Source organism: Jaculus jaculus, chromosome 15 (assembly GCF_020740685.1).
Source record: "Jaculus jaculus isolate mJacJac1 chromosome 15, mJacJac1.mat.Y.cur, whole genome shotgun sequence".
Taxonomy (NCBI): Eukaryota; Metazoa; Chordata; class Mammalia; order Rodentia; family Dipodidae; genus Jaculus; species Jaculus jaculus.
The window spans coordinates 5,886,645-6,030,823 of NC_059116.1; positions in this window are offsets into that span (position 1 = coordinate 5,886,645).

The following is a 144,179-nucleotide window of genomic DNA, read 5'->3' on the forward strand; positions in this document are numbered from 1 at the left end:
CAAGATGATGTCAGACTGTCTGCCATACTGTTTATAAAACCTTGGACCTATCAGAGCTCATGACTCAGGCTTTGGAAGTTATTCCCCTGAGTCACTGTTGACATGAATAAATTTTATGATTCTCCTCCACTCTATCTCTCTGGTACCACCTCTGTGTGACTCAGTTTCCTGTAATAGTTTACCAGGAGGATCTCAAACAGATAGGAAACAATTTGGCTTCTTTTGGATATTTGTTTTTCTCTTTGCGTCTTTATTTGAGGCCTTATTCTTATTCCCCTCAATGATTGTTACCGTAATACAATTAGTGCTGTTGGCTCTACACCAGCCCCACAGGCTCTTTTCTCTTCCCTTTCTTTTGCCTTGAATTTTGCTGGTTCCAGCCAGGTTTTCTGGCTTTCTGTAAAAGGGCTGTCAGGAGCCAAGAGGGCAAAAAAAGCCTGTTGAGATTACTGTCAGGAGACAAGGGCCAAATTTGTTAATGGAATATTTGTATGTGGCTGAGCTGGATGCCTGAGGGATAGACGTGAGCAATGAAGCTTGGGTTTGCACAGTGGATGCTCCATCTCCAGAGACACGGGGAGCCACTGGCCTCCTGCTGCTCAGAAAGCGAAGGCGGGGGATGTCAAAAGACACCCACCAAGTTTCCTTACTTCTTCTAAGTTCTTTACCCAGATCATACATGGGCTGGGTTCGTAAATGGGTATGTGCTTTCATTCCATCACCCATCAATATGGCTATACAAAACCAGCATTCAAGCTAGAATTCATTTCTTCATATCGGTTCTTAAGTGTTTTGATACTGTCAATGGGACACCATCACATTGCAGTTCATTTAAAAATAATCTATCATTTTTTATGCAATTCTGGAGAATTTCCTACTATATTTCTTATAAATATTTTTCTAAAATTTATTATTCTGAAATGAATGTCCAAGGTATTTTAACCATTCCAGAATATATATATGTATGTATGTATGTATGTATGTATGTATGTATTTGTGTATGTTTAATAAGCCTTGATTCACACCTCTCATTGTTTTCTTATATGTACCATTTACTGATTTGAACTAAGATCACCACAGTATTTTGTGTATTGTATATTAAAAACAAATACTCTCCCAAATATGTCATGTGGGAACCTGGCCTGAATTCTGTCACCTCCTTCAGAGTTGAGCTGCAACAACACCCTGAGGTGACTGCTAACATTTCCACCATTGCCAGAACCTTGCTCGCAGATTCCCCATGTGGCTAGACACCAGCTCACCCCAGCTGGCAAGGTATCCATGCGCCATTGTCCCATGTCATCAGCCGAGTTCCTGTCCATCAGCAACTCACGTTCTCTGCCAAGCAGGAAAGGACGCCTGTTGACCTCTACATGGGCACACCTTTTGTACACCTGCCAGAGCTTCTCCTGCTGGCAGTTACAGTGGAATGTGGAATTCTGAACTTCTGGAGAACCAGGGTAAGATAGTGGTATGTGTGGTGTGGGCATGCCCCCCCCCAACAGCCACGGGAAGGGAAACTTCCACAGATTCACTTCCTATAAAGCTAACTTATGGAATTATGCTGGAATATTGCCCCCCCCAAGAGCAGTCCATTTGGGATGAGAGAACTGGAAGTAGCACCCCAGGAAGAGCTCTGAGAAGAATTCCCCTTTGCTTCCTTTGTATTTTCTCCTCCTGCTAAGAATAAGAGATTTTGAAAGCGGAAATTGGCAATCTCATTATAGTCCAATGGAGTTTGCACTTGATAAAATCCTAATAACAGACATTAAAAATGGAGCTAAGCTGTGCATACTAACTGTATGCTAAGTTTGTCAAAGTCTTCACAAAGGGATTTTCATCCACACTGAAATGTCTAGAGAATAGGATGAAAGGCCAAGCTATACGTTGGCCATTGGCAATAATGAATCTAGGCATAAAAACACTCCTATGAGGGAGAGAAAACAACAGTAAGAACAGAAGAACAACACAGAGATTTGGTCAAGATGCAGCAGGAAAAAGGTAAAAATCATATTAAAAGTTAGGAAAATGGGTGCAGGACACATAAAGATTAATAATGAAGGAAATTACAATGGTTTGAACTCATTATAGGATAGAAAAATACAAACTGTACAATGCAATTATGAATGGTATTCATAAACAGACTAATATGGATGAAAATAGAATGAATAAAATAAGAGATGGTGAGAAAGATATGTTTGGCAGAAGAATTCAAATATAATAACACTATTAAACCCTCATGGGGTGCAGAAGAGAGAGTTAAAGACTCGTGGCTTGGAAGGACACAGGCCTGGAGAGAAGCTACCACTATTCTTTGGCTAAATGAATATGACCAGCATTTCAAATTGCCTTCAAAATGTACATGTTTATCCCCATTGATTAATGTGGTTCTCATTTTTGGTGAGAGAAACTTCTTTCTACAAACTGTGGTGAATACTGGGAAATGCGAGCCTTATTAAAGTTTGTGAGGAAGAAAAGACCAAGTGATTATCACTGGATGGGTCATCTCTCTCACACCCATCAAGGCCCACAGAACCTTGCACAGGAGGTTGCAGAAGGAAACTAAATGCTGCTCTCACTGCTAGCCTGACAACATTCTCCAGGGATATAGTGGTAGACGGCAAGAAGACTCAAAACTCAGCAAAGCTTAAAATTAGAGGAATGTGGAAGGCTTAACTCTGAAGGACAGTTCTAACATGCCCTCCTATCTCAGGGAATGTAGTAGAGGCCTGTGCAGAAAGCAGGTAACAGCCACAGGGTGGGAAGGTGTACTATGGATGCAGTCACCTTGTCATGAACTGCTTGGTACATGTATGGCCTCACAGTGGTTTTGTAAGCCCCACCAGACCTGCACTGATCTGAGCCCATTAACACATTGACAGAAGGAAGAAGGGTGAGAAAAAGAATGAAACATCCGAGCAGCAGAAGGACTACTTGGAAATATGAAGGTTTTCAAGGGATGATGTGGTGTTTAAAAGAAGGTAATCAGATAAAAATACGATCAAATTACAGTATGCTCATGTATCAAAATTCTCAATAAGAATATGAAAAATATTGGACTGGAGAGATGGTTCCGTGGTTAAGTACACTTCCTTCCCAAGCATGAGGGCTTAAGGGGTCTGAAGCTACTCAAGTTCAAATCCCCAGATCCCACTTCAAGCAACTAGATGTGTCCATGTGCTCCTATAAACTCCAGTCCCACAAAAGACCAGAGGCCAGAATCATTGGAGTGTGGACTTCGAGTCAGTAAAAGGAGACTTGGGATCAAAACAAGACCAGGTGGAAGAGCGAAGAAGCTAGACACCTGGCATTCCACTCCAGTCACCGCAGATGAGGGACCCCCAGCCACAGGCGAAATGCCACGAAGGGACATACTTGTGCGTTCACAACACACACCTGCATGGAACATACACACATGTGTATTATATTATATATTAACATATGTATGTATATGTGTATATATAAAAAAATTTCCAACTATTTAACTATGAAACCTAAGAAGGTAACAGAAGGCAAGGATAGATAAATATGGTGGAAAATTATGGAAAAAGGAAAATTTTAGGAATCTTAAAAAATAACTTGAACATAAGTGAAATCTAAAACAAATATGCAAATGAAAATTGAGTAAGCCAACTGTAAAATTATACCATCTCACACATAAGTGAAGAGTCCCACACCTAGATACCCTTGGCAAAATTTTAAATTTAAATATTGAAAGAACACCCAAAAAACTGGCTGCTTTTGTGATTTTACTCTGTACTGCAAAGTGCCAAGACACTTTGCCATGCTATTACTAATGTTTTTTTTTTAGAGGAAAATAATATAAGAATTCCCAAAGTGTCTAAATTAACTTTTACTTGAGATGCTAATAAAAACATTCCTGTATGAACAAAATTTGTAAAATTTATTAACCATCTAGCCCATTTTGTAAACACATGGCCTAAAGTTGTATTTCAGGTAATACCAAAATAAGGATTCAGAATTTAAGAAAGTGAAGGTGGTGGGAGAAATTGTAGAGACCACTTTGTTTCTAAAAAAAAACTGTAGGGAAGGGCAGGGGAGATGACTTTGCTGGTCAGTACCTACCTTGCAAATGTCAGGACTTGTGCCTCATCCCTAGCACCCATACAATTGATGGACATGGTGTGTCACTTGGGGAGACAGAGTTATTCATCTTTGAAGCTTGCTAGCCTAGCATGATTGGTGAACTGTTGGTGAATTAGAGATCTTTGTTAAAGGGAAGAGGGTGGATTTTCTGAGGATGGTATGCAGGATTGGCCTCTGGTCTCCATGTGGACTCACATGCACAAGAACTGTGTACATGAATTCATAGTACACACATGTATGCACAAAACAGAAATATTCAAAAAGAACTCATTTTAAATATGGATATTTCAGCATAAAGAAACATTTTTTGATATAGCTAAAACTATCAATTCCTAACTATTTAACAATAATAAACTGTTTAAAAAGTTCATTTTATGGCACATCTTAAGGGTATTTGTTAATTTTTAGTAAAATATTTATTAAGAAATGGAGTATGAAATAATAACTAATCCAGGAATAAGCAATATAAAGTTCATCTAACTTTCACTTATAGCATTTTATAGCTTTAAAAGGAGACAAGACATAAATATTAAAACTATTAACTGCTTAAAATGTTGAATACTGAGTATGTATTTATTTTTGAATTTCATTATAAGTAGTTTCTCCACATTGTGTTCAAAGTAAGATATACTAGAAAATACATTGCAAAAAAAATTACCTAAGCCCTGTTGCCTTCAGATGCTGATAATATGATTCTTTTTCTCACCTATAATTTTCTACTTTTTATTAGTTTTTTTTTTATATTCCCTCCAGAAAGAAAAATGCTGGTCCAATTGCAAGAAAATCACCCACCAATAAATATTGGAAAGAACACAATCTTTAGAAAGAAGAGGTTTTCAGAAAAAAAAAAAATGTTAGCATTCATCGAATATCAATTAAATGAACCTTAATCTCCCTTTCAATGTCTGCATTGCTAAAATTAAAGGGTTAACAATTTCCCTTTCCTATGCTTACTACCAGGACAAAGTAACAAAATACTTTGAAGTGATATATTTCTTTGTGGTATTTTTTTTTTTTTTAAACCTGTCTGTTCTTGCAGGGAGCCAAGTGTTAGTATAAAAAGGGCGGGTTTGGTTGGTGGTTCTGAGGCACAGCCTTTGTTCCCTTGGTTATAAAAGGACTCGAACTTCGACTGAAGCTCTCTTTTAACAGGGAACAGTGTCCATTCTTCTAAGACAGCAAGCTGGAACACCACCATTGTGAGTCTGTGACTTTGGCATCAAAAGGGAACAATAGGGGTGGAAGCAGAAATTTGGTAATAGAGGAGGAAACTTCCCTATTCAGTGAGGCTCAGACAGGGTCAAGTACAGTAATTCAATTAACAAAAAGGATATAATGAGGCATTCTCCCTCATCTTGACAGGCAAGTGGTCAGGTCAGGGGCAGAAGAGAACAGGTGACTGTCTAGGCACCTAAGCTGGTGTCTCAAAGCGCAGTCTGCCCACACTTCCCAGCCTTGCACACACGGGGGTTGGGATGTGGGCTGGAGCTCCGGCCAGCAGAGTGCAAGTAAACGTAACGCACACTGTGCCATGACGTGCCCCGCATAAGAAACCCTTCCAGGTGTGCTGTTCTACTCTGGTTCCCTTGTGGGCAAGACCCAGTGTGTGGTAATCATGGATCTCATGACGAGTGCAGCCACGAGATGGACAGAAACATTATTTAAGGCAAGGGATGTCTATCATTCTAAACCTACACTTTGAGTTTTGAGCTAAGGACACACTGAAATCTCACAATGGTTAGCACTGAAGTAACCATACCAGAAAGAAACAAGGTGAGGATACATAAAGTTGACAACCAGAAATCTGATGTTCAAACACAGAGATCAAATCTAACAGGACTGGAGAGGTGACTCACTGGCACAAGGCTCATGCTTATATAGCCTGTCTTTCTGGTTCCATTCCCCCAGGACCTGAGAAAAACCAGGAGTGCAATATGGCCCATGCATTTCAAGTTCATTTCAGTGGTAAGAAGCCCTGGTACAACTTGTTTCTCTCCCAAATAAATCAATTAAAAATACTAAAAACAGAAAGCAAACCATAATGGGGCCTTCAAAATAGGGCCTCAGAAATTTGATTCAATGTCAAATAGTAAGTGAGATGGTGATTTTTAGCAGGAAGATTGTCCCGATTTAATGCTGTGTGTTTATCATATTTTAATAAAGCATTAGCCTCAATGGTGGACTTAATTTCTAACCATAAATCATAAATAGAGAGTCATAGAGCATGTCATCACCTTAATGGACTCTGTATCTTAATAACCCCATGGTTTGAAGCTCCAAACAAGGTAAATAAACAACAAACACTTACCTAACTCCATGTCGCCCCTGCAGTTTCCTATACTTTTCTACCAAATTTTAGGACAGAGAAGAGTGACTGTGGAACTGTCTTCCATCATGTCTCAAAGAGTCCCCCCCCCCCCCTAAGTCAGTGTGGGATCTGTTCCGGCCCTTCCAACCCAACTGCCCTGAAACAGTGGATAATTACTTTCCTAAAGTCTACCAAGGGAGAAGCTTTCAGTTCTCAGACAAAATCTTGCATGAACTTGTAGCAGAACTAAGCACTTATTCAAAACTCTTTACAGCTTTTCACTAAGCTTAAAATAAAATGTCACTTTGTAGGACATTCTAAACATCTCTAAGTGAGGAAGCCATTACCTGCCTTCATTTACACGGGGGCAATAACATACAGAGCTTTCCAGCACAAAAATTCTTACATCCGAGAGTCCTGGTTCGGACACGTTTCACGTGTGACTATTAAATTCTATTGTCAGCTTGATCAGACTAGCTCTTGTATAAGACGCAAGCTTTTGGGGGCGGGTCTTTGGGGGCATTTCCGGGTAGGACTGAAGGAGTTAAGACCTCCTTCTAAGTGGCCAGCCCTTCTAGTGTTGGAGTTTATGTAGGCTGTGGGTGGACATGGAGACCTTTGCCTGGCTGCCCTTGCTCCTTCCCAGCGCAGCATCCACTCATCCCTCCAGCTTTTTCAGCTCCATCACGGATGAGCAACAGCGTCCTCAGAAATCCCCCAGGCTTCCCATGTAAGATGGGGACTGCTCAAGCACCCGGCCTCCCGGACTGAGCAGATTCTGGGTTCTCCAGCTCTTGAGCCTGCAGACAGTTGACCATCCGTGTCCTACAACCTAATCTATTAAATCCCTTTTATAGTAAATATTCATTCTAGCCATTCTGTTCCTCTAGAGAACCCTGACTAATTCAGCAAGTCACTTCCTTGCACTCTTGTTCGGTCTCCTTCACTGTAAAATAAAAGGAATTAGGGATGGAGAGATGGCTTAGCGGTTAAGCGCTTGCCTATGAAGCCTAAGGACCCCGGTTCGAGGCTCGATTCCCCAGAACCCACGTTAGCCAGATGCACAAGGGGGTGCACGCGTCTGGATTTGTCTGCAGTGGCTGGAGGCCCTGGCGCGCCCATTCTCTCTCTCTCCTCTCCCTCTATCTGCCTCTTTCTCTCTCTGTCACTTTCAAATAAATAAATAAAAATAAACACAAAAAAATTTTTTTAAAAAAAGGAATTATAGCATCTTCCTTTCAGATTTGTTGTGTATGTCGAGTAAGAATCAGCTTCAGGGCACAGGAAAAGCTCTACTACAAAACTTCCGTAGTGCCTCCCATCTCTGCGCACGCTCTTTGCTCCTTGAACAGCGTTGTGTCTGTTCACGTGGTGCCCAACTTCCCACTTTCCATGAGTTTGCCCAGCCTGGTATTCTCTCAGTCCACCAATCTTCTTGTTTTCTTTTTGCCCTTCACCTCTTTTGACTTTCTTTAAAATTTTATAGTTGCTCATGTTAATTTTTTAAAATACTTATTAATTGATTTGAGGGGGTGAAAGAAAGGCAAATAGAGAGAATGGGATGGGCGCACCAGGGCCTCTAACCACTGCAAATGAACTCCAGACACATGTGCCACCTTGTGCATCTGGCTTTATGTGGATATGGGGGAATTGAACCTGGGTCCTTTGGCTTTGCAGGCAAGTACTTTAACGGTTAAGCCACCCCTTCAGCCCCCATTTTAATTTTTCATAATAACCTGTTCTTTTACTATATGACACATTAAACAATTTGTACTTATTTTGACACACACAAACTCTCAAGATATATTATGCCTTTTCTACAGTCTTCATGATATTAAGTACCATGTAACATCTTTCTCCTGGAAAGTACTTAGCACATGTTTGGTTTTCAACAACAAGTTAAGACAGTATCTGGGCTGAAGAGGTGGCACAACACTTAAAGGCACTTGCCTGAAAGCCTGAAAGCCGAGGTTCAAAAGTCCCCAGTTCCCACTTAGAGCCAGTTGCACAAAGTGGCTCATGCATCTGAAATTACTTGCAGTGGCAGAAGGCCCTGGTGTGCCCATTCTCTCTCTCATAAGTAAATTAATCACCTAAAAAGATAGGATCTCATGCAGCCTAGACTAGCTTCAAGCTTACATCATAGTTAATGAAGCTGAGGATAAGCTTGAACTCCTGATCTGCCAGCCTCTCCCTCTCACGAGCTGGGATTGCAGGCGTGTGCTTCTACAGCAGGTTTACGCAGCTCTGGAGCAGGGGTTGAACCCAGGGCTTTGTACATGCTTGACATCACTCTATATCTATATATATGTATATGTATATGCATATATATACACAGCGGTTTGATTCAGGGGTCCCCCATCAACTTAGGTGTTCTGAATGCTGATGGAGACTTGGGAATTAATGCTTCCTGGAGGCAGTGTATTGGGGGGGGCAGGTTTGTGGGTATTATAGCTAGTTTCCCTTTCCCAGTGTTTGGCACCCTCTCCTGTTGCTGATCACCTGATGTGGTCCAGGAGGTGATGTTCACCCTCTGCTCATACCATCATTTTCCTCTGCCCTCATGGAGCTTACCCTTGAGGCCATAAGCCAAAATATACCTTTTCCCCTTAAGCTGCTCTTGGTCAGGTGATTTCTGCCAGCAATTCGAACCAAACTGCAACAACACACACACACACACACACACACACAGTGTGTATGTCTGTGTGTATATATATATATATATGTGTGTGTGTGTGTGTGTATGGGATTAAAGTTATTTCACAAATCTTCACAGAATCTTTATTAAATCTAGAAATTATTTATGTTTCAAAGTGGAGTAAACTAATTACAGGTAAATATTGAATGGCATATAGGACAAAGAATTTTAACAAGCAGATGCTCAATAAATACTGAATAATTGATTAGTTAACAGCTCCCTTGAAGTGGTTGGGTAGCTAGAACTGCTGCAACTCTAAATGACTTTCTCTAATTCCATGTTTTGATAGAAGCAGCCCTGCCAAGTAAAGTTGGCTGCAATTTCTGACCAAGCTCAGATTACTTTAGTATTTTTGGCTTTTCCCCAAAATATTTGTAGTTTTCTTTTCACCTTCAGTAGTTCACGATTCAGCCACGGTTCAGGGGGGTTAAAAGTGCTAGCCTTAGCACTTACACCGGGTCGCTGTCAGTGCCTTGGGCAAAATTTTCTCCTTCCAAGGGCACAGCAAAGACTTATCAAATGTTAATTGTACACCATCTCCTACCCTTCATTCCAATTATATTTCACTGAAGCATGTTACATGCCAGATATCGCCTTCAGGTGTGACCTTAGTGGGTCACAGGGAGAGGGACAAGAGATGTGTCTTCAAGATCGCAGAGCCAGGCTGATTCTATGAGCATACAGCAGAAGCCTCTAGAGAGGGCCTGTGCAGACTGCTGAGTCTCCAGGGTTGAGAGGGAGAGAAGACCAGTGTGTTTCTGGCATATAATGTGAAATATTAAGTCACAGTGTTATTACTATTTTTGACAAAGGAGAGAACCACCCCATCATACCTCAAAAGGACCCCAGCTGAAACTAAGAATGCCTGGAGAAAAAAATCAAGAGTGCTGCTTTCTTGGTGAACCAGGCACCAGCACAAGGGTGAAGGAGATCGACACGGACAACACTCAACTACGAAACCAGAGATCCAGAAACACAGAGGCTCCCAAGACCTCATCACTGAAGTAGACCTAAAACTAACCCAACATGGCGCAGGGAAATTCACAGAAGAGGGGGGTGAAAAGATTGTTAGAGCCACAAGTTGGGACATTATGCACAAAGGCATTGCCTCTCCCTCATAACTGATGGCCACCCTCACAATGCACGACCCACAGTCCCCAACAAGGAGGGTCCTTTAGGAGGAGGGAGAACAGGGAGGAAGCTAACGATGGCACCAACATGGTTGTTTACACGCTGAGTATGTACATAACTAATTTAAAAGATACTGGAAAAAAAAAAAGATCCTTCATTGGGAGTGATGTTGAAGACATCTTTCTCCCAGTACAAATGGTTGTTACCTGTACCAGACCTGCACACAATGGGCCAGTGAACACCCTGTGATTGTCACAGGGAGGCTTGTGGGACCACTAGCTAATGACTTAATGACAGTGGAAGTTGTGAGGGGGACATGACGAGTTACTCTCTTCTGTGGTGTGGCCACTAGTGAGAGAGACAAGAGGAAGGAGAACAGTGAGACTGAGAGGATATGGGAGGGTGATGAGGGGCCCATGTGACCAAAATCTATTATATGCTGATGCAAATTGTCAAAAACCCCAAATATTTAAAACAAAAGTAGACTAGAAAATGGAAATTGTGATGAAGATTCATCTTTATAAGACTTAACCTTGAGGTAACCTTGAAGGGAGACACATTTCATCTGTGAATTAAATTCTCTGATGAGGCCACATCTGTGTTGAAGGTGGAGAAAAACCAATGGGTGGAGGAGAACTTTGGGATGATGGGTAGAAGAGAAAGGCACAGATTGAGAGCTAACATCATCTTACACTAACTAGTTCTCTTGACCTATTCATTACAAGCCTCTGTACATGGTCTACTATCCCCTATGACCATTAAGTGAAACTGTTTTTAAAAAAAGATTTTTTTATTTACGGGAGAGAGAGAGAGAGAGAGAGAGAGAGAGAGAGAGAGAGAGGGAGAGAGAGAGAAGCACCACAGACACAGAGATATAATGGGCACACCAGAGCCTCTAGTCACTGCAAACAAACTCCAGACTCATGCACCACCATGTGCATCTGGCTTACATGGGTGCTAGAGAATTGAACTTGTGTCCTTAGGCTTCACAGACAAGTGCCTTAACAACTAAGCCATCTCTCTAGCTCATCAAGTGAAACTTTCATGTAGTACCTGCTTCTACCGGGCCTGAAGCTGAGCATGTGATAAGATACCATCTGAACGCTATGGAGGTTACTCCACCCCTCAGCGCTAGCCTCCTTCCCCGAGGCCCCCTCCAGTGAACTCAGTTAGTGCATTGATTCATGACTTTCCTTCGTTATGTGTCTACAAGAGATCACATAACCTATTTTCATAGTGGACAGGTCATTCAGATCCATCCATATTTGTGCTCCTGGGGCTCTGGCCACTCATATTTAACTCAAAATGAGCAATTTCTTTTTTTTTTTTTTTATCATTAAATAGTTTTGTATTCAGTAACTACAGTCAGTTGGGTACCATTATTAGGCTCATCCATGACTTACCCCCTCCCTACTGGCCCCTCCTTGTTGAGGTATATGGGTTGTGCATTGTGGAGTTAGCCAACAGTTATGGGTAAGATAAATGTCTCTGCATATCATGACCCAACATGTGGCTCTGACATTCTTTCTGCCCCCTCTTCCGCAAAATTTCCCTGAGCCATGTTGGGTTCATTTTTGGTCTGCTTCAGTGCTGAGGTGTTGGGGGCTTCTGTGGCTCTGTATCTCTGATTTGGTAGGAGTTGATTTTTCTGTGTTGATCTTCTAACCCCTTGTGTTGGTATCTGGTTCATCAGGAAAACAGCACTCTTGCTTGTTTCACCAATTTTTCTTAGTTTCAGCTGGGGCCCTTTTGAGGTATGATGGGGTGGCTCTATCCTTAGGATCTACATCTATCTGAAAAAGAGAAGCAGATTCTCCAACGGAGAGGAGGTCAGCACCAGGACAAATGAGATAACCCTTACTTTTTTAAAAGAGAACTTAATAGGTGTAGGCCCTCTTGTAGCCCACAGTTGGTGGTAGCTTGATAATGGAGAGTGGGCTAGTGTTTGGATATGGTTCTGACTTGTTTCCCAGCTCCAGCTATGGGCCCCGCACCACAGAGGGATCAGTTAGCTAATCAAGAGCAGCTGGTTCCCCACCATGGCTGTGCGGCACTGTTTCTTTTTCTTCTTGTAGCAAGAGATGGTGTGCATGTGTAGTGCCTCAATCGCGGGTCAGGAAAATGATGGCAGCGGTCATTATACGTGTCTCCTTTTCTCCATCTTCGTTGGCCATTTTTCCTCAACCCTTTTCTTCCACTTTTCATGTTCCTAGGGGCGTGATATTGTTCTGTCTCTATTACAGAATCTGGAAGACACATGTCGCAGACTTTTAAAAACACATTCTTTTTCCCTCTACCACGTTGCGGGTTTTTTGTTTGTTTGTTTGTTTTAATCTCAAGATGTTCCTTTATTCTAAGTAGCAGTGGTTAGTGGGTCACTGCACTGGTTCTCTGGGTTGTGAACCCCATCTGTGAGTGTGGAGAGAACAAGATCTTCACCCTATGACTCCACTTTGTTCTATCTGAGCCAGCCGCCTTAATTCTTCTTTCCTCCCATTTCTCCCATGGGTCCTACAGGGGTAATTTCATCATTAGCTTTTTTAAAGTATGTTAGAAATAAATACATTCTTGCATTAGATTATTATTTTCTCAACCCCCCTTTCAACATTATTTTCTGCCCATTTGTTAAATATGCTTTAATTTTCATTTTCCTTCTAATTCTTTACTTCCAGTCTCTTCAAATGCTCATTCAAAACCCGTTTTTAGCCTAATTTCTTTAATAGTTAAACATGCCCATCCATCTAAGAAACACTAAACATTGTTCTAGAAATTAGATAGCCCTGGGAAAGAGGGGGGAGTAACAAGTACCAGATAATGTACTAAGAGAATTAATACTACAGAAGAAAAGGCAAACACTGGCTTGGTTACAGATTTGTTTAAAATTCAAGTGTGCAGTCAGAATATGTGTTTGTGTTGTGTGTGTGTGTGTGTGTGTGTGTAGTATTTTTTTCAAGGTAGAGTCTCACTGTAGCCCAGGCTGACTATGCAGTCCCAGGCTGGCCTCCAATTCATGGTTATCCTCCTACCTCTCCCTTCCAAGGACTGGAATTAAAGGCATGTATAACTAAACTATACCCAGCTTCAGAATATATGTGATTTTTAAAACATTTTTATTCATTTGAGAAAGAGAGGGAAAGGAAGGAAAGAGAGAATGGACCCATGCACCGCTTTGTGCGGGTGCTGGGAAGTTCAACGCTGCTGGCAGACTTAGCAAGCAAGCCCCTTTAACTGCCAAGCCATCTGCCCGGCCATGTACTTTTAAACTTCAAAGTGGAGCACAAATGTTTGAGCATTTCCAAAGTCAGTGCAGTCGCATGAGTCATCAAGGCACAATTTTGTTTTCCTTTTTGTTTTCATGCCTCGCACTACTGTCCATGGGGAAGCAGAAGAAAACAACAGCTTTGAATGTTCTGCCTCATACAGAAAGAACCAGTATGTTGCGTTAACATAAAACTCGTGATGAGATGATGGACTCAAGTTTCGAATCATAAACAAAGTCTCCCTTTTACTGATGCTTGTCAAAGGCAGATTGAAGCCTGGATGAGAACTCTCCAGGTCCCCACAGACTTGTGAAACTCTCCCTCGAGCCTGTCCAGTGTGATAAAAGATACTGATATAAATGCTGGTCTGTCTCGTGTCCACTCTCCTGCTGACAGAAACCACAGGCCTCTGGGAGCCACTGAACTACTGCTGTAGAAGGCAGGGATTCATTCCCAAGGTCGAGGCCAGCAAGCTCATGGAGGCTATTGCAGAGCACGGTAGGGGATGATTGCAAGTTGATCATGAGCGCACTTTCCCAGGCATGTAGAAGGGTTTTAGTACAGCAAGTTCAATTACCACGTAGCAAAGAATTGGAGCTCTCTCGCTGAAATTAGAACACAAAATGATCCAGGCTGCTGGACAAATTACCCCGCATGGCCCCGCTGCGTGAGTGACCTATATTCACTTTCTATACTTAGTATGAAGCTCCATCTCTGAAGTTGGCCACTTAGCAGAAGGAGGCCAGGGAGGTCCTGAACTCAAGGGACAGACAGAGAGATACCTTTCAGCTTTTTGATATCTCTTCAAAGAGCTAAAAGGCAGCATGGGACTAAGGCAATCAACCTCTACCTTCCAACTTCATCAGACTGGGTGAAGGCAAGTGTGCAGGTAGTTGGTAAGGTAAGATGGCAAGAAGGGCAGGTCCAAGCACAGATAGGAGCTTGCAGGCCATTAACAAAGGGTGAGTAGAGCATATTAATTGTCTGCATAGAAAATGGAAATGCCAGGTCTTCACAAGGCTTTTCACAGGTAATATATTTATTTTATTTTATTTTATTTTATTTTATTTTATTTTATTTTATTTTATTTTATTTTTTTTATTTTATTTTATTTTATTTTATTTTATTTTATTTTATTTTATTTTATTTTATTTTATTTTATTTTATTTTATTTTATTTTATTTTATTTTATTTTATTTTAAATGGGTGGATTTAGCTGAGATTGTAGACCCAAGAAAATTCTCCTGACCTAAGCGTGATCTACACCTGAATCAGTTTGTAAAAGAAAATAAGCAACTGATTCCAAGAGAATTATAAAATGGTTTGTATCTAGAGAAAATGATTGGCATGAAATAACTTATCTAGACTTGGGTATATTCTTTTCTTTATGTAACATTAGCTGTTTTCTCCTTTTCAAATTTTGAATCATGGGTTTACTCTTTTAACCAATGCTAATGTGCACAAAATAAATATAAAAAGAAAGAGAAAGACAACATGGAGAAGCATAAGTATCTCAGCTCATAGCTAATTGGAAGCATTTAAAAAATTTTATTGCTACAGAAAAAAATTAAAGCATGCATTTGTCCTAATTAAAAATAATTGACATTGATAGGCTGATATTAATCTGACACTAGTCTAGTTTTCAGAGCATGGTATAAGATTAAATTTTACTTGTTAAACTCCCTTCCATTTGATTGAATTAATATTTAATAAGCACCACTGTAAAGGTCTTTTAAATAAAAAAATACGTTTTTTTCCTCCTCCCACAAAATAAAGTGTCTGTGAGAACAATGGCATAGTGGGATATACAAATAATGAACGTGTGTTCAAGGGCTATGACAGTCATCAGTTCATTTTCATGCCACACTTGTGATGACTAAGTGTATAGTTTTCACTGAAAGATGTTAATTCCACCAAGAAAGTAAAGGTGGATGAAACAAAATTAAAAAAAATAAAAATAAAAAATAAAAAAAATAGCTACAAAATTGATAGTGAAATTAGGGTCATTCAAAGGGCAAAATCTGTGGAAAAAATTGAGAAATAAAAGTAGCTAGCAAATTTGTGGAGTACTTGAGTAACATATATTTAATTTTTTTTTCACTATTGAAATATTCCACTAAAATAGGGCACCTCGTGAGGACTGGAGTTTAGTTCAGTGGTGAAGCACTTGCTTAGCATGCAAAAGACATGGTTCAGATGATGGAAAAAAATAGCTACAATATCTCAGAATATTCAATGATTTCCGCCCCCCCACCCCGTGTGTGTGTGTGTGTGTGTGTGTGTGTGTGTGTGTGTGTTGTTTCTTTACATTTAAGGTTATCGCTTGGACATTTGTATACATAGAGAGGATGGAGATCTAGAAGACATACAGGAAAGAATAATAATAGTTGAAATAAACTCCTGGAGCAATGCAGGTGTCAGCACCCCCACTGACCCACCACGCCATCTTGAGGAGACATACTCCTCCCACACCACCATGAACTGGAAGGGTGTGAGATGTCGTCTGCAGACAGGGTAGTTACCCTGCCTCCTTCATGGGAGGACGGTGACTGGGTTTGTAAACACAGCAGAGGAAGAGCCTGAAAGAAGGCAGAAGCTACGGGGTAAAGGGAGAGAAGCTGACCAGGTCCATGTATGGTGATCTGATTTTTCTCTTTAAAATAGGAAACTTTAAAGTTGAAACTGGATTCTTAATTGTGGGTTGTATAAAAGACCAATTTTGATCTGAAAATTAAAAAAATAAAAAAAAAAACACACTGTCAACCTATGAGACTTCAGAGAGGGAGGTTGGCTAAACTAATGTTAGATTTATTTTTATTTTTATCACTCTTTCTTCTTTGGTACATGCCAGAAAACTATATTATATTTTGAAGGCTTCCTCAACCTTTTATTATTTTTCATGGCATCATTATTTATTGTAGAATGTGATCCTGTATTTTAACTGGAAAAATACATTTGAATTAATATTTCACACACATACACACACACACACACACACACACACACACACACACACACACATATTCAAGGCAAGGGAGACAGTAGAATATGTTTACAATTTATTGCACCTTTTCAGTGGGATAAATGATATTCTGTATTAAATAAATGAGGAAATATAGTAAGAAAATATTAACTTATTATTAGAGAACTATTTTAGTGGGATATTTCCATAATGAAAAAATAATTTTAAATATATGTTGCTCAAGTACTCCACAAATCAAATGAAAATATTTCCATTCATTAAAATTGGCCTATTGTGAATCATAATTCACTAAGTTACAGTTCTCAAAGTTTATATTCTGCCTATTTAGGTAATATTACATCCCAAAATTTTTAATTTTTATTGATATATATATATATATATGTATATGTATTTTAATATACACAGTAACTTGATGAGATTCCATCACCTTATTTTTTTCACCTACTCCCTGACCTCCCATTCCCTGAAGACCTTCTCTTTTAAGAAAGTCCTTCCTCTGTTTTGTTATCTCTTTTGTTCCTTATGTTCCTTCTGTCATCGTGTCAAAATGTTATTTTAGGAACAATGTGGGCCATGTGGAGGTATTGTTCGGGGATCAGAGCTCTTGGAGGAATTAGGTCTCTATAATGATGCAGGAGCCACTACCCAGGTCCATGAATGCCAAACTTGGGGTCCTTGTCCAATATCAAAGAACTGATAAATGCAGACACAGAGACGGGTGGGGGGATATGACATTTATTCTTAAGGAGAATTGAGGTAAGAGGGAACAAAAAAGCAAAACCAAGAAAGCACCCTACCCTACCACACTCCTCCCAGGTGGCTCAGATCCAGCCTTTTATAAGTTAGGCACTCCATTAGGATGCGCTTCCTGGAAAACAACAGGTGGGCGGGCGGGGAACACGGGTTCAGGAAGTGCCACCCCCATGGGGCTGAGCCCTCGGAACTCGGGGGAGAAGCAGGAAGCGGCTGCTGCTGCTGACCTCCTCAGGCTTGGGTTCTCGTCCCGCCAGGGCCGGCAGGGGGGCATCCATGTTTCTCTGGGCCCGTTCCTAGATGACTACGTAGATTTTTAAAGGCTCGCTTGTTTTTAATCCACCCGACGTTTATAACAACTGTAGAGCTGTGAGTGCAGCAGTCAGCTATCAGGACAGGGACAAAATATTGTCATTTTCATTTTCAATAAAATTATGTCTCTATTTTAAAAATATTCCCAGGGCAAGAGGCCCTTGTGTGCCCATGAGCTCTCTCTATCTCTTTCTTCCTCTCTCTCTTTCTCTCTTTCTAATGCATAAAATATTTTAAAAATCCTCACATTCTGGCATTCCAAAAACTTTCTTGTTAAGAAAAAATTTCAGAATTTAATGAGTAGTAAATTCAAGTATTTATTTTTGGACATCACGAAGAAAGAAATCTTACTGCTATCCTATGAATGAGAATGGAGGTCCTGGGGCCTCCCATGTTCCCCATGAAACGTCAATCATCAAGAAACAAATTTGAAATCAGAATAATCTTAAACAACCAAGGTAAAAAATGTGTATGGTATCTCTTGGTGGCCAGATGGAAGGTGCTGGAAATATGGAACATCACTAGATCAGAGAACAGAGCTACCATCTTCATGTATGAAAGTATTATCTAGAGGTATTGTGAGTCAAAGTGTAAACCTGAAAACACAGTCCCAATATTAGAGGACAGAAAATGAGCCTGAGAGTATCTGAGATTTTTTTTTCTGAACACATCATTCACTTTTTTATGATTTTGAACAACTGCTTAACCTTTCTATATCACTATTTTTTAAATTATTTGTACAATGAAAGAAGTACTCCTACTTCCTTTGACTTATAAAGATTTTCTTCTACACAGTTGTGTTTTTAAGGCTTTATAGTCCATTGTCATACATGCAAGCATATATATATATATATATATATATATATATATATATATATGTGTGTGTGTGTGTGTGTGTGTGTGTGTGTACATAAATATACACATACTTCTTTATTGTCAAATATAGAAATATGAATTTCATCACCAACCTACAATAAATCCTTCTAAAGATCTGTGAACATGAGAAAAAAAATCCTATAGATTTACCACTGCAAAGTTACTGTTTCCAGTGTTTTAAATAAAAGGTGAAAACTCACAACTCATTAACAGGAATTAAGTACTGACCCATTTGTCCAGAATATGAATGTGTTGCTGATGAAGCAATTTGCAGTGACCGAAAGTTAACTTCTAATCAACTTGAGTGGGCCCCAGGCTGATGATGAGGAAAGAGAAACTTAGGCTGAAGAGATTGCTTAGTGGTTAAGGTTCTTGCCTACAGAGCCAAAGGACCTATGTTTGATTCCCTAGAACCTATGTAAGCCAGAGTCACAAGATGGCACATGCATCTGAAGTACGTTTGCAAAGGCTACAGGCCCTGGCAAGCCTGTTTTTTTTTTTTTTTTTTTCTCTCTCTCATAAATAAAATAAAAATAAAGAATATATTTTAGGGCTGGGGGGGTGGCTTAGTGATTAAGGTGTTTGCCTGCAAAGCCAAAAGGCCCAGGTTCAATTCCTCAGGACCCACGCTAGCCAGATACACAAGGGGACACTCATGTCTGGAATTCGTTTGCAGTGGCTGGAGGTCCTGGCATGCCCATTCTCTCTCTCTCTCTCCCTCTTTCTCTGTCAAATAAATAAAATAAGATATTAAAATTTTAAAAAACTTAAAAAAAGTAAAAAGAATATCTTTTACAAAAAGAAAGAGAAACAAACTGACCAATGACCAACAAATATGGCTATCCTCATCCCTACAAGGCCTGTTCATGTGGCGAACCCTGAAACTGAATTTCAAGAATCTCTTTTCAAGTTTTAATGAGCCACCTGCCTCCAGCTATCAAACCCAGTAAGAAATGGGAGAAAATATGCTGACCAGCAAGAGATGATGCCAAGCTTTGTACAGCAGGGTCTCTTAAGAAGTAATCTTTTGTATGTAGTCACTAACCTTTCAGAGAACATGTGGCTACATCTCGGGTTAGTTAGTTTTTAAAGGACTGTTTTAAGTGTTGCCATTTTCTTTGTTCTGCCTTTTCAACTGAAGCAGATAAAAAGAGAGAGTGTGTGAGTTTTGGGTTTCATTCAGCATTAATTATTACATATAGTCACCACACTAGTTGCTCTGGAAGCCAAAAACAATTTTAAAGGAGACATTTGGAAGAAGGAAGGGCTGGCTCTTCAGGGGGAAGAAACCATCATTGTGAATCCTTCAAGAACAACTACAGTCGTGATCTGCTGCACAGGGTGGGTCACACCTATCATCCCAGAAGCTGAGAGTCAGCAGTGGGAGCATCATGAGTTTGAGGCTAGCCTTGCTTATGTAATGAGAATGTATCTACAAAAACACACTATATACTTTATGAAGAGAAATAATTGCAAATTTTATTTTGCTACTCTATCCTTAGCAGCAGTTTTTGAGCAAATTTTCATAGGCTCTTTTACCTTTTTTGAAATGTATTTATTTATTTATTATTTATTTATTTACGTGATATGAGACAGAGAAAGAGCCATGAAGGGAGAGAGAGAGACAGAGAGAGTATGAGCATGCCTGGGCCTCCTGCCACTGTAAATAAACTCCAAATGTGCCAAATTGTGCCTCGGGCTTTAGATGAGTACTGGGGAATTGAAACCCCACCTTCAGGCCTTGACAGCAAACACCTTTCACTGCTGAGACATCTCTTCAGCTCTCATGGGCCCTTTTACAGGAGAAAAACAAAAGGCAGAACATCCACTTTCTTCATGGAAAGAATGGTCTCATCTTCTCTCCAGAACGAGGCTACTTGAAACTGCAGCTGTCACAGAGCCATGTTTGGATGTTGGCTTCCTCTCTTTGCTGTTCTCAGTATAAGGACAGCATGCCTATCATTCATAAGAGGATGTAACTTCGCCTTATGAGAAAGTAAACATAAATTGGAGAAAAGAAAATGAAGCAATGATGCATTTTTAAGCCTCAATTTTTATTGAATTTGGTAACTTTGAAGGAATGAAAATAATGTGTTTTTTTTTTGTTTTTTTTTTTGGATCCTTTGACCTGGACTTACTACTATAGCTGCTTTTGAAAACATTTATGTCTTTAATAATTTTCTACTTTTTATGAAAATACTTCTTGGCCAATTTAGGGAGTAGGTTATCTCAGGATTGTTCTTACTTTGGTATGTTTTATTTTGCTGTACCCCCCCCCCCATTTGTAGCAAAAATGTAACAAGATGTGGGGATTCTCAAAGAAGATAAGTCTCATCTAAAAGGTGGTAGGGCTCTTAGGTAATTAGATATTATGCCATTCTGAGCTTACTAAGCAATCATACACCTGATAGAACAGGAGAGAAGATGGCATGTTGTGTAAGAGGAATGGAGTGGAACATTTTATTTATACGATTCCATTTTAAACTTCCTAGCAAGCTACATCTCATAGAGAGATATTTTACTGGGACAGGTTAGTGGAATAAATAGTCTCATTCCAACAAAAGACAAAATGCCTTCATTCATGAGTGAATGACAATGGAGATAGAATGTGGGAAGATAGAAGTCACAAAGTAGTGATAAAATAAACCTGATGCATAGCTGTTTTTAACTCTCCCTCAACCCTGTCCCTTAAGAGGGCCTGGAAGGAGAGTGGAGAAGTGGATGACCTTGACCTTTTGTCCCAAATGTTGGTGACCGGTGTTCTCCACCATGCCTGGTGCCCGTCGAGCTGGAGACTAAACTCAAGCCCTCACACATGCTCAGCCAGCAGTCCACCAACGGAGCCAAATTCCCGGCTCAAAGTTACCTGACTTTATCATCTTATTTTCATACTCATGCACACACGTGTGCATGTATTTGTGTATGCGTATAAATAAAATGATGGCTTCTTAAATATGTAAGATTGGGGCTGGAGGGATGGCTTAGTGGCTAAGGCACTTGCCTTCAAAGGCAAAGGACCCAGGTCCAATTACCCAGGATCCATGCAAGCCCGATGGACAATGGCGTACATGTGTCTGGAGTTTGTTTGCAGTGGCTGGAAGCCCTAGCATGCCCATTCTCACTCTCGATCTTGCTATCCCTCTCTCTCTGACTACAATTTTTTTTAAATAAGATTGATGACATGGGGAGCTACCTTCAAGGAACTTACATCTCTAAAGGTAAATAATTTGGGAAGTGCAGTGTGCCCTCATTAGTAAAGGGCAGCTGTTAATGCATGATATGATAAACACAGGAGGGCCAGTCCTGTTGATTGCCAAGGTGCATGATCGTAACCGGGTTTTGTGGTTGAAAATAGTGAGCTCTAGCTCTGCCCCTTCCTCCTTGTCATTCTGAGCTCTGCCAGTTTGCTTTTTATATTTCCATGTAAAATTCATGCTATAAGCATGGACTTAACATCATTGTTTCAACTGTTCATACAGAGTGCCTAAGCAGGGCACATCAGTAGTGTGGAGAAAATAACTCAAGAGATAGGAAGCAGGGAATATGATGGAAAAGCTGTGGTATTACACATGCTTTGTACAAAGAAACAAAAAATATAAATTAGTATTTGACAATATGAAAGCAAAATATCTGAGAGATTATAGAATGGACACTGACCTCCCAGTCTTTGCAAAGTATTTTTTTGTAGCTAAATTTCAGAAAGCTGAAGAGCTGGCTAAAGTCACCAGACTAGTTAATGACAAAACCAACTTGGCATATGTTCTCGGTGCGTGTGTGGGACTGAAGGCCTATCTTACAGAGGGTGTGAGGGATGAGCTGTGGGAATGGAAGAGAGAGATTCTCTGGTCCACAACTTTCAAATTAAAAAGTAAAGAAAATCCATTCTCTCAATGCTTCAAGTCTTCTGCATTTAAGCTGACTACTATTTCCACGGAATTTCATTCCTCAGAGAGTGACAATATAATCACGGTAGTATTCATTTCTGTGCGATTTATAGTCCTATGGAAACATTAGAATTTTAAACCTTGTAGAAAAATATCCCCCACACAATGTAGTATATTTCCAGTACCCTACACTAGAATAAAGTGTAAACTTCGTTCATTTACTTCTCGTTCCACATGCATTTTGTAGTTCCTTTTGGTGTGAGTTGAAGTAGGGTCATCATTGTTAGGTTTGGGAGTGACCAAGACCACAGAAACCACTCCGGGGCAAAGACGGAAGCTTTTATTTGGGAAAAGCACAAGCTGCCAGGACTGACTCTCAGGAGCAGAGATTCCAGAGTGGCCTTTGTAGGGCTTCTTTAGTTGGGGGAAGGTGAGGAAGGGAAAAGAATTCCTTTGTTCTTTGCATTAGCCATTTCAAATACCTAGAGTGTGAGACCAGAACAGTGAGCAGGCTATGAGATAAGGGGATAGGAAATCATGTCCTGGGGGGCATTGTTAGGCAAGGAAGGGATAGTGGCCGGGCAGTTTGTTGAAGAATGTGGATGGCACACTTCTTTATGTCTCTGTCACCTTCCTGCTGTCCTTGGTGACTCCATTTTTGGGAGCCTGTTCTGACCTAACAACCATCACTATGCCACATAATGAATTTGCATGTGGAGGAAGGAAATTTGGGGCAGAGACCGGCAGGAACAAATAAGCCATTAACACTTAGGGATCCCATTTTCAGGTAAAGGACCTTGCTAATGAAAACTACCCTGGAACACCAACAATGACTTAAATAGAATCTTCAAAAAAAAAAAAAAAAAAAGTCATTCTAAAATTAACTTCTATATAAAGACTTCTTCAACATCTTCCATAACCTATTAAAACATGTTAATGAATATGCCACTGAGATGGAAGAAGGCCATTATATTGTATGGAGAATTTGCATTAATAGTTTATTAAAAAGTACTGGTTTTCTTGGTCCTCAGGAACTGTAGACTTTTGCAGGTTTTTTTTTTCCCTCTCTCACTTTACAACTTAGTTCTTTTCCAATCTAATGTATAGTCCAAGGGATACGTTCAAAAATAGGTAAATATTTTTTTGCAAGTTTATTTATGTACTTGTAGTTAACATGTGTAAACAGATAAACTTCTCTCACTGTGGACTGTTGTGAAAGGAGCAATGTTGGGTCTGGAAAATTACCCTGTCCCAACAAAAATTATAACAGTCTAATGTTGTCAGAGTGCTTACAGTGTTCCAAATACTTTCTAAATGTTGCATATAAATTAAGCCACTGTGAAATGAAGTTGCTAGAAAACAGCTGTATCTACCTCAAACATCCTGCAAGGCTGTTCAACTGATTGAAATTGCAATGTTTACGGAGGTTGGAATGTTGCTGGTCTCCAGCCAATTATATTGGGCTGTCTCGAGCTATTCAATGGTCATTTATCATCAACCAATGTGTCCACTGCTAATATCATCTATTAAGTGAATATTTTTGAAATCTAGTCCCTTGGCTTTCACCAACAGAAAGCTAAGAATGTCATCAAATAGCAACTGAGTTCCGCTGTGGTATAGCCTGCCTGCCTGATCTTTCCACAAATATATATTTATTTATATATATATATTTGAAATGTGTCTTGGTTTAAGACCTTCTTTTATTCCATATCTATAAAGCTTTATGATAACATGTTGGAACATGGAATTTGGGGGTAGCCCAAATCTGTGCTTCTGGGCCATGGCCACACATATTTGGCTCCAGAATATACTTTCTGTTATTCTTTTTGAATTAAGTGCTTATTTTATTTTATTTTATTTTATTTTATTTTATTTTATTTTATTTTATTTTATTTGTGTTACCACCATTTACCATGTGTAATAATCATGTGGTGCCAATTCTAGCTAACATTCCTGTATGAGGAATATAAGGCAAAAGATGCAATCATTTGTCTGTAATTACATATTTACTAAGTGGTACAACTAGGATTAAAATTAAGACAATTTTATTTTTCTTTTTTTTCAAAAATTTTATTTAACTAATTTATTTATTTGCAAGCAGAGAGAGAGAGAAAGAGAGAGAAGATAGACTGAGAGATAATGGGCACACTAGGGCCGCTAGCCACTGCAAATGAACTCCAGAACTCCAGATGCATGTGCCCCTTTGGGCATCTGGTTTACGTGGGTACTAGGGGCTTGAACCTGGGTCCTTTGGCTTGGCAGGCAAGTGCCTTAACCAGTAAGCCATCTCTCCAGCCCAACAATTTTATTTTTCTTCATGGAGAAAGCTACTTAGCTTTTCCTACTGAACAAAATATTATTTCTGGGATGAATAGATAGGTTAGTGTTTAAGGCACTCACCTGAGAAGCCTAAGGACTCAGGAATTATTCCCCAGGACCAACATAAGTCAGATACACAAGGTGGCACATGTGCCTAGAGTTCATTGCAATAGCTGGAGGCCCTGGGGTACCCGTTCTCCCTATCTTTCTTCCCTTCTTTTTTTTCTCTCTCTCTCTGATAAATAAATAAAATAAGATAAAATTTAAAAAATATAACTTCCACTGGCCAGGTTGGTGTCTCCTCCAGGTAAGGTAGATATCAGCACTGCATTTAAAAAAATTGTGAATTCTCAAATCCTGAGTACTAGAGTTAAAATGAACTATAAAAACCACATGTTTCAAATAGGCATTGTGGCTCATGCACAATTCTAGCACCCAGGGCATAGAATCAAGAGAATTATGAATTTAAGACCATCATAGGATACATGGCAAGTTCTAGGCAATATATCAAAATAAGAAACAGAGGGAGAGAGAAGGAAGGAGGGAGGGAAGAAAGAAAGGAAGGAAGGAAAAGAAGGAAAGGAAGAAGGAAGGTTAAAAAAAAAGGAAAGGAGGAAGGAAGAAAAGAAGGAAAGGAGGAAGGAAGGGAGGGAAGGAGGGAGGAAGGAAGGAAGCAATCAAAGAAGGAAGGAAGGAAGGAAGGAAGGAAGGAGGGAAGGAAGGAAGGAAGGGAGGGAGGGAGGGAAGGATATTCAAAAGTCCTTCTTTATAGCTGAAGATCCTGAGGACTTATCATATAATAGAGTTAAGTTTCCTATGCATTAAGTTATTTTCCTTGGTCCTCCTTGAATCTCATAGCACAACAAAGTTCTGTAAGTTAGCTTGTATTAAAATATGAATATGAAATATATGTTTGTAAAACCACTTTTACTAGCACAAATATTTTCTATGAATACTAGGTACTTTACACCAGGCAGTAAAGAAAGGTAACTTCCTGGCATCATTAATGGCATCATGCTCTCTATTTTGCCAGTGAGAAATCTGTGACTTAAATATTAGAGAACAGTTTCTGGTCTGCTTTAATGAAGAAACTGACTTTTGTATTTTTCAGCAACCTGCTCTAACAACTCCTGAACTGTCCATCCACTGAGATTGTACCTTAAGACGGAGACTTCCTCTCTTGCTTTTATCCCCCAAGAATTTCCCAAGCTGAAGCTTTCTCCCCGAGACCATGACCTATTTCTGAAGGCAGTTCATGTTCTAGAATGCTTGGGACAATTTAAAGACCTTCTCAGGGCTAGGGAGATGGCTCAGCACTTGAAGGCACTTCCTTTCCTAGCCTGATGGCCCAGGTTCAATTCCATAGCACCCAGGAAAACCTAGTTACAAAATCGTGCAACCGTCTATGATCCCAATGTGCCTATGAAAAGGGGATGAGGATCCAGGAGAATAGGAAGTTTGTGGGCCAGCCTTTCTCTGATGTTTGTTTGAAGTCTGATCATTCATCTATACCAACAAGAGACTCTGCCTCTAAAAGAAGGTGTCAAATGGATACTGAAAAGCTGTTTTCTGACCTCCATATGTGTACCCACCGAAATACACACATACATGCATGCACACATATATACATACATGAAGACCAACAGCCTCCAAGCTTTATGTGTGATGGTGGTTTTGAGGGAGGTTAAACTTTACACAGTAAAGCAACCTAATTGTTTTCCACTCCTACCAAGTCTTCACTCTGCTTCACAGGTGTGAATTCACAAGTCTTATTCCAAGGAGTTCTTTCCACCAAGCTCCAAACAGGATCCTATCCATCCCAGAGTTAGTCTCTTAGGACTACTTGACATGAGATATTTAACTATGTTCTTCCTGGAAATAAGTGATTCTACCCCAAGGAAGGAGATGAGATGTATTTGTAGGGAAAGTGTCCCGGCGAGCGGGGCTTCAACGGGAGCACGGACCCTAGAAAACCTGGAATGAATGGGACAAGAGACACAAAGGAACCTGACAGCAAGACAGGAGTCTGATCAAGCTGAATTTTTATTTTTCTCAGGGCGCCTTTTATACAGCAGAACAGGGGAGCTGGTCAGTAGTTTAGGTATTGCTACAATTCTGTTTTAGACAGGATAAGGTCATAGGCCCAAGGCCACAAGATGTTCAGCAGGATAGGGCCCCAGCCTTAACGCCACAAGATTAATGACTTTAACAGCTGCAGGTTATGACTTTCCAGAACAGACAACTTATCACAAAATGGAGTCATTATTCAAGGTGGAGGCACTTTTGGTTGTTTAGCGCCCAGAAGCCTGACCAGAAACTGGCCGTTAGCAAAGGATAAGATTCTGTAAGCAGTCTGGTGACCACATTCCAGGAGTACCTAAGAGAAAGCTGGATGGACCAGTTTTCTAAATAATGGGTCAACTAACAAGCAGGCCCAGGCAAAATGGAGAGGCTTTTGCTCTATGGAAGGAAAAAAACTAATGAATATAGATATAGATAGATAGATAGATAGATAGATAGATAGATAGGAAAGAGATGATATCCTATCGCTTATTTCCCTCTTTCTATCTCTCGCCTCTGAACAGCATATGCTGATGGTATAAGCAACTTTCTGTGGAGGTGCTTTGCAATGGAATTTCATGTTCATATTTTTGAACCAGTAACACAATGTAATAGGATTACAGAAAATTATTTTTAAAGAAGTATATCATTGTGGGACCTTGGAATTGTAAAATTTGCAGGTGAGGTTGTTGGTCTGGAAATGCCAAGGCTGGGATAGGTGCTGAACTCAACTGTAGAGATTCATTCGTCATCCACAGAGAAGCCTGACCCCTCTTAGAGCCTTCACTGGTGGGACCAAAATCCCTTAGTTCATTGCAGACAATTCTTTCCTTAATATGTCAACTGAGTGCAGATTTTAGCTCCTTATACAATGTTTCTTCACAATAGTAGTTACATTAGTGTTTGATTGACCAGCTGGGCACTAGAACCTAGTCACACTGACATATGATAAAGCTAAAAACTACATGAAGGATAGTGTATCCTTGTTGTAACTACTTTATCTCACCCAGGAAGATCCTGTGCAACAATGATAGAGATTGTGGAAAAAAAAAAATTTCTAGGTTTGGTGGGCTTTGTGTGAAAATTGGTAATAACAAGTAACATTGCTGGTCTCCTCCCCAGTGGGCAGGCAGTGCTGAGGAGGGACCAGGCCAGCTGGTTCCTCCCAAGGGGTTGAGAAGGAAGATGAGCATTGGACAACTCAAAACCTCTCCTATTCATCGGAGAAAAAACACACTGAGTCAGGAGTCTTGGGGAAGCAGGAACCCACAGGAACTCGCTTTATTGTTACAAACAGTTGCCTATATCATGTTGGGGACAAGGGCGGGGATTTTAGGATGGGGGAAGAGGTAAGGGCCAATAGTAAACTGTGACTATTGAAATGATAATTCCAACTCCTTCGTGGAAGTAGCAGGCAAGAAGCCATTAGGCGTCTTGCTGAGACCTAGCTGGCCAGAGACAGGTTGTCAAACTTTAGCTAAGCTCAGGAAGTTCCACTAGGCCTCACGCCTGGGCCTCTCAAGGCCCAACATCTCCCTCTTTTGTTTTTGTAAGAGCATTAGTCACCATGGCCCCTGTATTAGGTTGTCCCCCTCTGGAGATCTTACCCATCACTGGGTACCATTGGTTTAGCTCACTGAGAACCCACTCCATGGCCTGTCTTAGGTTGTCTCAGTCAGTCTGAGATCTTACCCATCATTGGTCACATGGAGGGCAGAGGAGGTGGCAGTGTGTCATCTGAGGAACTTAGTTCCTGAGTTGCCAGCCTGTGGTAATGTATCTCAACCTGATGGAGTTTTATTGCCTCTAGCTGCTGGTGAATGAATTGTGTAATTTTGTTAATTACACAAGGCCCAACAGTGAGGATAAGGAGGAGGGGAAGGAGGGGCCTAAGTAGAGGGAGGAGATAGGGTAAGAAGTCATGTAAGCCCGTCCATAGTGGGCTGTCCTGGGGGTCCTGTTGCCTCCTCTCCAAGTCTTCCTGGAGACTCTTAATCTTGTCTTGGACGATTCCCATTTTACTGGCATAAAAGCAGCATTTTTTTTCCTGTAAAACAAGCATATGCCTCCCTTTTCTGCCGTTAGTAGGTCTAGTCCTCTCCTGTTTTGTAGGACTATCTCAGCCAGAGAATCTAGCTTCCAGGAATGATATCTACATCTGGGATTAAGTTGGCTGGGGCACAAAGGCCCATCCAATTGGTGGACAGAAAGTTACAGGCCATCCCACCTCCACAAACATAAACCATTCCAGAAGGCGGGCAGTGGTGAGCACTGGGCTCAGTTGTGTTAAGAGTACATAAGGAAGGATGAATGTACCCCACATCTATACTGGAATTATTAGGGGAAGGTGGGGCCCAAATGCAAGTTCCAGAGGAAACATTGGGAAAAGCTGGATGGGGATGGGGAAGGTGGCTGAGCAATTGTACTACAAGCAGCCGTGGAGGCCCAGATATTTTAGGTCTCTTGTTGCTACACAAAAGGGTCTTTTTCTTTTTATAAAGTTTTCCCATGGACAAAAATTTCATAAGCTTCACACAAGTTTCTATCAAAAAAACTCCTTTCTGTTACAGTTTTTGCACTTCAATCACTTCTCAGTATAAAAGATTTTTCCAAGGTTAGGAAACAAACAAACCCTTTGATCTCAGCAATATAAACATAAATATTAAGGAATGGCCAGCTCTTATCAGTAACACTGAATGTGTATAATTTTGCTTACATGTAGGTGCTAAAGTCTTGCTGTCAAATGGCCCAGAGCTATGGATACAAGGCCAGCCAAATGGCTCCAGACACCAGACAATTCCTTCTCCCTTTTTTATTTTTATTTTATTTTATTTTATTTTTATGAACCAGGCCCTGCTGGGCCTCAGTGCAGAAAGATTGTGTCTGTCTTAGGTTGTCCTCTATGATATTTAGGCCTTACCCATCATCAGTACATGAATTCCATCATTCATGCCCTAACTCGAGAGAATCTTACCCGTTTTTGACTACCAGCCTCCTCAGGGGCTTTAAGATAATGTCTCAGGAAGCTGGGGTCAGGTCCATAGCTGTATCCCATGTACTTCTGCATGGATATCCATAATGGATCTCAAAAGGCATTTAACGAGTATGGGCAGCAGACACAGAATGAGTAAAAGACAAACACCTGTAGTAGTAAAGCTTCCTATCTAAGAAGTGAGAGAATTCCATCCAGGCAAGGCAGACTTAAAAGCAGATATTTAGTCATCAGCAGCTTTAGCTGCATCAAAAGTAAGATGATTATTTTTCAAAGACAAAATCTCTGAATGTAACGGAATCAGATCGAAGGAAATATTACCATTATGTCAAATATCCCTTAAATACATTTTCCCAATGCTGTTGACTGTCATTATATTTTTTAGAAGTAACACAAATCCATTGAAAATCTACATGACACTCCAAACGAGTTCTAACTTTCAACCCTAGTATACAGAGCATCTAACAGGTGAAACTGTATCTAGAGAAAGGATCGCGCCCAAGATCTTAAAGGGAGGCACAGTTTGAACTTCCTCTGGAGCTACTTTAAAGCTGTGAGTATGAAGGATAGTTAGACATTAAAATACAAGCCTAAAGCCAAAAGCCATAGCACACTTTAGGAACTCCTGCTAGGCACACTTTGCATATCTTTAGATTGAAATCTGTAACCCACCATCACACCTTAAGATCCACACAATGGCACTGACTCCAGCCAGGTGGCTATAGAATGTAGACTACAAGCAAATAAACAATTGCTTATATTGGCAGCCATTTATTTAAATTACTACATTCCGCCCCTGAAGCCCAATAGATTTATAACCATCACACATTATAAATTGCTAGAAAAATTTAAAATATTTAAGGTAAATAATGCTTTTTTTAGTTGGTTGTGTGGGGGTAAGGATTCCCCCTTTTGTTTTTGTAATTGAGACTTGAGAGTTTGATTTTATCTTTTAACAATAGCCTGGTCCTGGGGGCTGTATGGGATGTCTGTGGAATGTAAGATTTTCCAGGTCTGGAGACAATATACAAAGGTCTTGCAGGGGCCATTATCTGTTTTAATTTGGTCATGTAGTCCAAGGGTGGCAAAGCATTGAAGCATATGGCTAATTGTATGTTTAGACTTTTCCCTGGCATGTGGCGATGCCCAGCAGGCACGGGAAAAGGTAGCGACTGAACAAAAAATATCAGTGAGCCCAGTCACCACGAGAGGGCAGACTTCTCCCCTGTCCCCACCTGGTCAGTCCAAGGGAGACATGTGGCAGTCTCCCAGGAGGTGGACTGCCTGCCAACTCCCAATAGGGGAGGGCCAGGCACAAGCTGCCAGGAGGGGGCCATCTATTTAAATTACCACATTTCATCCCTGGCTCCCAATAGATTTATAGCCATCACACATTATATATAAATTGTACTCAGTTTAATTTTAATGGTACCCACATCTTGACCAATTTAAGATATTAACATCTGTAAAAATAAACAAGTTAAACACTTCTAACATATAAAGGCACAGAGTAAACATTTTTAACTAGTATAAGGCATAGCAAAGAGAGACAACAACAATGTAAATTTAATCACCATAAAATAAAATTAGTCTCAGTGGCTGTAATTTTAACTTGTTTGAGGTTTTTTTTTAGCTTAAAATCTTAAATCTCAGCTGGGCGTGGTGGTACACACCTTTAATCCCAGCACTGGGGAGGTGGAGGTAGGAGGATTACCATGAGTTTTAGGCCACCCTGAGACTCCATAGGGAATTCCAGGTCAGCCTGGGCTAGAGTGAAACCCTACTTTGAAAAACCAAAACAAACAAACAAAAAAGGAAATCTTTAATCTCTCAGTCCAATATCTCTAGCCAAACACATCAGTCCATTACAAATTTAACCTTGATTAAACTCTCTGGGTCTGGGCATCAGGACACAGCCAGCCCTTATGCCAGTAGCCCAATTCCAACAAATTCCCCTGTAGTTTTTCCTTTCCACTAAAAAGCTCATAAGCCAAGCCTTGAAGTTTAATGCTGTCTGTATTTAGCATTTTTAGACACTTATAAGAATAGTCCATAAAATTTAGCTTACCACTGCAGAAGACACCTTCAGTTGCAAACACCAAGTCCATGTCTATTCCTCCAAAACAAAGGTTCCAAAAGATCAATATCCACATGGTCAGGTTTATCTTAATCCACTTATCAGACAGCTTCAGGTTTGCTAAGATAAATTTCCAGACTAGGTACAGTTATGGAGGAAGGATATTTATTGAAGCTTACAGATCCAGGGGAAATATCATAATGGCAGAAAAAGCTGGCCTGCTTTCATAGGCCCAAGGAGAGAGAGAGAGAGAAGCAGAAACCTTCAGAAATACAAAAGCCGCAGATGTAGCTTGCTAGACCCTGTTCAGAAATACAAAAGCCGTCGGTGAACCAAAAGTGAAACAAAAGAGAAAGGGAACGAAGAGATGTTGACAAACAAGTACAGGTTATGGAAGCAAAGTTTAGTGCATTAAATATAAAGACTGCTTCATAACTTATGAGGGCATGCTCACCTTCACACGTATACCGATTACCTCCTCAACGCATGCCTCTCACGGGGCACTAGTCAGCTGGGTTCCTGGAGCCCCACATTGGGCACCAGAGGCTGGGCTCCTCCCCGGTGGGTAGGTAGTGCTGAGGGCAGGACCAGGCCAGCCGGTTCCTCTCAAGGGTTTGAGGAGAAGGGTGGATGTTGGACAACTCAAAAACCTCTCCTATTCACCGGAGAAAAAACACACTGAGTCAGGAGTCTTGGGGAAGCAGGAACCCACAGGAACTCGCTTTATTGTTACAAACAGTTCCCTATATCATGTTGGGGACAAAGGCGGGGATTTTAGGATGGGGGAAGAGGTAAGGGCCAATAGTAAACTGTGACTATTGAAATGATAATTCCAACTCCTGCGCGCAAGTAGCAGGCAAGAAGCCATTAGGCGTCTTGCTGAGTCCTAGCTGGCCAGAGACAGGTCGCCAAACTTTAGCTAGGTGCAGGAAGTTCCACTAGGCTTCACGCCAGGGCCTCTCAAGGCCCAACATAAGATGAATTAAGTTCTGCGTAAAATACACTCACACACCCCATTTAAATTATAGTCTTGATGATTAAAAAGTCCCCGTCAGAAGAGTCTAGAACTAGCGGAGCTGCTGATATGGGAGAGAGCAAGACTAAAACTCCCAGCGGTTAAGCGCTCGCCTATGAAGCCTATGGACCCCGGTTCGAGGCTCGGTTCCCCAGGTCCCACGTTAGCCAGATGCACAAGGGGGCCCACGTTAGCCAGATGCACAAGGGGGCGCATGCGTCTGGAGTTCGTTTGCAGAGGCTGGAAGCCCTGGCGCGCCCATTCTCTCTCTCTCCCTCTATCTGTCTTTCTCTCTGTGTCTGTTGCTCTCAAATAAATAAATAAATAATGAACAAAAAAATATTAAAAAAAAATATTAAAACTCCCTCCTGAGCAGCTCTCAGGTCGGGTTCTTATCCATCCTATCAGAGAACTGTGAATGTCCACTCAGAGGAGGGTAAGTTGTGAATTGTGAGATTTATTTTAGGGAGACTTGAGAGGCAAAACAAAGGAGGAAAGCCCACACATGCCAAAAGAAATTACTGCCCTCCCCTTCCCAGCTCTAGTATGCAAAGGGGGGAGGGGAAGATCCCCCTCAATATGAAGGGTTGGGGCTGAAAAGAGGTCCAGTTACATGAAGGAGGCATCAAAATAGAATAAGCCTTATCACCAGGGTCAGGTGTGTAGGGGAGAGAGAGATTGGATGTTGGGTTCAAGAGGCTGATTCAGGAAGGACCAGCCCACATGTTCTAAGCCCAAGTCAGGTTGAGAAAAGAATCAGGAAGCATATCCTTGAGTGGCTGCTGGTAGTCATTTTGGATGAGACTGGATCTGACATGGGTTCCAGTCCTGCCATAGCAGCATGCTTCCTGGGCCAGTCCCTGGCTAACTACCTACCAGGAGAAATGCTACTCTGCTGCTAACCCACATCCCCGCCAGCGTGACTCAGGTCAAAGGTTGGAGCCTCAAAAAGCTGAGAAGTAAATTTTTCAAGTCTTAAAACTCTGCCTATTGCCCCCAAAATAAAGAAGAAACATAGTTGCCACTTCAAAGAGAATAAAGAGAGTGTTGTTTTACTCTAAATATCATGTTCAAGCATGGGAACAGGCTAATGAAGTTTTTATAGTAACATAACAAAGAAAGTCATAAATCAAGGCACATCGGTGGAAACTTTAGGTGAGTGGGTTGTAGAAGGCAGGGACATCTCTGATGAGTCTTAGCCACTGTGTTGGTGGAAGCTAGAAAAGCTATTAGGACATTTCAAAAGGATTTACCTAATGGTCACAGAGATGTTTGGTTACACACAGAGGTGGGCAGTCAATGGCTACTTAGGAGCTAAGGTATGACTCCCAGGCTACATAACTTTTCAGCTCTCCACAACCATGGAGGTTTTAATGAGTGGGTCACCCTTGCAGAATGTTTAAAATAGTCTCAGACTTTTATTTTCTGGAAAATTTAGTCTGCAAACCTGAAAGGTGAAAGGTGGAGTTCTGTGTCCAAGGGCAAAAAATAGATACATCAGAGGTGAAAGAGAGATGGTATGTTGACCTAGCTTCTGCCTTCTTAAGCTATGAAGCAGGTTGGGTGATGCCTCCCTACGCAGGGTAAGGTTTATCTTTCTTTCCCAGTTCCCTGATCAGTCCTTCCAGAAATACCATCCCAGACACTTGCAAATGCAATCTTTCACTGGGTGGCTGGTATCACTTCATCAAGCCAATTGACACTAAGATTAGCCATCAGAGGTATAGAATAAAACTGTCTTAGAAACAAAAACACAAGTCTTCAGTGTTTCTGCATGGATACATTTTTTTTTTATTTCAAATTTAAGAAAAAAATAAACTGCTTCAGGATTTTTACAAGGAAAAACTTATTAACAAGTTTCCAGCTACTGCAATGTATCTTTCATGGTCAGGTAGCTTTGTGAAGCAAATTGAAGTCCACTCTTGTCAGCTTGGACACATTTTCATAATTCTTATTTGGTACCCATTGTTCCTTGTTAATCTCCATAGTCCTAATGTCTCATGGCAGTTACCTGAGTAGCCATATTAATTATTGTCACAAGAAATATTCCATGCAATATGCAACATAATGTAATTGCTCAGTACTATAATTGTCTGTGGAAAGGGGTAGAGAATATAAATTTTCTCCAAAATTTCTTTCATTTTTTTTCCTGTAGCCTGGAACTCATTTCCACATTTGAAATTAGTCTCCACTGGTAGACAGTCATATGTGTCTAAGAATATTTTAATAGTATTTTCTTTTCTGGTACACTTTTTTCCCTCTTGGGACTCATATCTCCACATTGCAAAGTATTGATTTTAGTCGTGCCACCTTAACAGGGTAATTCTGAATAGAAATGTATTATGCGAGTTGTAGCTGAGTGTAACAAATTCAGAGGGAAAGCATAGAGCTTATCTGAGTGAATTGCTTCAGAAAGGACAATGCATAATTTTATATAAGTTCATCTGAATATCAAGGGATTCAGTATAGAAGTTATGGATAGAATTTTATTCCCTCAAATTTATACGCTGAAACTTTAAGACCCAATGTGACTATATGAAAGTAAGGTCTTTACAAACTATTGAAAATTAAAGGAGGTTGGAAGGGTGGGCCCTCATCCAATAGGACTGGTGTCACAGGAAAAGATGAGACTCTAGAAATGGGGTCATGAATAGGAAAGGACATTTGAAGACACAGCAAAAAGGAATAATGCAAGGAGAGAGGCCTCAAGAAAAATCAACCTCCCATACTTTGATCTTAGACTTCTACCCTCCACAGCCATGAAAAGAAAAGGAAAAAAAAGTTTTGTTGTTCAAGACACCCGACTATGTCATATTTTCCATAGGGAATTTCTAGAATACCACCATGTATAATTACCTCAACAATTTTGTGTGCTACTCAAGTGGCGGAAGAGAAACTGTGGGTGATTAAAGAAAGTCATTGTGCTGCGTGATGGAATCTTTAACATTGCCGTGAGTTGGAATCACCTCCAGTGCATGTCACTGGGGAGGTGATAGAAGGAGCAACACAAACAGCCATTGTGAAGGGGAGACTTCCTCTTCCACCCACCTGTGCTTTCTGGGCAGTTTGCTGCCGCAACTCCTTCTGCTTCGCTCAAGAGGAAAGCAACACATGATTGACAGAGGGCGACCTTGTCTGTGAATTACCCGTCTGACTCATACCCGGATGCATGACCTATCCCTTCAGGTATCCACATGATAACTTGCTCTACTGGTACCTCATGTCTTTTTTTCTATATTCTGTCTCCCTTGTGGTCCTGTGGCATTTTTCCGTCGGGCATAACACAATGCTCTCCTAGAGTAGAGAATGTCTCTATACAGTATCCATGGCAACTTTGGAACAGAACACTGCAGTAATAGCCAGTGGTAATGGGGATACTGACCTGGAATTTGAGTCCTGAGAGGAATTATGTGTCCAAAAAGATGCAGGAGACTCCCCGCCCCCACAAACTCATGAATGCCAATTCATGTCCTTGTCCAAGTTATCAAAATATTGAACAATGTGGACACAGAGAAAGGTAAATTATGAAAATTTATTAAGGATAGTGTGTAAACAGAAGAGCAGAACAGAGCAGGAAAGAGGGATTCCTCCTCTGTCCCATCAGGGAAGAGTTTCCCTTGTAAGTTTCTAGGGAACGGGAAGAAGAGGTGAAGGGGGAGGGCAACAGAGAGCGTATACATATGTTTTAAGTCCACCTATAAGGATCACACATCCGATTAGCATAGGCCTCATCATCAGGTTCCAGTGTGTAGCAAGGAACCTGGCTGGCTGATGGGCACAGAGGGACGGCTGAGTCAGGAAGTGCCAGGCCACAGGTGCTAAGCATGCAAACTTGGAAAGGAAACAGGATGATGTTGCTGAGGATGGATTAGGACATTGCTGTACATTCATCTTCGATGAGACTGGATAAGATGCGATTTCTGGTCTTGCCAGGTGGTATCTGTTTCTGTGGGCCAGTCCCTAGCTAACAGCCTATAAGGAAAAAATTAAAAAACATTTTAAAATCTACCTTGTTCCTAATCTGTGTCATTATTAGCATTACCTAGAGAAGGAGGAAGGGAGGTTCACAAGAGCCTCCCCTGGTATTCAATTACTGTTATTTCCTACACTTCCCCAGGCTGCAAGTGAGCTTGGGAGAAGCTAGAGAACACTGGAAATAAAAGGTTACGTTGGACTGGAGAGATGGCTTAGTGGTTAAGGCACTTGCCTGAAAAACCTAAAGACCAAAGTTCAATTCCTCAGTACCTACATAAGCCAGATACGCAAGGTGGTGTATGTGTCTGGAGACTTGTGCATGCCCATTCTCTCTATCTCTCTCTAGTAAATAAATAAAATCTATTAAATCAATAAAATATTTAAATCAAAATGATATTAACCATTTATATAGACACATAACAAGTATGGATATCCAAGCAGTTATCAAAAGTGACCCAACTAGAAAAAGTACAGGCCTAGATGCATTCACTGGTGAATTTTACCAGACCTTCATGGAAGAACTAACACCATTGCTTCTAAAACTTTTACATAAGATAGAAAAGGCAGGAATCCTACCAAACTCCTTCTATGAAGCCAGCATCACCCTGATACCCAAACCCGGCAAAGATAGAACAAAAAAAAAAAAAAGAAAATTATAAACCAATCTCCTTCATGAACATAGATGCAAAAATTCTCTACAAAAATTGGCAAACAAAATACAAGAATATATTAGAAAAATCATTCATCCTGACCAAGTATGCTTATCCCAGAGATTCAGGGATGATTCAGCATATGCAAATTGATAAATTTAATATACTTTATAAGTGGACTGAAAGACAAAAATCACATGACCATCTCATGAGATACAGAAAACGCATTTCACAAAATCTAACATCCCTTCCTGATTAAAGTCCTACAGAGATTGGGAATAGAAGGAACATATCTCAACATAATAAAGGCTATTTATTACAGACCTACAGCCAACATAATACTAAATGGAGAAAAATGTGAAGTTTTTCCACTGAAATCAAGAGCAAGTCAAGGGTGTCCACTGTCCCCACTTTTATTTAATATAGTACTGGAAGTTCTAGCCATAGCAATAAGGCAAGAGACACACGTAAAAGGGATACAAATTGGAAAGGAAGAGATCAAGTTATCATTGGCAGATGATGTGATTCTATATATAAAGGACCCTAAAGACTCTAACAGCAAACTGTTAGAGCTGATAAACATCTATGGCCATGTAGCAGGATACAAAATAAATACACAGAAATCATTAGCCTTCCTATATTATAGCAACAAACACACAGAGGATGAAATCAGAGAATCACTTCCATTCAAAATTTCATGAAAAAAAATAAAGTACCTTGGAATAAACCTAATCAAGGACGTGAAGGATCTCTGCAATGAAACTTTAAAATACTGAAGCAAGAAATTGCAGAAGACACTAGGGAATGGAAAGACATCTCTTGTTCTTGGATTGGAAGAAGCAATATTGTGAAAATGGCAATCCTACCAAAAGCAATCTACACATTTAATGCAATCCCCATCAAAATTCCAATAACATTCTTCACAGAAATCGAAAAAAAAAATCCAAAAATTCATTTGGAAGCACAGTAAATATCTAAAACAATATTGAGCAATAAAAATAAGGCTGGTGGTATTACCACCTGATTTAACCTATATTACAGAGTCATAGTAACAAAACCAGCATGGTACTGGCACAAAATCAGAAATATAGATCAATGGAACAGAATAGAGGACCCAGATGTATGTCCAGGTAGCTACAGCCCTCTGATCTTCAACAAAAATACTCACTGGAGAGAAGACAACCTACAGCAAATGGTGCTGGGAAGATAATTTTAAGCACTTATCTTGAAGGGGGATCTATGATGTGGCTCTCCTGAGGCACCCACCCAGGAAACAGTGAGGCTTTGACTTGATGCAGTTACCATTGGGTCCCCAATGCTATAAGTAACCTTTCTCCTAAGCTCTTTGAGCAACCACTGTAGACTCACTGCTTCATTTAAGTTTGATTTTAGTGCAGTCATTACTTTGACCTATCATCTGAATTCTATCTGGGGTGGAGAGACTCAAGTCTTTTCAAGTTTCCCCAGGTAAAGTTTCACACAATACTACTTTTACCTCTACCAGTGTACCTTTGAATCACTTTCCATGTCCTGGTACTGGAATATCTGCCTCAGGGTCTTCTGGGAGAATGCAGAACAAGGGTCTCCTGGGGTTGCTGTGAGAGTATTGAATGACAACTAGGCAATAATATCTATCTACATCACCGTTTGAGCCAAATTGAGCCACTCAAGAGATAGTACTTAATTGATTCCTTAGAACCCAGTTTTATTGAACAGACTTGGACTTATTTTGCATCTCCAGCCTCCTTCCTTATCTAAATTCAAGACTTATTAAGCATGCCTTCTTATCCTATCCATGAGTAGCACTCCAGAGCTCACAATAATAACTAGATGACAAATAAAGATGAGTCAAGAGTCAAACTTATGTCAAAGACTCAAAGTGTTTCCTCAACATCCCTAAGTAACTCATCCTAAGACCACCCTAGGAAAAGACATCGTTTATGTGTGTGACAACAGTTTGCACACATGTACTGGGTTGTTTATCTTTCCAGGAAGTGGGAAATGCTAGGTGGCTTGCTAAGGGTTTCTGATGAATAAGTTATTCTGTATCAAACAAAACAAGGAAGAAGGGCTAGAGAGATTGCTTAGTGGTTAAGACACATGCCTGCAAAGCCTAAGGACTCAAGTTTGATACTCCTGGCCCCACATAAGCCAGATGCACATGGCGGTGCATGCATCTGGAGTTCGATTGCAATGACCAGAGGTCCTGGCATGCCATTCTCACTCTCTCTATTTCTCTCTGTCCCTTGCTCTGTCTCTAATAACTAACTAAATAAATATCTTAAAAACAAGGAAGAACTTGGGCTGGAGTGATGGCTTAGCGGTTAAGCGCTTGCCTGTGAAGCCTAAGGACCCCAGTTCGAGGCTCGGTTCCCCAGGTCCCACGTTAGCCAGATGCACAAGGGGGCGCACGCATCTGGAGTTCGTTTGCAGAGGCTGGAAGCCCTGGCGCGCCCATTCTCTCTCTCTCTTCTTCTATCTGTCTTTCTCTCTGTGTCTGTCGCTCTCAAATAAATAAAATATTAAAAAAAAAACAAGGAAGAACTTATGACCACTCCTATTTAGACTTTCATTTTGTCAGTTATAGAAAGAGTATGCATCTAGATTTTATCCAGATTTCACTGATATTTCATCTATATATCACCCTACTGCTGTCACTGTATTTACCTTGAATAAGTCATTGAATTTCCTCATAGCTCACATTGCTCTTTTGAAAATATCAGTTTCCTGCAGGTGGTCATGAACTTTCTTCAAAGCTCTACTAACCTCTGATTTCTTTCAGTCTGAGAAAGAGTTTCAATACACATTAACCTGCTTCCACATAGAAGCAGGGAGAAATCACCAATCCAGAGCCCAGGTGGGAGAAAGCATTGAAAATGCACAAGTGCTAACTTGCAAATTTGAAGTTTTTTTTTTTTTTTTTTTTTTTTTTTTTTTTTTAAGAGATCACACAACCAGGAAGCATATGGTGTCTAGAAGAAACTCTTCTAGACCATGGGAATGACCATGGGAAGTTGTGATGTTTAACAGCCTGGAAGCCCAAGCCAGGGGCTTGACCTGAGCCATCTGCTTGAGCCATGAGCCAACTGCAAGGAGCCCTGGGCGCCGTAGACAGCGGCAGCTTGTGAGACAGTACAGAATACAACATGCTGACTAGATTATTGGACCAAAGATCAGTAAACTGCTTTTTCTTGATTGTGAATGAAAATACAAAATGAAACTGACTTGAGATCAAAAGGAAAGGCTCTCCTATTTCTGTTCACCTAGATAATTAAAGAATTAATAGAATTGGCCCAAGAGAAAATAAGGTAAGAAGCAAATGGGTTTTTAAAAAGCTTTCTTTCTCTCTCTTTTGTTTTTAACATTTGAAAATATAATGTGCACCTTTCCTTACAGTGCTAACCCTTCACCTAGTACAATGTTGCAGAAATTTTTCTGACATCCAAAGTTGAAGTCTCAGAGCATGTAGGGACCACTGTGGGTCTGCAGGGGACATGTGTGTATAGACAAAAGCAAAACTGGGTATGTTACCAACTTAGGAGTGCATGCTTGATGTCCAAACACCAGTGACAATCCCAGTGTGGCTCACTTACAGCCGGCTTTTTCTTTTCTCTGCTTAGTCTAATTAGTTTATTTTTTTTTTTTTTCAAACTTCCCATCCATTCATGGATCCCTCAGGCTTCCATAAAATTCTTACATATATACTTTTGATTCTAATTTCATTAATTGGTTAATCTAAGAATATGACATTGAAGCAATTTTTAAAAGACCCTTCATTCATCATCTTTACTCAAAAAATATGTAGGAGCTTTCCATCTCCAACCAGCTATGTGCAGACTTATTTCTGAAGCATTAAGTCAGTACTGACCAAGAAGGATTCTGCCACTTAATTCTTCTTTCCATGGTAACTTCCAACCAACTAAGCCCATTTTTCTTCAGGAGGAGTGTTTTCCCCATCATTATGGTTAGTGTATATTGTTGAGCTAGATATGTAGCACTCTTTTAACTTCTTTGTAATATATACACATACACACACACACACACACACACACACACACACACACATATATATGTGTATATATATATATATATATACATATATATATATAATATATACATATATATATATATATATATATATATATATATATATATATATATATTTGAGAGAGAGAAAGAGAGTATGAGCAGACCAGGACTCCTGCCCCAGGAAATGAACCCCAGACACATGACCCAATTTGTGTATCTGGCTTTCTGCATTCTAAGGAATTGAACCTGGGCTGTCAGGCGTTGCAAGCAAGTATCTTTAAACTGAGCTATCTGCCCAGCCCCCCTTTGTCTTTCACTATCCCAGTATCTGAGGCCCAGCTGATCGAAGGTTTTTCTTTGAATAAGGTTTCCCTTTCCAACATGACTGCTAAGTTGAACCAGGATCTGTGTCTTGTAGTACCTTGAGCCATCACTAATTATTGAAAATGATGAGTAGAAAATATCTACTATACATTCAATCTCATTGTAAATTACTTTTATACATATCCAGTTTAGGTGACATATTATATTATAATCTCTGAGACTAGATTCTGCTGTCTTTTCAAGTTAGAGAATAATTTGAACTCCTTTGCAAAAGCAGCTAAAATGTTTATTAAATTTGCTCCTTAGCACTTTTATTAACTAATCATAGACCTGAATTGCTACTAATAGTGTCATAGTAGACCATCTGTCTCATAGATCTGTGTTAATGAGAAAAATGTGCTTATCAGAAAACAAAAGGAATGTGTATTTAATTCACTCAATTTATTTAGAGATTCACAAACTGTATTCATTGAATAAACACATGTAGAATACATTTTAAATCCCTTTTTGTTTGTGTGTGGTACAGGTTATCAAATCCAGGTCTTTGTGTATCGTCAACAAGGACTTTACTACTGAGCTATACCCTAAGTTAAATCAATTTCTTAATAATAAATAAACCTACCACATTATAGTGGGTGATGGAAGTTCTAGAATTTCCTATCATAAACTCCATACATATTTACATATAGGCATACACACGCACAGAGAATTTAATGTCAAAGTGCCACTTGCTTTAATAAGTTTTCATTTAACTCTCATGTCCAGAGACCATGGAAATTTTAGACAGAGCAAGGACAAATCTAAGCTGATACCCTCCTTAACCAAACAGCTATACTGCATAGCAGGCACATTTGGAATGCCACCCAATTAACACTGAATATTTCCTTTGGTCAATACTTCATTAACTTAATTCCTTTTGAATTAAACTTCCCTATTCCAATATTGGCACTTTTAGGAGTTATTATCACTCTGCCCCTGTAGAAGGGAAGAGTTCTCACATAAAGCTGCTCATAATGTCCCATTCCTACCCGCATGTGTAATGTCACTCCCCTTGTCCCCTGTACCTTAGGACAGGTGTTCCGTACAAACGTCTCTTTGCATTTATGCTGACAATCCATTTAAATTAAATCATTTCAATTTACTAAATTAGACGAATGTGCCTGTACACACACAGTCAGTTTTCAACCATATGCTGACATCCATCTCCTTTAGTCCCATTGTCTTGGAATCCTTTCATGCCTTTGGGTGCTTATAATGTTTGGAAAACAAATTGTATTTTGTATGAAACACAAACAACTACTACAGATAAATATTGAGTTTTAAAAAATATCTTATCTATTAACTTATTAGAGAGAGAGAGAGAGAATGGGCTCACCAGTGCCTCTAGCCACTGCAAATGAACTCCAGATACATGCGTCACCTAGTTCATCTAGCTTTATGTGCGCACTGGAAAACTGAACCTGGGTCCTTAAGATTTGCAGGGATGTGCCTTAACCTCAAAGTCATCTCCCCAGCCCTTTTTACCTTTTAAGAAAACTACTTAGTCTCTGCTGGTATGTGTGGCACACGTGTGACACTGATGCCTGCCACAGCTCATGGTGGAGATCCAAGAACAGCTTATCGCTCAGCTTTTTCCTATTGCCTCATTTGAAGCAAGATTTCTTATGGTTGTTCATGGCTCTGTTTGCTAACTTCTGATAACTTCTCCCTTCTCTGCCTCCCTTCTCACCATGTAGGCTCAGTGGGATTATAGAAGTGTGCCATACCTTTCTGTGGGGTCTGGGGATCCAAATTCAGATGGACAAAGTTGTGGAAGAAAAACTTAATCCATTGATACATCTCCCTAGACCCCCTTTTTTCAATATTTCATTTTATGTGTATTTTAGAGAGAGAAAGAAGCAGATAAAGGAAGAGAGAGGGAGAGAGAGACATAGAGAGAGAAAATGGGTGCACCAGGGCATCCGGTCACTACAAATGAACTCTTTGTGCTTCTGGATTACATGGACCCTAAGGAATTGAACTTGGGTCCTTTGGCTTTGCAGGCAAGTGTCTTAACTGCCAAGTCATCTGTTCAGCCCTAGTACCTCATTTTTAAAAAATGTTTTGTAACATTTCCATTTTCAGTGTCTTAATAAATGTAACATAATGAAAATGCAATGACTGAACTCAAAAGTGGGGTTTTCAGAGATGACAAATGTTGCTCAGTGGTAAAGTACTTATATAATATGTGGAAGACCCATAGTTCAAATGCCAGCAATGGGAATCAAAAATTAGATAAAGTATTTTCTTTGCTAATAGCCCAGTCTCAAAGTCTCTGATTCATCCCTTTAGAGTCTCTGTTCCCCTCACCTATGTAGTCTGAAAGCCTGCAGATCTTCCGTGGACTAACGTGGCATGTCACCAGGATCACTTGTGTGAAGGGAATGGAACAGGCATGGGGAAAGAAGAAGGGAGTTCTAAAGAAAATGAGAGCCGCGGGCCTCCTTTCACGTGCGTGTGGATGTGCTCTCACTATCTGACATCTAGGTTAGGTCTCCACGCTGGAGAAGGCAAGCAAGAAGACCTACCCTTCAACAGCAGTTTGCAGCTCTGAGTACAAGTGGATCTATGATGGCTTGCAGTTACTGTTTCCCAAACTGAGTCACCAGGTGACGCTGTTATGCCAACAGAACGTGATGGAAGATGGGTGATGGCAGTGCAGACAAGTAATGGTTTTCAGTGGCCTAAATTCATGATCATTGTCATTCAGGTGCTGCAAAAATCTCAACAGAGGAAATGCATATGCTTGTAGAAAACTAAACAGTATAAATGGTCTTGCTAATACCATGACATATCCGCAGCATTATGTAATACATGTAAGAAATTTGGCTGCATAATTTAGCATTTTCCATATTACAAGGTTATCATTGGTACATAGCTTTACAGTCTTGTGAAAATATTAAAAGATTAAAGATGTTCTATCAAATTATAGTAGAAAATAGATGACTCTAATCCTATAATATGAAGGAAATATTTTAGAATGCTCTGTTAGATATAACTGTCTCAGAGGGAAAAAAAAATCTACAAACTGTGATGGTGTTCTCACAGAAAATCACTGAAAATTGTATGGTTTGATTGTCTCAAGAAATCAAGTACCAATAAAATGAATATATTTGTATTTAATTGGAATATTGTGAAGGTTAATGAAATCCAACAACCTTGAAGGGATGTAGGTGATGGTTAATATACCACGCTGAGTTTTTTGGATTAATATGAAAAGAAAACAACCTGATTCATTTTTTTTGTTTATTCCAATATTCAAACCAAGTGCAACTCTGGGGAATTGTTAGACACACAAATTAAAACAACAGATGGACCTGTGCTTGCCTGAATATGAATGTCTATTCTCAAAGCCTCCTGACAATTGCAGAGAGTCTAAGGCACTCTCTCTCTTTAATTTCAAATAAAGATGCCACATCTTTCTTTTCCCTCTTGCTAGGCTGTCAATCTCTGAGGGCCCCAAAGAAAATGACTTGAAAACACCATGAAAGTGTGTTCTCAGGCACATTACAAGATACATCTCTTAAGATAGGTCTAAGACTCAACCATATTTTAATGATAGAAAGAAGAAATTGTCGGCAATTTCTATCTGCTCAAGTATGAACTTTCATTCTGGGGTATTGTGACAAATTATTTAACGTGGGTTTTAAAGAGAAAATGACACATTTTCTATTAGACTTTGCAAAGGTTTTGTTCATGGATCAGTGAGCTGAATAAGGTGTTAGTTCCTGTATCCCTATAGGAATTGTCCTTAGCTTATAAGATTGCTAGATGTTTAATATTTTGTGTTTGTGGAAGTAATTTTGCCGAAAGAAATATTTGGTCACTTACTAATATATACACTTAAAAGAAAATATATTATTTTGCTTTTTTTTTTTTTTAGTAGAACAGTCATGCATGAATCCAACTTATATAAAGGGGGAAATACTTAATTTCTAAGCATTTCAATTATACTCATTAGACTGGAGGCTCGGGTAAAAAAGGTTTTAAACTTAGAAATGATGTAAATATGCTCTAGGCATGTCTACTTCCCATAATAAAAGAATGGCTTTTGCAGTTCAACCCTGTTCTCATCACTAGAAAAGTAAAAAAATAAAAAAAAAATAAAAAAATCTGTGAAAGCCTCAAAGAGTTTAGGGAGTTTAGGGGAAGGAAGCAAAGCAGCGTACCTTGGAGGTGTAAGGGCGCCATCTTGTTTTTCTGTAAGAGACTGGCTGATGCTCAGGAAGTGAAAGACCCAACAGAATACAAAGGACTCAGACAAACTCTTTTATTTATTTTTAATTTTTTTGTTTTATGTTTGTATATTTATTTGAAAGTGACAGGGAGAGAGAGGCAGGGAGAGAGAGAGAGAGAGAGAGGGAGGGAGGGAGGGAGAGAGAGAGAGAGAGAGAGAGAGAGAGAGAGAGAGAGAGAGAGAAGATGTGCACACGCCAGGGCTTCCAGCCACTGCAAACGAACTCCAGACGCATGCGCCCCCTTGTGCATCTGACTAACGTGGGTCCTGGGGAATTGAGCCTTGAAGTGGGGTCCTTAGGCTTCACAGGCAAGCGCTTAACTGCTAAGCCATCTCTCCAGCCCTCAGACAAAAGTGAAAGAGGATAACCTGAGTATGAGTGAGCCAAAGTGTCAGGTCTCATTGAGACACGTACCCAGATTGGCTTCAGATGAATTCCTAAATATTTTATTTTTATTTGTTTATTTGCGAGAGAGAAAGAGAGATAGAATGAGCCCATCAGCGCCTCCAGACACTGCAAACGAACTCCAGATGCATGTGCCACCTTGTGCATCTGGCTAATGTGGGTCCTGGAGAGTCAAACCTGGCCTTTGGCTTTGCAGGCTAATGCCTTAACTGCTAAGCCATCCCTCCAGCCCAAGATGAATTCTTGATTGTATTAAGGGGATCTGTCTTTATCCCAAGTGCTTAGCAGAAAAAGAAGAAAAAAAAAAAAAAAACTAAACTAAATGGTCCCTAGAAAAATATAACATCATTACCTCTATTTTTTTCATAAGTTACATGGTATAGTCACTAAAATTTTATGATATTTACCATAAACTAAGATAGAAAGGACACAAAAAGAAAAGAAAAACTAAAACTTTAAAAGGAAATATGAAAAATGAACTGTAAAATAATGATCACAAATGTTGGGCCTCTAGTCTCAGCACTTGGTTTTTTTTTTTTTTTTTTTTTTTTGGTTTTTCGAGGTAGGGTCTCACTCTGGCCCAGGCTGACCTGGAATTCACTATGGACTCTCAGGGTGGCCTTGAACTCACAGCAATCCTCCTACCTCTGCCTCCCAAGTGCTGGGATTAAAGGCGTGCGCCACCATGCCCGGCAGTCTCAGCACTTGGATGGCTGAGGTAGGTGGATCCACATGAGTTCAAGGCCAGCCTGGAGCTATGGAGTGAGTGCCAGGTGAGCCTGAGCCAGAGTGAGACCTTGCCTTGAAAAATTCAAAAGCAAATGCTAATTATCATGACTACACTAAAATGCAGATGACAACATGGGATGGACACCATATCAGAGAACTAGAAATAGTAAAAGAATCAAATGGATATTCTACAAGTGGAAAAATACAATGACTTTGAGTAAAAATAAATAATAATAGATGATTTTGGCAGAAGATTAGATAAACTAGAAAAGAGTATTGGTAAAGTAAAAGATATGCACATGAAAGGTAGTAATGGAATACTTAGAGAGAAGGTAAATATGCAAAAAGAAAAAAAAGGCTGAGATGGTACCTCTGACTGGTGTGAGAGAAGAAGATAAAAAAAAAGAATGTGGAAAAAGCCATATGTGAAGAGATGGACATTTCTCAACGTTGATGAGAACCCAAAGTTCACAGGCATAAGAAGTTTACTGCGGATTCTCTTACAGTAGCTCACTTGCCTCTGATGTGTGAATCAAGACAGTAAAGACTTGAACACAAGGACTCCGGACAGAGCATACAAGCCCGTTAGACTCTGGGCAAGTTTTCTTTCCTGATCTAAGGAAGTCTGTGGAAATCACTGTGCCGTATACAATGAAGACATGGACACTTTTCTCTACGTATGATGTACTTTAAATTCCAAATTATAAACTGATAATAAAGAGATTCTATAATTTCCCAAACAGAAGAGCACAAGAAAACCATACCTGTGCACGGGATTGTGATTTTTTTGTTTGTTTGTTTGCAAGGGGGGCGGGGGAGAGAAAGAGCAAGTGAGAGAGAGAGAGAAAGAGAGAGAGAGAGAGAGAGAGAGAGAGAGAGAGAGAGAGGGAGAGGAAGAAAGAAAATGAATGGGTGTGCCAGGGCCTCCTGCTGCTGAAAACCAATTCCACATGCATGCACCACTTTGTGGATCTGGCTTCACATGGGTACTAAGGAACAGAAAAAGGTTTTGCAGGCAAGTGTCTTTAATTGCTGAGCAATTTCCTCAGCCCTGGAAAAATTTTGAAAACAACAACAACAACAAAAAATCTACTCAGCTTCTTGTAGGACACAGATTTATTCTTTCCAGGTAGGGTCCCACTCTAGCCCAGGCTGACCTGGAAGTTACTATGTCATCTCTGGCTGGCCTGGAACTCAAAATAATCCTCCTACCTCTGCCTCCTGAATACTGGGATTAGAGGTATCTGCCACCATGCCCAGCAGGATACAGATTTTTAATGAAGCATTTGATAACACCAACATCTACAATAATAATGTGCTTGGAAAATTCTGTGTAAATTACTTTTCGTACATCACCTCTTGTAATCGTAATAGTCCTGTGGATTTTACTCAGTATTTTCCCATTAAAAGCAAGCAAACAGCTAGTTCTTAGCAAATGCTGTGAATAACTCCACAAAAAGAAAGAAGGAAAACCTAAAAGAATGAACAAGATATTTCTGGCAACATTTACCAAGTCAAAGTTCATATGACTGTCACTTTTCTACAAGGCAGATGTCATGCAATAAGGAAATGCTGGATATAAATGATATCTTATATTGATGTAATCAATTCCCCAAGAAGACTAATGCTATATTTGTGTTCAATTTGTCTATAACATTTAATTGATATATTTTTAACAATAATATATACTTTTTATTGACAACTTCTATACTTACAGACAACAAACCATGGTATTTCACTCCCCTCTCCTGTTTTCCCCTTCTTAACTCTGCTCTCCGTCATATCCCTCCTTCTTTCCATTAGTCTCTCTTTTAATTTAATGTCATCTTCTTTTATGATTGATAAAGCAGGCAAACCAAAATTAAGTTAGACTGTAGATCTTAATAAAAACATTAATTTTTCAATGTAAATGTCAATTCCAACATGCAAAATATGATAAAACATTATTTTCAAGTATTCATGAAATATTTACCAAAGTTGACCTAGCTATAAAATATGTAGCTATTTAATTGATGAGGAAGTTGAAATGACAATCTCTGAAAATAAAAGAAATGATACACTGGTCTAACATTTGCAAGTAGAAGTGGAGCAGGAATCAGGTCCATGGTTCCGCCATCAATTCAACTTAAATAAGGACGACCAGAAGTAAATTCTAATAGAAGCCTTGTAGTTTGAGCTTCTTTCTAGAGGGGTTAAATGTGCTGTGAAGAATTTAATGCATTCATAAAAAGAAAACTCTGTGAGTTGTCATTTTCTACTCTCATGCAAAATACTACAGGGTGCAAGAAAATTCAGTGCTATACAAACAGGCAGAGGGGCTTGCAACTTACATTTGACAACATGGTTGGGGTGTAACGATCTCAAACATAGCTTACAGTAAGTGATGGTAGTGTGTCCCTGCCTTCCCCAGTACTTATCACATGGCAGCAGGAGTCTCCTCAGTCACGCAGCCTCTTCTACAGTAACAAAGTGGAAATTAACAGCAACAGGTCTGTAGATATTTTTCCTGGTTATATATTGCATAAGAGTTCCACTCATTGAGTTTCTCTTATCATATGAACAAGCACTGAATGAACAATATACATATTTTAGTAAGTGTTGTCTATATAAAATGCAAGCCTTAGCTATAGCTAGGAGTAAGATAGATCATAAGTAATTTCTATATTTGCCATTATTTATTTGGCTCTCAATATTTGGAGGCCACCCTGCTGTGTAATTTATATGTCATATCCTTAATTCTTGTAAAGAAATCTGTAGCAGACATTTATGGCAGTTACCTTCTTATTACTGGGACAAAACACCTGACCAGAAGCAGCTTATAGAATAAAAAGGCTTTATTTTAGGCTAATAGTTTCATCATGCTCAGAATAGACAGGAAATGCTGACAGTGGGGATCATATTGTGTCACATCAGCATGGGGAAAGTATCAAGACTATGCTTACTATAAACATCCCTGTTGTCTGGACTAATAAACCTCCAGGCCAGACCCCGGTGACACACCTCCTCCAGCAATACTCCACCTCCAATGGCTCTGCCACGCTTAATCACACACACATGAGACCACAGGGGACATGTTACAATCAAAGCAACACAACATCCAAACTTGGTTTTTAACTGATTAATGACTTAGAATGCTGAGGGTGTGAATCACTGGCCTTGGGTCCACAAACTTAGTTGGGTTCATGTTGTCTGTCCTCCAGGTCCCAGTCTACTTCTATATTGAAATCTGATACACAGAAGTACTTGTTCCAAGGAACACCTCTGCAACAGAAAGGAGAAAAAGGAGGAGCGAAGTGCAGAGGAGAAGTTGCAGGTAATGTGTAAGCAGGGTATGGAAAGGAAGAACTCCAAACATATGAGAACAGACAAAACTGTATGAGGGATTAAGAATAAGAGCAATACAACCAGCATTCCTCAGGGTGTGTGTGTGTGTGTGTGTGTGTGTGTGTGTGTGAATGTACTCACATATATGTATGTGGAAAAGATCACACACTTTTTAAACTTACTGTTGAGTAAACTGTAACTTGATTATTTCAATAGTATAATTATACTACAAATAGTATAATTATACCATACTATATAGTATAACTATACTTTTAAAATAACGTTGAATAATTTTATTAATCATCTCCCTAGGCTTGTGCTTCTTAAAGTTTGCATATATCATTATTTTCTGGGTATTTTTTTATACTTCACAACAAAAATTATACATAATTCTGAGATAAGAGGCTTGTTTGTTAGACAAATTTCTGGGTCCTACCCTTATAGTTTCTGATTGAATGTATCTGGATATAACTCAAATTTTCCATTTCCAAAACGTTTCTTGGATCATCAATAGCATTGGTCCAGTGAACACAATTTGAGAACTGATGCTTGAGAGACTTCCAGAGGATTAATGGAAAATCTCAGGCAAGGAAAACCCAGGAAAACGAGTAGTTTATGTCACAACCTACAGCACCATTAATTTCCAAGTGAGTACTACTGTGTTCCCATGGTATGGGTCAGAAAATAGAGAATGAAAAGAGGCGGGAACTTGCTCTAGGCCACACGGCCGAAACAGTTTCGATCCCAGCCTACTTTACAAAAGAATCTCAATTCGATGCTGGTATTATTCACAAATATTATAGGCTCGTGCAAAGTGTCTTATAAACAGTTTGGTTCCAGGGCTCCATATTCAAAGGCTCTCACTCAATGTTTTTGTAACGGAACTCAGCAAGCTGTACTTTGAACTGGAAATGAATACTTAAAAATTAAATTAAGCAATGAAATATATTGACCCAGAGCTAAGAAAGTAGGAGAATACACATTATTATATTGTGGTAGAAAGTATAAATTCTCTTAAAAAATTTATAGAGAATGTTAATATAAATATATTGGGGATGGTCATATTGCCATAGGCTTATACTATCATGTCCCTTTGCCCTTGCCTCTGTGACACTGACAGTGCTCGTGTTAGTCAGGGTTCTCTAGAGGAACAGAAGCAATAGAATGAATTCTATTAATTCATTTTATAATTATAATAATCCAATTTATTGGATGAGCTTAGAGCAGTCCAACAATAGCAGTTTGTAGGCCTGAGAGTCAAGGAACCCAGTGGCTGCTCAGTCCACGAGGTGGGCGGCCTCAGCAGTCCCAATCCGGCACTGAAGGCCTGGAGGTGTCCTGGAGAGACACTGCTCTTCAGTCCATGCTGGTCGTTAGTCCTTGCTGGCCATCAGTCCACACTGGAAAGCAGCAAGCAGCACCAGAAGCCAAATGGGAGGAAGGGATCTTTTCCTTCCCAGAGATAAGCATCCTCCCCCAGAGGGGCCACCCACTCTGGGGAAGGATTCCTCCTTTAGTTAATCCTTTCTGGAAGCAACCTCAGAGACCCACTTATGAGGCATGTCTGTGGATTCCTAAAGAGACCAAGTTGACATAAATCTTAACCACCCAGTCCTCCTCAGCAGTCTTACTGGTATTCGGTGTGGGATCACGTGTAGCACTTTTTAGCCCAACACATTCTGCTTGCAGAGCACTCTGATTCTGCTGACGCTGAGATTTGAGGACACCTGTGCCTGATCTCAGACCACTGGGGATAGTGTTTGTGATGACCGTTCCCCAGCTGTCAGGGAGGACGAATATTTATCTATAGCCCCAAGTTAGCCAAGATGTCTCCTGCTTCGGAGACAGGCCAGGTGCCATCTACTCTCTTTGTTTTTTATGAGTAGTCATCTGCATACACTCTGCATGAAATCTGAATTCAGAGCTGTCCTAAGGAAACAATCTGCGAGCTCCTGCCTCCCAGCTCCTGGAGTCCCCTGGTTCCGCTGACCTGCCCCAGTCTCAGCTCAGTTCCTTGGCTCCAGGCATTCAGGATCTGGAAACAGGCTTAGATGGTGCCACCAGGTGACCAGGCCAACAGTCAGGAATGCATCAGTCAGTCTCCGGGGACGGGAGGGGCTTATCTCTGAGCACTCCTTTCCACTCTGTGCCTCTTCCATCCCTTCTGCCCCCTCTTCTGCAATGGCATCTGAGCGGAGGAGGGTGTGTTAGAAATCTCCCTGAATGTGGAGCTCTCCGCAGCCTCTGTCATTCTGCTTGGATGAACTTGGAGTCTCTTCAGTGTCTCCTGCCTTCTGCCTGGAGGAGGTCCTCAGGCTAGCCTCAAGAGCAGCTCTCATAGCTCACTCTCCACTTGCTCTGTGATGTGCCTTGGCCTTGTCAGCTGCTGTAGAGATGACTCACCTCGTGCTCTTACTTCTACATCCTAACACAGAAATGTCTCATCACTACAAAGCGTGAAACAAATGTAGGTTATCTTTTAGCTCATCCATCATTTACGTATAAATCCAACAACTCCACAAGTGAGCATCAACTACATGGAACATTATCCATGCATCACAGTGGCCAGGCAAGGCTAGTTCTCTTAATAATTATTTGCCTGTTCGGACTTTGCAGTGCTCCCACAGGTTTTCCACTGGTGTGTGCCATTCGTTTGAGCTCTGGATGGTCTGATTTGGTAGAACGTGGGTGAGGTCCCTATGGATATGTTTGTCACCATTTAGCTGACATATCAGCTAGGCATGGTCGCACAATTTCTGATCATTTCCTGCTTCCATTTATTTCTAATTGGGAAGAGCTAAGCCACACAGCACAGTGTGCCTTTTGCTTGGCTGTTTCTATGCTGCTTCCCTCCTTTTCCTAACACGTCTGGAGGATCACAGATGGAAGTCCTGCCAGTCACATCAGTGTGTCTGGAGATGATATGGGGAGCCGGGGGGGGGGGGTCAGCTGAGGGGATCTCATTCTGCTGACCCCAACGGCAGCTACTCAGTTGGAAAAGTCACAAGTTATCACTCCACTGATTTCTCAGGCAGTCAAATAATTTGAAGTAGAAAATCTAGCCAACTGTTTTGTATAAGTAGCAGTGGAAAGAGTGGGAAGAATTGGTAGAGATTTAAATTTTTTTTTTAAAAAGGCTGCTATTCCTTCACCTAATGTGGGATGCATGTCTACCAAATGCTGGGCTACTTTTTATATTGGTGAACTGCAGGACACCAGAAGACAACCTCTGCCCTTGTGCTGAATCTGGTTAAAAGAAGTCAGCAAATTAGACAAGTGAAGAGATAAATGAGTAGGATATTATGCAGGTAATACAATAGAATAATCTGAAATCATAAGACTAGTTGAGTAAATATTTTTTATTTTTTTTGTTTATTTTTATTTATTTGAGAGCAACAGACAGAGAGAGAGAGAGAGAGAGAGAGAGAAGGAGGGAATGGGTGTGCCAGGGCCACCAGCCACTGCAAAGGAACTCCAGATGCGTGAGCCTCCTTGTGCATCTGACTAACATGGGTCCCGGAGAAATGAGCCTCGAAGTGGGGTCCTTAGGTTTCACAGGCAAGGGCTTAACCACTAAGCCAACTCTCCAGCCCTAAAATTTTAATGTTTTTAAAAAATTACTTATTTATTCGTGGGGGAGTGAGAAAGGCAAACAGAAAGAGGCAAACACAGAGAGAGAATGAATACTGTCACACCAGAGCCTCTTGCCACTGCAAATGAACTCCAGATGCATATGGCACTTTGTGCATCTGGCATTATGTGGATAATGGGGAATCAAACCCTGGCCATCAAAAATGTAAGCAAGTGCCTTTACTTGTTGAGCCATCTCCCTAGCTTTGAATCAGATTTTAAACAATTAAAATAAATGAAGGATGCTGGAGAAAAGAAAATAAAGGTGACAGGGAGAAGAAAGGGTCCATGTCAGTTTAAAGAGCCTGGAGCAGCCTGCAGCACCAGTCACTGAGCAGAGGGGCGATGAGGCTGCAGGGAAAGGTAGGAAGGTCACACCAGCTTTGGGAAGCGAGGTCACATAAGAGAAGACCAGAATCAATACAGAGGCAAGCTCATATTCCTCGACCAAACCCCACACAGGTGAAAGTTTTCCCTACAGAATTTTGCATAATTTGATAAAGTCATTCTACAATTTCTATAGAAAAATAAAAGAATCAGAAAGGTCAGTGATAAATTTCTCTCACTTGCCCCTCTATGTTTATAAACATAAAGCCTCATATTTTTTGATGTATAAAACTAAAACATGAATCATATTTTATTCACCATACAAGCTAGTCAATGGAGCAGAACAAGAAGTTAAAAACCGACTGCAAATGGGCAAATGCTATGGAAAACGGTAACTGTGACATTTTAAATCAGTGGGGGAGACATATGGGTATCAAAATAAAATGTGATGGAAAATGTGGATGACCTTCTAGGAAACCCAAGTTTCATCGTACTTCACCCATAGGTGGGAATAAATTAATTTCAAATAAAAATACATGTTATCAGGCTATGTAGATTGTTCAGTAGTTAAGGTGCTTGTTTGCGAAGACTCACAACCTGGGTTCAGTTTCCCAGTAGCCATGGAACGTCAGGTGCACACAGCGGCGCATGTGTCTGGAGTACATTTGGAGTCGCAAGAGGCCCTGTTGTGCCCATTCTCTCCTCTCCTTACTGCTGCCGCCTCCCCTCCTCCTCTTCCTCTTTCTTCTCCTTCACTCTCATCCTGTTCCTTTTCTCAAATGACAGCATCTAGTTATACAGAGGATATAATCTTCTATGTTAAATTCATTTATATTTACAGAAAAGCATGTCCTTCAGCTGGTGCGAGGATGAATTTCTGAAGTGTGGCCATACTACTAAGTGCTGAACACCAACCAGGAGTTTTTTGCCTTTTTCTTCATGTTAAAACATGGCTAAATCACAAATGCTTCATGAAAAAGTCAGAAATTTCAAACGTATCATTTCATTTCTTCACATACCAGACACAGCAAAACTGTAAGTACAAGGAACATAACAAGGAATGCCAAGGACAGAGGTGTGGATAAGAGTATAGAGAGAATTCATTACAACTTCCTCTTTGCCAAAAAAAAAATCTACAAAACTTCACACACAAACAGGGAGGCTTTAACTGTATGAAAATTATACAACAGCAATGCTGAATTAAAATGCTAATGTGGCTTATTAAACCATAAAAAGCATTCCAAGAAAACTTTGAAATTTTGTTGTATGAACTCTGAGAAAGCTCTTTTACTAATGATGCAAAAATTAAAGAGCTCTAAACAAAACTATTGATACATTTCATTACCTGAACTATAAGAATCTTACATAGGGAGAAACATCATTAAAAACATTAGAAAGGCAGAAGAACAGCTAGGTTTGGTGGCTCATGCCTATAAACCAGTCACTCCTAAGAGTGGATGTAAAAGGGTCACCAAGAGTTGGAGGCCATCATGGGATACAGAGTGAGTTCCAGGTCATAAGAGTGAAACCCTGCCTCCACAAAAAAAAAAAAAAAAAAGTTTAAACACAAATGACATTTGAAAAGATATTTTTCATATCATAGAAGCATTTTATTCCACCTAATGCAAAACAAATTCTATAGAGTTAAGCAAAGCAGTTTGATGGGAAAATAAGGAAACTACACATGACAGCTTCATTCTGAATGAAATGCTCACCTACTGTGTTGTCAAATCTCAGGCAGTGAGGACGACTGTAAAGAAACTTGCTCATACATTTCTTGTGGGAGAGAAGATCTGCACAACTGTGTAGAAGTCAGCTTCTAATACAACAGAATTACACATCAATATCTGTATGCCCAATGACTAGGAAATCTAATTTATGCCATAGGACTTGTAATCTCCCCAACTGTATAATGTGAGAGGAAATCTGTATAAAATCAGTTATCGAGGCAACATCTGTCATATTAATGACGAACATCTTTGGTACTTATCATATGTGTTGTAGTGAGCTCCGCATTGCTGGGGCAAACTCCCAGGTTAACAGAGTTTGTGGGAGGAAGGGTTGATTTCAAGCTTACAGATCCAGGGGAAGTTCCATCAGTGGTGGGAGAAGCTGCCTGCACACAGCCCAGCAGAGGGAAAAACTGCAGCAAGCAAAACGCCAGCACCAGCAAGCGTGAACCATCAGAACGCAAATGTCTCTCTTCCCCTTTGGGCTGCAATTCAGGTCTGCCCCCAAACACTGTTTAGTGTTGGATGCCAGGATCTGCCCCTAGTGATGCCTCTTCCAGCCAGATGGGTTGGAGACCCAAGCTACAAGTTTAATTTTTGTTAAGTTTATTTATTAAAGAGAGGGGGAATGGGTATACCATGCCCTCTGGCCACTGCAAATGAACTCCAGACTTATGGGCCACCACGTGCATCTGGCCTGTGTGGATTCTGGGGAATCTGAGTCCTTAGCCTTAACCACTAAGCCATCTCTCCAACCCACGAGTGTAATTTTAATAAAACACCTGAGTGGCTAGGGCCATATATTTACACTATCACATTCAAACTGCCACACACATGATAGTCATTACCTTTTTTAAATTTTTGTGACATTGTGGTTTCAGGATTGAAAGCAGCACCTTATGCATGCTAAGCTAGCTCTATTGTTACTGAGCTGCATCCCCAGCTGCAGTCACTTACAGTCTTTTTCTCATATGATGATAATACGCTATGGCTGCATTTTACAGGTAAGTAGAAAACACAGAGAGTTGATTCACTTGTCCCAGAGTCAGTTAACAAACGCTTGGCTGGAACTGATCAGACCACCTGTTTATGACCCTAACACCTACTACTTCAACAATTATACGTTGCTATGAAGCAAATGGAAATTATAGTTGTACAAAAAGACTGGCTAATTAGATATGGTGTACTGAGCTCATGAGAAAGAAAAGGAGAGCTTCATAGGCATGTATGGTGACCCATTGGAGATGTATCTGCCAACAAAAAGGGGAAGGTGTATAAGCACCTGGCATCATGGGGAGGGGCAACGAGCATTCGGGCATTTTCTCTTTTTTGCCACCGTATTAGTTACTTTTCTCATCCCCGTGATCAAGTATCAGATAAGAAGCATCTTCGGAGGGGAAGAGTTTATTTGCTTTACACTTTGAGGGAAGGCCGCCGGTCACGGCGGGCAGAGCTTCGTGGCAGCAGAACATGGGCAGTCAGGAAGCAGAGTGTGATGAATGTGGGTGCTCAGGGGGTTTCTCCTTCTACTTCAAGCAGACCCTGCTTTTCAGGGACTGTACACCCCCATTCAAGGTGGTCTTCCATCGTTCTTTAAACCTTTCTGAGAACACCAGCACAGACACACCCAGAAATGTGTTTCTTGGTGATTCTCAGTCCAAGCAAGTTGACCATGAAGATCGACCTCCAGAGGGAATATGACGCACCCGTAAGAGTTGTTTTATCTGGGGAAAGGCGGGAGGAAAGCTCAGGGTAACCCAGAACTCACTATGTCATCTCAGGGTGGCCTTGAACTCAAGGCGCCTCTTACCTCTGCCTCCCAAGTGCTGGGATTAAAGGTGTGCGCACCACGCCCAGCTCAGGATGGAGGCATTCCATCATTAATTTACCATGTTCTTGAGATTAAGTTAAGTAATGTAACTATAATGTTTGCTGTAAAACTGAACAAATGAAAGAGAAAATTAAGGGCTATTTATCTAGCAACATCAGGAAAATAAGTGAAAATTACACCCGATAATCTTCATACCCCCTACAACCAACACTGGATTAATATCTTGAATGCACAAAGAACTACCTTAGTTCTCAAAGAAAAAGAAATAACACCAAAGAAACATGCACAGACATTTCGCAGACAGAGAAACAGGAAGCAATTAGATATGGAAAGTGGCCTCGCTTCCTGGTAATTAGAGAAATGGCATTAAAACCAAATGACTTGCTTTCAGTTGGCAAAAATAAAAATGAAACATGAAAAACGCTGGTTGGTGAGGACATAGAGAAATGGAAAGATACACCCTGCTTGTCGGAGATTTTAAAAAGACATAGCGATTTTGAACAGTTTCAGAAATATGTAAAAAAAACAAAATGAGCCAGGCATGGTGGCTCACGCCTTTAATCCCAGCATTTGGGAGGAAGAGGTAGGTGGACTTTCATGAGTTTGAGGACACCCTGAAACTACATAGTGTGTTCCAGGTCAGCCTGGACTAGAGTGAGACCCTACCTCAACAAAACAAAACAAAACAAAAAAATCAAAATCCCTGACCCTCAATAGAGAATTATCTGGGGATACTCTTCATATATGTAAAGTGGGAAACATATGCAAGAATGGACATGAAGGCTGGAGGAATGGCTTAGTGGTTAAGGTGCTTGCCTGCAAAGTCAAAGGACCCACGTTAGATGCACAAAGGGGCGAACATGTCTGGAGTTCGTTTGCAGTGGCTGGAGACCCTGGCATGCCCATTCTCTCTCTCTCTTATCTTCCTCTCTTTCTCTCCTTCTTTCTCTGTCAAAAAAAAGTGAGTATTAAAAAAAGAATAGACATGACACCATTGTTTATAAATGTGAATAATGTAATCTAAGTTAGATGAGAAGATTAATAAACTGTGATATATGCATGCATACATATACACGCATGTGGTATATACAACAGAGTACTCTAAAACTGCTAAAAAAAATAGTACCTATCCAAAATATCCAAAATTCCTAAAGATGACATATGTAATGTTGAACAGGGAAAATTATTTGCACTAGAATACCATTGAGTGTATGCTACATGAATATTAAATTATGAATAGTATTCTTATACATTTTTAAAGATATATTCATATACATAAATTCCTAAAATCAGCCTGAATCTGATAAATATCAAATTTAGTATGGTGGATATATCTGGCGTGGCACCTATAGTTGACATGTGACCCAGGTTGAGCTCCTCGGACTCTACTCCCTACGGTGGTGATACTTGAATGAATAATAGAAAGAGAAAAGAGGCAAAGATCTCAGCAGTCCTAGAGACTGATACTCAAGAATGGAATTACAATAAGATCTCTGAGGAGTTGTAATTCTATTGGCAACACTGTGTGAGTTGGAAAGTGAGTGCATGAATGTGGGTTATATTATCATCTTGTCCTTGTTATGTTCCTAAACATGACTTAAATAAGTGTCATAAACAAAAGTCTGATCTGAACAAAAAAGTGTCATTGTTGGAGAATGGTAGTTAATGTGTATCTTAAGGACCTTAAGTTTGAGGCTAGAGAGATGGCTTAGCAGTTCAAAGTACTTGGTTGCAAGGCTTGATGGCCTGGATTTAATTCTCTAGTACCTACATAAAACGCCAGATGCACGAAGTTGCACATGTATCTGGAGTTCACTTGCAGTGGCAGAAGATGCTGCCTATACATTTGTTCTCTCTCTCTCTTCCTCTTTCTTTCTATTTCTTTCAAATAAACAAGTAAATAAATAAGTGAACACTTAAAAAAAAAAAGAAACAAGTTCTTGGACTATTTGTGAGGAAATATGTAACTTCCAAAGCAATGGTGATGTGCGACAGAAAATTCCATGGAGGGAGTTCACACTGAATCATGTCTGACTATTGTCCTCTTGAAAATGAAAAAATGAAAAATGAATCTTCTCTCTGCACCTTGACACTGACTCAGGCTTGTCAGTTCAGAGACTGCCACGTAGCACACTGAGACTTGGTTGAATAACAGAAAGAGGAATGAAATGAAGGACTCGGGGATGCTAGGAATGCATAATCAAAGGAAATAATAATGTTCATTCAAATAGTCAGATACTTTGTATCAACTTGAAAGTAAGATCGTGTGATTGCAGCACGTGTTGACAGACTTATCCACTTGCTGTGTAAGTACTGGAGAAATGGATAACTAGATGGTTTTTCCTACCATGAAGGGAGTCAAGGGCCAGTCATGAATAAGGTCATTGTCGTCCATGGACAACAGTGGTGGCAGCCGTCACCAAACGATGGGAGCTCTCAATGTAAGAAATGCTCTAAGAGAGATGCATGTCAAAGTTGTGAAGAATAAAGAAATTGAATCCTTTTGGCAGAAAAAAAGAGGGTAAGGACAAAGAGAAAAATTCACGAGAGTGTTGGAAATTAGGATGGAATTTAGCACACTATCCAAAAGAGAAAGCTATTTTTAGGAATACCATTAAGTGCAAGAGCATGTAACCATGGGGGGGGGGGACCCTTATCACAGTGCTTTTGTGGGGAATTTCTTCAAATGTTAGGTTAATACATGATCGAATGAATGTATGCATTTTAAAAAAGCTAAGCTTTGGGCAAACTTGGGGTAATAGTGTAAACCAATGATTTACCACTCAATTGGTTAGCCTAGGAGCTCGAATGATTCTAATTTCCTTAGCTCAGTAGCATAGCAATTCATAAGTAACATATTTGACTTAAAGGAATTTTTAATAATAGCCTTACATTATGAGCCAAATTAAAATATAGGATCATCATGGTAAGCTTATATAATTCTGGCTTTTCCTTGCAATTAAAAATTTTCCTTCAGTCTAAGACAGTTTTCTGCCTTACTCACAGCCCTATCACTTTCATATAAAACTGATACAAAAATGCATTTTCATATCATATTTCCCTTGGGTAGCCTTTTGTTTTCCTGACCCATCCTTTCATTGATGGTATCATTTTGATGGACGTGACCTTAAAGTTGTGGGTCGCAGTTGCAATCTACTGCCTGAGTGCAACAGAGACCTCATCTCTTCTCCCGAGGCATTTAGCCCCACTCGTGACTTTCTTTATGCATCCACGGTTCTGGGAATCATGTTGCAGTACTGAGTGTATGGTGTTCTACCTCCAGTATTTTCAGTTTGGTTTTGTCTTTTGAAGAAAGGTCAAGGTCACTTATTATGACATATTTTAAGTTCTCACATTAGAAGAACACACACACCCACACACACAAATAAATGCTGAATTTGTTAGTTTTAGCAATTACCAACCATTTCATCATTAGATATTTAAACTTAAATGATGCCTTGAAGTACAGATTTCAAAGTTGGCTCCATTTGCAACAATGAATGCTTATGAGCGTTTTTAAATCTAACGTTTGTAGTCTAAGCTGTGGCGCAGTAGGTTTCTCAGAGCTTGGTCGTGGGGTAGCCAACGGAGCTCACGGAGCGAACGCACTGACCCATTCATGGGATGGTTACCCACGAGCTGTGGCTGGGACCGAGCAGCAGGACCGTGTTCTCCTTAAAGCCCTAGCACATGGAAGGGTCAGACGGCTCAGCAGAGGCCGTTCCTGCTGTCTGCACATCTTCCCGCTTTGCAAAACAGATCAGTGACCATTTTCTCATCTACCTAAAAAAGACTCTTGAAATTCTTGATAACAATGCACTCTCCATCTTCCTTTTCACTTTTTTAAGAGGACATAGAAATACAGAATTCCAGAAGGGGAATTGTAGTTGCTTCCCAAGTGCAATTCTTTCAATTATTCTGGACAGAATAATTATATTGAAGACAGATGAAAATTAAAAAAAAATTGCAGCTTAACTGACATAAACAGAAGCACTATTGGGGGAGGCCCATCAGGCTGTAAGCCCAGGTGCAGCTTTGATTATGGGTCAGTAAGCTCACAGTTGAAATCAACACCCATTCCTCGATGGTAGCCAAGTTCCACTTCTTCATAAAGTCTGGCAAAATTTAAGTGTGAGAGAACTGTGAAAATGTTTTAAACAAAGAATGGCTATTTCAATAAGTAGTTTTTTTTTTTTTGAAATATGAAATGTCTCAGTGATGTAAATTGTAGGTACATAATTATGTGAGTGGATAATATCAGAGTCATAGAATATATACAAAAATGCATATATGATCGCTTTAGAACCCTGGTTTGTGATAATATGGTTATTACAAGGCTGGTGAGTGTGAAGATGCCAAGTGTCTGGTGTCGCAGCCTGGTGTGATGGCTGAAAGGATTAGCAACAGTGCACTGTCACGGAAGCGAGAACGTGGCCACGTTTACTCTCTGCTTCATGCAGTTAGCTCAGCACACAGGGTTGATGCCATAAAGGGAAATGGGGTCCCTGAGAGCGGAATCAGCTCTGGTCAGGGTGAGCAAAAAGCTTGTGATGGAAATGTGGTTCTTTCATCTGTACCATTATGACAGAAATTACATTGTTAAAGAAAGCCAAGAAAACCCGTGCTCCAAGACAGTCTACTTTCAGAATTCTCTGGTTCCTGCTTGGCTTTCATATCAATTACTAATGCTTGCATTAACAGGCTCAAATGTAATTAAAGTTAAAAATTAAACTTTGATCCTGCACCATTTAGTGTTACTTCCAGGACTTGAAATTTCAGACATTAGTGTTAAACTGAAGCATACTGTTAATTACTCAAATATTACCTTATAAGAGTGATCACTGTTTAGTTTCTACTTTAATCACTGTGTGCCTATTTTAACACTCAGATGAAAGTGAGACAAGAACTTCTCAGGGTGCATTGAAAATGAATCTTACAACTCTGCCTGTTTGAATACTCTGTCTACAATATATATATTTTTTTACAACTCTGCCTGTTTGAATACTCTGTCTACAATATTTTCTGCTTTCTTGAATTTCTTGGCCAACACTTAAATGCTAACTTTCTAGTGTGTGTGTGTGTGTGTGTGTGTGTGTGTGTGTGTGTGTAGCATTTTTGATATATATTTGTGTGTTTTGGGCATGTGCACATGTGTGTGAACAGATGTGCACATCCAGTGTGCATGCATGTAGAGGAAGATGAAGGGAATCCTCTAATATTCTTCATCCTCATTTCACTGAGACAGATTCTCGGTGAACCAGAGCTCCCTGGTTTTCCTCTTAGACTGGCCAAGAAGAACCAGTGATCCTCCTGTCTACTACCCACAACCTTCCACCCAAGTGCTTAGGATACAGGCTTGCCTGGCCAAGTCAACTTTTTTACTTAGGTGCTGAGGAATCAAACTCAGGTCTTGATGCTGATGTCCTTACAGCAAACATTCTTACCCACTAGCTATTTCCCTAGCTCTCAATGTTAATTTTCTTATTAAATCACATTCTGTAATGTTTTTGTTTCTTTGTTTGTATGACATAAGCTGATGTCACAATATCACAGAAAAACAAGAATTATTATTGGAACTTATTATGCAAAATTTCTATTTTGAACAAAGTATTAAATTAGATTAATAATGAGTTTTATTAAAATACTACATACAGTAAATGCATGACTCTAGAAAGAAACCATAAGGGTAGAATTTCAGGGTTTTAACTCTGAGGTAGAAAAACAGATGAACTGAGCTGTCACTGAGCAAAGATTATGGAACTGTGGGGGTGGGCGCACACACGCACTTGCGTGGGCCACTGTATGCCACGCATGTGGCTCAATTTTTGAAATAACACTCCAAGGAAATAAGAGGCCATTTCAATTAGATACAATTAAGGCTCTAAAATAGCTTGATTATGGGATATTAACGTAAAATAGGAACATCTCTCTATAAGTGCATCTAACCATGGAGCTGTCAGTCAGAAAGTGTAGTGACCTCCTGAAGTGAAAACGTATGTTTACTTCAGAAAGATCCTGCTACTGCTGACCAGAATGAGTAGCATCAATTCCATATTCTAGGCAGAATAATTTGACTATCAGAACAAAATACAAAGCTCGGGTTGGAAGGATGGCTTAGTAAGGTGTTGGCCTGCAAAGCCAAAGGATTCAGGTTTGATTCCCCAGGAACCACGTTATCCAGATGCACAAGGGGACACACCTGTCTGGAGTTTGTTTGCAGTGGCTGGAGGCCCTGGCATGCACACTCTCTTACTCTCTTTCTCTCCTTCCCTCTATCTCTGTCAAATAAATAAATAAACAAAATAAAAGGCTCTATCTGGGCCAGCTGATCATCCAAGCTCCCATTAGTATGAATCTCAGAACATTATTTAATCATGGATTATAACCAAATAAGAAACAACGATCGAAAAAGAAGTAGGTGTTGTGGATAGTTTCACATTGTTTGGATGAGCACCCAAACCAGACACAGCTCATGGAGGAAGGGTTTATTTCAAGCTCACAGATACGGGAGATGTTCTCTCAGTGGTGGAAGAAGCTGCCTGCATACATCCCAGCAGAGAGACAAGAGAACAGTCAGCAAAACCCAAAAGCAGCAAGCACAAAACCAGGGACAGACAGCAGGAGCTCTGCCAGAGCACAGACTCCTCTGCACAGCTTTGGGCTTGAATTCAGAATCACCCACAAGCACACATTGGGGCTGGACCCCAGGATTTACCCCCTGCGACACCTCCTCTAGCCAGGAGGGTGAAGACTAAGCTTTAATGAAACACAAGCTTTAATAAAACACCTGAGATTATGGGGGACATACATTCAAACTACCACAGTGTTCCTATCTGTGTTTCAGATGCTGAAAGAAGAGAAGTAATGAAACATTAAGCAATGTTTCCCAACCATAGAGGAAGGATGCGTCACAGTTTAGAGTCTTACATTAGAGTATGTTCTGTTCTGTCCTTGGAACAGTCTTGGTATTCTGACTTTCCATAAAATTTCTTTTGACTATCAATCAAGTTTGATTTTAGGGCTCTTTGCTAAGTTTCTTCTGTTTTAGAAAAAGCCCCCAAACAGAACTTTGTTTCCTGAGAGCCTCCATCCCAATGGTAACACCCACTCAGTCAAATCTAGCCAGAGTGAGGTGAGAGTGTCTGGCCAGTGCCATGGTGGGGACGGGCCTGCCTGTGTGCCACCAGCCAGGTGACCCACGACTAGGGAAGGAAAGAAGCCATTCACTCTTCAAGAAAGTGGTGCCAAGAAAAAAACATTTCTCTGTGAATCATACATTAATGAAGAATTTTTTTTCTTTTTGGTTTTTCAAGGTCAGGTCTCACTCTAGCTCAGGCTGACCTGGAATTCACTATGTAGTCTCAGGGTGGCCTTGAACACTCAGTGATCCTCTTACCTCTGCCTCCCGAGTGTTGGGATTAAAGGCATGTGCCACCACGCCCAGCTCAAAGGAAGACATAAATTTTCACACAGAACTATAATATATACCACCGCTTTCCATCTTTTTTTACATTAAGACATGAAAACAAATATTGTCTATCAGTCTTATAAAATTATGAGTCAGTTACTCAGTCTTAGCACAAAAACATATGTAAAGGTATCATGTAGTTTGGCATAAATTTGGCCAGTGACAAACTGAAGTCCTTTATATGAAGCATTTAATTTGGTTTCTTCCTTTCTCTTAACATTTGTCACAGTTGCTACTTGAAAGGATATTTTTAAATGAGGAAAAAAAAATCTCCAGGATATAGTAAAGTGCTGAAAGATACACTACCTCAAAATATGTCAAATTGATATATTGATTCTTTCAAGTTGAAGCTATAACCCTAGATAGGGTCATTTGGCCTGAATTTCCCTATATACACCAAGCCATGGGGAGTATTGGCGAGAAAGAATGTCCTTTATATACTAAGATTGAAAATTGGCTTTGAACAATAGGAAATGATTTTACAATTAATCTGAACACACAAATTCTTTGAAGCAATTCATATCACACATACCTTTTTACCCATGCATCTCTTAGTCACACCTCTGAAATTTATTACCCTACTCCAGTTTTTCATTTCTCCCATCATTCCTTCATACATTTATTCTTTCCTTAAAAACCATAAAAAATTCTTGGGTCCTTTTTATTCTTTCTAAAGAATCTTTATATATGAACAATCAGTTTGTTTTTATGTTTTACACTGTTAATCAGCTGTTGTATTAATTTTGACCCTAGATATAGTCCCAAGATATCCTATAAGGTCTAAGAGTGGACATAAGTGTTCTCCATTTCCCTACAAAAGCAAACATCAAATCAATTTTATTATAATTTAAAATATAACTCTCAATGTTTTAGTTAACTTTACAGACTATTATTAGAATATGTGACCTATGTTAAGTGGAGAGTGGAGTGGGGGCAGATGCCATGTTTGTATTTGCTAATATCTTCTCCATGAACCATGAGAAAAAAAACAAAACAAAACAAAACATTTTTTTTAAAGACAGCTCAGAATGCATCTTAGCAATTTTTGCAAGGAATATTATAAAACTTCCATGGAACAGATGTGCCTTTGACAGTAAACGGAAAATAAACTTCCAAATATTCATGGTCATGTTTGCCCAACTTCCAAAGTGAGAGCGCAGTTGCTTGGCTGGGAATTCAAGGGCCTGCAAAGTGGAATAATTGATTGACTGTGACTACAGGCTGTGCCAGAGTGTTTGAAGCCTTCTTAAGTCTCTATAACAAAACACATATAACAATGGTTGGTCACAGAGCTAACATTGACAATTAAGTTTCATGAACTAACTGAGATTTGCAACCTTCTGGTTCCCATTTTACAGTTCAGTTCTGCCAGATGGAGTGGGGAGAAAATAACATACGTAATTAAAATCAATGAAGTTACACCAAACTCTCTCATACAATGTGGAGGCAAGAATAAATAAGCAAACAAAAACCTCAGTGACATGTTTTCCATATCTGTAGCCCAAGTTAAAAAAAATCTTAAGTCAGAACTTGGAAGCCTGTAAGTACATACCTCAGCTGGGATGCATGATGTTTCAAATAATTCATGCAAATAAATGTCTCAAATAAATTAGGAAAATACATAAGAATAAAATAATTAAGGAAGGACACATGATGTGTGATGAAGAAAAAAAAACTAAAAGTAGTCATGTGGATATTGGAAACAATAGGTGAAATTTTCATTGAAATAAGTAAATATGGGCTGGAGAGATGGCTTAGTGGTTAAGCACTTGCCTGTGAAGCCTAAGGACCCTGGTTCGAGGCTCGATTCCCCAGGACCCACGTTAGTCAGATGCACAAGGAGGTGCACGCGTCTGGAGTTCGTTTGCAGTGGCTGGAGGACCTGGCGCGCCTGTTCTCTCTCTCTCTGCCTCTTTCTCTGTCACTCTCAAGTAAATAAATAAAATAAAACAAAAGAAAAAAGAAAAAGAAATAAGTAAATATGTGCCATTATGGCACAGAGAAATACGGTGGTAAATAGAAAGACAGAACGTGGGTAGTTCTGTTATAACCAAGGGGTGAGTTCCACCCATTACAGAATTAAAAGGCAGGAAAAGTATGAGATACAAGGCAGGGGAAGTTTGCTCAGTGTGGAAGTAAGAGGTATGTAAGCACAGACTGCTCACCACAGGAAGGCATCATGCAGAGCCAGGGTTCGACTCCTCAGCAGAGGCTGAGCTTTTTACTGTGAGGGAGAACCGCCCATCCTTGGGTTCTGATTAGTCACCTTCAACATAGATGAGGGTGATGGACGGTTGAAGTTGTGTCTCAGAGTGCACATGGCATATCTGGGCATACTCACCAAACAAACTCACCAGCAGGGTGCTCACCTATCCTTTGTCCTCAGAGGAGAACCAAGAAGCAAGAGCGACTCTCTCCACTATCTTGGGACATTATCCTTCGACATATATAGCAAAAATAAAAATAAAAAAGCTATTTACCTAGGGTTCCTTTCTTCCCCCATCTTCCTATTAGAGGCAGCCAAATCCTATGGCCTCTCAGTTCTATAACAGAAGAACCATGGAAGCCCCTTTATCATTTCTTATTTTGTAGTGGATTATTTTCCCAGAAAAAAAAATGAGTAATGCTGAATTTCCATTTCATATATAGCATGGTATCAAAAATGAATCGGTACAGACACCTAGATATCTACCAGTGGTAGGAAAAGAAGGCAGGCTCCCTAATATGTATTAAATAACACTAAGTTCAGACTGAGGGAAATGAACATGCACTATGACCAAACTTTATCTCTACATGAACTAGAACTTAGTGCTTTTAGAACTTTCTGCATAAGGCGGGGTCTTGTATCTTTTCCATCCCTCTGGTTATGTATAATGCTTTCTAGAGTTGAGGATATGGCTCAGGAGTTAAAAATACTAACTTGCAAAGCCTGCTGGCCCCACATTGGATCACTCAGTGCCCACACAAAGCCAGACCACAAAGTGGCACATCTGTCTGTATTCGTTTGCAGTGGAAGTGGCCCCTATACATACATACTTACATTAATTAATTAATTAATTACTTTTAGGCTGTGTGTGGTGATGCATACCTTTATTCCCAGCAATCTGGAAGCTTAGGTAGGAGGATCACTCTGAGTTCATCCTGGACTACAGAGTGAGTTCCAGATCAGAGTAGGTTAGCGTGAGCTCTTGCCTCAACAACCCACTCCCCCCAAAATATTCCTTCTAAGTCTTCCACTACAATTCCATTAAAATGACAAAGTAAATAAATAATAAGATGATAATAATCAGGAAGTGTTAATGGCTGAGGAACACACTCAAGAGTTTATGGATACATTGAGGTAACCAGTGCGAACACCCTCTCATTTGATCCCAAGAAAAAAAAGGATTTTGAAAACAGAGGCCGGGGAATGATTGCAGAAAGGAGAATATGCCTCATTTGCGAGTAAACATTACAGAGACCCAACACTGAGTGATGCTAGGAGAGAAAAGTTACAACTAAACAAAACAAAAGAGTGTCAAGACACAAAACAGACCCATACTTTAGATAACTAATAACTTCCAATAAGTATCCCAAAACTACACAGTGCTTGTGTGTGTAGGTGAACATTTATCTACTTATCCATCCATCTACACATATTTTAAAGTGTTTAAAATGAAAAATACTTATTGAAAAAATTGAAAGCCTCAATTCCCAGCTAAAGAAAAATCAAAATATTTAAGGCTGGGTAGTGAGAAAAATTCTTCCAAGGTATTCTATCAGAGTACATCCCCCAGAAGTTAGATATGGAAATCTTTAGAAAACTTGAAACTTTAAAAAAGCCTGACTATAGAGATGCACTGTCTGCTCTTCAAGCTAGATAAATAATTTAAGAAACCAGACTTAGATACAACTACCTAGCCTTTTGCAAACAGTGTGGGTCAGATACATTGTGAAGCATTAATAATAAAAAAGCAATTTTTTGAGATGGAGGGATGGCTTAGCGGTTAAGGCGTTTGCTTATAAAGCCAAAGGATCCTGGTTCGATTCCCCAGGACCTATGTTAGCCAGATGCACAAGGGGGCTCATGCATCTGGAGTTCGTTTGCAGTGGCTAGAGGCCCTGGCACATCCATTCTCTTTCTCTTTCCCTCTTTCGCTGTCAAATAAAAGTAAATTAATTAATTTTAAAAAATGACTTTCTTTTAGAACAGCTTAGTTTTTGTTCATAAACATCTTCCCAGCAGGTGCCCCTAGGAGCGGGACATTCTACCTACGCTGATTTCAGACGCTAAGGGTTACACACTGAGACACATGGAGAGACCCACTCTCCCCAAGCTAGCAGTTAAACATTGTTAAAGGCTGCTAAATACCATTAGTTGAGAATACTTACTTCATGTTATCTTTTGTTGATGCTTTTTTTTAAATAAAAATTTTCCATGAGAGAGCAAAACCACCTGGAAGCAGCCTATTCAAGTCTTTGAATGGAGTGGTTAGATGTTTCCTTAAGCTGCCAGCCTTTCCTGGCAGCCCCGCCGAGTTGGTGTTGAACACCTTCTGAACCCTCTCTGAGCACACTCCATCTTCAAGGACCACTGCAGCTGAAGCCATGACCCCCACCACAGGAAGCCTCGCTCTAGCTGGGGTATTTCAGAAAACCTAAACAGGTCTTGGAAAGCAGTACTCCAGACAAAGCCAGGCTGTGGTGAACTTTCCATGACCCTCCAGATTTTCACACACAAGGGAGAAGCAGCTCTTCAGTAAACCAGCAAGAAGCCAGAGGTGACTTGTGGCTGGGATTTAGGCAAACTTTCTGATTTGTCCCAGTGCGGAGGCTGTGGCTGGTGGAATTGGAAACCTTTATGTGATTGATGGGAACACAAGCCTTCATTTGCATGCCAGCCATATATTCCAGACTATTCTTCAAGTCAATTGAGGGACACTGTCCTTTGCTGCCCCCTGCTCTTGCATCTCCTAAATGGTCTTTCATTGCTCACTTGATGAGCTGGTCACACAATGAACAAGTGGATGCTGGTCACCAGCTTACATGCACTGTCCCCTGATGGTCACACTTTGGGAGGTGGAACATATCTTGCTGGAGGAGCTATATTCCTGGGGACTGGGTTAGGCCTGTTAGAGCCAGGTTTCCCTTGCCAAAGTCGGGTTCACTCTCCTGCTGCTGTTTTTCACCTGCTGTGGCTGGGGTTATGTCTAGCCTGTGCTCATACCGTGTTTTCTCCTGCCTTTATGAAGCTTCCTTCGTACCACCTATATTTATACAGTAGACCTTTTTAACATCCCCCGCTCTATTTGACCAAATTATGTTCAGAAGATGTTAGGAAATAATTAAAAATATTCTTTAGTTTTTGCATTGATCCCATAGTTTAATGAAATTAAAAATACTAAGAGTATATTCCAATTTTAAAGACTTTATTCACAGCCAGTAAAATATTTTATGTAGTATTTTCATGTAAAGTTTTTACCTAGAAATCCAAAAATATTAGTCAAATTTGGTACTGTGTTAACTGTACTAATTCACTACTATTTAAAAAAAAAGTGTTTTCAATTTAATTAAATTTACTGTATGAACTTTTTTATGTTTGTTATTTTCATTGACGTGATGTTTTGTATGGATACATCATGTATTGCTACCCTCTTTTCCCATGAGCTGTATGAACTTTTAAAACGAAAGAAACTTCAAGTGGTTGCATAGAATGACAGAATTCAATTAAGCCACATTGCTTCATCTTTATGGTGGTAAGTTTTCAGTATTTGTCTCAGGTACACAGTCTGAAGTTAGGAAGTGTGTAGTGTGGCTTGAGTTGAAGACAGAAATTGCACCTAAAGAGGCAGAAGTAATCCATGAAGTTAGCATGAAGGAAACAAACACCTGTGTCTACATACCTAGGGACAAGCTGGCATATATCAGAGTTTCTCCACTTGGATTACATTAAAAATGTAAAGATTGTTAAAACAATGTTTATAATACCAACAATAAATAATACAAATAATAAACCAGCAATAAACTATGTTCCATTGAAGCTTATGATATTAAAATAGCAATAAGGGAATTGTTTAGAAATTAACATAAAACTTTGGAGAGAAAATGTATCACTAATGTTGTCATCAGCGATAATGGGTGGAATATGGAAGAGATGTGATGACAAAGACTGAGATTAGTGATGCTTCCTCGTCCATATCTCGTAGGGGAAGAAGAGAGCATGCATGTGTGTGTGTGTGGGGGGGGGGGTAGTATATGCTAACAAAACCTGAACAGGTGCTGATCAGTTTATATAAAGTAAATTACAAGTAAACACACATGCATGAGGAGGATATTTTCACTACTATGAACGCACAGATCACCAAGAAGATACAATGTAGAAGAATGTGCCTTCAAGATGTTTAACACCCCTGAGGCAAAAACAAGAATGAAACATCCCTTAGAAAGAGGAAGGTCAGAAATAGGATAAAAGATTCCTCTTAGTCTGACCTTTAGTCTTGTTAGCAATACATTTGAGAACTTCTAAAAGCACGCTTACCTTCTAAATTCGTTCTTTAAGAATGATCAGATGCTGCAAGCGCCCCTGGATGCCAGTGGTGAGACTAGTGGAAGAGATCACAACGGTTAGGTAGAAAGGTCCGCATGTCTCAACCTGACTGCTTTCGTTAAGGGACACTTAAACATTTCCCTTTGAAAACTCCTTTCACCTGATATTTCATTTTATGTGACCCTAGGTATATAAAAATTGCTATATAAATAAAATATTTATGGATAATAAACCTTAAAGAGATTTACTTTAAAATCATTCTGTGGTATACATATATTTATAGCATTTTTAAAGATAAAACAAAAATTTTTATACTAATGAGATGGATGCAGTTATTTATTTTTACATAAACATTTAAGTCTTGCCTGAATATTTGACACTGCAGGACATAGAGCACCTTCAACATTTTAGAATTGACCTTTAATTTAATTTTGGATTATCAATGCTGAGAATGTCACTACAAGTAGATATGTAGTACACAAGTATGTTTAGAGGCATTTCAGAAATTGCTAGAAATTCTGCCCTAATTCCAAGCTAATACTCTTTCAATTTTTTTATGACACTCAAACCAGAAACTCAAACAATAAGTTTATAATCAAACATTCTAATACAATTCAATTCAAAGGTATACTAATTTGATATGAACATGTTGAGAAATGATGGTATGAAAATATTAAAGATTTTTAATTTTGTTTTGTTTTTGTTTTTTAGAGGTAGAGTCTCACTCTGGCCCAAGCTGACCTATATTCACTCTATAGTCTCAGGGTGGCCTCCAACTCACGGTGATCCTCCTACCTCTGCCTCCCAAGTGCTGGAATTAAAGGAATGCACCACCATGCAGGGCTTAAAAGTTGTTTTTTGTTTTTGTTTCTTTCTATAAGTAAACTGCCCTATTTCTGTAAGAGATGAAAAGTTTGTATGTAGTCTACAGACACTGTGATTCATAACATACCACAGTCATGAATGCAAGCCACAGCGTTTCATACTGGTTGACAGTCACGTGCAGGGCGAAGTTCTAGGTTCAAAGGTGAGGCCTCAGTGGAGACACACAACACCACATGAGCTCACATGGCTAGAAACACCTTGGAGTCTGTACATATTTGAATTTAATTAACCTTTTGTTTATAAAGCCTTTCACTAAAGCTTTTACTATTGCCTAATATTTCTTGACACATACATTCAGTTATATGACTCAATTAGGTTGTGCCCACAGTTTGAGAAAATGGGAGTTATTTCATGATATAAAGACAACAATAGTATACTCCCTTGTCCCAAACACTATGGATTCATCCTTATATTACCAGTTAATGAAGCATCTGCTAATGACTGGATTTACTAGTACAATCATCTCTTTCTCAGATATGTTATCTCTGATTTATCTAAGCTATAAAATTGTCTCATACTTCAAAATAAGGTCTACCACTACTATGCTCTTTTTTTTTCCTTTAAAACTTGAAATTGACTCAAAATATGAAGGTCCTAATGGTCCTCAGCCCTTCCCATCCACACTGCTGCACTGCTATGCTATCAGCCAAACACAAAGAAGAGAAAAAGCAAGGAGGGAGGGGGGAGAAGGGAAGGGAGAGGAGGAAGGAGAAGGGCAGAAAGGGGAGTGACAGAACAAACTTAATCTTTAAGTAAAAATCAAATAGAGAATTATCTATAAGGCTGAACATTTACCAATAAAAGAAAAATGATAAATGCAAACTTGTTACTTTGTCAAAATTTTAAATCTTAATTTACATGATTAAAGAAAAAGTATCTTCTTCACTATCAGAAGTGACTTCTGGGATAAATTTTAATACTTTAAGGCCATTAGGATATTTATTAAATTATTTTTGCATCAGATAAACTTAAAAAATAAAATTAAAAATTTTATCAGATATAATCAAGTTGACATAAAAATCATGAAAACCTTTCAAATTCACTTAATGGCTTCATTGAAAATGAGTGCACATCTGTATTTCACAATGTGTGTGCAGTTCACTAGAACTTACTCAAAGACATTGTTGGGTTTCCAGTTTAGACAATCTAAGGATTGGGATTTGGTTACTCATCATACACATACCAAAAAAAGCATTTTAGGTTAATAATTTCATTGTTGGTGGTGTTGTGTTTGATCACTGGCTTAAAGAAGTGGCCACCACATTTTTATAATACACAAGGATTCTTTCCCTTCATGAACAAATTGTCTTTGTACTGATATTTTTAGGCCATATGATGAACTTATTTCCAAATAACGTTGTCAATAGTTTTAACAAATGTTAATGGTGCTTGGCTAAATACAGTATTAGGATGGATGTTTTTAAATCATAATTCTATCATTTACGTTCATCCTGAGTATTCTTGGGAAGATGACTGCAAAGATTTTTCCCTTTCCTTTCCATTAGTATACAATGCTGATTCTTTAATCTTATTATGATGCAGTCTCTTCTAGTCATTGTTATATTGATTCTCAAACAATCAATATTCACCTTGTACTATCTGTCTCTAGAAATGGAAACAAATATTTCACCAAGTCACCTTTAATTCATTTATTGAGATGAGGCTTTGAGAAAACATAGTCTGGAAGTGAGGTGGGTTCATAATAACACATTTGTGATCATTTTATTTCTGCTCGATAATTTGAGCAGCATTTTGCCCATCTTAGAATTTTAATTATTATTTCTTTTCTCTTAATTAAAATTCTATGATGGGCAAAATGCTGCTCAAATTATCGAGCAGAAATAAAATGATCTTAAATGGAATTTGAGTGCAATATTGTGATAGAATCTCTTTAATTAATGATATTAGAAGATTAATAATTGCATATACTAACAAAAGAAATAGAGACATCTTTAATATCAGCTACTATGAGCATGGCTGTGAGTGCCATTAATATAGTAAATCTAAAGTACTTTTGCTGGTATTATAGGAAAAATCAAAGGGCTCAAAATGTTTTGAAAAAAGATAATATTATGGAGTGGAGGAAGGTAAAGATACCATTATGTTGGGTTTGAGTTGACAGTTTTATAATGAGATCATATATATTTACCTGTGATTCCTGAGAGAGCAAAAGTGCATCCAGGCAACATGTGTGTAACTATGACAACTGAAAATAATATGTCACCAATACATAGCCTCTTTTTTTTTTTTTTAACTTACTTGCTTTACATCTCTCCCTTTCTCCTCAGCTTTTGTGAGCCCATCAGTAAGTTATTTCTTTAGGGTTCCTAAGGGAAGGAGTGGTTATACTGCTGGTACAGAACATAAATCTACTATAGTTAACATAAACTCCTAGAAAAGAGCCAAGGAAACATTACAAATTATGGTGTTTTAAAACCTATAGAACACAGGTTAAAATTTGCCATGGAATTTAGAGTTTTCCTAGCTTCATATGGTTCCTGATTGTAGATATGCAACCTGCTTAATTTAATTGGCTTCTCTGCACATGAGGATCACCACTGAAGAGTAATAAGTGTTGGCAGCTACGTTCTTGTTGCTTAGACAAAACACCCAGCCAGAGCCAGTAGATTGGAGTAAATGGCTTCAGCTCAGCATTTCAAGAGGAAGCTTCATCATGCCAGGGTAAGCAGAGCATGAGCAGGAGCTTGCCTCACATCTTCCCACATATCTTAGTGGACATAGTCTGAGTACTGGGCTCGGAGCTGGGCTATTAAACCTCAAGTTCCATCCCCAGTGGCACACCTCCCAAAGGCTTCACTCCTCAAAGACTCTACTGGAATGACTGCGAGATTGAATCACAAGCGCATGAGGCTATGAGGCACATTTCATATTCAAGCTACCAATAAGAAATGGAAGATTTAAATGACCCTAGTATGTAGAAACAATTGACATAAAAAGATAAGATAAATAAACATTTACAGCAAAGTATTTTCAGAAGCCTTCCCCTTAAAATATTAGACAAAGTCTCAAAATTATAAACTAAATAAAGATAGAGTTAACTTTTAGCAAACTTACAAGCAGGAGTCTGGAATATACTTAACAGCTACATAAAGGGAAATTTATCCTCCACCATGAATGGGCTTAAAGTTGAATTAGAAGTTAAGCTTAAAATTGAAATGTGGGGTGGGGGGTGCTGGGGAGATGACTCAGTGGTTAACAGTGCTTCTCATGCAATCAGGAGGGCCTGGGGGAGCCTGAGACCACTTGAGCTTGATTCCCCGGCACCCCAGCACCTATGTAAATAACTGGGCATGGCCTTTGCAACGGTATCCCTTGTCCTGTGAGGAGCAGAGACTGAAGAATCACTGGGGCTCTTTGTTCAGTAAGAGACCCAAGTCTACCTTAAGTTAAACGTGGGACGAGTGACGGAAGCGGGGCCCTAGACATGCTCCTCTGGCCTGTGCATGCACACATGCTGCATGTGCACACACGCATGAACCACACACATACATCTCTCTCTCACACACCTCATCACACCACACACCAACACAATCGGAATGTAGAATTACCAATTAGAAAATATGCAGCATGTGGAAGCTGTTTCCCCAAATCTTTGAAAGTTTAGCTAGTTGGAAGTGAATGTAAGGATCCTCAAATCAAATAACCAAGTTTCTCTGTCAGTACACCTAGTTATACTGCAAACTGAAGATCTAAGGAAAGAAACCAGCTCCAGGTCAGGTAAGGAAACAAAGAAAATGTCCCCAGTTGTGCCAAAAAAAAAAAAAAAATCACTATAAGGAGGCTATTATTTATGTAGCATTTCCTGGCCTTTTTCAATTATATTTTTCAATTACTTTTTAAAATACGTGTGTGTGTGTGTGTGTGTGTGTGTGTGTGTGTGTGTGTGTGTGTGTCTACATGCACATGGTTGCAAAGGACAGATATAGCAACCTCAGTTACTGAAACTTCACCTAACTTTCTTGAGACATGGTCCCTCATTGGCTTGAACATGCCCAATTAGGCTAGTCTGGCTGGCCAGCATGTCTCAGCAATCCTCCTCTCTCCATGTGCCCAACACTGGGACCACAAGCATGTACCACTGTGCCTGGTGTTTCTTATGTGGGTTCTGAGGGGTCAAATTCAGGACCTCATGTTGTCAAGGCAAGCAGTTTTCCAACTGAAGTATGTCCTGAGCCCCTATCCTGCCCTTTCTTTAGTCCCAATTGTAAAAGTATCAATGGAGTATATGTATCTTGAGTATGAAATGGTTGTCATAGTATTGACCATGAGACCCATGACTACTATAGAACATAAGTTCCATCAGAGTAAAGGATTTAAAGATATTTGCATTTGAGCATGGAAACAGAGAACGGATGAGTAAAAATATAGCCTAAAATGAAAATGACTGGTGATAACAGACTGTGAAAAACACCAAAAATGATCAGTTTAGTAAACAGCCAGCTATAACAAGTTTAAGGTCAGATGGATTTTATTTGTTTTGTTTACTATAGCTATTCAACTGCCATAAATTCTTAAGAATCACTAATGCCTTTCCCCAACCTCAATCTGTGACTTTTATTTTAGGTTCTCTATTAGAATTCTATTACCTTTAGTGTTCATAATTTCTACATATTCAACAGATAAAAACCACATTCCAAACAAAACTTATACATGAAACATATTGTGTAGAAACTAAGTTAGAACTTTTGAATTTTCCTACCCATATCAAAAGGTAATAAATCTAGAGTTCCCAGCAGTTTCATCATTTATGAATCCAGGAACTACGCAACAGTGAGCATCCCAATAGCAGAAGGACACAGGTGAATGGGGTGGTTTCAGTCAAGTGTCCCCCATAAACTCATGTGTCCTGAATGCTTGGTCCCCAGCTGATGGCAGCTTCAGAGGTGGAGTCTTGCTAGAGCAGGTGTGTTATGAGGAGGCCCATGGATGTTATGTCCAGCTCCCCTGGCTAGGGCTTGGCTCACTCTCCTGCTGCTATTTTCCACCTGCTGGGGCAGAGGTGACGTCCAGCCTCTGCTCATGCCATGCTGTTCCCTGCCATCATGGAGCTTCCCCCTGCCACTTGTAAGCCAAAACAAGCCTCCACTTCCCATCAGCTCCTTCTGGCCAGGTGCTTTGCCCCAGAAATAGAAAAGTAATTGCAACAGTGAATATAAGCAGAATGTTTGCAGGTACGTTAGTGGTGATCCCTACATGAATATTGCAGCTGATTGAATAATATTCCATGTGTCCTATCCTGAAATTTTGGGATGTGACCTTATTTGGAAATAGGATCTGTGGAGCTAGATTAAATAACACATATTCACTAATGACTGTGGGAAAGCAATAAAAATAATGATCCATGGCATATAAAATTTCAGAACTGCACCCCCTCCCTGCAGTAAGGTAGGCCTTATATCTGACTGACTTATTACAAGAAGGAGGGAATAATGAGATAGTTCCGATAGTTCAGTCAGTGAAGTACTTGCTTTGCAAGCATGAGGTTCTGGGCTCAGACCTCCAGTACCCACATAAAAGTGCACATGATCATATGCACCTTTAATCTGAGCACTGAGTAGGCAGAGACAGGAGGGACCCCGGGGATTGTTGATTTACCCTAAGTAGTGATATCCAGGTCAGTGAGTGATTCAGTCTCAAAAAGAGTTGCATGATGTACCAGAACAACACAGGACTTTGTCCTTTAGCATCCAAGCGAACATATACTCATGTGCACCTATGTGTACATGTGCACCCACACTTGTGGAGGCACACCTGAAGAGGAGGAGGTGGCACAGGGGAGACTGAGAGTGAAAACCCTCTTAAGGTAGATGGGTACACTGGATAGGCACGGATACCAGCGATACAATGTCAAGGAGTGGCAGCAACCTTCCACAGCTAGGTTACAGGAATGGTCTTGTAGGAACATCTAACTCCTTCTGGCTTTGATTCTGGTCTTCTAGCCTCCAGAACTGTGAGGGAATAACCCTTCTCTTTTAAGCCACCATAATTGTGGCAATTTCTTCCAACATCTTTAAGAAATAAATAAGCATTTCCACTTGTGTATAAAAATTTGGGTTATACTCAACAGTAAGCCAACGCTGTGACCTAGCCTTGGAGCAATTGCAGGTTTCAGATAAATTAGTTAAACCATGATACATTTTTATCCACAGATAACAAATATCATGTTGCTACAGAAAGAGAGTACCTGTTGCTAAGGAAAACTGTCACATTTCTCTGTAAGTTGATTAACATTATGAATTATCATCATTATATACTTGTCATAACACCACCCACTTTGTAACACTGTATTTATGTGAGAATGGGAGAGAGAGAGAAGAGAATTGTTGCCTCAGGGCCTTCAGCCACTAAAGTTGAACTCCACATGCATTTTCCCCTTGTGCATATGTGCAGCATTGCATACATATATCACTGTTCTGGCTTACATGGCACCTGGAGAGTTGAACATGAGTTCTTAGGCTTCACCTTCAAGCACCTTAACGCTAAGCCATCTCTCCATCCCTTTTGTAGCACTCTTAATGAAATTCTATAACATTTACCCAACACAAAATTTCTATCTGGGGGCTGGAGAGATGGCTTAGCGGTTAAGCACTTGCCTGTGAAGCCTGAGGACCCTGGTTCGAGGCTCGATTCCCCAGGACCCATGTTAGCCAGAGGCACAAGGGGGCGCATGCATCTGGAGTTCATTTGTAGTGGCTGGAGGACATGGTGTGCCCATTCTCTCTCTTTCTCTCTATCTGCCTCTTTCTCTCTCTGTCACTGTCAAATAAATAAATAAAAATAAAATTATTTTTTTTTAAATTCCTATTTTTCTTTGTGCCTATAATAGGTATGGCTATAAACTGTAGTTTGGGGTCCTCCACTAAGTCTTGGCTTTGTGTTTTCTGCCTATGGGTCTAATCCTTTTACCTGTTTCTGTTTCCTTGGCTACAGAGTCTGATGTAGCCCAGGTTGACCTAAAACTCTTTATGTAGCTGATGTTGGCACTGAACTCATGACCTACCTGATTCCTAAATACTGGGATTACAAGTATGCTCTACTACCACAGGCTCATAGGACTAAGCTTTAAAATGAAAAATTAATGTACACTGGTATAAAATATACTCTTGCAATATTCCCTCTCTCTTCTTCCTCTCTCTCTCTCCTTCTATCTGTCTTACTCTCCTATAAGAAGCCAAGCCAAATAAATTCGAATAGTAAATGTCTTTCTAAAGAGTATCAAATTATCAAAGTTAAAAATTAATATATAATGCCCAATATGTTACTGAAATTGTGTATTGGTTAAGATGTCATAGAAGCAAAGAAATGTTTTTACCATCCTCAGATACTCTTTATACAAATTAATAGCAAATGGGAAGCATTTAATTATACTTAAAATAATTGCTGATATTAGGTTATGACTCAAAATATATTCAATAAATTGTAGCATACAGTACCATGAATACCATGAAAGCAATTTTGAACATATTATAAATTCTTTAGAAATACTGTAGAAATATTTAAAAAGTTCACTATAGTAAATGAACTGTTTTAACTTTTACTAGGGTAATAACTGCTGTACAAAGGAAGTTTTCCTTTTTTTTTTTTTAAAGCAGAGTTGGGTCCTCAGTTCTTCAATGCATCCTTCTGATGAGTGAATTATGAGGTCCATGGAAACAAAACCTTTTGACACAGAATGATGATAAGGCTATACGAACAAAAGTCAACAGAGCATAACACAAGCTTGCAAACAAATAAACAATAATCCCCAACCCTCCCAAATATCGTGAGCACCCCATGAAGAAAACAATCACAGTAATGACCAATCAGCTATGTTAAGTACATAACCACCGAGCTGCAGTGCCTCAAGCTACTTCCCCAACCCCATCACTGCTTCATTGTTCCCGTTGGGTGTTGGCTATCCTCAGGATTACCTGTGGCCCTTCCCTGCAGATTCACTAATAGCTTGATGCCTTTCCCCAGAAGCCTTCACTCACAACACTACACACACACACACACACACACACACACACACACACACACGTACACACACACACACCTCTACATCCCTTGAAAAAGTGACGGGCAGGAAGAGCCAATCCTGCTTGCTTTACGTACACACATAGGGCTGAAAACTGAAGAGGGTTTGGTCTGGAATAAACCAGATTTTTTTTTTTTGCATTATTTTTTCCAAAGAAGGGATGGGGGTGGAGAAGCTAGATCCCTGAATCCCTAGTTCTAGAATTTCAGGGATGCTGCCAGTACAGAATCTTTGACCCGGGGTCAGAGGTGAAGGTCAGACCTTGGTTTACCTCCTTTTTCTCTCCCCTCCATTTCTCCCCTTCATCTTAAATGCATTGGCCATCAGAACGCACTCTCACACAACATGTAGCCAAGGAGAAAATACTGCTCACCAGAGATAGTTGCAAAATTGCAAAAAATAACTATCACATAACATCCACAGGCCTGAGTTTTCTTCCAACCCTCCTCTTCAAGAGATGCCCGGTTCTTCACTGACAAACCATAATGAAGGCTAGCTATTCTGTAGGGCTTGTAAGTACATTTTCCTCAGATTTAAGACTCTCCAAAAACCTCATTAAAAAGTGTCTTCATACAGAGTCCAAAGTCTACTCTATTGGCATGGAAAACTCATACCTGGTAGTAATGGAATTAAAGAAATGGAAGTGGTCTTCAAAAAAGTTGACCCTACATTTGACTGAGATAGTAAATAATACATCTCAAGTCCTAGGGACACAACTGATTAAATATTCTTAACTGAAGTAGTATAGTGATATCTTTGGATCAATGAGCAGATATTCTGCACCATGTCACATTGAGCTGAATTAAAAACCAAAAGAAAGGGGAGAATATGCACATGTTTGGGGGAGGGCCAAATATACATAGTTAAAACTCCAAAGCCATAAAGTCATTTGTATGAATTTCATAGAGATTAAAGAATAAATAGATGAAAATATAAATATGAGGGGCTGGCATGATTGCTCAGTGGTTAAAAGCACTTACTTGCAAAGCCTGCCTTCCCAGGTACAATTCCCTAGTACCCATATTAAGCCAGATGTACAAAGTGGTTTATTGCCTGGAATTAGCTTGCATTGGCCTAAACACATGCATTCATGCATTCTCTCTCTGTCTCTTTCTCTCTCTCTGTGTTTACAAATAAATAAATAAATATTTGTTTGAAAGTTATAAATATTATTTTCCTAAAATCTAAAAAAGAATTAAAAACACTACTTCAATGAGGACAAGGGAAAATTTAAAAATAAAGAAAAATTCAATGAAATACATTTTATTTATTTTTTTCATATATTCTGTGAAGCAAAACGAGTAACAGGTTCAAGTGCCTCATTAAAATTAGCTTTGTTCCTATCACAACTTTTGCCCACCTGATTGTTAGTTATGCTTTCTACAAGAATTGTTTTGCATGGCTAGTAGACCACACTTTGTTAGACCTTGAGCAGGAACAAAAGGAAAGAAAAATTATGAAACACTATAAAAGTATAAATCACACAGTTCCTTAATGATTTGCCAATCCTCAGTTCATGTGGTTCTGTAGATAAAGATTGGTATAGGAGAAGATAAATTCAATTTTGATTCAGATAGAAAATATAAATTATCAACTAGCAATTTATAGACAAAAAAAGTCTTTCTGTATTTTAATTCTGATGTGTCCACTTTGTTTTGCTTATTTTTTTCTTTTTCAACTTCATATATTAGTTATACAAAATAATGGATGACATTTTCATATATTATGTAATATACTTGATTGATATGCACCCTCATAGCTCTTGGGTTTTTCTCTCATTCTTGCTGGTCTCCTTCCTTTTCCTCCAAAATGTTAATAGTACTTTGACAATGATGGTGGTTAAATATTTATGTTTTATCATATACATATATGTACACACACATATATATGTTATTTAAATATCTCATTTGCAATGAATTTTCTGAATCAAATTAGTAACTTTTTTGGTTTTTGAACATAAATAGGTGTCAACATAAACCCAACAGATTTGCTCTCAGAGAGGGTAGATATAATTTGGGATGGAAGTAAAAATAAATAAATAAATAAAAGCTGTGTATTAATGTAAGCCAAAGAAATGAATGAAGGAAATTGAACCAGTGTTCTTCTCAGTGTGTGGTCGCAGTGAGGCGTGAGTGGCAGGACAGACAGGGCTTCAATAAAGTGACCCTGGAGCTGAGAGAGCAGTAGATAACCTAATTTAGCTGTCGACCTCTCCTTCCCTATAGAAGAAATAGCACGAGTCGAAATATTTAATTGAGCCTAGCAGAAAATAAAAACCAGAAGAGACTTGAAAATGACTCAATTCTGAATGAACTCTCTATAGACCAGAGTAGATGAAAGCCTTACTGAATCAAGATATTTGAGCACAAATTCTGCCCCAATCTTGGTCTGACCAGTAGTTATGCAGGCACAGAGCAAGTCTAAAATTAGAAGAAGAAATCAAATGAATTCAGAAGACAAGAACCACATAAAAGATGGGTGTCAAATTTGAATTTTGGTAATTTATAAGGAAACAGAAATTCTCAGAGAACTTTATTAGACTATATGACTGAGTACACACACACACACACACACACACACACACACACACACACACACTTGATGTTAGTTATTTTGTTGGGCAAAATACAAGTCAGAGACAATTTAGTTAATAAAGATTTATTTTGCTTCATGCTTTAGAGGGTAGAGTTGGTGGTCCCCTGTCTCCATTCTCTTGGACAGAACGTCATGGTGGCATGACTGTGTGGTACAGTACCTGTTCACCTCCTGATGGTGTCTCAGGATGAAGGTAAGGAAAAGATGTGGGAGATATGAAGAAGATGCCATGTACATCTGTGAGCTTTTATGGTTTGAAAATGAATGGAATTGACAAATCAGAGTCTGGTGTGATGGCTGAGTAGATAAAGTACTTGCCATGCAAATATGAGGACCTGTGTTCTGACCCTCAACCCACATGTAAATGCTGGGCAAACATGGCAGGTACCTGTAATCACAACACTTGAGGTATAGGTGGGGGGTCCCCTGGACAAACTGACTAGCTAGGATGGCCAAATTCATGAGTTCAAGTGAGAGATGCTCCCTTAGTAAATGACGTGAGGAGTGATTGAAGCAGACACCTGACACCTACACACAGTCTCTAGCCTACACACACACACACACAGATGCATGCATATCTTTACACATGTGTGTGCCAGCACACCATGCACATACAAGAAAAGAAATTTACCATTTAGTGTCAGTTATTATAGGATAATAGCCATCTACATGTTATGTGTTTAATCCATAGAATTATCTATGCAATGAACTGGGAAATGGATGCAAGAATGCCATTCTCAATCCAAGGACCTCAAAAGTTAGCATAATTATTGCACTTTGACACTTAATAATTAGCATATCTCTTTCATTGCCCAATCTGGTAAAAAGATAATATCACAGTAGGAAACAGAATCTGCCTAAGCCAAGTGAGTTAATAGATTTGACTTGTTTGCTCTTTTACAGGATCCAGTTAGATTGAACCAAATAAAATCATTATTTTTAGTTAATCAAATCAGGAACATATTTACATTTCTATAGTGCTTGATTTTGTCAAGGTTTGGATATTTCCTCCCTCATTAGAGATGGCTTTCTCCTCATTTGAGGACACCACTATCAAATAGATGTGGGATGGATCTTAATACTCTCAAAAGTGACTCTGACCAACTAAAATTGCTATTTTTTCAAGTATTTTATTTTTAATTGGTATACAGAGATTTAAGTATCATTCATTCTGACATTTTCAATGTTTTTTGAGGTAGGGTCTCTGGCCCAGGCTGACCTGGAATTAACAATTTAGTCTAGGATGGCCTCAAACTCATGGCAATCCTATTACCTCTGCCTCCTGTGTACTGGGATTAAAGGCATGTGCCATCATGCCTGGTGGCATTTTCAAATTTTTAAAATTTTTTTAATGATTTTATTTATTTATTTGACATAGAGAAGGAGAGAGAACTAGCCCACCAGGTCCTCCAGCCATTGAAATGAACTCCAGATGCATGTGCTACCTTGTGCATCTGGCTAACGTGGGTCCTGAGGAATCAAACCTGGGTCCTTTCACTTTGCAGGCAAAAACCGTAACTTCTAAGCCTTCCCTCCAGTCTGGTATTTTCAATTTTTATTCCCTTCCCACCTATTCTTACTCTTCTTCTCCCTCCCAACTCTGCTCTCCCCTGTACCACATGTTTCCTTTTGTCCTTCCTTCTCTTCTTCCAGCTTATCTCTTTATATATTCACTATTGGTTATGATTGAGTGCAAACTACTACAGAGATCTAAGAAATCAGTATGGAGGCATCTCAAAAAGTTACAAAGAGACCTCCCATATAACCCAGCTAAACTACTCTTGGACAAATTCCCTAAGGACTTCACACCCTGCCACAGAGATACTTGCACATCCAGGGTTATTGCATCGCTACTTACAGTAGATAAGCATTGGAAACAGCCAAGGTGTCCACTGACAGATTAATGGATAATGAAAATGTGATACATATATGCAATGGAATTATATGCAGCAGTTCAAAAATAAAATTTTTAAATCTGCATAAAAATCGATGGGTCTGGAAAGAGTCATATTGAGGACAGTGACTCAAACTCGGAAAAATCAAAACCACATGATCTGTCTGATATGCGAGTCTTATACATAGGTATACATAGTGTAGCAAAATGGAACTGAATTTGTAAAGACTGAACCATAACCCAAAGTGAAATTTATCTTACAGGACATATGTAAAGCAGTATTATCCCATTCTTAATATACCCCTTCAAAATATTTTATCTATTGTTTATTTGATGTGGGACAGACAGAGGGAAAGAATGGTCACACCAGGGACTTTAGCCTCTGCAAACAGACTCCAGCTACATGCACCACCTTGGGCATCTGGTTTACGTAGGTATTGGGGAATCGAACCTGGATCCTTAGACCTTGGAGACAAGCACTTTCACTGTTAAGCCATCTCTCTAGCCTGCATACATGTTTATATATAAGAAAACAAATCACTAGACTAACTGTTTATTCATTAATTCCCCTTTTTATTTTATTTTAAAATATGCATTAAATCTAGGCATAATATAAAATTACAATTGGTTTTAAAATCATTCATAACTTGTGGTCAAGGTAATATTCTGAAGATCTCAGGTTGGATTTACTCACATACACAATCTGGGAGGAAGATCAAAGTTTCAGATGCTTTGAGACACAAAAGAAATAAAAAATCAGTGTAAGGTCACTGGAGGCCAGAGAGAGAGAAAGGAAGACTAAGACAGTTTGCTGGCAAAGAACTTCATTTAAGCACAGTAATTTGAAAACAGACACAACAGGAGACAATCTATATTATCTTTTATTTGCTCAATCTTTCTGGTTTTACTACTGCCAATTCCACCCCTGCAGTTCAGACCTGGCAGCAAAATCTCTGTTACTTTCCAACAGCTTCTCACAAGCTGATAAGGAAGCAAACATGTAAGAAAGAGAGAGAGAGAGAGAAAAAAAAAAAAGAGAGAGAGAAAGAAATGGCCTACAATTTCCAGCTTTCCCATTTTTCTGTAGTTCCTCTACTTTTACAAATCTATCCCAAACATAGTAAGTCCCAGCATTGAAAATTTGAATCTGACCTAGAAGTGTCTTTATCTATGAGGACCATAGCCCTTCATCTTAATAGTTTTATGCATGCTTTATATAGTTGCCAGCAGCAGCATGGTGTGCATCTCAGACATATAATGACTGTGAGTCTATTCATCCTCACGTCCTCCAAAGGTGAAAGCCTTTGATATGCGGAGCTGTAGCATCGTGTAACAGGACCAGGACCCACAATGCTCTTCCGTGCTGTGATCATTGATTTAAGCCAGCCATCTGTCATATATTTTGGTGGAAAAATTACATGCTCCAGATGAATGAAAAAAAAAAAAAAACAAGAAACAAACAAACATACTGTTGCCATGCTTTGGCTGACAAGTGTTTATTTTTCATATTGGAATGGTAGTTGTTAGTCATTTTCCATGCTATTTTTATGAAATAATCCTCATGTTTTGCTGCATTTTGTAAACCTGCTTGGGATTCACACAGGCGACATTCAGGGCCCTTTTCTGAAGTATCAGGTCTGGAATAGATTTATTGATATTTCTATCTGGATTGAGAATTAAAGAAGGACATTTCTCCAAGTTCATTATTTTGCCAAGGGTCTTGAAGTAATGACTCTGCTATTCTTTTTAATGTCAGTTTCTTAAAAATATTTTTCACTGAGACTTTACAGAAAGGCTTACCTAAGGTTTTCTCCACATTCCTAATACCTGCCTTTTGTTATATTTGGGTCCTTACCAGTGAGTTTTTACTTAGATAGTTCTCTCTTAGGATCTGAACCTAAATTTATCTGTAAGTTAATTATTTATCTTGTGACTAGCAAATTGTTGCTCCTTTTACTGTAGCCTATTTCAGGTGATCAGTCCAAAAAGGGAACATTATGTTTTATAGTGTTCCCAATATTTGGGCAGGGAGATACTTAGGGTGATATTTAGGCAGGGAGAAATGACAGGAAAGTAAACAGGGGAATGTTAAGGATATCGAAAGACAAAGGAGGAGAACAGATAAGAAAGAGTAGTAAATGGATGAATATGATCAAAAGAAATCTTATACATATATAGAAATATGGAAATGAAACCTATCACTTAATGCAATTAAGTAAAATAAAATATAGAAATATCTATAATTGATAATACAATTAAACCTCCTTTGAAATTATTTTTAGGTGAGTATCTGATTATTTTATCTTTTTTTTGATAAAAGTACAACAGAATCATTTTTCTTTATCTCTATCCTGATGAAAAGGGCTTTCAAATGGATTTTGAAAACCACAGCTTGTTCACATCCTTCAGTTTCTGGTGCGGTAGAAACCCTTCCAAGAGCTTGAGATTAATTTCTACAATGACAATCTTCTGAAAAGATCACCACTTATTCTCCTTCTTTTCTTAATTCATTAAATCATTTATTTTTTACATTAAATGCCATTTGTTTGATAATTTATTTAATAAGTTTTTCTTCTGGTGCCTGCTACCATAGACAACACTAAATATTCAGAAAAAAAGGTAAAGAGACTGCCCTTAAGAGCCTAAGAAAAATATATTTACTAGCATGCAGTAACAATGCAAAAGTTAAATAGAAATATAATGCTATACATACCATATTTTAAAGGCAAGGAAGCCAAATGGGCCCCAAGGACAAGCGTATGAGAGTGATTAGTGAGTGAGATCTTATTGCATGCATTTAATTCTAAGGGTCACTTTCTAAGAAGTCTTAAAGAAGGCAAAACTAACTGTGAATTGAAGAGATGGTTTATCTGCTCCAAACCCCACTCCACAAGATGTGGAAGTTACCCAGGGTACCTGAGTTTTCCTACTTACATCTCATTTCGAACAATAGGCAGGCAGAAAAATGCCCGTTGCCCACTCCTGACAGCCTTTAAGTTGCCAAGGACAGGTTTACAGCCACGGGTGACTGAGCAACTCTCACTGCAAAAAGCTTGTGTCCTTAAGCTCTGAAGTTCATTTTTAAAGAGATAACCTACTGTTTGTACAAACGTTTATAAAATAATGATAACAATAAGCACATCTAAAAACCAAATGAAGGAGATTGGGAATGTGCAGAGCATTTCTACAGGGAATCCTTGCACAGAGGAAAAAAGTTATATTGTCTGCAAGAGTATCTCTCACGGTGCAAGACAAAGATCAGAGCTGACAATCTACAGGTGCGCACTGTGGGAGCCAGTGGGGATGGAACCAGGAGGAGGCGTGATGACAGCTCGGAGTCCACGGGTGGCTGTCCTCCAGCATCCTCCCCCATCTGCTAGGCAGCGGTACATCCATGGCATTTGTTCCTTCCCCGAGCCCGTGCCTTTTCTCTCGCTGAGAGACCCTGATGGAGAAACAACGATGAGGGCAAGATCACAAGGTGAAATGAACAATGCCTGTGTTCTTTGGCTTGGAATCTCGGTCCCTTTATCTTATCATTAATGCCGACTCCATATTGAATAAAGAATTAGGGGCTGGGGAGATGACTCAGCAGCTAAAGGCCCTTGCTTGCAAAGTGGGCCAGCCTGGGTTCATTTCCTCAGCACTCACGTAAAAAGTGGCACATGGACCTCACATTTGTTTGCTGCAGCAGGAGACCATGGTATGCACGTGGGTACATATATGTGTGCTTGTGCCTGCACACACATAAGCAAATAAATACATAACCTTTTAAAATAATTAAATGGGTTTTATCTGAGTATCTATCTATAAAATATTATCAATCTGTCTTCTATTTATCTAACTGTCTATCATATATCTGCCTTTAGAAACCTTAAAAGACAGAAAAATCAAGATCAGATTAAATTTTTAAACCTCTTTTTATTAACCAATAGTGCTTTTGTTGAAAAAAAGGTTCATCTTGTGTTGAACTGAAATATTTTTATTTGGTCCCATATTAGGTAGCAAGATGACCAAGTTTGATATTTTAAAAAATTACGTTATTTATTTATTTATTAGAGGGAGAGAAAAACAGAAAGAGTGAAAATGGGCAGGCTAGGGCCTCTGGCCACTGCAAACGAACTCCATATGCATGCACCATCATGTGCATCTGACTTACATGGGACCTGGAGCATTGAACCTGGGTCCTTAGGCTTTGAAAGCAAGCTCCTTAACTGCTAAGCAATCTTTCCAGACCTAATAAATTTAATCTAAATTTAAATACTCCGTGAATCTGGGTGATTTCACATAGCTCATTTTCATAAAGTGACTCAGGGCCAACTAAGGTTCAGTGAGTCAGAGAAGTATGAATTTGAGTTCACTGGGGCTTGCACTTTCTGGAACTCTAGGCCTAGCTGCCAAAAGCACATTCCTGCTTTACACATTAGGAAAATTGTCTTCTGGGTTGGGCTGAAAATAAGCAGAGTGCAGCTGGCTGAGCTGTCAGGACAAAGTCCTCACTCCTCACCTCGAAGCCCATGAAGAAGGTGGTGAGGGTGCTCAGCATCAAAAACAGGAAAGCTCACATAAAAGACTAACTGCAATTTATCTCACCATCTGTCAAACTCAATGCCATTCATAAACTGGGCATAGTGGCTCACACCTTTAGTCCTAACACTCATGAAGCTTAGAAGGAGGATTGTCCTGACTTTGAAGCAAACCAAACCTGGGTCACACAGTGAGCTCCAGGTCATCCTGGGCTACAGGGAGTGAGACCCTACCTTGTAAAAACCAAGCACACTCCACTGGAGAATCTTGTTTTGGGTTTTTTGTTTGTTTGCTTGCTTTTCTTTTTCAGAAGGCGGTGAGAACCAAGGACAACCAAAACCTATCAATACAACAAGAAAAGATAGCTGATTCCCTGTGAGGAGATGAGCCACCCCCTTGCACACCAGCCAGGGCCCAGGTGAAACCACAGAGGAACTAGTGAAATGAGCAAGAGCACTGCTTCCATGTCAAGCCTGAATACCTGTCTCAGGGTAATGGCAATAGACACTGAGGATACTCAGATCAACCAAAGCAGAAGTCCAGAACTTGCTAAAAGCTCAACACTAAAGCCATCTTAAAACACACCCACCAAGGCTCATAGAATTTTGCAGAGTCACTGCCCCTCCCACAATGACAGCCTGCTGCACTCAACTCATAACTCGCAACCCCATGGTGAATATCAGCAAGTACACTAAGGAGGGGTCGGGTTCTTCAGTACCTGGGGGCAGGGATGAGGAAAATGATGGTAGCAACACATGATGTGTCCCTACAAAGGTTCTAGTTAATAATGATAGAAATCACTTATTAGTAGGAAGCCACTTCTTCTACTACGATGTTATATAATAAAAGCACAAAGTCCTTTCATTCCTTTACACATCTAACAAATGGTTATTAAAAGGCTACTATTATGTTTCACTTGATTCAAGGACATTTTCATATAATGGAGGAAATGCACATTTTCAGACCACTACACCTGGTTAATACTGAAACAGAAGTATGCATAAACAGGATAACAAGAGGCGGAAGTCCCTGGAATATTCTGTGCTGAGAGAAGTCAAGGAAACTTTTGGAAGGACATATCACTTGGATTAATACTTTACAGAGAAACTTGGGTTGCCTTTTCCTGGTAGCTATAGCTCAACAGCGGAACTAACAGGTCTGGTGGGAGATTCACATGTGCAAAGGAAGATTAGAATGAGAACATGGGAAGGACTTCTGGGTAAGATGACTGCATAGGAGTCACACCACTCCAGCCTAGGGAGGGATTTGAGCAAAACCACAGCAAAATAGACTGTCTGAAAAGTGAAGGTATATAGGTTTTTAGCAGCCACAGTGGAGAAGCAGGAGAGACTTAAGATGTCAGAAAGGAGGAAATCAACCAGAATCCCACTGAGGAGCTTGCAGATGTGGACCCAGCCCCAGCACTGATCTGCACGGTCCCATGCAAGCTGGCCAAATCTCATCAGCCTCCTTACAAAGTCAAGAAACATGAATGGGAGACAGGCCAGACGAGCTGAGCAGTTCCAGTACAACTCCAGGCTTCCTGCACCCTCCCATCCCCCAGGCAAGAGCACAGTGACCCAGGGCACATTCAGCACCCAGCAGCAGGGCATCCAGCACAGCTCAGAACACCAGATTCACAGCACAACACACAGGGATCGAGGTGCACTCAGCATTGGCGGTCTCCGAAGCCACCCCAAAAGGTAATGAGGCTGACTGACAGAAGAAAGCGGGTACACAGGCCTGCACTGGAAGCACTAACCTCTCTTTCCATGTGAGGGCAGGCTGTAGGTTATATATTCTTGGTTGGCTTTACCATTCTCAGTTAAGCTGTATTGGGGGATTGACTATTGTTGCCTTTGATGCTTTCAGATTCATAGGGCCTTTGTCCTTTTCTTCTGTTTAAGTGACTCTGTCTTAAGGATGTAGATGTATGGGAGAAAATAAGACACCCAGTGCAATCTGAACTCCACAAGATGCTCTCAGGGCATTTGCATGCTCACATATCATTTCACATATCACGTTACTACGCATACATACAAAAAGACTACTATGCCAGTTCCCCCAGGCTTAGTATGCAAAATACCACAATCTTATTGGGTAAAATGACAGGTATAAGCATTGGAAATATTCTACCATTATAGATATTTTTAACATTGATATTCTATATTCTATATTATGTATTATATATACACTTAAACATCTATTGACTTTATTTTAGAATATGCATGTCCAGTCCCATTGCCTTGGGCAGACTTGCTACCCAAATCTCCTCTTATTGTGTCTCTGATCAAGCTCCAAAAGCCACAACGCCCAGCCACATTTCCCCATTTTACTAGATCAGACCTTTAAGCCCATGTTACTTACTTGATATCCCAGCTTCTTCAACTATGGGTCACGGAACTGAATGTGGACATCATGGAACTTTTTCAACACTAAAATGTTTCTGAATGTGCAAAACTCAAAAATTAGTTAAAACTGTCATGACTCTGTGGTGGTTCAAGAAACATTCATACATGTTATATGGTTTGATTTCACTGTTGCCTTGTGTCTGAACATACAATATGTGAACTTGCACTGGGAATTTTATATTACCAAACACAGCATCATAGCCCTTGGCTCAGGTTTGAGACCATGGAGTATTATAAATTATAGTGTTTTACTGTACAGCTTTCTGCCCTTATAGAAATGTGACAGCTTAATTACAGAAAAAAGAGAAGACTTTTAACATTTTCCTATCACAATTCCTCACCACATTAGAATCACATTGTGTATTGTTGGATTGGATTGTATTAGAATGCTTGATTTTGAAAATTGCTGTATGAGATCTGGAGAGATGGCTTAGTGGTTAAGCGCTTACCTGTAAAGACAAAGGACCTTGGTTCAAGGCTCAATTCCCTAGGACCCACGTTAGCTGATGCACAGTGGACGCATGCATCTGGAGTTCACTTGCAGTAGCTGGAGGCCCTGGCGTGACCACTCTCTCTCTTTCTCTCTCTCTCTCTGCCTTTTTCTTTCTCTGTCTGTTGCTTTCAAATAAATAAACAAAAAAAAAAAAAACCAAAAATGAAAATAAAAATAAATTGCTGTCTGAATTTATGATTTGAGTATTATAAAAAAGTCCCTAAATGAATTTTAGCTTGGGATTAGGGCAAAAATGACCCAACTATACTTTTCTGTCATTTGCTAGTAAGCATTTATGTAAAGTTGCATTCTTAACATTGATGGTTATGAAATAAAGATATAGATCAACTCCAAAAATGGTTGAAGTTACTCTCTGTCATGCAGTACCAAATATTCAGCAAGGCTTAACTCTCTTTGCAAAAATAGTAAACAAGCTCATCCATCCCTCTAGTGTGTAAATTTGCTCTCATCTTTAATAAATGGTAAAATCATATATGTACCAGAGAATTATTTTAAAATAAATTTCTTTATGATTTATTCTCAGAAAGTGTTTTGCTTCCATACCTATCTTATGTCTATACAGCCAAGGAGTCTGTTAAAATTTTCCTGGTTGAAAAGGAGATAGAAGTAGAATTTTCTTATTTTTTAAAGCTGTGGTCTACATCATACATGTCAGGATATTTACTTAACTTTTAGCAATTTAGGTAACTGACCAATTCAAGTCTTTTCACTCAAATTGTTGCCTGGTGCCTTTATTCAAGAATCATCATAATCTTTCCATCCAATTAGACCCCTTTTACTAGTTTTGAATGACTGAATGTTTTATTCCTCTTCACTCAAATTCTTTTTTTTAAAGAGTTAGTTCTTTGTTTTTATTTTTATATTTATTTTTTGATTTATTTGAAAGTGATAGACAGAGAAAGAGGCAGATAGATACAGAGAGAGAGAAAGTGGGCGCACCAGGGCTTCCAGCCACTGCAAACGAACTCCAGACACATGCACCCCCTTATGCATCTGGCTAACGTGGGTCCTGGGGAATTGAGCTTTGAACCAGGGTCCTTAGGCTTCACAGGCAAGCGCTCAACCGCTAAGCCATCTCTCCAGCTCTTCATTCAAATTCTTATATAACAGTGCTTACCCAACTTTGATAATATTGTACATAGGCCTTAAAAAGAGGTAACTAAGGTTAAATGAGGTCAAGGCAGTGGCTCAAAACCAATAAAATTGGTCATTACACATCTCTAGATTTTTTTTTAAATTCCTCTTGTTCTTTTCTTCTTGCCTCCTCTCTCCATCTCTCAACTTCCATACACGGAGGAAAGACCATGTGAAGATATAGGAAGAAGGCAGACTTTGTTCAATACATAAATAAAAACCCTCTCCAGAAACTAAAGTCTCCAGCATCTAAAAACTGATTCAGTCCTCAACATCACCAGTCTTTCATTTTGTTAAGGTGGTCTGTGTTGATTAAAATAACACCCAATTTTCATTATTCTCCTGGTTTATACCAACATCCCTAAAATAGTCACAGGGCCCAGACCTTCAAGAGTCACCTTTCATTGGAATGTGATGACCAGCCATGGATAACCTCTCCTCAGCACGTGTAGAAGAACCCGCTTTTGCCATGAGCATAGGAGTCATCTCTCCCTACTATCTAAATGTTCACTTTTTTTTTTTTTTCCCCTCATGCTCTGTTTCTGGATGCATCTGTAGATTCACACATGCTATGTCAGTCTGGATGTGGCTTAAACAAGGCACCTTGGATTAGGTAACTTAGAAAAGAAATGGAATTTTTCTCATCAGTCTGGGAGGGGTCAGATTCCCATTAGGGTTGTTCATTGTTCCTCATTGTGGATACCTTCTTCATGTTCTCACATGGTGCCAAGATGAAAAATTTCCCTCTGACTTTTGTTAGAAGGGCACCGACCCCATCATGATGGTGAAGTCCTGAGTTCTTAACAAATCCCCAAAGCACCACCATAGGTTTTACAAAATAAATTTTGGAGAGACACAAACACTTAGACCAAAACATATACACACTGCTACATAGATTTAACACATCTTTCCACTGCTGTCTAGATTTAATAAATTTCTAAAGATCAGCAATAAATGTTAACTATGGCTGGTAGTAGATTAGATGAAATGTTCATGTTTATCTCTTTTTATCTATATAACATACTTGGAGGTGAATTTCATTATAGTGTGGACATGAAAAGTCGGGATCATACCTTCCTCTGGTTGTAATTCCTATTACAGTAAGGACCTAAACAGAGTTGTCTGCTTGCAAGAATAGTTTTTCTAATCAATTTGATGACTTTGACATCCAAAATTAAATGCCATAATTACCTGAATCCTCATGTTCAGTCTCTACCATGCAGATCATAAGCACACAAATTCTTGTTCATTTTGAAATGAGAGTGATTACTACCAATGGCCCAAGAATAGTTTCTATAGATTTAATTACAGAATTAAAGCAAAGAAACGATTACATTTCTCAGTTGTGTATTTGCAAAATTCCCAGGTCTCACATAGCTATTCTAACATGAGAATGTAATTACTATATTGCTACGACTGAAAATATCAATGAACTACATGTTTTATGGCAATATACTTTATGATACCTGAATATTGAATTCCATTTTGGTATTTGACAATGACCTTAACATTGACGGATATCTGCCCTGAAGCATTACACAGGCCAGTTAATACTGGCATTTAAAGAACAGATTTATTATTTGCTGATGAGATATTTCCTTTTACATGAGTGTAGCATCTAGTTGCTCGTTTTTGCCTCTTTGTCTAAGGTCAAATTCAAGATCAATTTAAAATTTTATAAGTCCCTGTCTAAAATTCGACCCTACCATAAGCACCATGAGCTACCGGACTATTTCCATGTCTCATTTCAATACGGAAAAGTCCTATTAGAATGTTCAGTGAGAAATTGCTTGCAGCATGAAGCTGCAAAAAACAAATTAGAGAACTCCGTAGCTGTGTTGTTAGGGCATTCTAGCTACCTATCAAATGGCACAGTTTAAAATCAATTGAATTATACAAAATGCATTTTTCAGCTTCAGCTCATACTTCTGCCTTCCATGAAAAATAAGAAAATTGATGCGACATGGGTATGAAACAAGACCAGAAATCAAAAAGTTACAGTCTTGAAGAAAGAAATCCTCATCTTTATGATCTCACATGTCAGAGGGCCGTAGGTTTTGCAGCCGCTAAAATGTATGGGAAATGCTGTACTTTTAGATGAAAGTTTGTGAATAAAAACAGTGAGTCATATTTGCCCAGTACAAAGCTGGGTACTGTCTAAAAGAGATGTACTTTAAACAGCAGCAGTAACTCGTAGCCAGCAAGAGTCTTTTGTTTTTGTTTCCCTTTCCTGGGACCCCCAACCTGGCAGCACAGCTCTTCCTGCCCATCGCACGCGATCACCATCCTTACCTTTACCACCTTCGCTGCAAACGCCGCCTCTGTGGTCCACGAAACTGCAGCTCCAGCTCCCTTCCTGCCACTATTCTTAATTCCCTTGTGGGTGTCCTGGGTTCTCCATGTTACTTTGATTATTATTTTTGTTGTTCATTTATTTGAGGCAGAGAGATGGAGCGAGAAAGAGGCACATAAGAAGAGACAGATAGGGGCTGGCTTAGTGGTTAAGCGCTTGCCTGTGAAGCCTAAGGACCCCAGTTCAAGGCTTGATTCCCCAGACCCATACTAGCCAGATGCACAAGGGGGTGCATGTGTCTGGAGTTCATTTGCAGTGGCTGGCAGCCCTGGTGTGCCCATTCTCTCCCCCACCTCTCTCTCTCTCTCTCCCTCCCTCCCTGCCTCTCTCTCTCTCTCTCTTTCTCTCTACCTGCCTCTTTCTCTCTCTCTCTCTCTGTCACTCTCAAATAAATAAATAAAAATGAACAACAAAAAAATGGGGGCTTCCAGCCACTGCAAACAAACTCCAGGCACATGTTCCACCTTGTGCATCTGGCTTATGCAGGCACTGAGAATTGAACCTGGATCCTTAGTTTTCACATTCAAGCACCATAGCTGCTGAGCCATCTTTCCAGCCCCTCCATGTTACTTTGAATTGCATTTATTCATCACTCACCTTATTTTCACACAACTAGTGCTTCCTCTGATGGAGCTTATGCTAGTCCACTGCAGTCAGCTTCACATTACTGGCACAAAGCACCTTACCAAAGGCAGCGTGTGCAGGAAAGGGCTTATTTTGGCCTACAGACTCAAGCTCCACAATTGCTGGGGGAAAATGTAGCAGGAGCAGAGACTGGACACTACTTCCTGGCCAGCAGAGGTGAACAACAGCAACAGGAAAATGTGCCAAACACTTGAAAGTATAGGCTGGCTATAGCATCCGTAAGCCCAGCCTCTAAAATGCACTGCCCTTAGGAACCTCCAATTCTGAACCAAACCACCACATAACCTTGGATCTCTCTGCCTCCAGTCAGTACTATGTGGAGTCATGCCTGACTCAATAATTGTATTTCCTCTTTCTTTTACTTACTGATAATTTATTGTTTAACTGGGCGTCATGGTGCACACCTGTAATCCTAGAACTCGGGAGGCAGAGGTAGGAGGATCACCATGAGTTCAAGGCCACTCTGAGACTACATAGTTGATTCCAGGTCAGCCTGGCCAAGAGTGAGACCCTACCTCAAAAACAACAACAACAACAACAGAAATATTACCTAAGCCAGGCCTGGTGACACAAGCCTTTGATCCCAGCACTCAGGAGGATGGCTATAGTTCAAGACCACCATGTGACTACACAGTGAATTCCAGGTCAGCCTGGACTAGAGCAAGACCCTACTTGAAAAAGCCAAAAACTTTATTGATTTTTAGCATAAAATCCTCTATTTTTGTCCCATTTCCAGTGTTATCTCTGCATTACAAAAAACCTTTGATACATCACTGTCACCCTCCCTTATACCACAGTTTTACATTATACAGTATTTCAAGTTAATCACTACTTGTATTACTATCAAAAATATCATAGTGTGCAGATTGCTCTCTTGCTCCAAAGATCCTAACATCACTCCGATTCTCAGGTGATAAGTCTCATGCTACCTTCTTGGCCCACTTAACCTCCAAAATATGCATTTCCTTATTTTCTCTTCAGCCCTTTCTCCTATTGACCCTACCACACCCACGCTATTACTGTAGATAATGCCATATTTCCCTGACATGAGGAACCGACTTGTTTATACAGTGTCCACTTCTTTGAATTACATTTCCTCATTTTCCATACTGTCTCAGCTCCTTCAGTGATCTCTCTCAAGCCACTCTGTGGGGGATGTCTATGTATAACTTCCAAACCACTGGTCATCTGTCCCATGTCTCGCCTACCATTCTCCAGGAGTTCAGCATTGAGAGCCATTTCTCCTATTGTTAGTATCTCAGAGCTCCCTGGCCATCTCCCTCTTACACTTACCACCAGCTAAAGCTCAGCAGGGGAATCTAATCAACCTGGCTCCTTCCTTGAGCAGCAGCCCACACCCCCACAAGCACCTCCCCCTCCACTGGAGAAGATACCATGCTCAAAGGGCTGGGCATAAAAAGCCTGAATGGAGCACTCTCTCTCTCTTCTGGATCTTTCCTGAAATAAGGGATGCATTTCTGCTCTCTCCTTCTTCCATACTACAGAGGTAATGTGAGCAGCCACTTCATGCTCCTATGTTATGCCTTCCCCATCATAAAGGAGCCCCTCAAACTGTGAACCAAAATAAATCCTTCTTCCTTAAGATGCTTTTACCAACTATTCTGTCACAGCAACAGTAGGTCACTAATATAATAGTTACTGAAAAAAAAAAAAAAAACAACTATTAGGTCTCACTGCAAATCATTATAAGGATAATATAAACCATGTAAAGTTATTGTTGTCCTAAAAAGAATGTCATGGTAAATATTCGTAGATGTCTCCCATGTACATATTTGATTTCAAACTGAGATAAAGTTGTCATGATCTAAGAGAGAGAGAGTCAGGAAAAACAAATGAGATATTATAGGGAAACAATTCATCATATGAAATTGGTGTGTGTTGGGGCAGAGAGAACGGTGTTGGTGAATAGAGGATATTGTTTACCTAGGAATCTGGTCAGATTGGCATCAAATAGTGAATACAGTAAATGTTAATGGCCTACAGTGGGAAACAGCACCCAAATGTTCACCAAGTAGGAAAGTAATCATGTATTTATAAAAGGGAACACCACAGAGCCCATGTCAAAGAATAAACAAAACATAAACATCACACGTAAAATTAGCGTATACTATGTTGCTCTGTTTGTAGTTAAATGTAAAAACAGGCATTATTGGTCTTGTTGGCAAAATAATTGTAACCTCTGGGAAATACTGACTGGGAGAAGGGCAATAAAGCACAGCGTTGGCCTTGGAATGTGCTGTATCTTGATCTGTATTTGATCATATAAGTATACAGATACAAAACACTGAGCTTCATGTTTAGGACTCTTTTTCTCTTTTTGTAAATTCCACCTAAGTGAAAAATCAAAATAGAAAAAAAAAGTGTAATAAAAATTAAATTATTAATGTCACTTTATTTCCTGCCATTTATTTAGTTTTACATATTTTATTTATTTACTTAAGAGAGATAGACAAATAGAGAGAATGGATAATCTAGGGCTTCTAACCACTGAAGAAAAAGAAAAAAGAAAAATCCAAACACATACACTACCTCATGGTACTGGGTAATCAAGCCTGGGTCCTTACACTTTGCAGGCAAGTACCTTAACCACTGAGCCATCTCTCCAACTCCTCCTGCTGTTTACTTATTTCTTCTTCACTTATTATTTTGAGACCAAGTTCTAAGTGATAGGTCAGTCTGTCCTGAAATTCATTATGCAGCTTATACTAGTGTCAAATTCATGAAAATCCTCCTGGTTCAGCTTCTAAAATTGTGGGATTATAGTCACAAACCACTGTGCTTGACTAATTTCTTACTGTGTTGAAGAAAAGCCAAACATTATCAGCAAAAGCCCAACTTAAAGAATAGCTATTTTCTGGGTTTCATGCATTCAAATGCTTCCCTATGACTCTGGAGTTATGCTAGGTTTGTCTTTCTCTGAAGTTTTTTAATATGAGCATTTAAAAATAACACTCGGATGCATAAGATGCAGAAAGTTTAATTACACCCCAGATGCAGTAAATTAGGCCCAGTAATGTTCCAGTGACTTAAACCTTTAATGATATGGAAAGAGCTTTCTGTCATTCTCAGACAGTGCCCATGGATGGTAGCTAATATTTTCTGCAAAGGGCTACACAACACATTCTAAGTACATTATGTCACTTACCTCCCACAGCTGCTCTGTGAGCTTGACATCCCCATCTGTATTGCAAATATGAGAAATCCCAGGTGGAGAAGTCAAGTAACTTCCATTAGCATACGTGGTCAGTGTCAGAGCCAGTGTTCAAACCAGATCTGTCTGAGGGAAAAGCCAGTCTCCTGTTAATTATTTCTCTCTATTGTCTCATGACACTTGGAAATTAAAAGCAAATGTACTTAGAAACACTTTGGAAATAAATGTTGAAATAATAGGACTTTATGTTTCTCTCCTACCTATGCCCTTTCCACAGAATGAAGTATAATGAGACATGCGCAGGTAATGTCTTAAAATATATATATTAAAAAAACTTTCACCATAGACCTTTACCAAAGTAAGTTTTAAAGAGCAAACTTCAGAAAATTAATATGTGAACTTATAAAAGAAGCAACAGCATAAGAGGGAAGGTCTGATAGATCATAGGAGGGTGATGGCTATGCAAAGAGATTATTAAAAGCTGATTAAATATTTAAAATCTGGGCTGGAGAGATGGCTTAGCTGTTAAACACTTGCCTATGAAGCCTAAGGACCCCGGTTCAAGGCTCGATTCCCCAGGACCCATGTTAGTCAGATGCGCAAGGGGACGCACATGTCTGGAGTTCATTGACAGTGGCTGGAGGCCCTGGAGTGCCCATTCTCTCTCTCTCTCTCTCTCTCTCTCTCTCTCTCTCTCTCTCTTTCTCTCTCTGTCTGTCACTCAAATAAATAAACAAAAATATTTAAAAATTAAAAAAAAAATATTTATCACAGGAAAGAATAGCAACTGTCTTGAATTTGAGGAGAAAATAATAAACAAAATAAAGATTACTAACTATAGTTAGTAACCTATGAGAGGAAGCTGTGTAATAACCACCTAAGTAGGGGTGGTGTGAAAGGTTTCTATGGGAAGGGCTGGGCCTGTTGTTCAGTAATAAAAATGGAATTTATATGCGTAAAGGCCAGGGTTTGATGCCCAGCACTAGAATGAATGTATGAATACATAGATTCAAATTTAAAGTCAACCCCATAGTGTTGAAGAAAATAACAAACTATAAACCTGAATTAAATTATATTCTAAACAAGTAAGCCTTTGACTATATGAAACATTAATTTTAAAATTTAAAGTACAAGCTATTTCTGTGTCTCTTTCTATATAACATTGAGCTGAAATTCTTGACTAGAAAATTGAACTTTTACAATATTTTATTTATTTATTTATTTATTGATGAGAAAGAGGAAGAAAGAGAGAGGGAGAGAGAGAGGCACATCAGGCCCTCTAGCCAGTGCAAATGAACACCAGATGCATGTGCCACCTTGTGCATCTGGCTTACATGGGTGCTGGGGAATCGAACCTGGCTTCTTAGCAAAGCGCCTTAAATGCTAAGCCATCTCTTCAGCCAAATTGGATTTTTTAAAAAGTGAAAAGCATCATAAACATTAGGGGATAATTAAAGGAAACACTTCTACTATCCTATGATATTGTCTCATGAGGGATTTGAGAACGAAATAACTACAATTAATAATAGAATTAAAACATTCAATATATATTAGATCGGTCTAAAAATCAGATATATTTTATTCAGTAGAGAAATTAACAGGCTAAAGCATATGACCTTTTAGACAGGAATTTACAGTATCATTTTTTAAAATATATAGGACTGCTCCAAGAAAAGATTTGCAAACTCCTTTTGAAGATCATTGTTTGGATTTATTAAAACAAAAGGCTAAATCTATAGCCTCAAGAAGCTGCAGGGTGCTAGCCAAATATACAGCAGGTCTGCTAAAACACATTTTACCCATGAATTACGAAGAAGAGTTGCGGTCATGATATAAAAAGCAATTACCTGAGAACTCTAAAATAGTCATGGTTGGAGACATACAAAAAGAAAAAGTAAAAAGAGCAAAAACATGACCAAAGACCCATCTGGGGAGGAATTTCCAGGATTTCTTCCTCTTCCTCAGCCAGCAGTTGACATTTACACCAGCGGCAGAGGGTGAAATGTCCAAAAGAAATCATTTTGCTCTGCTTATACTGATGCTAATTCTGTTGCTGGCTCCTTGGTCGATTGTGTTACATTTGAAGAAGATAACCTTTGTTGATTCCACTTAAAGTGTTGGAGACTTGCTTGATGGCTTAACGTATTGTCTGTACTAGAATATGTGTGCAACTGCAGAGAGGATTGCAAATCTTATTTTGTAATCACATAGAGGTGAATATTGTCATTCAAAAATAGTTTATTACCTTATTTGAGAGAGAGAGAGAGAGCAACATGGACATGCTAGGAACTTGGCACTGCAAAAAAATTCCAGATGTATGCACCTTGTACATCTAGCTTTATATGGGTACTAAGGACTGCAACCAGGCCATTGGGCTTTGCAAGCAAGTGCCTTTAACTGCTAAGCCATCTCTTTATCCCACATATTGCCAGTTCTAATCTATCCTGCTGACCCACGTCTTTGAATTGAAATGTTAACCAAACATATATACTCTACTGGTGGAGGGTGGCATATTCTATGTGTCTATTAGATACAAGAAGTTAACTGTTTTGCTATAAAAACTAAGCAATTTAACAAAGACATGAGCTAACAAAGACATGAAAGTCTAATCCTGGTTTCTAGATGTGAGAGATAAGTTGCTGTGTAGACATGCTTCTTGGACTTTTCATCTGTAAACTAACCTTGTTGAATTGGTCTTTCAGCTACGTTCTCCTTTCTGTGAACAAATAGTTTACCAGGGCAACTTAGGAAAAGAAAGAATTTTTTAGGCTTACAATTCCTGAGGATATAATAAGGCACTGCAGGAGTGGAAACCCTGGGTCACATTTGTGGTGGTTTAAATCAGGTGTCCCCATAAACACATGTGTTCTGAATAATTGAACCCCAGCTGATGGCAGTTTTGGAATTGGTGTGCCCTGGCGGAGTTGTGCCTTGGAGGTGGGCTTACAGGTGTTAGAGCCAGTTCTCCCTTTCAGCGTTTCCCACACTCTCCTGCTGTTTCCTGCCCACATGAGGATGCGGGCCAGAAGGTGATGTCCAGCCTCTGTTCGTGCCATGCTTTCCCCTGCCAACATGGAGTTTCCCCTCCAGTATGTAAGCCAAAATAACCCAGTGCTCTGTGCAAGCAACAACAGTGCCTGCAGCAACATTGGTGCACAGAAAGGAAGCGGAGAGAGACCTGAAAATGGGGCCATGTGACACAAGCTCAAGCCAGACCTCAGTCCCCTCTTCCTCTAGCAAGGCCTTGCCTCACGGTGCCGCCGGTTAGGGACCAAGTGTTCATACACCCGAGCCTCTGAGTAAAAGCATTTCACATGCAAACCAGCAGAACTGGCTCACATGAGTGGCCCCATGCACGTGCGGGCCGGTGTTCAGATGAATACACTGGTAACATCTGATTTGTCAAGGGAAGAGCGGATTGCTTTCCCTAACATACAAAACAGAAGTTTGTGAAGACAGTCTGGCTTCTCCCAACCCTGCTTCGCAGACCTGGACTGAGCGGCCACTAAAACTTGAAGCATCTTCAAAGTATTTGCTCAGAGTTTTCAATGACTATTTCATCTGGAAAACAGCAATATTAATTAAAACCTACTGAATGTCACATTGGCAAATATGGAAAAAATATATTGACAGCAGATTTTGAAAGATTTTTAGTGTTGTTTCTTTCGTATTGAATTACATATAAAATGGCCATAACAAAGTTATTGCTATACAGTAAAAATCTAAATAACTGCCCAATGACTTTCAGGGATTTTTTTTTTCATTTGAAATTGAAGATTTATTTATTTATTTATTCATTTTTACAAAGATGAACATGACTTATGCAGACCTACAAAACTCCAAATGAACATGTCCCAGAAAGGACATCTGATTCTACAATATTCCACAAACAAATGGGAGCTACAAGCTTAAAATTAACCTGCCAACTCATATACATGTTATGGAATTTAGTAAGGAAAATGTTTATTTTCAGCAAATCTTCTCACAACACTTGGCTCAGGTCTCAGTGAGTTTACATTTGAAGAGACTTTGGTAAAGAATTAAGAACTTGGCTGGAGATATAGCTCAGAGGTAGAGTGCTTGCCTAGCAAGCACAGGCTCTTGATTCAGTCCCCAAAATTGCAAAGAATAATTTTGAAATAGAATTATGACTTTGCATTCCATATTGATGTTACAATTAATATTAAAATAAACAGCAATACTATATTTCCATCTGTTAGTACCTCAATATAATATGGATGGCTTAGCAGTTAAGCACTTGCCTGTGAAGCCTAAGGACCCCAGTTCGGGGCTCAATTCCCCAGGACCCATGTCAGCCAGATGCACAAGGGGGCGCATGCGTCTGGAGTTTGTTTACAGTGGCTAGAGGCCCTGGCATACCGATTCTCTCTCCCTCTCTCTCTCTCTCTCTCTCTCTCTCTCTCTCTCTCTCTCTCTCTCTCTCTGTATCTCAAATAAATAAATAAAAATGAATAAAAATTATTTAAAATACATAAATAAATAAAATGGATGCTCCATTGGCTACTGGAAAATGCCACTACATGTAAAGTTTTGTGCATGGACGTACTAAGCTTATTTCAGCTTACTCAAAGAATACAATTGCTTACGAAAGTTGTTTTTAGAATTTCTACCATTGAAGGACTACACAATCTGTTCTTTGGATATATTGTCATTTAAACCTCCCAGCAACCAAGCAAAGTAGGGATCACCTTTGTGGCTTGAGGAGCACTTCTGCACCATTGCTAGGAATCTGAGTGACAAACGGAAGGACAGCTAGTGTGTCATCTTGACCACACTGGCAGCTACACTTGTACCAAACTACTTTTCTGTAACAAGATTTTGAAACCCTAGTTCACACCTCCATCCTATAAAATGAAAACAGCAGAATTTATTTTGCAAAATTGTCCTTAAAATTAACTTACAAAAGAATTACTTTTTTTAAAAAATTAACTTATAGTTGCACTAATTATCTGACCCATAAAGTGTAATCTATAAATGGTATTGACTTTTTTATTCCAGTAGCTAAGAAAGCCTTCAATGTAAGTTCTACTTGCTTTATAAATTATTAATAAAGCAAAACAAACTTACATCAAGAAAAAATCTCTTCTCAGTATCACTGCAGGGTGCTGGGCAGATCACAGGTTTACACTGAGGACGGTGGACTCTTTTCTAGCTCAGTCCTGGAGGATGAAAAGGTCTGTGTACCTTTGGACCACACACTTAATTCCTCCAAGACGACAAAGTTATTGGCAAGTCCTGTAGATTCTAATTCCATTTAAAAATGTGGGTGTTCTTCTGTATAACTGGGTAACTACAGATAACAAGAACATACTTTATATTTTTCAAAAGCTAAGAGAATGATTTTGAATGTTTCACTAAAAGAAATGTTAAATGATTGGGGAGATAGCTGTTATCATAATTTGAACATTATACAATGTGTCTATATACTGAAACATCATATGGTAGCATATTAAATTGCTTCTTTTTCATGGACCAGATTTTACAAATTGTAATCAGCACAGATATGGTGGCACACACCTTTAATCCCAACTCTTGGGAGGCTTAGGTAGGAGGTTGCTGTGAGTTCTAGGCCAACCTGAGTCTTATTTTAAGTTAGCTTGGGCTAGAGCAAGACCCTACCTCAAAACACCAAAAAAAAAAAAAAAAAATTAAAAAGTTTGCAAGTAAATTTTCCTACCCACTACATAGTACTACTATAGATATAAAATAAGTTTAAGATATTGTAATGTGTAAAGTATGTTATAAAACTGTTTTACATAGTATGTATATGTCTATACAGGTTGTCAAGGAATGTTGAAATTGTCTTGCTAATACTTTGGAAATCTCATCACTTTTAACTCAGCTTCTTGGAAATTCAAAGCCAGGATTTAACCTGCTATAGTCCAGGAGAGGCTATGATGAGTAAGATTTTAGTAGAAAAACAAAACAAAAGCATTGGGGAATTCTTCTCTTATCCTGCCACCTAAGCCTATCCCATCTTCCTTCTTGTCTTCTCAGTTTTCTCTTATGGCTATTGATTTCTTCACACATTCATATACTTGATTTCAGATACGTGTAAGACACATGCCATTATTACATTCTAAGAGGCTCAAACAAGAAACAATCAATGAATACCTTTACCCTTAAAGATCCGGGTATCCTCTTTCTCCCCCTCTTTCTCTCTCTGTCTGTCACTCTTAAATAAATAAACAAAAAAATAAAATAAAATAAAGGGCTGGAGAGATGGCTTAGTGGTTAAGCACTTGCCTGTGAAGCCTAAGGACCCTGTTTCGAGGTTCTATTCCCCAGGACCCACGTTAGCCAGATGCACAGGGGCGTGCCCATTCTCTCTTTCTCTCTCTCTCTGACCCTTTCTCTCTCTGTCTGTCGCTCTCAAATAAATAAACAAAACAAAACAAAAAAGATCCAGGTACCCCTGCTGCAGCATTCACAACTCTCTTTATAATATAGCACTACAGTTCCTTTTAAATTATTTTATTTACTTATTTGAGAGAGGGGGAGGGAGAGAGATGAAATATGGGCACCAGGACCTCCTGACACTGACATGAGGTCCAGACACGTATGCCACTTTGTGCATCTGGCTTTATGTGAGTTCAGGGGAAATGAAACCAGGCCCAAGCTCTGCCAGCAAGCACCTTTAACCACTGAGCAGTCTCCTAAGCCCACACAACGTTTCTTTTTAAAAAAATATATTTTATTTGTATTTATTTATTTGAGAGAGAGAGAGGGAGAAAAAAATAGGTGTACCAGGCTTCTAGCCACTGCAAACAAACTCCAGATGCATGTATCCCCTTGTCCATCTGGCCTATGTGGGCCCTGAGGAATTGAGCCCGGGTCCTTTGGCTTTGTAGGAAAGGGCCTTAAACTCTAAGCCATCCCACCAGCTCTACACTGCAGTTCTTTAGCATGAGTTCTCATAGTTTGAGATGCATGACATACCAACACTAAGTTATTTTTCTATTAATAGAATACACCATTACTCCTCCTATACTTCTAAATATTTTCTCACAACCTCAGTTATTTCTTATTTACATATGCTCGCTCATCTCCAGATGGAAAGCATATGGTGATTCATTTTCTGTAACTTGGTAAAAAAAAATTTCCACACATGTTAAGAGATTCTAAGAATCAACCTATTCAATGACAGGAAGGAAGCTGAAGATAGATGAAATTGACTATTGATAATAGCAGACTTTTCATTCATTCTATTTATATCTCTTTAAAAATATCTAATTTATGTAAATTGACCCAAAATAATTGTAGCCACTAATGGGTATAGTGTGGCATTTCAATAGTTACTCCCTCAAAACTCAGGGGCTTCCAAGGTATGGTTTGCTCCACATATGTATGGGCAAACTGGTGACTTGCTTAGTACTATGAGTGTGAATGGCGATCTTTGTCACGAAGAGCTCAGTGGCTGTTCATAAAGGGTCATTCCTATCACTTTGGCCCTCCCACTTCCAAGTTCATGAATAGAAGGTGTCAGTGAATGAGGGATTCTCCTGGGTGATTTCACGTTCACTCCATTTCAGCTTTCACAGAAGGTCTGTGAAGACCTGAGTTTCTAGGAACTTGCCCAATGCCCAAGGGATTCAGTTATGGAAGGAGAAGGTTAAAGATGTGTATGTGGACTTCATCTAACCTCTGCCCATTGCTGTACTTAGAGGCTGTATGTGGGCAATTTCTCTGAAAATTAAAAGGAATTCAAGAAGCACCATGCTTGGTAGCTGTGTCTGTTGCTGACGTGTGTGTGTGTGTGTGTGTGTGTGTGTGTGTGTGTGTTTAAATTTTATTTTATTTAGTAGAAACTTTGTATGTACACATCTCATGTTGGTACCATCATTCCCCTTCTTCCTGCCCCCACTCCACTGGGGGGCATCCTTCGTGGGAGTGCTGGTGTTCACCATGGAGTTGTGGGTTACGGGTTGTGAGAGCAGCAGTCAGTCATTGTAAGTGATGGTGGGCAGTGGGGAGGGAGTCGATGCTTATGGACATTCCTACCAACTCTGTGGCTCTTATATTCTTTCTGCCCCTCTTCTGAAAAATTCCCTGAGCCCTGGTGGGTGTGTTGAAGTCTACTTTAGTGCTGACTTCTCAGCTGCTTCTGGATTGCTGCTTGGGTGAATTCTGTGTCTCCTCGGTGCCTGTCTCCATCACCTGGAGCAATTTTTCAGGCTCGCGGTGGAAGCAGCGCTCTTGCTTATCTTGCCAGTTCCAGGTTTTACCTGGGCCTTGGCTGCTGTGCAAGGGGTGGTTTATCTCCTGCCAGGGAGTCTGCTATCCTTGTCATGTCAGGAGATCTTGGTTACCCTTTGTTCTTGCTGCCCGCCCAGCTCCCACCCTCTCTTGCGCTGGCCTTGCCCTCCCAGGCATCCTCTCTGGGATGGCTCTACCCTTGGGCTGCAACCCACACCTCATCCCCCACCTTCCCTGACATGAATTTTGCATAGTATTCACTCCATTTGTCTGCAAAATGCAGGTGCTTTCTTCGTGTAAGTCCCAGTGAAGCCAGTGTTCTCATTTTGCATGGAAGGGAGTCTTACAGCCTCAACAACAGTCATGATATACATGCACCAGTTGTCTCCTTCTGCAGGACAGTTAAACAATGTGTGAGTCAGCTTTCCAGAACTATAAGAAATAACCCAATAAAGTTATTAAGAGAAAGGGTTTCCTTTTCTCATTGGGTCCCAGTTTGGGAAGTCCCTATTCGAGATTGATTGGGTCCACAGTTCTGATCATGTGTCAAGGTTGTGCATCCTGTCATTGGAGAGCAAAAGATAAAAGAGGAAGGCAGTAGTTGCCACAATACCAAATGAGAGCACACCCAATGACCCAGCATCCTCTCTCTGAGACACACCTCCTAGAGGTTTTGCCCTTTCCAAATAGCAGCAAGCTGCAAGCAAGCCTTTAACATATGGGCTCTGGGAGACACTTAAGATTAGAACTATTGCAAGCCATTTCAAAAAAAAAGCTCACTTTGGGGCTGGAGAGATTGCTCAGTGGTCAAAGGTACTTGCTTGTAGAGCCTCACAGCCTAAGTTCAATTCCCCAGTACCCGTGTAACCACGTAAAGCCAGATGCACAAAGTGGCTCATGTGCCTGGAGTTTGTTTGCAGCAGCAACTAGCCCTGGCACACCCATACTCTCTCTCCTTCTTTCTCCTTAAAAGAAAATAATAAATAAAATTATTTTCCCCCAAAGAGCCCACTTTTACATCTTAACTTAAAATCTTGGGGGTTTATTTAGTCTTTTTGGACTTATATTTGCAGAACTTACAGATAAAATCTGAAGGATTCCAAGAAGTCCTTACCAATCAGAATTACTTCTATAAAATGAGCTAAAACTTAATCTTAAGCCACTTCTTAACAATTTCTAGGGCACTTTTCTCATTTAAATACTGAGCATAGAGTTGCAGAGACCTATAGTCTAGGACACTTTGTTGACGTTTGCCAAACAGTTTTCTCACCCATGTCATAGCTTTTACTTCAAAAGAATAGGGTGATTTTGAAAGGCACTCTGATCCCAACCAGTGATAAAACCAATAAGAAAGTCACCTGAAAGACTGTGAGTGACTTCATAGTGTGGACCAACTCTGAAAGTAAAAAGACATAGATTTAATCATTACATGCCTAGGTGTGATCTCTTTAGAGAGTAAGCCAACAATTAAATTGGGTTGAGAAAATACAAAGATGTATTTGAAAATGAGCAGTTTCCCTTTTCTACAAAACCCAACCTAAGAAAGCCATGCATGCTGCCGGATTTTCATGTCTTTAAATGGCACTTGCATTGAGGGAAAGTATAGAAACATGGGCAGCGTGTGAGCAACCAACAAGAGAATCATTTAGACAAATGGATTTGTAAAACAGGATTGTTTTAAGCCTGTCCATGTCAGGATTGCCGTTTGAATTTAACATAAGGTGATGTCTTTCAATAAATCAATGACATAGCTTGTAGCCATGTTTTATTTCACAGGCAAAACTGGTTCTTAACAGCTTTCCGAAGGCCATGTTTCAGCTGCCTGCTGTTAATGTTGTTTGCTTTTCTTAAAAAATTTGTTCTTTTGCAACACTAAAATAGACAGGCTTGCAGTCAGTAGAAGCTAGGGCCTGAAGATGTTTGGAAGGCACTTCTCTTAATGAGCTTGGTAACTTTGGGCATCCATCCTACTGGTAAATCGGAACAATAGGGAGAGCCGAGGGCTTGCCCAAGACAGCTCTTAAGGAGTATTGGCTGACGTGCAATCAAGCTGCAATTTCTACCACGATTGTAAAGGGAGTCTTCCACAAGTCTGTGTGAGTTTGTGATTTCTACAAGTTGGTTTAATAGACAAGCAAGAGATTCCATAATAACTCTGGATAATAAGTGTGGCGGTTACCATGTAATGTTCTTATAGCCTCAGGTATTTTTGATTAAGTTTAACCTTCTTACTTAAGTCTCCAGATCCTTGCTGGAGGAGGTGCGTCACTGAGGCCAGGTCTTGAGTCCAGCCCCAAGTGTGTGTTCAGAGTCAACTCCTGCTAGCTGGTGCCGGCTGCTATCTCTCTGATGTGTGGTGAAATGAATCGGCTCTCTGCACCTTGATGGAGCTTTACCTGGGACCTGCAAGCCTGGAATATACCTTTCCTTCTCAATAAGCTGCTTCTAAAAGAGTGTTTGTCCCAGTCACAAGGTGATGGCAACAATGAGAAACCTTCAGTATATGATATTTGTTTCAACTGCTCTTAAGGAAAAATCATTGTAAGGTTTTTGTTTTCATTTGTGGAGTTATTACATGTCCTTGAAATTTATAAAAAAATGGTTTTATAGAGATGATTTAGTGGTTAAGTGCCTGCCTACAAAACCAACGGGTCCTGATTCAATTCCTCAGGCCCCACATGAGCCAGATGTACAAGGTAGTGCATGTGTCTGGAGTTTGTTTGCAGTGGCTGTAGGGCCTGGAACACCCATTCTCTTTCTCTCTCTAATAAATAAAAACAAATTTTTAAATAATAATAAATAATCTTCAGTTGAAAATGTGAAATGATTCTTGAAGCACAATCTAGAAAAAGCATGGCATGCATTGTAAATACAAACTCATCATTTCTCTGCTTGACAAAATCCACAAAAAATATTGCTACATTTTTCCTATATTAATGTTCTTCTTAAATTTTTAAAGTGAATTCCAAAAAGAATGGAATGAATGACACCACAGTATCATGAACAACAACAAAAATCAAAACAACGGCAAATCTCAACAGACTGTGAGAACTGTTTCTTAGAAATGGACGCTTGTGTGGAAAGGGTCACTCTCCTAGTACTATTGGAGGAGAAATAGGAGCAAGATGGCTTTTTTTAAATACGTAGAAACAGAGGTCCAAGGAAAACATGGATGCTGCCTTGCCTGCATGGGCAAGACTAGAACCCCATGATCCAGCCTCGTCAATTGGCTGCCAGCAATTCCTTAGCAGCAGCTCCTGGCTTCCCATTCAGCAGGGCACCTGGGGATGGCTGGACTCTCCTGAGTCAGCCTTTTGAGCCCTCCAAACAATGATATCTCTCCCTTACACACCTGGGTCTGTTGACAAAGCACATCCTACGTAGATGTCTGACTTATATAAAGGAGCCTAACTGTGTGCATAAACGTCTCAGCCTGCTCTTCACCATCCTGGTCTTTGCTTCCCAGCTCCCAATGGGGGAAAGTTCCTCCCTCACCCAGACTGTCTGAGAGGATTTCCTTTGTGCCTAGTTCCCGGCTTGCTTTGCTACATATATGAAACCAATCTATTCTCTTCTATTTAAGAGGAGAGAAAAAGGGAGATATATACATACATGCATGCATACATACATATTTCCATACATGTATACACACACACATATATATATATATATATCTCACACACTATGTGTGTGTGTATGTGTGTGTGTGTGTGTGTGTGTGAGAGAGAGAGAGAGAGAGAGAGAGAGAGAGAGAGAGAGAGAGAGAATGGGCACGCCAGCGCCTTTAGCTGTGTGAACGAACTCCAGATGCATGTACCACTTGTGCATGTGGCTTAAGTGAGTACTGGGGAATGGAACCTGGGTCCTTAGACTTCGCAGGGAAGCGCTCCCCTGCTGCGCCATCTCCGCGGCCCTCTGATCTCTCCCAAGAGGATGAGGACGGTCTCATGGCTGAGGCTTGGGTGTGCTTCCCTTCCCCGGTGTGCGCTTCTGGGTGGAGAAGATTCTCTCCCTTCCCCCTGCCCCTCCATCCAGGCAAAGTGGGGGAACTCCCTTCTGGCTTGAGTCTCTCCGCTAACCCTATCACCCTGGATAATAACTCACCCTAAAATACACCTCATTATTCATCATTTACCCTTGTCAGGGTCCATTTGTCAAAATTCCTTGCTAATGCAGATAAGAACTGAAAAAGATGAGGCCCACAGGCATCTTTGGAGAATTGAAACCCTCTATGCACCAAAGCACTGCGTCACTTTTTTTGACCCAGAAAGTGATGTGTGGTTTGTGTTGCAGGGAGAATATCTCAAGTTCTAGAAATTTTTGCCAATACCTAGCTCCACTAAGAAAACTATCACAAAAGAAGAGATGTTGATCCCCTGGAATTTCCCTGTAAAATGCGAAGTTTCAGTAATGATTCAAAGTTGATAAGATTTTAAGGAGAAATCTTATTGCCAAGGGTTGCTAATTGGTGTTTAATCTGACTCAATACCTACGGGAAAATTAGCACACAGGAAAATTCTCACTAATATTTGTCAACTATTCACTCAAGTATATGTACTGAGAGTTAAATGTATGAGAGTTCCCAACATTGGGATCTTGCATGGTAAGAACAAGACAAGGCAACACTGAGTTAAGTATTAAGAGAGCCTGGTTATTGTGCTTATCCCATAGGATCCCAGGGCTGTAAACATGCATGTAAAGAAAGCAACATGGAACATGTAGTTTAGCAATTAAAACCACAAAATTTAAAATTGTGTCACTGAGACAAGAAGGCAATAAGCCCTTAAATTGTACTAGTGTCATTATCTTTAAAAGGTGGCATCTAAATGTACATTTGGCTCTGTTTATTAAACATTACATCTGATTTATTACAATAATATATAGTACAGAAAAGCAGTGAGAGAATTAAAAATATGATGAACACCATTCCAAATAATTAAGTACAGTGAAGTGAAATAAAATGCACTGTATATAGATAGCATAATAAACAAAAAATAAAACACCAATTATTGGTACGCATTAAAAGGAAAAATATAAAATGGCAGAATAAAACTAAGTATATTCATTGCAATACTAAGTTCAATAGTTAAATTTTTTGGCTTGTTTGGTAAACCTGGAAAATTATGAGATTAAGATAAAAAGTAATCAATATAATCCAATTGAATGGGATTTAAAATGTCACCATCAAAAAACGGTGAAGCTGGGCTGGAGGGATGGCTTATCAGTTAAGGTATTTGCCTGCAAAGCCAAAAGGACCCAGGTTCAATTCCCCAGGAACCACCTTAGACAGATGCACAAGGGGACGCACACATCTGGAGCTTGTTTGCTGTGGGTGGAGACCCTGGTGTGCCCATTCTCTCTCTCTCTGTCTCTCTTTCCTTCTTTCTCTGTCAGATAAATAAATAATATTAAGAAAAAGAAGTTCACTTTATTAAAAAAAAAAAAAAACAGTGACATTGAGTGTGCTCAGTGAGGGGCCACTCCCAGTGTCCACGTAAAGCCAGAGGTGCCGTGTGTGTGTGTGTGTGTGTGTGTGTGTGTGTGTGTGTGTGTGTGCGCGCGCTTTATGGTGATGGTTTATATTGGCAGTCAACTCAATGGACCTAGAATCACCTGTGAAGGATGATCTTGATTAGTCTAATTGAGATGGAAAGAGCCACCTTAATTGTGAACAGCACTATTCCATGGACTGGACTCCTGGACTGCATAAGAAAACGAGAGAGCTGGCTGAAAGCAGGCACGCTCCGTCCTTCGCTTCCTCACTGTGCTCTGGAGTGACCGGTTTCCACATGCCCCTGCTGCCATTTGTTCATTACCACGATGATCTGGATCCTGGAACTGCAAACTCTTTCTTCCTTAAACTCGGTTTTGTCACGTATTTTGTCTCAGCATCAAGAAGCTAAGCAGCACAGTTCCCAAAGAATTTATTCTTCATATTCCCATTATCCCTATCATGAATTACAAGTGACTAAAGAATATAAATATATTTAGATGAGACACCTGCACATGACATTTTGAAAATCAAAACCTTACACGCACTACTTCCTCTTGCATAAATAAGTTTGTCCCTCTAGGAAGTAAGAAGGCCAGTTACAGGTACCTGTGAGGGACCGAGCAGGAAGCCGCAGGTTGCCGCAGCATACGCCGCGATGAAGTGCTGTAGGCTATCTTCCGGCAGTTCTGTGAGCTCCGCACCACGTGTTCACATCGTGTGTGTCTTCTTTCTATGAGATCATGGAAAGTTGTATGTGAAAATAAACTTCAACTGAAAAGCAGGACCTTGTAATGCTGAACGGCTATGATCACACAAGCAAAATTGGGGAAAAGCTTTTGTTCTTCTTTCTAAGAAGCTTTATTCAATCCTCAATTAACTTTTCTAATATGAAATCACTAATTTTACATGAAACCAATATATGTGTGAATTTTATTTCACATGTCAATTTTAAAAGTCAAAACAACAGCATCATTTTTGGAAAACAAAAAGAGCATATGATATTGCACGAAGAGAAATATTGATTTTTGCCTCCATCTGAACCAGGGATAATGTCTAGTTATTACAAATTGATGTAAAATATATTTTTCTGAGATTTTTATTCTCATGCGCTGGATTGGAAGCCATCAGCCTATGTGGTGAAAGCTCACTGGACCTAGGCATTAAGGAGCTGGTAAATATTAGCCTGAAGACGAAACACACTGATTCAAGAACAGAATTAAAATATTGTCTTCAAAGATCATTGTTGCCATCTGGAGAGGAGCTTCCTGTCCACCAATTTGAAGTGGTCCACCAAAACCACATTCTAAATGCATTCATAACTTTACTGTTTCGATTTTCTTACATATTGCCTATTTCAATGAAAATGAATATCAGTTCCAAGGAGGAAGTGGAAGGTGTCCTGCTCAATGCTGAACAATACCTGGCCCATGACTGAGCTCTGCCCTCACTGAACAAGGCTCCGGCCTCCCATACCCAGATCCTGGCAACCGCTAAGGCATCCCTCACTTCCCGAAGTTTGGCCGCTTTAGAAAGCCTCATATGCATATAATCCTGGACTTCTTCCCTGACTTTACTTACCACAGTGCCCTCCGGGTTCATCCGTGACAGCAAACTCCTTCAGAATCCTGACTTTGGTTAATGAAGACCCCCAAGCACAATCCTTACTCCACACATCACTCTCTGGGTCACTCCCCTGTGCCCATAGCCTTGGGTGGGGTGCCTTATTTCATCCCAGCCAGGTGACTGGGGGCCACTTGGCCAGACGAGCTCCGGCTCATGGGAAGGTTGTTGAACAGATCCGCAGCAGGGCCAGGAAAACGTCATGTGGCCATTGCAGCGCTGGTGAGGAACGAGGGAGGGGCCGACTGAGCTTTGCAGTGGAAACGGCGAGTGTCAGTGCAGCTACAGTGACGGAAACTCCTCAGCAGGAATCTGTCACGACGGAAGGCATCCATGTGTGCGGCAAGGGCTTGCCTCTCCAGGTAAGAGCTAGCATCTCCCTCAAACATAAAGTGTGGCCGGCTCAATATTTCAGGAAAGACATCCGCACAAGTCTATTCCACATTCCCAGAAAAGAAGTTTTCAAATGGTCCTTTAGCTTCCATTACTATTCCTGGTGACCCCAACATTAGAAATAAGATATGAAGGTGCATTATTTAGATGGAGCCCAAACCAAATGTTTCCCCAAGTCCATAGCCTCAGTAAGAAGACCGTGAAATTCTTCGGTCTCACATCCAATAAGTCTGATGGCCTTTGGGAGATGACACCTTGAGAATCATCAAGAAAAGGCAAACCCCTCTGAGAACTGTTTTTCACTAAGTTGTCCTTAGTGCTGGAGCTGAGCCTGTGAAACATTATTCCAAGGGAAAGGAATATGGAAAAACCATCTGTGGTGGTTTGATTCAGGCTTCCCCCACAAACTTGGGTGTTCTGAATGCTAGATCCCCTGCTGATGGGTATTTGGGAATTAACACCTCCTGGAGCAAGTGTGTTGTTGGGGGTGGGCTTATGGATGTTATAGCCAGTGTCCCTCTTGCCAGTGTTTGGCACACTCTTCTGTTGCTGTTGTCCACCTTATGTTGGCCAGGGGTGATGTCCACCTAGAGGCTAAGGTGGGTGCATGTGGGAAGGAGACGGAGGCCCTGAGCAAGCATGAAAAGACCTACCGTACTGGGAAGCAGCTCCTGAGCCCTGGGTAACAACAGAGAGTCCTGGAACCATTTAGCATTAGAGCTGCTGAAATAAACTGTACACGTAGGCAAATGAAAGATGGACTCATGATATTGGAAAACAGAAAAAAAAAAAAAAACTCAGCAAATGTGAGGGGACCCTGGCATAAAAGAGAATGAGTTTTATCTCAGAGGAAACAAGCAAGGTCGCATGTGTAGGCCTAGCTTGATAGGAATATGTCTGTAAGAACTATAATGCCAAATAACAGGGGTCTGAGATGGTCACGGAGATGTCAAATCATCCACAGGAGAAGTCTTCCTGAATACTCCCTACTTCTTCCTTTTATTCTTAACTCTTGACATTCACTGAGTGTATCAGAAAGTCCTTTACATAAAACCTAAGTATGCGATATTTTTATTACCTTATTCTTAATACCCTACCTGAGTTAGAAGTTTAATTTTAAAGAGAGCAGAAGTAATGCTAGTCTGGAAAGATGTCATATCTGAACAGCCACTGCACCAGCATGGGGAAGATACCACACACTTGTTGACAAGGGGACACTAATTTACTGTGAGATCAGCGGAGCCCATCATTCGGTCTTCAAAAAGTAAACAAAAATAAATTTCTCCAAAGTTGCTTGATATTTAAATGCTAAATTTGTTCGTTTGTATGAAAACAGTGTGAAATTCGTTATCCTAAACTAAACCAGAATTGCAGGGCATTTTGCCCGATGATTACAATGCATTTTTGGAATTATCTAAATGCAGCTGCCACCAAGTTGGTAGCATGAAAAATATAGCAGCCCACTGCCTTCTCCACACAAGGTTAGCTGGGCAGACATGCTGTCCAGACATGGGTTTCATTTTCTTCCTTGGTAAGTAAACTGAATCATTACTGAAATGTCAGAAGTATCTAAAAATTGCATATTTATATATGGCATTAAGAAAGTAGCATTTAAGCAAAATAATATCAAAACTCAAGGTCAGAGTTGTTATTTTGATGTTCTATTGGGAAAGCTACGGCGGGCGTGCCGTCAGCTGAGATGGCTAAATGCTTCCGGGAGCTATGGCTTTGCTTCTCTGGTCCCCACTTTCCTCTGCAGGTAGTATGGAAAACTTCCTGCCAGACTCACACTGGATCTAGTTTTTGGATTGTCCTGTGTATGTGACTTATCAGCTCAGCCTAAATTTCTGTGACTCTCAGATCCTTCCTACCCAGTCAGACATTCATGAGGCTTGCTTGGTAACTCTGGTTATAATACAGGCTGTATTTATGGCAGTCCTGCATGGAGTCCCCCAGACAACAAATATGCTTGGTGGTCACCTTGGTGCATCGATAATAAATTATCTTCTCTGCACTGAGCTTCACCTGGCAAAGCAAAGCCATGCCAACATCTGCCTTCCTTTTCCTGAGCCCCTTTCCCTCCTTAATCCTTGGTCTCACCAATGTTTGCATCAATTTCTTGTAACAGATGCCGGTTTTCATTTGATTGCTCAACACTCAGAAATTGTGAGTGTGAGTAAAATGTGAATGGGAGTAAGGGGGAAATCTTGAGATAATACACAAATAAAAGAGCTCATTTAAAAATACATTTTCATGTTCTTCATTCATTTTTTGTTTTGTGCTGCTGTAACAGAACACCTGAGGCTGGACAGTATGCAAAGAAGAAAGTTCATTTCATATAGTTCTGTAGGCTGAGAGGTCCAGAAACCAGGGGCTGACTTTGTCCTATGGTGGATGTGTAGAGGGTCATGTAGAGACAATCAAAGATGACCAATATTGTCCCTTAGTAGAGAAGCACAGGAAGTTGATAAGCCCATTCGAATCACAGTGGTCCCATAGAAGAAAGTATCTGCATGTTAGTAAAAATTGTAGCTCAATTGCTTCTCAGATCTACTTTATCTCAAAGCATGAATCCATGCAGGCTCACTCTCTCACATTCCCAGTTTTATTACCTTTCTGTTACTCAAGGCTTAACCTCTGTGCAGTTTCTTTTTACTGTTATTATTAAGAATATATTTTATATGGATACATCATGTGCTGATACTGTCTTCCCCCCATAGCCTATTCCACAGGAAGCCCTCATCAGTGAGGTTACTCATATTCCCCATGGGGTTGTGGGTTATGTGTTTTGGGAGCAGCAGCCAGTTTTTGCGGGGAGGGAATGCCTTGGGGCATGATGTCCCAACTTGTGACTCTTACAATCTTTTCACCTCCTCTTCACCAAAATTCTCTCAGGTTTTGTGGGTGTGTTTTAAGTCTACTTCAGTGACGAGCTCTTAGGAGCCTCTGGATTTCTGCTTTGGTAGGTGTTGAGTGTCCTCAACATCTGTCTCCTTCACCCTGGCTCTGCTTGTCAGGCTCCCCATGGAAGCAGCTCTCTTGCTTGTCTCCCCACTTCCTCTGTGGCTTCACCTGGGCTGTGGCTGAGATGCGAGGGGTGGTTTATCTCCTCAGGTTTTGCTACTTTCTGTAAAAGAAAAACAGATTGTCCAACAGAGAGTAAAGTCAGCATATTAAATTGGATAAATGTTATTAATTTGGGGCGAGTTTGATGGGTGTAGCCCCACTTTTAACCAAAGACTAGAGGTGGCTTGACATTGGAGAGGAGAATCTTTGTCTCCATTGAATTCTGACCAAGTATCCTCCATCCCTATTGTCTGGACCTCAAATTTCCTCTCCTGCACGCCAGCAACTTGACCTGATGCAGGTTAGGAACGTCAGATGAGTGAGAACATGTGGTGTTTGTCTTTCTGTAATTGTATGTATTCCCACAAATTTCATTGTATCTTTTTTTTTTTTTTTGTCTTACTGCTGAGTAAAATTCCGTTGTGTATATATGCCACAACTTCATTGTCCATTCATGCAATGATGGGCACCTGGGTTTATTCCAGATCATACCTATTGTGAATTGAATATCTATAAACATGGTTGAATAAACGTCTCTGTAGTGAAGCATTTACAGTAAATGCCCAATAATGGAATAACTGGGTCTGTTGGTAGTTCTACTTTCATCCTTTTCAGGGAGCTCCATATTGATTTCCACAGTGGTTGTACAAGTTTGCTTTCCCAACAATAGCGAATGAGGGTTCCTCTTTCCCTACATTCTCACCAATATTTATTGTCATTTGACTTAAAAAAAAAAAAATGATTGCCATCCTTACTGGAGTAAGAGCGAATCTCATAGTTGCTTGAATTTTCCTGATATTTAGGAATGTAGGACATTTTAAGTGTGCGTTAGCCATTTGTATTTCTTCTTCTGAGATATCCCTATTCAGTTCTCTACCCCAATTTTTCAGTGTGTTGTTTGAATTTTTATTGTTTAGTTTTTTTGAGTTCTTTGTAGATTCAAAATATTAGGTATCTCTCAGTGGGATCTGGGAGTTGGGGACCCAGGGGCAGGTCAATGAGGAGGGCAAAGTGAAGGCCTGCTTCAGTAGCAGGTATGTAGCATGCAGGTGGTCCCACGCCAGCAGGAAGGCTAGTCGGACAAGGGAACATAGAGGTATGGAGAGAACCGAAAGCTCTGGCCTATCCATTCCACATGCACCACCAGAGCAGCAGATCTGTAGTTTCTTTGAAAGGTTTTGTTTAACTTAGCTCATACTAACTGGTGGGAACTTTACTGGTCTTACAGTGTCAACTGTTTTTAAACTGGAAAAATATAGAAATAAGTGTAAGAAAAAAAGATATGTTTTAAAAGACAGCTCTGAGTTCTACCACTTTAATCTTTGACATGACTTTAGCCAACTGTAGTGCTGTTTGCTGATGAGATGTGAGCCTAGGCTATCACCATGATGTGTAGTCATAGCCTCTAACTCCACTACGTTGTGGTGGGGTGAGGCCTCATGCTCTGCCTGCCCCCCAAAACATAGTATTTCTTCTTTTCCTACTAAGAAATCTAGATATCATGCATAATATGCACTACATAAATATGAAAGCATTTACATGTAAGTATGATTAATAATATAAATAATCATACATAAATAACATATTTATGGTAAATCTATTGTATGTATGTTGATCAATGGGAGGAAGGAAGAAAAGAGAGAAATCAATGGGGAAAAGTTGACAAACACCAAAGGATTTCCTTTCAAAATTAAGAGTATCTCCTACTACTCCTGTAAGAGGCAGACTGAGTTACAACCTGTCCCTGGAAAGCCACCACCTTTACAATCTGTTTTTATTGGCATATAATGACCCTCACACTTTTCATCTTAGCAGCACTTTTCTCTCTTTAAATTATGAGAGAAATGTTTTCCTTCCAATCCTGGTTCTCCTCTGTGCTCTTAAGCCCAGTAGTTATTTCACATAATTGACTGTGTAACAACTCGAGATGGTATTCGCATCAGGTCAGCAATCTGAGTCACATATCAAAGTAAGAAGGTAATATGGGACAAATCACGATTTAATCAGTTGGAGGCTAGATAAATGCTGGAATATTGATAGCATTTATGGTTTATATAGCAGCATGAGATGGAGGAGAGTAATAACACTTTGAAATACAGGCAGTGGGTGTTAATTAACAGTGAGTCGTTATGAAGCTCTGGTGCTAACACACGATGTCCGTGTGAGATCTCTGATCATTTATAATGCTTGATGTGATCCCACAGCCTGTGACAACACATGCAATTGTGCATCGCTCTGCCTGACCCGCAGCACAAAATGTGCCTCAGAGGCAGCCGCCAGTGCCGCAAATACACACACTCCTTGTTGCTGACACAGGAATACTCCTCCTAAAAGTCATTCTGCCTTTCCAGAATCAAAACCTGACTTCAAGTGAGCTACTGAAACTCAATTATGTACAGCGAATAAACATTATCTCACAGGAAATACATAAATGCATTTTGTCTCGGGAAATAATAAGTGGAAAGTAGCTTCTTAATTACTAGTTTATAGCTGCCTGGTCTCAGATGTCATGATTTTGAGTCCTCAATGCTCTAATCTTAGACTAATTGCATCCTTGACATCTAATTGTTCTGTCCCAGTCCTGACAGCCACAGTGTTCTTTCAAATGCTTCCTGGGGAGGTATAAGGAGGGAAGAGAAATAAGAGACTTTTAATAGCAGCCTAAAAAGTTTAAGGATACTTAGCCACACTCTCAAAATTTCTTAAAGCTGTTAAATTTCAAGAGTAGAAGACGCATGCCACATGGTAATGATATGTTTCCTCCACATTATTAAAGCTTTCCCACTAGTACTATGCTAGGTGAATGACAAATGAGTAAAAAAAATGCTAATTGGATCCAACTGGCCTTATTTCTTCCCCTTAATTTGTACCCACAAATTAGCTGTAGTAATTCTACTTGTAAATAGCAGTTGCAATATATATATATATATATATATATATATATATATATATATATATATATGAAGCAAATGAGCAGTTCTCTAGCAAATGGTGCGCAGTTTTGCCAGAGCCATCTTTCCATTTCCCAGCCCATTTATCCTTATCTTGAAATTGGATCCCTGGAATGTGGGGCAGAGAATTTCAGCTGGAGTGAAGGGTTTCATTTCCCTCTTTCTATGCAAAACCAACAAGCCCTTAGCCCGTGAAGCCGTGCACACAAATTTCTTCCTTTTGAAAATATCACAGGAGCAGCTGCTCCTCGGCTATTTCGAGTGGATTTTCTGAGAACAGCTTGTAGCTGCAATATTGTATATGGTGGAGTGTTGGCAAGTAACTGCCTGTGGGAGGGGAGTAAGAAAACTCACAAGTCAAAGTTACAATAACTGACAAATGGGGGACCAATGATGAGGAGACAGAGTGCCCCGAAATGGAAAGAGGACGAGAAGGCACAATTACCTATATGGCAAAAATTCTCACCATTTCCATTTATCTAAATGCAGCTTAATACTTCTAATCAGTTAACTCAACGTTAAGTGACAAAGGAAGGAGATTGGCAATATACGGAGAATGACAGAGAGGGGAAATAACTTCACACGTAACTGGAAATCAACGCTGCAGTAGGACGGCAGGCAGCCACGCCTTCACTTTCCCCCAGGTCCAATGACAGCTCAGCATCTCAGGAGCCTGCCTGGGTACCACGCTGACTTGCACGCCTGGACCTCTGGCTGAAGACAGGGATCAGGTTTGGGGGGTCCTGGCTCTGGGTCTCAGGAGCTAATCTCTGTGTGTAGCTTGGGAACACATTCAGCCTGGCAGAGTAACCAGGTCATCATCAGAAGAGCCTCGGCTTCTCATGGCAAGCTGAGCCCACACTCTCTGCACCCATGTTGCCAGCATGCATGGAGGCTGGCAGCAGCGATGTGGTGACGCAGCTCTGCACGCCGTAGGTGCACCTCCCGCCAGAACGGCCCCTCTCCTCCAGCCACTGCCACATCGTAAAACTGAGGATCTAGGCTAATACGTGCTCTTGGCAATCCCCTTGTGATCCCCAGATCTTACATGTTGTTATTCCAATGCCCATGGTCAGGACAGAGGTCTAGTGATGACCCGAGTCTTCTCATAAAGAGTGTATGGTGGTTTGATTCAGGTGTCCCCCATAAACTTAGGTGTTTTGAATGCTAGGTTCCCAGCTGATGGATATTTGGGAATTAACACCTCCTAGAGGTGGTGTATTGTTGGGGTCAGTTTATGGTGTTATGGCCAGCTCCTGTTTGCCAGTGTTTGGCACACTCCCCTGTTGCTGTTGTCCACCTTATGTTGGCCAGGGGGAGGGGGAGTGATGTCCACCGTCTGCTCATGCCATCATTTTCCCCTGCCATCATAGAGCTTCCCTCAAGTCTGTAAGCCAAAATAAACCCTTTGCCCGAAAAGCTAATCTTGGTTGGGTGATTTCTGCCAGCAATGTGAACCAGACTGCAACAGAGGTCTTGGTGAACATTATGTTTTTACCTCCTTGTCCCTCAAAACTTTAGTAAAAATCTGCCTCATAACTATAATTTTTTTCTAATTTTTAAACCAGCTCCTCATTCCTTCCCTTAATTGTACCCTTGGTTACATCTACATATATAATTTGAGGGAGAAAAAAAAAAACACCCACAGATTGGTCAATTTTACAAGGCTTTTAAATGCATTCTAGACACTGAGTTGACACCATGATCAGGGCCATCCTTGACCTCAAGGGGCATGGGTTAGATACACTGATGTACAGGTTCAGGCATGCCCTGCTGAAGACTTATCTTTTTGTTCTGCAAGATTTTTGTACACTACAGGGCATTCTTAGAGCCTATACATCTATTGGTGATAAAAAAAAAAAAACACAGTTTCATAATTTAAGTTCAAATAGTATACTTTCCACACGGACCTTGTACACATTGATTATTCTAGAAAGGTAACAACTCTGTCCAAACAGGTAAGATTATATTTCCTCTGAACCTTGATCAGGAGTTAATCATCATTTGACGTGATAATTCTACCCAAGCAAACAGAGCTTTGATACAGTGTGTCTATACATAGCTTCATTTGTTGCATTCCTACTCATAGTAAGGTGACATGAAGTTTTGGATCTCTGAAGTTGCTTTCCCAGTGTGGTCAGGTTTGGACATTTTTACCCAGCTACTATAGATTGATTTTTTCCTTTATGTTGTAGTTACAATTTACTTATTAATTTATTTTTGATTTTTTTGAGGTAGGGCCTCACTCTAGCCCAGGCTGACCTGGAATCCACTATGTAGTCTCAGGGTGGCCTCGAACTCACGGCAATCCTCCTACCTCGAGTGCTGGGATTGAAAGTATATAACACTACTCCCAGTTTAGAAGATTTTATAGAGCAGCATGTGAGATTTATTGCATAATAAAGCCTAGATTACTGATAAATCTACAATAGGATCAAAGAATACATAATAATATCATTCTTATGGTTTTTTTTTTTTTTTTTTTTTTTGAGGTAGGATATCACTCTGGCCCAGGCAGACCTGGAATTCACTACCTAATCTCAAGGTGGCCTCAAACTCACGGCGATCCTCCTACCTCTGCATCCCAAGTTCTGGGAGTAAAGGCGTGCACCATCACAACTGGCTTAATATCATCCTTTTTAAGGAAAAGGAAGGGATTACACCTAGCAGTATTGAGACTCACAGCCCAAGATCATTCTCCGAACAAAATTCTGAAATCAATTGTATGGTTGTGAGTTTAGAAGTTCAGATCTAATTTTTCCTCCATCACCAATTTTTTGATATTACAAGCATTAAGTCAACATTATTAGTTGTCTTCAGGCCCACATCTGCTTACCTGTCCAGGTAGTGGTGCATAAAAGGGTGGCCACCAAATGTGGCATGCTTTCTGGGCAGCTGTAAGTATGAAAGTGTGTCTTTTCCCCCTTTCAAGTCCTGTATCCTTACTTCCTAAGTTTTTCCTTCAAGTGCAAGAGTTAGTGAGAGAGCAGTGAAGGCCAGTAATCCATCATAGCTTAAGACAGACAGACAAATGAGATCAAGCTGGAACGGTCTGGAATATCACTAAGTCAGGAATGCATAAGAATCCCTTTTTCTCTATCTGGTGAAGACACAGGACCCTGGGAGCTATTTGGTCCTCTTTCATTATTCTTCTACGGCTGGATTCTTGGTCTGTTGTATAAATATCTCCCTTCCCGCTTCCTTACACTTTTTCCTAAAGAAAAACATGGACCAATTATAAGGGCACTCCTCACAACTGCTTCATTATTTTATGTTGGAACTACCTCCTCATTGCTGGGACAAAACATAAGACCTGAAAGAGCTGATGAGAGAAGATGATTAATGTTGGCTTACAGTTGGAGGGGAAGCTTCAGGATGACAGGGTGTGATCAGAGGCTGGACATCACCTCTGCCACAGTGGGTAAAATTGCAGCAGGAAGGTGAGCTGGACTCTAGCAAAGGGGAGCTGACTATAACACACCTATGCTGGCCCCCAGCAATATACCTCCTCCAGGAGGCTCCATCTCCCAAGTTGCCATCAGCTGGGAAACAAGCATTCAGAACACATGAGTTTATGGGGGATTCCTGGTTCAACACACTACAATTTGCATCAGGAATTTCTCATTACCAGTCAATGACCACATAGCAAATTGACTACTTTTAACCTCCATGAATGGAGCACACTCAATGCAATTATATATATACACATATACACACACACATATACATATGCATGTCTGTATATGTATATACATACATATATATTGCCATTTTCTAATACAATTTGTCTTTGTTTTCCCTCAATTACTCTCCCTGCTGTATTTTCCTCTTCCTGTTTACATGGCACATATAACCTTCTGCCCTTCCCTTCTGGCTCTTCCAGCTGTTCTCTTTCTATTCCCTTTTGGTTATGGTTCTATACTTACAGGTTTTATCTATATTTTCATATATATATGAAATATATATATATATATATATATATATATATATATATATATATATTACAAGCTAAGATTGGCTATCAGAGAGAACATGTGAGCTTGTTCTTTTTGAGTCTCACTTAATATGATTCTTTCCACATGTACCCGTTTTCCTGTAAATTTCATGATTTCATTTTACTGTATTGCTGAAGAGAATATCATCAATCAGTATGGAGGTTTCTCAAGTGTTAGAAATAGACCTTCCATGTGACTCAGCAATACCACTCCTGGGCACGTGCCCCAAGGACTTCAACAGGACTTTGGTCATGGCCTGCCAGTACTTAGACCAATGCCTAATGTGCTCTTTACACACTCTTCTAACTTTCCTCTTGTGCTTTAAGACCTCCCTGGCCTGAACACTTCTTTTCCTTAGAATTGCATAATTTAACTTCTCACTCATATAAACTAGCTTACTAGTTGAGCTTGGATCTTTCCCATTTCTCCCAAATTATTTATCCCAGTTAATAAATACTGCTTGCTCTTAGATTATAAATGTATGGAAATCAATGAGATAGTCATAATGGCATAAAGACTGAAAGAAACACCTGGTCCTTATATAAGATAGGGTCATTTAGTGAAAATATATCACTATAATTATTAAAACAAATTATTTCCCAGTTGCTGACTCAACTGGGTCTAAGGACTTTATTCTTTTGGTTTCTTTTATGACTTTTCTTATAGAAGTAAGCTAAATTTTATAAGTTGCCATGAGTTTTCTACATTCTTTGCACTCACAATTATCATTACAAAGTAATAAATAGACATTCATATTTCTTAAAATATTTAAACTTTAAAATGTCAGAAAGATATAATTCTTTTTTGAGTTTAGTTGCCCTTTTTTCTTGGGTTTATTAATTCTGAATACATTAGCAAAATTAAGTTCCTGGATAAGTAAAATTGAGAGTCAGGCCAGAGCCTAAGGTGTTCACCTTCAAATCAGGATAAACAACTAACTTCCAAAGGAAAAAAATAAATCATCAAACTCTGTGCAGTAGTTACTTTTTCATTGCTGGAACAAAATACCCAACCAGAAGCAGCTGATAAAAAGAAAAGGTTGTGGCTAGAGAGATGGCTTAGTGGTTAAGGTACTTGCCTGAAAAGCCTAAGGACCCACGTTCAGTTCCCCAGTACTCAGATAAGCTAGATGCACAAGGTTGTACATGTGTCTTAGAGTTCATTTGCTGTGGCTATAGGCCCTGGTACACCCTTTCTTTGTCTTTATCTGCATCTTCCTCTCTCTTGATCAAATGAATAAATAAAAATTTTTAAATTTTTTTAAAGGAAAAGTTTGTTTTTGGCTTAGTGTTGAGGAGAAGTTTCCTTATGGCAGAGGGAAGTAGAAACAAGGCACAGGCAATAAGTTGGTTCTCCTTTCACACATTAGCATCAGGGAGGAATCAGTTCCAGTGAGCTGTCGGGGCACTCCATCTCCATAGCACCAAGCAAGAAGCAGTCTGAGTACTGGCCTTGGAGCTGGAGTACATGACCTGAAACCCAGCCCCCAGTGGCACACTCCTCCAGGAAGGCTTCATGTCCAAGAGGCCCAATAATTCCCTAAAATTACCAGCAACTGGGGATCAAGTATCCAAAATAGATGAACCTGTGGGGGCTGAATTATATTCCCACCATCACACACTATATACACAGTAGGCTGAAATGTGGAAATATTACAGCATGAATTATGGAACCAGGAATATTTGGAGTTTGGTCCATGTATGCACATTTATTTCTCTGAAGCTTTGAGGAATTGAATGCTATTGAGAGCCCCCAAGACCCATTTGAAATGCTTAATATGAATGTACATTCATATGTTCACACACACATTAGCTTGATATTTGCTATTTTAAATTCTTAGTTGGCAAAAACACCATGACGTTAGAAGTAATAAGAATGGATTTATTACCAAGGAAATGGCCCTGGTTCTTAAAACTAAGGACATATTTAAAGACACAACACAGAACAAGGGTTACTCTGAGGTGATTATTCTTCTAGCTCCTGTGGTAGCTTCATGTGATGAAGGAAAACAATTCTAGATGGTTCTGTATGTTTGGAGTATAGCCAAAACCTGATTCCCTCATCATCTTTTTGGTTTCCAGGAGTTCGAATGACAGGTGCAGCATATACCAGGAGCATATACCAGGATGTTTCTAAGAACATTCTGTCTGAAGGCCATTTTTTGAGTCACAGTCACTATATTCTCTTAGTTTAGTAGAAAAAAATATATATGTGACCCATATAACAACATCCACATTGCCTATAAGGGACACTATCCTTAAGAATTAGCTTCTACTGCTGATCAGCTATATTCCTGAGTCTTTTTGTCCTACTTTTGTGGGTACTTCAGACATGATGCTGGCAGTCAAACGGTGATGATAAGAATGGGACAATGTCAAATGGCACAGAACTTACTGGTTGCCACAAGTCGGGGTGTATGAAAGATATACAACATTTATAGTTGAAATCAATGAAGAATTAATCTTGTTTAAGCAACAGGGAGTTGATGTTATTATATTTACTTTTAGAAAATACCAAACTATTGGGATGGAAGGGATTTACTGAATACATTTGTCAGCACTTTGGGGTCATCAATTCTCTGAGGACTCTCATTTAGTCTGGAGTAAAAACAGATATAATATTATCTCTTGCAACGGTGTTGTGAAAGTTAGAGAAAACACATATAAATACAAACTATGGGCATTCAAGACATGATAGCTGTTTTACATATTATTTTAAAGCATAGATAGCCAGAACTTTCACTCCTCGTCATTGTGGGGAGAAGGGTATGACTCCTCTCCCTAGCCATGTGCATGTGAACACACCCAAGTTTTCATTGTGGGAACTTTTGAGAAACTGTTTCCATAAAGCAAGTTAAATTCTTGTGAGCCATGGTAGTATTTTACTTTCAGAAATGCAGATATCCAGCCAACACTGTCAGATTAAATAACACACATTAAAAAAAAAAAAAAAAAAAAACTGATGGTCAACAATACCCTGGGTTCAAATTGGGTTTGAATAAATGGAACTCATGACACTCCATGGTAATGCTATTACTACTCTGGTCACCTAAGTGGAATTTGTTTACACTTTCTGACAATGTTGTCACTATGACACTGTGTGGCAATGCTACTAAGATACTGCTCATCATAAATGGAACACATGATACTTTGGTGAAAGTATTACTGTACTGCTTGATATCAGTTAAGCTCCTGACACTCTGTGGTATCAGATGTGAGGGAACTGGAGCATGCAGAAGGGCGTATGCACGCGTAATTATGCGTCTTTAACAACGGTGTGAAGTTAGAAAGTACTGTAGTTTGAATATGAAGGGTCTTCAGTGGCCTCATACGCAATCCCTAGCGGGGAGAGCTGTTGGCAGGTGGGGGTCTTGCTGGAGGAAGTATGTTTCTGGAGACAGACCTTGAGGTTTATTAGCCCAGCTCCAAGCCCAGCACTTAGACTACTTCCACCCAGATCTGTGACCAGATGTACCACAGTCTCTCTGTCTGCTCTGCCATGCCACAGTGGAATGCAAACTGTCCCTTGGACTGTAAGCCAAAAGAAGATATAGATATAGATATAGATATAGATATAGATATAGATATAGATATAGATATAGATATAGATATAGATATAGATATAGACATAGACATAGACATAGACATAGACATAGATATAGATATAGACATAGATATAGATATAGATATCTGTCCTTCCATCATCTGCTTCTGCCTCAGATGTTGTTTGGTTCCAGTAACAAAAAACTAACTGAGAAGGCATTCACAATAGTCTTTGTGAATGTCTTAGGTTTCTCTTGAGTAATTGATCATGTTTCTTAACCTTAAGCCTGTAGAGAAAGGAACACCAAGTAAGCAAAATCATAGTCATTTTGCTGTAATGCTTTTATGACAAGCCGTCATTAGAAAAATCTGGCAGTAGATATTCCTTGAAGAAACAGTACTAATTTCTACCCAGGAATGTTATATGATACTAAAAGTTGAATAACATTAAAAAAAAATACCAACACCCTTGAAAGAATGAGTTTTAGGCTAAGATATTTACATTTGGTAAGAAATAAAATAAAACAGAATTCATCTGAAATTACACATACCTTTAGCTTTTGCTAAAAAAAAAAAAATTAGAAACAAACTAGACTGTTAACTTACCACAACCATCCATAAAAGACACTTTCATTTTAGTCATGTTGGAAATCTGACAGCCTGCCTTGCATAATGAAATACAGCCCAAAGTATAGGTGGATACAATAGATTAATGCTGAGAAAATTGGAAGGAACCCATTTATTAATCAAGAGAAAACACAATGTCAGAATGAATCAGCCACATGAAGAACTCCTCCGTGAGAACCAGGCAGTTGAATATACTCACCCTGACTAGGAACAGTGTAATCCCACAGGAAGGGTTGTAAAAGCATGGGTACCTACTAAGCTGGGCACGAGGCTAAGAGAGAAGAAGACATTAAAAATTGTGCTCTGGCAGTCTGTGGCAAGCCATACTTGGTCATGAGACAAAAGTAAAAAGGTTTGTCCCTATGCACTCCTATAGCTTGAGCTAAGGACAATCAATAGTCATTTGTAACACCCACATTTCCCACTCAGTTTTCAAACTATGGGCACTGTTGGTAAATTAACCCATCCAGAGACTCAGTGTTTTGAAACCACAGGTTGTTCTCACTGGCGCTGACATAAAGTCTTTAAAACAAATACATGACAACCTGTTGATATTTATTTTTTCTATGATATTATACTAATATACTGAATGCAAATATAATTTATGTTGAAGGTTTGGAACATTAAAGATAGATGATGATATTCTCTTGACGTAAATATTCAAACCATCATTGAGAATGACCAACTTTTGGAAAGAAAAAAAAAAACGAAAAAATTGTTTTGAGAAGCTGGCAAAAATGGCTTAGTGGGTAAAGCTGTTGGCTATGCAAGAATGAGGACTAGAGCTTGACCCTCAGCATTGTGTAAAAAGATGGCTGTGGGCACATGTGCATTGAGGAGGCAGAGGCAGGAGGATCACTGGGGCTCATTGGTCAGCCAATCTAACCCAATATTGAAATCCAAGTTCAGTGCAAGACTGCTTATGGTGGTTTGATTCAGGTGACCCCCATAAACTTAAGTGCTCTGAATGCTTAGTTCCCAGCTGATGGAGGTCTGGGAATGAATGGCACCTGGAGGCAGTGTATTGTTTGAGGCAGGCTTATAGCCAGTGTCCCCTTGCTGCCATTTGTCACACTCTCCTGTTCCTGTGTCCACCTTATGTGAGCCACGGTGTGATGTCCATCCTCTGCTCATGCCATTCTTTTCCCTGCCATCATGGAGCATCCCCTTCAAGCTTCTAAGCAAAAATAACCGTTTTTCACACACACACACACAGACCACTAGACACCTGACTGTGTGACTTTGGCCTTTTGGAGCTGATTTTCAAGAGGAATGTGGAAGGATTTGAACACTTTGCCTGAGAGATGTCTTGCAGTGCTGTAAGTACAGCTTGATGGGCTATTCTGGTCAGAGTTGAAAGACCTGAATGCAGGAAGTACTATGTACTGTGAGGTTTGGCTTATGAGGGTAAGAAAGAGCGTTGCTTGGATTGGATTAGCAGTTTGTGTGAGAAGCTTGCTTTCATGCCCATGTCCTGACAAGTTGTGTAGGGTTGATTTGTGTCGAAATGGTGTAAGAAGAGGAATATGGCACAAAAAAAACAAAATCTTTGGGCCTAAATTGCTGCCCATTCACCTGAAAATTGTTTGAGAGATTACAGCCATTGAGATTGGGCCAGGTGACCTGCACTGGGACAACAGGAAGAATGTAGACTCTTTTGAAGAGGCCTGAGTGTTCAAGGAGTGTCCTGTTCTTCAAAGTCTGCTTTATTCCCCCCTGGATTAACAAATCGGCACCCTACCTGGTTTTGTGGAGTATAAAATATGCAGGAAACAAAGGGTTATTGAGTTTGCAATACGGTCTTGTGTTTTGGAAATGGCCATAGGCAGTATGAATCAGGTTTGCTGGAAGCCTTCATGGAGACCCCATGGGGCCATGAGGATGAACCATGGATTGCAATGGGGACCCAGTGGAGGTGCTGGGAACACGAGATAGCTGCTAAGGAAAGCTGCCAGCCCTGATGAAGTTTTCCAGGACTGTGAGTAGCCTAGCTGAAGGGATTGAATTAGAATACCAGAGACTTGTTGCTGCTTAAGAATTATCAGACATGGAGATTTGTCATTGACTAGAGTTGTTGGACTTGGAGCTACAGAGTTTGAGGTTTTCCCTTTTTAAAAGCTTGTGTTGGTTGAATATTTCTTTGCCATCTTTTGCAGTGTGAATATATATTCTGTGTCATTATGGGTTTTCTGAGGTTATTTTTTTGTTATTATGATTTTTGTTATTATGGTTCAGTTAAAAGAACTTGGATTATGAGGGTGTATGAACAGCATTGGAATTTATTAAAAAATAACTATGGGGACTTTTAAAGCTGGATAGATGTATTGCATTTTACATCATGTATGGTTATCAGTTTATGGGGGCTGGGGCAGAATGTGGTGGTTTGATTCAGGTGTCCCCCATAAACTTAGGTGTGCTGAATGCTATGTTCCCAGCTGATGGAGATTTTGGAATTAACCCCTCCTGGAGGTGGTGCATTGTTGGGAGCAGGCTTATGGGTGTTATAGCCAGTGTTCCCTTCGCCAGTGCTTGGCACACTCTCCTGTTCCTGTTGTTCACCTTATGTGGGCAAGGGGGTGATGTCCACCCTCTGCTCATGTGGTCATTTCCCCTGCCATCATGGAGCTTCCCACTTGATCCTGTTAATCCAAAATAAACCTCTTTTCCCCACAAGCTGCTCTTGGTTGGGCGATTTCTACCAGCAATTTTGCAATACTGTCTTAAAGAAAATAGATGTAAAAGCAATAGATGAGGACATCTCATGTCTTTCTCTGGCCTCTGCACATGAACACACCAGGAAAATGCATCTGCACACAAATGTATATAGATCACACATGCATGCACATGTTGCACATATTACATACAAAAAGTAAAGTGATAGTGAAAATCATTTCAGGAAATAAACAATCTGCATATTGCATACCTGATTAAAAAATAATACCAGACAGAAATATAGAGCTTGGAGAGCTATGGAAATTTGAACTATATGGATAAACATAAAGTAATAGTATGTGATTTTAAGTTTTCTTTAAAATACTTTAAAGTGAAAATGAATCAAATTCTGTCCATACTCTAATGCCACACTTTAGATTTGGAATGGGATTGGGGTGGGAATGACAGGGAAGTCAAATTAAATCAAAGTTTGAATCTGGATTTTCATAACTGATGTTGAAATTACTGAGATACTGTATATGCTATAACATTCCAAATCTGCATGAAAGCTTCCACAAGTGAGAGACACAGTTATTCATTAATGTTCTTTGGTTACATATCTATGATTATACCCTCTGAGCACCAATGGGATTTGAGGGGAGGACTTCTAACACACATTCTACTACATGGGATTCAAAGCTCAATGGATAAGTAGATGAGCACCCTCACACCTGGTCTAACTAGCCTTGCTCTCCAGGTGACATCACAGCATGGTCTGAAAATGGTTATTCATTATTCTGTATGACCCTTTTCTTTAATTTTTAAAATATTTTCACTTACTTATTTGCTAGGGGAGAGAAAGAGAAAATGAGAGAGAGAATGAGAGATTGAGTATGTGTGTAACGGTGCTCCTGGTCCTCTTGCTACTGCAAACAACCTCCACACGCATGCACCACTTTGCACATCTGGCTTTGTGTGGGCATTGGTGATTTGAACCTGTGCTAATAGGTTTTGCAGGCAAGTGCCTTTAACTGCTAAGCTATCTCCCCAGACCTTCTGTCTTATTTTCAACAACTGTTTGGAAATAAAGTGTTGCTGGTGTGGTTCGACATACGGAAATCAATAAATGTAATACACCACATAAATAAACTTAAATACAAGAACGATATCATTATTTCAACAGATTCAGAGAAGACCTTTGACAAAAAGACAACATTATTTCATGATCAAAACACTGGAGATACTATATCTCAACATAATGAAAGCAATATATAAGGCACCTAAAGCCCAAATCATACTCAAAGTATCCCATTACTTTTAGAAGGGGGAAAAATTTACATTGAAAATCCATGGTAGAGCTTGGAAGAAGGGTCAGCAGATAAGAATGTGTGCTGCACAAGTGTAAGGAACTGAGTGTGATCCTCAGCACCCATGTTAAAAAACAGACATGGGTGCACATGCCTGCAACGCCAGCCAGCTCTGCCTGGGCATGGGGGCAGAGACAGGAAGATACCTGGGGCTTCCTGGTCAGCCAGCCTCATCCAGAGCAAGGAGGTCCAGTCAATGGAGCCTCTGTCTCAGGGAAACAAGGACAAAGTGTGGCAGAGGGGGGAATTCAACATCTTCCTTTTGTCTTCTGCACACATATGCATGGGTTGCACACATCTGCACACACATGAGCATATGCACATGCACACATAGATGACATACCACACAGCACACACAAAAAAATTATGATAAGAGGATGCATATAGAACTGGAAAGACATAGAGACAATTCCAAAGCTTTTCAGAGAATGGATGCCAGAATAATATGTGGCAGTTACTCAGGGAGATTACTCACTGTTCAAATGTAAGCAAAACACAAGTTGTACGACTGACGTGTAGATTCCCACAACTCACATAATGTCTACTGCAAACACATATACCTGTAATCCAGATGTGCCTAGGATAATGCAAAATGGAGTCAAGACAATCCTGAGGGTCACAGGCCAGCTAGTCTGGAGCTAGAGGTGGAAAAACAAGAGAGACTCTGTTTCAAAAGAGGTGAAAAGCTGAGACCAACCCCCAAAGGTCGTCCGCTTCCCTCCACATATGTATCATGCCCATAAGTCTACACGTACATACATGGACACACATGTATACACGAAGTGGCAGCATATCTATTCCTTTTTACCTAGGTATCTTCATAATCTTTATGAAGAAGAGAGTTAGAGGGGATCATTGGAAACATGAAAATCAATAATAAATTTAAAAAATACATGGCATTGAACAGTGGCATTTAAGATCCCAAAATAATGTTGTAAAATATGAAACCTTTAAATATCTAAAGGGCATATAACACACAAGAAATAACCTCCTTTTATAAGAAAAATCTCATGATTAATGAACTTGACAAATCTCTGAATGAATTATGTATCTACTGGATTAAGAAGTATGGAATAGCTTTGAACCTGTTAACAAAGTTCACAAAGGCCTTTCAAAAATTGGCCTCCAAATATTGTTGACAAGAATTTAAAGAAAAAACAGGTGCAGTCAGTATTAAAATGTGGGTACTTTTCAAACAAATTAAAAGGATTTTACATACATTTTCTTTCATAAAAAGACTATTCCAAGTTATGTAGTTAATTTTTTGTGCAAATAATAATGGGACAATAATCAAAAGGATGATAAAGCTTTAAGAGATAATATTGAATATGACAATAATTAAGGTACATAGATGTAATCACTAAGGATTAGCAAGGACCTGATTAGAAGTTAGGAGGAAATGGAAGCCCATGTTCAAGCAAAAACTGTCCATCTGGATACATAACTCTGTGTGCATGTAGGTATGTGTATACAGATAGATAAACCATTAACATGGCAAGTTTCCTTACAGTTAATAAGTGATTGTATCATAAGTTTTCTATTCTATCTTTATCACATTTTTTTCTAAAATTATCTGCATTTATATAATAAATTAATTGAATAAAGACAACAAAATAAAACAATTCTGGTCTTTCCTAACAACAGCTACTATTTAGTTTGTAAAGTTTTATTTTAATATGTTCCAATTTTATTTTAAGTCTATATTTTCTTCTGGCTGGATGAAAGTGAAAAATTATTAGTTTTACAGCTTAAAAATCTCTCCCATGTGTGTCTCATTTAATTCTCATAACAGTTATGGGAACTAGATATCATTTCCCTCATTAATAAGTTATAATATCCATTTAAATGTCTTTGCTTTTTTCCCATTTACTTAATGTATAGTGAAATCTAAGTTAAACTAAGGGTTCCAACACCAGGTCTTGTGTTCAATGCAATGGCATTTTGTTCCTTCTATTTCAATTTCAAATTCAAAGGCTGAAAATACCCCTGACTATATGGAAGTTATAGCTTCATACATAATAGAAAAGATAATTACTAAAAGATTGATGCAGTTGCATATACATGGATTTGATCCAGGATTCAAAGCCACTCTGGCTTTGTCATGTAACATTTGGCAACTTTATATTTTCTGCTTGTCTACCTACACTATAGGTGATGATATAAACCCATGTGATATTACATAATATTTCTTACTTAATAAGCTCTCAGAAATCCTGGTTATATACAGTTTTGATATGGTTTATTAAACTTTTGTGTATTTTGGGGTTAAAACAGAGATTGGCATTTAGCCAGTATCTCAGCTATTTCAACACCAGTGATAGAAATTCAGGTTCAAAGCTTTGATTTAATTTGTCTTTCCTGTCAATCCCACCCCAACCCCATCCCCAACCTAATGTGGTACTAGAGTGTAGACAGAATTTGATTCATTTTTACTGTAAAGAATTTTAAAGAAACGTTAAAATTACATAACATTATTTTATTTATACACATAGTATTTCCAAAGTTCTCCGTGTGTAGCTCTGTGTTTCTATCTGATATCATTTACTTTCAGTTTGAGAAGTGTTTTACATTTCTTTTAAAACAAACCTTCTCACTACTAACCCACTCAACCTCTGTTTTGTGAAAACCATTACTTCACCCTCTCCTACAAAATCCCAAGTAAAGAATTCTAGACCAAAATTTTGTTTTAAACATCACTTTGAATATGTCATTCCACTGAATTCTGGCTTGAACCATGTCTGTTGAAACAAAAGTCTGTAGGAACTCTACCTTTTACATAATGTTATTTTTACATAATTCCTATGTAGTTTTATGTAATGTTCCTATTATATTATCTTTTTTTTTTCTTTTGCAACTTTTAAAGCAAATTTCACTGGTTTTCAGTCATTTGATAATGATGTAGCTTTATTTTTTTCTTTCTTGGTTTGATGAAGCTTTTGGATTGATAGAGATAATGATATGTGACAGAAAGATAGATATATAGATACTATATTTGATTGAGTATTGTATAAACATAATTTACGTAAAATTCCGGGTGCAGTAGCATTCAGCTGTCATTCCCAGCAACAGGGAGGTAAGAACGGGAGCAGCTCCAGGGATTGCTCACCAGCCAGTCTAACCTAACTGGTGAGCTCCAGGCCAACTGGAATCACTCTTTCAAAAAGAGGAGAATGCCATTTCTGAGAGCTTCTATTTCCAAAGGAGGTTGTCCTGTGGCTTCCACATGCCTGCACACATGTTTATGCTGGCACATCCATGTGCTCCCACAAACATATGACTAGTCACACATAGCAATATACTTACAAACACAAGCAAAAGAATCATAAATGTGATTGACAGGATTTGAGGCTTTTATTTTTTAAAAAATGCAAAGGTATGAGTCTAGTCTGTTAATTCATCAATTTCAATGAAGGCTTCCAATGCAGAGATAGAACATGATGTTTGTGTTCAAAGGCTAAAGCCTGTAACCGGGTCTGTGAGTGAACAGATGTTCTGTATGGGCACCAGTGTGTCAAATACTAAGAAAATGTGACCCACTGCTACAGATGTTCTCTTATCAAATACTATTTCTATTACAATGTTATGAACTTGCTAAAGCATGAAGTATGAAGAGAAACTAATGTGTTTGCCTCATTACTCATGAAAGAAGCAAAACATAATGGAAAGATAAGGTAATGGGAAATACCAAACAAATTGGCCTGCTTGGACCTGAAACTACTAATACAAAAAACAAGACAAGGATATAGGAATTATTACAAAGAAAGAGACTGAATATTAGAAAGGCTGTCACATTACACTAAAATAATTTCACTAAGCTGCAAAGAAGCAATTTTGCATTTTATATACATATAGACATATATATATATATATTATATAATATGTAACCATGTCAATTAAAATACCATAGCATGGAGGAAATGACCATTTGCTTGAGATTATCCAGTATTTCATATTTTTCATCCTTATAGCTATAGAATGAAAGTATTGTAGCAAGTTAGTTACAATATTTAATTTTCAGTTAAAAACCCATTTAAACAAAATGCCTCCAAAAGTTCAATAACACTCCAGTTTTACTGAAATGTGGATGCTGTTATAAAATGCATTATCAACTGGATATCAGCGGTACTGACCTAAACTTTCAGTGCGTCACTTGGTGACAGCACACAAGAAACTTGGCTGAATTAAGGAATAAGTGAAAAAGTCAGTATTTGCAGAGACAGTTTCATAAGTCACGTTTTAACAATGTCATCCATGTGTAATTATATCCAGAAGGAGCTGGGAAGCTGGCTTGGGGAAAGACTTCAGCGGAACAGAGAGTGTGCTCCGAGAATAGATGACTCACATGGGCAGCCCAGGTACATTTAAGGAAGCCATGATTTCAGCACGAAGTATTTATAGACCATCGTCTAAGGTGCTCCTCGTTGAACAGTTGCACTGGCAACACCGGCAGGACAACGCGAGGCCTGTTACGAAGGACACAGGATGTGCTGGAGGAGGTGGAAACTATCGCCATGAATATTCATTTCAGGGAAGCTTTAAAGCTCTGGGTTGATGCAGCTAGTTTCTCCAAAATCCGGCTTCGGTTGGAAGTGAGGACAAATGACATGAGACTGACTCATCTTGATGATGCTCTCCATCTGTGACTTTACTTCAGACTTTATTATCTATAATTTGGGCTCCTGCCTGGGACCTTGTAAACCTGAGACAGTATGTCCAGGACACTATGTGTGTGTGTGTGTGTGTATATATATATATATATATATATATATATATATATATATATATATATATATATGGTAGACAATCACTTCAGGCAGAAGCATGACGGGAAGGAACAATAAGCCAGAAACACACCTGCTACAAGCATTATTGCTGTTATCAAGTGAACTCAAGAGGAAGTTGTCAAGAGACACAGATCGAGAGCCAGGAATTATGTGGACAGCAGACTGAAACATCACAAACGTTTTTGAGAACTATCTATAAGGCAGGATGACAGGGAAATCATTGGTTCATTTCACAAGGAAATGTTTGATGACTTGGGCCCAGAAGAAACCAGACAAAAGGATTGGAATGGTGCAATGCTTGTTTGAAAGTTATCAACCACCCTTGCACAACTCTTTTTTAAAAATATTTTGTTAAATATTTTTAATTTATTTACTTGAGAGCGACAGACACAGACAGAAAGACAGATAGAGGGAGAAAGAGAGAATGGGCGCGCCAGGGCTTCCAGACTCTGCAAATGAACTCCAGACGCATGCACCCCTTTGTGCATCTGGCTAACGTGGGACCTGGGGAACTGAGCCTCGAACAGGGGTCTCTAGGCTTCACAGGCAAGCGCTTAACCGCTAAGCCATCTCTCCAGCCCCCTTGCACAACTCTTAAAGGGATATCATGAAAGTGACTGGCAATCACGTCAGAGATCAAAAACCAGCTTCACTCATGAGGGAAATTTCCAGAAGGAAAAAAAAAGAAACATGGCCTGAAGAGGAGAGGTAATACACATCAGAGTGTCTACTAAATGTCTGTGCTAATCCCCTTTCATTCCTCCTGCTCTCACTCTTGACTAGAGAATCTACTTTTTACAGATGGCAACAAATCAGTGTTAGAAGAGAAACCAGCTATGATGAGTCATTTCTGTCACATCTGTCAGGGTTAGGAGACATCACAGAGGAAGTGATGGTTTAAATACTAGGGCTGCCATCACTGCCAGCTTGAGAACTGCCTCCAGAGAGATGGTGGTAGACAAGGAGGAGACTCAAAACCCATCAAAGCAGAAAATCAGAGTCTGCCAAGACTCAATTCTAAAGGGGACTTATCAACACTCCCTCCAAGGCTCACTGGTCATCCTATCACCTTCCAAATAAACTTTATAACTTACATTCTGTGATGAACATCATCCCTGTAAATATGTCTCCTTAAATGGGATTGCTTGGTCATCTTTCTCAGGAGGGCACTAGAGGGGCATTGCCTGAGGAAAGAGCTCTTATGCTCCTTGAGAACTGAGGTCACAGATGTGAGGACACCCACTGAAGCCTGTTTTCAGCCACAGTCCCTGGATATGGTACCTTGGAGACTGTGGCTGTTTCAGCCTAGTGGCCATCTTTCTGTGGCCCAAACCACTCTGGATTCAGAGTCTTCTGCTCTCTGACGCCTCCTGCCGCCACCATTCTAGGATGCCAACTGCTTCCCCTGCGAAGTTTGAGTGGATATGTTAACTTCCTGTTACATTTGTAACAAATCAGCTTGACCTAAAAGCCCCTACTCCAGCTCTACAGTCAACAGTGTTGCATGTATGGCTTAAATTTACATGGAATAAAAAAAATTATCTTATGATTTCAGGGTAAATTTTCAACAAATTTCACCTTGATTTTAACAAACATGCTAGCAGTTTAGAACAGATTTGGATTCCTTGTGCTGAGTACTGACAAAATGGAACTGATCTATGTAAGTAAGCCATCTCTTTTATGTCACATTAAAGGCTTATAATCACAGAAACCAGAGATTTTAATTGTCTTATCCTATAAGAATGGATGATAGGGTTAAACAGATCTTATATGAGAGTCTATTTTGTATAAAAACCAACACGAAACCTCAGCATTAAGCAATAAACATCTGCTTGTTCATGCGTCTGGAGCAGCTGGAGGTTGGCTTGGAGGTGATGGTGTTCATCTTGCCTGGTCTCGCTCACACACCTGTGTTGGCTGGATGTTGCTGGACGCAGGCTAGGATGACCGGGGTCACTCAGCTCGGCTTCAGGGGTCTTCCGTTCCTTAGCAGAGTGACTCTGGCAGAAGCCTAATAGGCAGGATAAGCCCGATCATGTGAGGGGTTCATGACCCACTGCCCATTTCACATTTTTCACCACCAAAATAATTCACAAATTCATTTAAGGAGGCAGGACAAAGTCAGATAGCAAACCAAGAGTGAAACATTAGGGTCATTTTTTCAGCCTACCATTTATTGTAATATTAAAATTTTTAAAGAATGTTAAATATTACAATACATGGCAGTTTAAATCAGAAGCCCCTCCATAAACCCATGTGTTCTGAATTGACTCCCAGCTGATAGCGATTTGGGGGGTGTTTCTGGGAGTGGACTTAAAGTTTATTAACCCTCAGTTTGCCAGTGTTAGTTGGCTCACTCTCCTGTTGCTACTGTCCACTTGTTGTGGCAGAGGTGATGGCCAGCCTCTGCCCATGTCATGCTTGCCTCTGCCATCTTGGGGCTTTCCCACAGGTCTGTAAGCCAAGATAAACCCTTCCATTTTATTGCTATTTTAGCTTGGGCATTTTGCTCCAGCAGCAAGAAGGTAATTGCATCCAGGGTACATTAGGAATAAATTTTGCAGAAAAGTGAAGGGCAAACTGCCTCAAGCAGGAAGAGCCAAGTTAGGATTCATGACTCTAAGAGAAGAGCTTCTTCAGTGTTTTTCATGTGGATGATAGTTGGACCATATCGTTATGAATTTAGATTGCACTGGATATATTTTTAAAAGTGATATAGCAGTTCTATTTTAAAACATCAATATTTGCAACATGCTAAAATTATATCCTTCACAACTATTAAGACTTATGATGAAACTCAACTAAAAATGTGAATAGTGAATAGATCTTCAAAATTATCTTATAGCGTGTGTGAGCAAAGCAATTTGAATTCCAGTGACTGAATTCTCAAAACACAAGGAGAATACAAAATTTTTGAAAGAACGGTGAATTGGAAGCGGCCTGGGTCAGATCAAGGCTCATCATGTTGGGAACCCAACAAGAGACAATGATTCAGCAAAACCAGAATGACCCTCATGGTAAGGCATTGCTGCACCACTGCTTGCTTTCTTTCTTTCTTTCTTTCTTTCTTTCTTTCTTTCTTTCTTTATTTATTTATTTATTTATTTATTTTTGGTAGAAATTTGTCTATGAGACTTCCATGTTATTTGGAGTATCTCTATATTCTGTCAAAAAATTTCTGGGCTTTATAGAATAAATGAAACTCAATACTAGACGTTTATGAATTAGACCACAGGAATAAGTATACAATTTGTGGTGCTTATAGAATCAGTGGTTGTTATAAGAGTACATTACATGATTTCATAGAAAAGCCCAAGAGAAGAGAGTCTCACTACATAATCATATCCTCTGAAGATTATGATTTTTAATATTTTTTTATTTGAGAGTGAAAGAAGGATAGAGAAAGAGCTGATATGTAGCAAATAATATTGTACAAATATGTACCAAATAATGGGTGTTCCAGGGCCTCCAGCGACTGCCAATGAACTCCAGACACATGTGCGACCTTGTACATACAGCTTATGTGGGCCCTAGGGAAGCACACCTGGGTCCTTGGTCTTTGTAGGAAGCTTAACTACTGAGCAATCTCTCCAGCTTTGAGTAATAAGATTTTATCTGGGATCATCTGTTAAATCACATATTGAAGTTCAAATCTTTTCACTTTTAAAATAACATTTGTGTTCATTTATTCTCAAGCAGAGAGAAGACAAAGAAAGAGAAAATTGACATGTCAGGGCTTTCAGCCACTTCAAACGAACTCTAGATGCACGTACTCTTTTGTGCATTTGGCTTTATATAGGTGTCACTGGGGAATCATAGCCCCGTTGCCAGTCCTTGGAGATAAACACTTAACCATGAGCCATCTTGGAAACGTCCAGCTGTGGGTGAGTTTTCCCTCAGCTGGGCCAAGCCCTGGGTCCTCACTCTCCACGTGGGCTCCTGATCTCTTCCAGCTCCTCACATGGCAGCAGATCTGTAAATTTTCTTTCCTCTCTTTTCTTTCTTCAGGTTTCTCAAGCCATGTGGATGCCTTCCCTTGACTCCCTCTCTAAATAAACATAATTAATAATTATGATTCTCAGTATTTTGTATTCAATTCTTTGATGAAAATTAAAAAAGAACCTTGGGTTTGGGTTCGAGGACTTTCCTTAACCCTGAGCACCCCTTACATATTGGGAATTACAGGAGTGGCCTATTACATTCAGGAGCTTTTCCTCCTCAAAATATTTCCTGTATGGGCTACCAAGCCCAGGCCCAGCAGAGTTAGTGCAATTAGAGAGGGGCTCACTATGTCTTAAGGCCCTGTTCTTTTCCTTTTCAGAAAGCTCCTGTTGTATTACTGACTAGGCCATTCATATATTTGAGGTATCCCTTTACCTGTGGTTATACATTTCTCTCCGAGTGTTAAAGACCAAGCAAGTAGCCAAAATTTAATCAAGATTAACTTTAGATGTCACTAATAGTTCTCCAAAGGACACTTTAAGGGCCTGGCCTGGAAGTAGATCTATAGTTTCTCTGCTACTGCTGTTATTGGTTAGGATGAGTCAGGGCTGTGTTGGCCAAGTAGCTGTTTTCCCCCTTCAGGAAGCCAGGAGAACGGATCTTTTTTTGTTTTTTTTTCTCTCTCAGTTGTGACTCTACCATTTCAGACTGTACACCATTATATTTTGTTTTATTTTTGGCTCCCCATATCTTTCCTGACTAGGAAGATAGGTAACTTACCAGGGGGCCAGTGTAGTGTCCCATCATCTCCAGGGGTCTTATGACTTGGGAGCAGGGGCCAAAATAATGGCCTTTTTAGCTCTGTTGAATCCAATTGGCTTTGGCATCTGCATAGCTTATTTTAACACACTTAGGAAGTTTCACAAGCCTTGCAGGGTGTACCTATGTAGCGCATTTGCTTAGTAAAACATATCCAATTAAGGAATGACACAGATGTTTTGATTTTGTCTAACTTCCAACTTTAGTTATCTTGCGATAGTACAGACTGTATCAGAAGCATAGAAAGCAGGCAGATCTTTTCCTGTAAATATCTAATAGCTACAAATGCAGGCAGAAGTTGTTACAAGTCTTGAAAGCAATACAAATCTAAACCAATTAATTTAACCTAGAAATTGTCAGCCAAAGGACGAGTAAGACAGTATCAAGATTTGTACCTGTGTTTGACACATCTTTGATTAGATTAGATAGCTGTGTGGGTCCCAATTACCCAGGAAACATTTGAGACAGAGCCACAGAGCTTGAAATTATTCCTCCCGGATGAGGACCATTGTTTGAACATGAGGCTGTACCCTAAAGCGGG